We start from the raw sequence: 125,355 nt of genomic DNA on the forward strand, positions 1-125,355 counted from the left end.
ACCCCACCATGACTATCACTCCCCCATACCCCACCATGACTATTAAGTCCCGCATACCCCACCATGACTATTAAGTCCCCCATACCCCACCGTGACTATCATTCCCCCATACCCCACCGTGACTATCACTCCCCCACACCCCACCGTGACTATCATTCCTCCATACCCCACCGTGACTATCACTCCCCCACACCCCACCATGACTATCACTCCTCCATACCCCACCGTGACTATCACTCCCCCATACCTCACCATCACTATTAAGTTCCCCATACCCCACCGTGACTATCACTCCCCCATACCCCACCATGACTATCACTCCTCCATACCCCACCGTGACTATTACTCCCCCATACCCCACCATGACTATCACTCCCCCATACCCCACCATGACTATTAAGTTCCCCATACCCCACCGTGACTATCACTCCCCCATACCCCACCGTGACTATTACTCCCCCATACCCCACCATGACTATTACTCCCCCATACCCCACCATGACTATTACTCCCCCATACCCCACCATGACTATCACTCCCCCATACCCCACCGTGACTATCACTCCCCCATACCCCACCATGATTATCATGCCCCCATACCCCACCATGACTATCATGCCCCCATACTCCACCGTGACTATCACTCCCCCATACCCCACAGTGACTATCACTCCCCCATACCCCACAGTGACTATCACTCCCCCATACCCCACCATGACTATTACTCCCCCATACCCCCCATGACTATTACTCCCCCATACCCCCCCATGACTATTACTCCCCCATACCCCCCCATGACTATTACTCCCCCATACCTCACCATGACTATTAAGTTCCCCATACCCCACCATGACTATTACGCCCCCATACCCCACCATGACTATTACGCCCCCATACCTCACCATGACTATCAATTGCCCATACCCCACCATGACTATCACTCCCCCATACCCCACCATGACTATCACTCCCCCATACCCCACCATGACTATTAAGTTCCCCATACCCCACCATGACTATTACTCCCCCATACCCCACCATGACTATCACTCCCCCATACCTCACCATGACTATCAATTGCCCATACCCCACCATGACTATCACTCCCCCATACCCCACCATGACTATTAAGTCCCCCATACCCCACCATGACTATTAAGTCCCCCATACCCCACCGTGACTATCATTCCCCCATATCCCACCGTGACTATCACTCCCCCACACCCCACCATGACTATCATTCCTCCATACCCCACCGTGACTATCACTCCCCCACACCCCACCATGACTATCACTCCTCCATACCCCACCGTGACTATCACTCCCCCATACCTCACCATCACTATTAAGTTCTCCACACCCCACCGTGACTATCACTCCCCCATACCTCACCATGACTATCACTCCTCCATACCCCACCGTGACTATTACTCCCCCATACCCCACCGTGACTATCACTCCCCCATACCCCACCATGACTATCACTCCCCCATACCCCACCATGACTATCACTCCCCCATACCTCACCATCACTATTAAGTTCCCCATACCCCACCGTGACTATCACTCCCCCATACCCCACCGTGACTATTACTCCCCCATACCCCACCATGACTATTACTCCCCCATACCCCACCATGACTATCACTCCCCCATACCCCACCATGACTATCACTCCCCCATACCTCACCATGACTATCACTCTCCCATACCCCACCATGACTATCATGCCCCCATACCCCACCATGACTATCATGCCCCCATACCCCACCATGACTATCATGCCCCCATACCCCACCATGACTATCATGCCCCCATACCCCACCATGACTATCATGCCCCCATACCCCACCATGACTATCATGCCCCCATACCCCACCGTGACTATCACTCCCCCATACCCCACCATGACTATCATAACAGCCCACAGCTGTCATGAACATCCGTCCGTCTGACTACACCCAAACCCCATTTTGTGGCGACTATCATCCCCACCCACATTTCTCAAGGGAAAAAGGACTGGAACATGTCACCCACTCAGGTATGCACTCACCTTGCCCTTCACAGTGCACGGCATTCTGGGTATTAACTTTTCATCCAGTGTTGGTAAATATTAAATACAATATTTAATAAAACAAAACACGTATTGGACAAATATGAAATACATTTATTGGAGCAAACATTGTTTGTTGCATAAAGGTGTGAGGACTTAAATGTAAAACAATCACAGAATAATATTTATATTGCAAGAGAGAGTAATAAAGATCATCAATAGAATGAAATATTGGGAGCCAACAAATGATTGATAGTCACACATTTGAAAAGTCGATGTTTAAAACACAACTGCTCAAATGATGTATAAAGTAAATAATAATAATATGCTGTTTTGTACTTCTCTTTTCATTTATGTCATCAAAGTACATAACGTTACATAAATATAATTATAAATATAATTATAAAACAACTCATGATGTAATGTGTATAATCTATCAATGTTAAAGTGTAATAAGAAGATGCACAATGATGTCACACATGTTAAATGTCATGGAGTTAGAAAGTCAATATTCAGGTTTAATGTTTTCTTTTTTTTTTTTTACCAAATGTTGACTTTATCCAAAACCTTCACCACAGATTGAAAATGTGGTGTTTTATCTGCTGTGTATCCTCAAAACAGGTAAAGGGTTTTATCTGCTGTGTATCCTCAGAACAGGTAAAGGGTTTTATCTGCTGTGTACCCTCAAAACAGGTAAAGGGTTTTATCTGCTGTGTTTCCTCACGTGACCGTTCAAAGTGTTAGTTTGTGTAAAACCTTTTTTCAACAAATTGAACAAGACTAGGGTTTCTCTCAAGTGTGTATTCTGATGTGTTGTTTCAGTACTTTTTTGAGTCGAAAATCTCGACCGCATTCAGAGCAGGAAAAGGGTTTCTCTGCATTGTGCGTACTCATGTGGTCTTTGATGGAACTATTTCGGGAAAAACCTTTACCGCATTCAGGGCAGGAATAAGGTTTTTCTCCGGTGTGTGTTCTCATGTGCTCTTTCAATCTATTACTTTGAGTGAAGCCTTTGCCACATGCTAAGCAGGAAAAAGGTCTTTCTCCGGTGTGTATTCTCACGTGCTCTTTCAAACTATTACTCTGTGCAAAACCTTTGCCACATTGCGTGCAGGAAAAAGGTTTCTCTCCGGTGTGTGTTCTCTTGTGTGTTACAAGGTTGGATCGGTCATAAAAGCTTTTATCACAATTTGGACATGCAAAGGTTTTTTCACCTGTGTGCGTCCTGGTGTGTCTTTTTAAATGCAGACTTCGCACAAAACCTTTACCACAAACTGTACAGGTAAAAGGTTTCTCTCCGGTGTGTATGCGCATGTGTTGTTTCAGCATGTGTTTTAGTCTAAAGTCTCTGCCACACTCTGTGCAGGAAAAAGGTTTCTCTCCGGTGTGTATTCGCATGTGTTCTTTCAAACTATTACTTTGCGGGAAGCCTTTGCCGCACTCTGTGCAGGAAAAAGGTTTCTCTCCGGTGTGCGTCCTCATGTGTGCTTTGAGGTGACTTGGGTACTTAAAGGTTTTGTCGCAGTGCGAACACGTCAAGTGTGTGTTGTCAGTGTGACATGTTGCATCATCTTCTTCATCATCAGCAGAGTGAGACGTCGTCTCGTCCCCGTCTGAGATCCTGTCTGCTGGTGGTGCTCCACAGTGGTCTCTCTCACCTTTGACCTCCTCATCTTCACTCTTCACGATGACGAGGGTCACTGGGAACTCTTCACTGATGCTGTGTTCCTCCTCTTCCTCTTTAATGGGAGGGGCCTCCTCCTCTTCTGTGAATTGGGGGCTCTTGTCTTCCTCTTTAATGGGAGGGGCCTCCTCCTCCTCCTCTTCTGTGAATTGGGGGGTCTTGTCTTCCTCTTTAATGTGAGGGGCCTCCTCCTCTTCTGTGAATTGGGGGGTCAGTGGACTCTTGTCTTCCTCTTTAATGTGCAGGGTCCGGGGCGCCTCCTCTTCCTCTTTAAAGTGGGCGGTCAGTGGCTCCTCCTCCATCCTGAAGCTCCACCCCTTCTGGCCAGGGTTACAGATGTCCCTCCCAGATGTCTGCAGGACACAAGAAGACAAACACATGGTTGACAAACTCCAACCTTTACTGAGTCACACCAAGAATTTGTAAGATTTCCATGTCCTGGGGTTGTGCAGCATACCAGTATCACTATAGTACCATGATACTAATGAATCATTTTCAGTATTATACCACCTCTGAAAGTACCACTCCCCTTCCTTCTCTCCCTCTGGTTTACGGGCATGTTGGGCAGCGCACACACACAGAGTACTTCCAAGCAGACAGTGTGTTGACAGAAAGGTAAATAAAAGTGAGCAATAATCAGCTAAGAATGCAGCAAATGGACTCCTCACTAAGTCCTCCAAATAATAAACATCCTTTTTATTAACCCTTTGTGAGGATTTATTCTTCATCTAAACGGAAAGATATGAACACCTCATCATCCCCATGCGAGCAGACATTGTAAAGTAAGTGATAGTTTTATTATGTTTGTTCTCTCTCATGAAGTCTGCCATGAATGTAGTGTTGTTCAATTGGAAGAAAAGATGCATTATGAAATTAATATACTGTGTATGAGCAAAATGTGTATTTATTACATGTTATTATGAATGTTACTAGATACTACATATATACTTACATCATGTATATAGTACATGTTATTATGAATGTTACTAGATACTAGCTATATACTTACATCATGTATATATTACATGTTATTATAAATGTTACTAGATACTACATATATCCTTACATGATGTATATATTACATGTTATTATGAATGTTACTAGATACTACATATATACTTACATCATGTATATATTACATGTTATTATGAATGTTACTAGATACTACATTTATACTTACATCATGTATATATTACATGTTATTATGAATGTTAGTACATGACATACATACTTACCTCATGTATATATTACATGTTATTATGAATGTTACTAGATACTACATTTATACTTACATCATGTATATATTACATGTTATTATGAATGTTAGTACATGACATATATACTTACCTCATGTATATATTACATGTTATTATGAATGTTACTAGATACTACATTTATACTTACATCATGTACATATTACATGTTATTATGAATGTTACTACATGACATATACTTACATCATGTATATATTACATGTTATTATGAATGTTACTAGATACTACATATATATTTACATAATGTATATATTACATGTTATTATGAATGTTAGTACATGACATATATACTTACATCATGTATATATTACATGTTATTATGAATGTTACTAGATACTACATATATACTTACATCATGTATATATTACATGTTATGAATGTTACTAGATACTACATTTATACTTACATCATGTATATATTACATGTTATTATGAATGTTAGTACATGACATATATACTTACATCATGTATATATTACATGTTATTATGAATGTTACTAGATACTACATTTATACTTACATCATGTATATATAACATGTTATTATGAATGTTACTACATGACATATATACTTACATCATGTATATATTACATGTTATTATGAATGTTACTGGATACTACATATATACTTACATCATGTATATATTACATGTTATTATGAATGTTACTACATTACATATATACTTACATCATGTACATATTACATGTTATTATGAATGTTACTACATGACATATATACTTACATCATGTATATATTACATGTTATTATGAATGTTACTAGATACTACATATATATTTACATCATGTATATATTACATGTTATTATGAATGTTAGTACATGACATATATACTTACATCATGTATATATTACATGTTATTATGAATGTTACTAGATACTACATATATACTTACATCATGTATATATTACATGTTATTATGAATGTTACTAGATACTACATATATACTTACATCATGTATATATTACATGTAATGAATGTTGCTAGATACTACATATATACTTACATCATGTATATATTACATGTTATTATGAATATTACTACATGACATATATACTTACATCATGTACATATTACATGTCATTATGAATGTTACTAGATACTACATATATATTTACATCATGTATATATTACATATTATGAATGTTACTACATGACATATATACTTACATCATGTATATATTACATGTTTTTATGAATGTTACTAGATACTACATATATACTTACACCATGTATATATTACATGTTATTATGAATGTTACTAGATACTACATATATACTTACATCATGTATATATTACATGTTATTATAAATGTTACTAGATACTACATATATACTTATATCATGTATATATTACATGTTATTATGAATGTTACTACATGACATATATACTTATATGCTGGTTTGTGTTGTGCTTTGTGCAGCCCTTTGAGACAGTAGTGATTTAGGGCTATATTAGTAAACATTGATTGATTGATTGATTTATTATGAATGTTACTACATGACATATATACTTACATCATGTATATATTACATGTTATTATGAATGTTACTAGATACTACATATATATTTACATCATGTATATATTACATGTTATTATGAATGTTACTAGATACTACATATATACTTACATCATGTATGTATTAAATGTTATTATGAATGTTACTAGATACTACATTTATACTTACATCATGTATATACAACATGTTATTATGAATGTTACTACATGACATATATATTTACATCATGTATATATTACGTTATTATGAATGTTAGTACATGACATATATACTTACATCATGTATATATTACATGTTATTATGAATGTTACTAGATACTACATTCATACTTACATCATGTATATATTACATGTTATTATGAATGTTAGTACATGACATATATACTTACATCATGTATATATTACATGTTATTATGAATGTTACTAGATACTACATATATACTTACATCATGTATATATTAAATGTTATTATGAATGTTACTAGATACTACATTTATACTTACATCATGTATATATAACATGTTATTATGAATGTTACTACATGACATGTTTACATCATGTATATATTACGTTATTATGAATGTTAGTACATGACATATATACTTACATCATGTATATATTACATGTTATTATGAATGTTACTAGATACTACATTTATACTTACATCATGTATATATAACATGTTATTATGAATGTTACTACATGACATATATACTTACATCATGTATATATTACGTGTTATTATGAATGTTACTACATGACATATATACTTACATCATGTATATATTACATGTTATTATGAATGTTACTACATGACATATATACTTGCATCATGTATATATTACATGTTATTATGAATGTTACTGGATACTACATTTATACTTACATCATGTATATATTACATGTTATTATGAATGTTAGTACATGACATATATACTTACATCATGTATATATTACATGTTATTATGAATGTTACTACATGACATATATACTTGCATCATGTATATATTACATGTTATTATGAATGTTACTGGATACTACATTTATACTTACATCATGTATATATTACATGTTATTATGAATGTTAGTACATGACATATATACTTAAATCATGTATATATTACATGTTATTATGAATGTTACTAGATACTACATATATACTTACATCATGTATATATTAAATGTTATTATGAATGTTACTAGATACTACATTTATACTTACATCATGTATATATAACATGTTATTATGAATGTTACTACATGACATATATATTTACATCATGTATATATTACGTTATTATGAATGTTAGTACATGACATATATACTTACATCATGTATATATAACATGTTATTATGAATGTTACTACATGACATATATACTTACATCATGTATATATTACATGTTATTATGAATGTTACTAGATACTACATTTATACTTACATCATGTATATATTACATGTTATTATGAATGTTAGTACATTACATATATACTTACCTCATGTATATATTACATGTTATTATGAATGTTAGTACATGACATATATACTTACATCATGTATATATTACATGTTATTATGAATGTTACTAGATACTACATATATACTTACATCATGTATATATTAAATGTTATTATGAATGTTACTAGATACTACATTTATACTTACATCATGTATATATAACATGTTATTATGAATGTTACTACATGACATGTTTACATCATGTATATATTACGTTATTATGAATGTTAGTACATGACATATATACTTACATCATGTATATATTACATGTTATTATGAATGTTACTAGATACTACATTTATACTTACATCATGTATATATAACATGTTATTATGAATGTTACTACATGACATATATACTTACATCATGTATATATTACGTGTTATTATGAATGTTACTACATGACATATATACTTACATCATGTATATATTACATGTTATTATGAATGTTACTACATGACATATATACTTGCATCATGTATATATTACATGTTATTATGAATGTTACTGGATACTACATTTATACTTACATCATGTATATATTACATGTTATTATGAATGTTAGTACATGACATATATACTTACATCATGTATATATTACATGTTATTATGAATGTTACTACATGACATATATACTTGCATCATGTATATATTACATGTTATTATGAATGTTACTGGATACTACATTTATACTTACATCATGTATGTATTACATGTTATTATGAATGTTAGTACATGACATATATACTTAAATCATGTATATATTACATGTTATTATGAATGTTACTAGATACTACATATATACTTACATCATGTATATATTAAATGTTATTATGAATGTTACTAGATACTACATTTATACTTACATCATGTATATATAACATGTTATTATGAATGTTACTACATGACATATATATTTACATCATGTATATATTACGTTATTATGAATGTTAGTACATGACATATATACTTACATCATGTATATATAACATGTTATTATGAATGTTACTACATGACATATATACTTACATCATGTATATATTACATGTTATTATGAATGTTACTAGATACTACATTTATACTTACATCATGTATATATTACATGTTATTATGAATGTTAGTACATTACATATATACTTACCTCATGTATATATTACATGTTATTATGAATGTTACTAGATACTACATTTATACTTACATCATGTACATATTACATGTTATTATGAATGTTACTACATGACATATATACTTACATCATGTATACATTACATGTTATTATGAATGTTACTAGATACTACATATATATTTACATAATGTATATATTACATGTTATTATGAATGTTAGTACATGACATATATACTTACATCATGTATATATTACATGTTATTATGAATGTTACTAGATACTACATATATACTTACATCATGTATATATTACATGTTATGAATGTTACTAGATACTACATTTATACTTACATCATGTATATATTACATGTTATTATGAATGTTAGTACATGACATATATACTTACATCATGTATATATTACATGTTATTATGAATGTTACTAGATACTACATTTATACTTACATCATGTATATATTACATGTTATTATGAATGTTAGTACATGACATATATACTTACATCATGTATATATTACATGTTATTATGAATGTTACTACATGACATATATACTTACATCATGTATATATTACATGTTATTATGAATGTTACTAGATACTACATTTATACTTACATCATGTATATATAACATGTTATTATGAATGTTACTACATGACATATATACTTACATCATGTATATATTACATGTTATTATGAATGTTAATACATGACAAATATACTTACATAATGTATATATTACATGTTATTATGAATGTTACTACATGACATATATACTTACATCATGTATATATTACATGTTATTATGAATGTTACTAGATACTACATTTATATTTACATCATGTAAATATTACGTTATTATGAATGTGACTACATGACATATATACTTACATCATGTATATATTACATGTTATTATGAATGTTAATACCTGACAAATATACTTACATAATGTATATATTACATGTTATACACATGACATATATACTTACATCATGTGTATATTACATGTTATTATGAATGTTACTAGATATTACATTTATACTTACATCGTGTATATATAACATGTTATTATGAATGTTAGTACATGACATATATACTTACATCATGTATATATTACGTGTTATTATGAATGTTACTAGATACTACATTTATACTTACATCATGTACATACAACATGTTATTTTGAATGTTACTACATGACATATACACTTACATCATGTATATATTACATGTTATTATGAATGTTACTAGATACTACATATATACTTAGATCATGTATATATTACATGTTATTATGAATGTTACTACATGACATATATACTTACATCATGTATATATTACATGTTATTATGAATGTTAATAGATACTACATATATATTTACATCATGTATATATTACATGTTATTATGAATGTTACTACATGACATATATACTTACATCATGTATATATTACATGTTATTATGAATGTTACTAGATACTACATTCATACTTACATCATGTATATATTACATGTTATTATGAATGTTAGTACATGACATACTTACATCATGTATATATTACATGTTATTATGAATGTTACTAGATACTACATATATACTTACATCATGTATATATTACATGTTATTATGAATGTTACTAGATACTACATTTATACTCACATCATGTATATATAACATGTTATTATGAATGTTACTACATGACATATATACTTACATCATGTATATATTACATGTTATTATGAATGTTACTAGATACTACATTTATACTTACATCATGTATATATAACATGTTATTATGAATGTTAGTACATGACATATATACTTACATAATGTATATATTACATGTTATTATGAATGTTAGTACATGACATATATACTTACATCATGTATATATTACATGTTATTATGAATGTTACTAGATACTACATATATACTTACATCATTTATATATTACATGTTATTATGAATGTTACTAGATACTACATTTATACTTACATCATGTATATATAACATGTTATTATGAATGTTACTACATGACATATATACTTACATCATGTATATATTACATGTTATTATGAATGTTACTAGATACTACATTACATTTATACTTACATCATGTATATATTACATGTTATTATGAATGTTACTAGATACTACATATATACTTACATCATGTATATATTACATGTTATTATGAATGTTACTAGATACTACATATATACTTACATCATGTATATATTACATGTTATTATGAATGTTACATGACATATATTCACATGTATATATTACATGTTATTATGAATGTTACTAGATACTACATATATACTTACATCATGTATATATTACATGTTATTATGAATGTTACTACATGACATACATACTTACATCATGTATATATTACATGTTATTATGAATATTACTACATGACATATATACTTACATCATGTACATATTACATGTCATTATGAATGTTACTAGATACTACATATATATTTACATCATGTATATATTACATATTATGAATGTTACTACATGACATATATACTTACATCATGTATATATTACATGTTATTATGAATGTTACTAGATACTACATATATACTTACACCATGTATATATTACATGTTATTATGAATGTTACTAGATACTACATATATACTTACATCATGTATATATTACATGTTATTATAAATGTTACTAGATACTACATATATACTTACATCATGTATATATTACATGTTATTATGAATGTTACTACATGACATATATACTTATATGCTGGTTTGTGTTGTGCTTTGTGCAGCCCTTTGAGACAGTAGTGATTTAGGGCTATATTAGTAAACATTGATTGATTGATTGATTTATAATGAATGTTACTACATGACATATATACTTACATCATGTATATATTACATGTTATTATGAATGTTACTAGGTACTACATATATATTTACATCATGTATATATTACATGTTATTATGAATGTTACTAGATACTACATATATACTTACATCATGTATATATTAAATGTTATTATGAATGTTACTAGATACTACATTTATACTTACATCATGTATATATAACATGTTATTATGAATGTTACTACATGACATATATATTTACATCATGTATATATTACGTTATTATGAATGTTAGTACATGACATATATACTTACATCATGTATATATAACATGTTATTATGAATGTTACTACATGACATATATACTTACATCATGTATATATTACATGTTATTATGAATGTTATTACATGACATATATACTTGCATCATGTATATATTACATGTTATTATGAATGTTACTGGATACTACATTTATACTTACATCATGTATATATTACATGTTATTATGAATGTTAGTACATGACATATATACTTACATCATGTATATATTACATGTTATTATGAATGTTACTAGATACTACATATATACTTACATCATGTATATATTAAATGTTATTATGAATGTTACTAGATACTACATATATACTTACATCATGTATATATAACATGTTATTATGAATGTTACTACATGACATATATACTTACATCATGTATATATTACATGTTATTATGAATGTTACTAGATACTACATTTATACTTACATCATGTATATATTACATGTTATTATGAATGTTAGTACATTACATATATACTTACATAATGTATATATTACATGTTATTATGAATGTTACTACATGACATATATACTTACATCATGTATATATTACATGTTATTATGAATGTTACTAGATACTACATTTATACTTACATCATGTATATATTACATATTATGAATGTTAGTACATGACATATATACTTACATCATGTGTATATTACATGTTATTATGAATGTTACTAGATACTACATTTATACTTACATCATGTATATATTACATGTTATTATGAATGTTAGTACATGACATATATACTTACATCATGTATATATTACATGTTATTATGAATGTTACTAGATACTACATATATACTTACATCATGTATATATTACATGTTATTATGAATGTTACTAGATACTACATTTATACTTACATCATGTATATATTACATGTTATTATGAATGTTAGTACATGACATACTTACATCATGTATATATTACATGTTATTATGAATGTTACTAGATACTACATATATACTTACATCATGTATATATTACATGTTATTATGAATGTTACTAGATACTACATTTATACTCACATCATGTATATATAACATGTTATTATGAATGTTACTACATGACATATATACTTACATCATGTATATATTACGTTATTATGAATGTTACTACATGACATATATACTTACATCATGTATATATTACATGTTATTATGAATGTTACTAGATACTACATTTATACTTACATCATGTATATATAACATGTTATTATGAATGTTAGTACATGACATATATACTTACATAATGTATATATTACATGTTATTATGAATGTTAGTACATGACATATATACTTACGTCATGTATATATTACATGTTATTATGAATGTTACTAGATACTACATATATACTTACATCATTTATATATTACATGTTATTATGAATGTTACTAGATACTACATTTATACTTACATCATGTATATATAACATGTTATTATGAATGTTACTACATGACATATATACTTACATCATGTATATATTACATGTTATTATGAATGTTAGTACATGACATATATACTTACATCATGTATATATTACATGTTATTATGAATGTTACTACATGACATATATACTTACATCATGTATATATTACATGTTATTATGAATGTTACTAGATACTACATTTATACTTACATCATGTATATATAACATGTTATTATGAATGTTACTACATGACATATATACTTACATCATGTATATATTACATGTTATTATGAATGTTAATACATGACATATATACTTACATCATGTATATATTACATGTTATTATGAATGTTAATACCTGACAAATATACTTACATAATGTATATATTACATGTTATACACATGACATATATACTTACATCATGTGTATATTACATGTTATTATGAATGTTACTAGATATTACATTTATACTTACATCGTGTATATATAACATGTTATTATGAATGTTAGTACATGACATATATACTTACATCATGTATATATTACATGTTATTATGAATGTTACTAGATACTACATTTATACTTACATCATGTACATACATGTTATTTTGAATGTTAGTACATGACATATATACTTACATAATGTATATATAACATGTTATTATGAATGTTACTACATGACATATATACTTACATCATGTATATATTACATGTTATTATGAATGTTACTACATGACATATACACTTACATCATGTATATATTACATGTTATTATGAATGTTACTAGATACTACATATATACTTAGATCATGTATATATTACATGTTATTATGAATGTTACTACATGACATATATACTTACATCATGTATATATTACATATTAGTATGATTACTACATGACATATACTTACATCATGTATATATTACATGTTATTATGAATTTTAATAGATACTACATATATATTTACATCATGTATATATTACATGTTATTATGAATGTTAATACATGACATATATACTTACATCATGTATATATTACATGTTATTATGAATGTTAATAGATACTACATATATATTTACATCATGTATATATTACATGTTATTATGAATGTTACTACATGACATATATACTTACATCATGTATATATTACATGTTATTATGAATGTTACTAGATACTACATTCATACTTACATCATGTATATATTACATGTTATTATGAATGTTAGTACATGACATACTTACATCATGTATATATTACATGTTATTATGAATGTTACTAGATACTACATATATACTTACATCATGTATATATTACATGTTATTATGAATGTTACTAGATACTACATTTATACTCACATCATGTATATATAACATGTTATTATGAATGTTACTACATGACATATATACTTACATCATGTATATATTACGTTATTATGAATGTTACTACATGACATATATACTTACATCATGTATATATTACATGTTATTATGAATGTTACTAGATACTACATTTATACTTACATCATGTATATATAACATGTTATTATGAATGTTAGTACATGACATATATACTTACATAATGTATATATTACATGTTATTATGAATGTTAGTACATGACATATATACTTACATCATGTATATATTACATGTTATTATGAATGTTACTAGATACTACATATATACTTACATCATTTATATATTACATGTTATTATGAATGTTACTAGATACTACATTTATACTTACATCATGTATATATAACATGTTATTATGAATGTTACTACATGACATATATACTTACATCATGTATATATTACATGTTATTATGAATGTTACTAGATACTACATTACATTTATACTTACATCATGTATATATTACATGTTATTATGAATGTTACTAGATACTAAATTTATACTTACATCATGTATATATTACATGTTATTATGAATGTTAGTACATGACATATATACTTACATCATGTATATATTACATGTTATTATGAATGTTACTAGATACTACATATATACTTACATCATGTATATATTACATGTTATTATGAATGTTACTAGATACTACATTTATACTTACATCATGTATATATAACATGTTATTATGAATGTTACTACATGACATATATACTTACATCATGTATATATTACGTTATGAATGTTACTACATGACATATATACTTACATCATGTATATATTACATGTTATTATGAATTTTAATAGATAGTACATATATATTTACATCATGTATATATTACATGTTATTATGAATGTTAATACATGACATATATACTTACATCATGTATATATTACATGTTATTATGAATGTTACTAGATACTACATTTATACTTACATCATGTATATATAACATGTTATTATGAATGTTACTACATGACATATATACTTACATCATGTATATATTACGTTATTATGAATGTTACTAGATACTACATATATACTTACATCATGTATATATTACATGTTATTATGAATGTTACTAGATACTACATTTATACTTACATCATGTATATATTACATGTTATTATGAATGTTACTAGATACTACATTTATACTTACATCATGTGTATATTACATGTTATTATGAATGTTACTAGATATTACATTTATACTTACATCATGTATATATAACATGTTATTATGAATGTTAGTACATGACATATATACTTACATCATGTATATATTACATGTTATTATGAATGTTACTAGATACTACATTTATACTTACATCATGTACTTATAAAATGTTATTTTGAATGTTAGTACATGACATATATACTTACATAATGTATATATTACATGTTATTATGAATTTTACTACATGACATATATACTTACATCATGTATATATTACATGTTATTATGAATGTTACTACATGACATATATACTTACATCATGTACATATTACATGTTATTATGAATGTTAATAGATACTACATATATATTTACATCATGTATATATTACATGTTATTATGAATGTTACTACATGACTTATATACTTACATCATGTATATATTACATGTTATTATGAATGTTACTACATGACATATATACTTACATCATGTATATATTACATATTAGTATGATTACTACATGACATATACTTACATCATGTATATATTACATGTTATGAATTTTAATAGATAGTACATATATATTTACATCATGTATATATTACATATTATGAATGTTACTACATGACATATATACTTACATCATGTATATATTACATGTCATTATGAATGTTACTAGATATACATATATATTTATTTCATGGATATATTACATGTTATTATGAATGTTACTACATGACATATATACTTACATCATGTAAATATTACATGTTATTATGAATGTTAATAGATACTACATATATATTTACATCATGTATATATTACATGTTATTATGAATGTTACTACATGACATATATACTTACATCATGTATATATTACATGTTATTATGAATGTTACTACATGACATATACACTTACATCATGTATATATTACATGTTATTATGAATGTTACTAGATACTACATATATATTTACATCATGTATATATAACATGTTATTATGAATGTTACTACATGACATATATACTTACATCATGTATATATTACATGTTATTATGAATGTTACTACATGACATATACACTTACATCATGTATATATTACATGTTATTATGAATGTTACTAGATACTACATATATATTTACATCATGTATATATTACATGTTATTATGAATGTTACTACATGACATATATACTTACATCAAGTATATATTACATGTTATTATGAATGTTACTGGATACTACATATATACTTACATCATGTATATATTACATGTTATTATGAATGTTACTACATGACATATATACTTACATCATGTATATATTACATGTTATTATGAATGTTACATGACATATATACTTACATCATGTATATATTACATGTTATTATGAATTTTAATAGATAGTACATATATATTTACATCATGTATATATTACATGTTATTATGAATGTTAATACATGACATATATACTTACATCATGTATATATTACATGTTATTATGAATGTTAATAGATACTACATATATATTTACATCATGTATATATTACATGTTATTATGAATGTTACTACATGACATATATACTTACATCATGTATATATTACATATTAGTATGATTACTACATGACATATACTTACATCATGTACATATTACATGTCATTATGAATGTTACTAGATACTACATATATATTTACATCATGTATATATTACATGTTATTATGAATGTTACTACATGACATATATACTTACATCATGTATATATTACATGTCATTATGAATGTTACTAGATACTACATATATATTTATTTCATGGATATATTACATGTTATTATGAATGTTAGTACATGACATATATACTTACATCATGTACGTATTACATGTTATTATGAATGTTAATAGATACTACATATATATTTACATCATGTACATATTACATGTTATTATGAATGTTACTACATGACATATACACTTACATCATGTATATATTACATGTTATTATGAATGTTACTAGATACTACATATATACTTACATCATGTATATATTACATGTTATTATGAATGTTACTACATGACATATATACTTACATCATGTAAATATTACATGTTATTATGAATGTTAATAGATACTACATATATATTTACATCATGTATATATTACATGTTATTATGAATGTTACTACATGACATATATACTTACATCATGTATATATTACATGTTATTATGAATGTTACTACATGACATATACACTTACATCATGTATATATTACATGTTATTATGAATGTTACTAGATACTACATATATATTTACATCATGTATATATTACATGTTATTATGAATGTTACTACATGACATATACACTTACATCATGTATATATTACATGTTATTATGAATGTTACTAGATACTACATATATACTTACATCATGTATATATTACATGTTATTATGAATGTTACTACATGACATATATACTTACATCATGTATATATTACATGTCATTATGAATGTTACTAGATATACATATATATTTATTTCATGGATATATTACATGTTATTATGAATGTTACTACATGACATATATACTTACATCATGTATATATTACATGTTATTATGAATGTTACTACATGACATATACACTTACATCATGTATATATTACATGTTATTATGAATGTTACTAGATACTACATATATATTTACATCATGTATATATTACATGTTATTATGAATGTTACTACATGACATATACACTTACATCATGTATATATTACATGTTATTATGAATGTTACTAGATACTACATATATACTTACATCATGTATATATTACATGTTATTATGAATGTTACTACATGACATATATACTTACATCATGTATATATTACATGTCATTATGAATGTTACTAGATATACATATATATTTATTTCATGGATATATTACATGTTATTATGAATGTTACTACATGACATATATACTTACATCATGTATATATTACATGTTATTATGAATGTTACTACATGACATATATACTTACATCATGTAAATATTACATGTTATTATGAATGTTAATAGATACTACATATATATTTACATCATGTATATATTACATGTTATTATGAATGTTACTACATGACATATATACTTACATCATGTATATATTACATGTTATTATGAATGTTACTACATGACATATACACTTACATCATGTATATATTACATGTTATTATGAATGTTACTAGATACTACATATATATTTACATCATGTATATATTACATGTTATTATGAATGTTACTACATGACATATATACTTACATCAAGTATATATTACATGTTATTATGAATGTTACTGGATACTACATATATACTTACATCATGTATATATTACATGTTATTATGAATGTTACTACATGACATATATACTTACATCATGTATATATTACATGTTATTATGAATGTTACATGACATATATACTTACATCATGTATATATTACATGTTATTATGAATTTTAATAGATAGTACATATATATTTACATCATGTATATATTACATGTTATTATGAATGTTAATACATGACATATATACTTACATCATGTATATATTACATGTTATTATGAATGTTAATAGATACTACATATATATTTACATCATGTATATATTACATGTTATTATGAATGTTACTACATGACATATATACTTACATCATGTATATATTACATATTAGTATGATTACTACATGACATATACTTACATCATGTATATATTACATGTTATTATGAATTTTAATAGATAGTACATATATATTTACATCATGTATATATTACATGTTATTATGAATGTTAATACATGACATATATACTTACATCATGTATATATTACATGTTATTATGAATGTTAATAGATACTACATATATATTTACATCATGTATATATTACATGTTATTATGAATGTTACTACATGACATATATACTTACATCATGTACATATTACATGTCATTATGAATGTTACTAGATACTACATATATATTTACATCATGTATATATTACATGTTATTATGAATGTTACTACATGACATATATACTTACATCATGTATATATTACATGTCATTATGAATGTTACTAGATACTACATATATATTTATTTCATGGATATATTACATGTTATTATGAATGTTAGTACATGACATATATACTTACATCATGTACGTATTACATGTTATTATGAATGTTAATAGATACTACATATATATTTACATCATGTACATATTACATGTTATTATGAATGTTACTACATGACATATACACTTACATCATGTATATATTACATGTTATTATGAATGTTACTAGATACTACATATATACTTACATCATGTATATATTACATGTTATTATGAATGTTACTACATGACATATATACTTACATCATGTACATATTACATGTTATTATGAATGTTAATAGATACTACATATATATTTACATCATGTATATATTACATGTTATTATGAATGTTACTACATGACATATATACTTACATCATGTATATATTACATGTTATGAATGTTACTACATGACATATATACTTACATCATGTATATATTACATGTTATTATGAATGTTACTAGATACTACATTTATACTTACATCATGTATATATAACATGTTATTATGAATGTTACTACATGACATATATACTTACATCATGTATATATTACGTTATTATGAATGTTACTAGATACTACATATATACTTACATCATGTATATATTACATGTTATTATGAATGTTACTAGATACTACATTTATACTTACATCATGTATATATTACATGTTATTATGAATGTTACTAGATACTACATTTATACTTACATCATGTGTATATTACATGTTATTATGAATGTTACTAGATATTACATTTATACTTACATCATGTATATATAACATGTTATTATGAATGTTAGTACATGACATATATACTTACATCATGTATATATTACATGTTATTATGAATGTTACTAGATACTACATTTATACTTACATCATGTACTTATAAAATGTTATTTTGAATGTTAGTACATGACATATATACTTACATAATGTATATATAACATGTTATTATGAATTTTACTACATGACATATATACTTACATCATGTATATATTACATGTTATTATGAATGTTAATACCTGACAAATATACTTACATAATGTATATATTACATGTTATACACATGACATATATACTTACATCATGTGTATATTACATGTTATTATGAATGTTACTAGATATTACATTTATACTTACATCGTGTATATATAACATGTTATTATGAATGTTAGTACATGACATATATACTTACATCATGTATATATTACATGTTATTATGAATGTTACTACATGACATATATACTTACATCATGTACATATTACATGTTATTATGAATGTTAATAGATACTACATATATATTTACATCATGTATATATTACATGTTATTATGAATGTTACTACATGACTTATATACTTACATCATGTATATATTACATGTTATTATGAATGTTACTACATGACATATATACTTACATCATGTATATATTACATATTAGTATGATTACTACATGACATATACTTACATCATGTATATATTACATGTTATGAATTTTAATAGATAGTACATATATATTTACATCATGTATATATTACATATTATGAATGTTACTACATGACATATATACTTACATCATGTATATATTACATGTCATTATGAATGTTACTAGATACTACATATATATTTATTTCATGGATATATTACATGTTATTATGAATGTTACTACATGACATATATACTTACATCAAGTATATATTACATGTTATTATGAATGTTACTGGATACTACATATATACTTACATCATGTATATATTACATGTTATTATGAATGTTACTACATGACATATATACTTACATCATGTATATATTACATGTTATTATGAATGTTACATGACATATATACTTACATCATGTATATATTACATGTTATTATGAATATTACTACATGACATATATACTTACATCATGTACATATTACATGTCATTATGAATGTTACTAGATACTACATATATATTTACATCATGTATATATTACATGTTATTATGAATGTTACTACATGACATATATACTTACATCATGTATATATTACATGTCATTATGAATGTTACTAGATACTACATATATATTTATTTCATGGATATATTACATGTTATTATGAATGTTAGTACATGACATATATACTTACATCATGTACGTATTACATGTTATTATGAATGTTAATAGATACTACATATATATTTACATCATGTACATATTACATGTTATTATGAATGTTACTACATGACATATATACTTACATCATGTATATATTACATGTCATTATGAATGTTACTAGATACTACATATATATTTATTTCATGGATATATTACATGTTATTATGAATGTTACTACATGACATATATACTTACATCATGTACATATTACATGTTATTATGAATGTTAATAGATACTACATATATATTTACATCATGTATATATTACATGTTATTATGAATGTTACTACATGACATATATACTTACATCATGTATATATTACATGTTATGAATGTTACTACATGACATATATACTTACATCATGTTCGTATTACATGTTATTATGAATGTTACTAGATACTACATATATATTTACATCATGTATATATTACATGTTATTATGAATGTTACTACATGACATATATACTTACATCATGTATATATTACATGTTATTATGAATATTACTACATGACATATATACTTACATCATGTACATATTACATGTCATTATGAATGTTACTAGATACTAAATATATATTTACATCATGTATATATTACATGTTAGTATGATTACTACATGACATATACTTACATCATGTATATATTACATGTTATTATGAATTTTAATAGATAGTACATATATATTTACATCATGTATATATTACATGTTATTATGAATGTTAATACATGACATATATACTTACATCATGTATATATTACATGTTATTATGAATGTTAATAGATACTACATATATATTTACATCATGTATATATTACATGTTATTATGAATGTTACTACATGACATATATACTTACATCATGTACATATTACATGTCATTATGAATGTTACTAGATACTACATATATATTTACATCATGTATATATTACATGTTATTATGAATGTTACTACATGACATATATACTTACATCATGTATATATTACATGTCATTATGAATGTTACTAGATACTACATATATATTTATTTCATGGATATATTACATGTTATTATGAATGTTAGTACATGACATATATACTTACATCATGTACGTATTACATGTTATTATGAATGTTAATAGATACTACATATATATTTACATCATGTACATATTACATGTTATTATGAATGTTACTACATGACATATATACTTACATCATGTATATATTACATGTCATTATGAATGTTACTAGATACTACATATATATTTATTTCATGGATATATTACATGTTATTATGAATGTTACTACATGACATATATACTTACATCATGTACATATTACATGTTATTATGAATGTTAATAGATACTACATATATATTTACATCATGTATATATTACATGTTATTATGAATGTTACTACATGACATATATACTTACATCATGTATATATTACATGTTATGAATGTTACTACATGACATATATACTTACATCATGTTCGTATTACATGTTATTATGAATGTTACTAGATACTACATATATATTTACATCATGTATATATTACATGTTATTATGAATGTTACTACATGACATATATACTTACATCATGTATATATTACATGTTATTATGAATGTTACTGGATACTACATATATACTTACATCATGTATATATTACATGTTATTATGAATGTTACTACATGACATATATACTTACATCATGTATATATTACATGTTATTATGAATGTTACTACATGACATATACACTTACATCATGTATATATTACATGTTATTATGAATATTACTACATGACATATATACTTACATCATGTACATATTACATGTCATTATGAATGTTACTAGATACTACATATATATTTACATCAGGTATTTATTACATGTTATTATGAATGTTACTACATGACATATATACTTACATCATGTATATATTACATGTTATTATGAATGTTACTGGATACTACATATATACTTACATCATGTATATATTACATGTTATTATGAATGTTAGTACATGACAAATATACTTACATCATGTATATATTACATGTTATTATGAATGTTACTAGATACTACATATATACTTACATCATGTATATATTACATGTTATTATGAATGTTACTACATGACATATATACTTACATCATGTACATATTACATGTTATTATGAATATTACTACATGACATATATACTTACATCATGTACATATTACATGTCATTATGAATGTTACTAGATACTACATATATATTTACATCATGTATATATTACATGTTATTATGAATGTTACTACATGACATATACTTACATCATGTACATATTACATGTTATTATGAATGTTACTACATGACATATATACTTACATCATGTATATATTACATGTTATTATAAATGTTACTAGATACTACATATATATTTACATCATGTATATATTACATGTGATTATGAATGTTACTACATGACATATATACTAACATCATGCACATATTACATGTTATTATGAATGTTACTAGATACTACATATATATTTACATCATGTATATATTACATGTTATTATGAATGTTACTACATGACATATATTTACATCATGTATATATTACATGTTATTATGAATGTTACTACATGACATATATACTTACATCATGTACATAGTACATGTCATTATGAATGTTACTAGATACTACATATATATTTACATCATGTATATATTACATGTTATTATGAATGTTACTGGATACTACATATATACTTACATCATGTATATATTACATGTTATTATGAATGTTACTACATGACATATATACTTACATCATGTATATATTACGTTATTATGAATGTTACTACATGACATATATACTTACATCATGTATATATTACATGTTATTATGAATGTTAGTACATGACATATATACTTACATCATGTATATATTACATGTTATTATGAATGTTAGTACATGACATATACTTACATCATGTATATATTACATGTCATTATGAATGTTACTAGATACTACATATATATTTACATCATGTATATATTACATGTTATTATGAATGTTACTAGATACTACATATATATTTACATCATGTATATATTACATGTTATTATGAATGTTACTACATGACATATACTTACATCATGTACATATTACATGTTATTATGAATGTTACTACATGACATATATACTTACATCATGTATATATTACATGTTATTATAAATGTTACTAGATACTACATATATATTTACATCATGTATATATTACATGTGATTATGAATGTTACTACATGACATATATACTAACATCATGCACATATTACATGTTATTATGAATGTTACTAGATACTACATATATATTTACATCATGTATATATTACATGTTATTATGAATGTTACTACATGACATATATTTACATCATGTATATATTACATGTTATTATGAATGTTACTACATGACATATATACTTACATCATGTACATAGTACATGTCATTATGAATGTTACTAGATACTACATATATATTTACATCATGTATATATTACATGTTATTATGAATGTTACTGGATACTACATATATACTTACATCATGTATATATTACATGTTATTATGAATGTTACTACATGACATATATACTTACATCATGTATATATTACGTTATTATGAATGTTACTACATGACATATATATTTACATCATGTATATATTACGTTATTATGAATGTTAGTACATGACATATATACTTACATCATGTATATATTACATGTTATTATGAATGTTACTAGATACTACATTTATACTTACATCATGTATATATAACATGTTATAATGAATGTTACTACATGACATATATACTTACATCATGTATATATTACGTTATTATGAATGTTAGTACATGACATATATACTTACATCATGTATATATTACATGTTATTATGAATGTTACTAGATACTACATTTATACTTACATCATGTATATATTACATGTTATTATGAATGTTACTAGATACTAAATTTATACTTACATCATGTATATATTACATGTTATTATGAATGTTACTAGATACTACATTTATACTTACATCATGTATATATTACATGTTATTATGAATGTTACTAGATACTACATTTATACTTACATCATGTATATATTACATGTTATTATGAATGTTACTAGATACTACATTTATACTTACATCATGTATATATTACATGTTATTATGAATGTTACTAGATACTACATTTATACTTACATCATGTATATATTACATGTTATTATGAATGTTACTAGATACTAAATTTATACTTACATCATGTATATATTACATGTTATTATGAATGTTAGTACATGACATATATACTTACATCATGTATATATTACATGTTATTATGAATGTTACTAGATACTACATATATACTTACATCATGTATATATTACATGTTATTATGAATGTTACTAGATACTACATTTATACTTACATCATGTATATATAACATGTTATTATGAATGTTACTACATGACATATATACTTACATCATGTATATATTACGTTATGAATGTTACTACATGACATATATACTTACATCATGTATATATTACATGTTATTATGAATTTTAATAGATAGTACATATATATTTACATCATGTATATATTACATGTTATTATGAATGTTAATACATGACATATATACTTACATCATGTATATATTACATGTTATTATGAATGTTACTAGATACTACATTTATACTTACATCATGTATATATAACATGTTATTATGAATGTTACTACATGACATATATACTTACATCATGTATATATTACATGTTATTATGAATGTTAGTACATGACATATATACTTACATCATGTATATATTACATGTTATTATGAATGTTACTAGATACTACATTTATACTTACATCATGTATATATAACATGTTATTATGAATGTTACTACATGACATATATACTTACATCATGTATATATTACGTTATGAATGTTACTAGATACTACATATATACTTACATCATGTATATATTACATGTTATTATGAATGTTACTAGATACTACATTTATACTTACATCATGTATATATTACATGTTATTATGAATGTTACTAGATACTACATTTATACTTACATCATGTGTATATTACATGTTATTATGAATGTTACTAGATATTACATTTATACTTACATCATGTATATATAACATGTTATTATGAATGTTAGTACATGACATATATACTTACATCATGTATATATTACATGTTATTATGAATGTTACTAGATACTACATTTATACTTACATCATGTATATATAACATGTTATTATGAATGTTACTACATGACATATATACTTACATCATGTATATATTACGTTATGAATGTTACTAGATACTACATATATACTTACATCATGTATATATTACATGTTATTATGAATGTTACTAGATACTACATTTATACTTACATCATGTATATATTACATGTTATTATGAATGTTACTAGATACTACATTTATACTTACATCATGTGTATATTACATGTTATTATGAATGTTACTAGATATTACATTTATACTTACATCGTGTATATATAACATGTTATTATGAATGTTAGTACATGACATATATACTTACATCATGTATATATTACATGTTATTATGAATGTTACTAGATACTACATTTATACTTACATCATGTATATATTACATGTTATTATGAATGTTACTAGATACTACATTTATACTTACATCATGTGTATATTACATGTTATTATGAATGTTACTAGATATTACATTTATACTTACATCGTGTATATATAACATGTTATTATGAATGTTAGTACATGACATATATACTTACATCATGTATATATTACATGTTATTATGAATGTTACTAGATACTACATTTATACTTACATCATGTACTTATAAAATGTTATTTTGAATGTTAGTACATGACATATATACTTACATCATGTATATATAACATGTTATTATGAATTTTACTACATGACATATATACTTACATCATGTATATATTACATGTTATTATGAATGTTACTACATGACATATATACTTACATCATGTATATATTACATGTTATTATGAATGTTACTACATGACATATACACTTACATCATGTATATATTACATGTTATTATGAATGTTACTAGATACTACATATATACTTACATCATGTATATATTACATGTTATTATGAATGTTACTACATGACATATATACTTACATCATGTACATATTACATGTTATTATGAATGTTAATAGATACTACATATATAGTTACATCATGTATATATTACATGTTATTATGAATGTTACTACATGACTTATATACTTACATCATGTATATATTAAATGTTATTATGAATGTTACTACATGACATACTTACATCATGTATATATTACTTATTAGTATGATTACTACATGACATATACTTACATCATGTATATATTACATGTTATTATGAATTTTAATAGATAGTACATATATATTTACATCATGTATATATTACATGTTATTATGAATGTTATTACATGACATATATACTTACATCATGTATATATTACATATTATTATGAATGTTAATAGGTACTACATATATTTTTACATCATGTATATATTACATGTTATTATGAATGTTACTACATGACATATATACTTACATCATGTACGTATTACATGTTATTATGAATGTTAATAGATACTACATATATATTTACATCATGTACATATTACATGTTATTATGAATGTTACTACATGACATATATACTTACATCATGTATATATTACATGTCATTATGAATGTTACTAGATACTACATATATATTTATTTCATGGATATATTACATGTTATTATGAATGTTACTACATGACATATATACTTACATCATGTACATATTACATGTTATTATGAATGTTAATAGATACTACATATATATTTACATCATGTATATATTACATGTTATTATGAATGTTACTACATGACATATATACTTACATCATGTATATATTACATGTTATTATGAATGTTACTACATGACATATATACTTACATCATGTATATATTACATGTTATTATGAATGTTACTGGATACTACATATATACTTACATCATGTATATATTACATGTTATTATGAATGTTACTACATGACATATATACTTACATCATGTATATATTACATGTTATTATGAATGTTACTACATGACATATATACTTACATCGTGTATATATTACATGTTATTATGAATATTACTACATGACATATATACTTACATCATGTACATATTACATGTCATTATGAATGTTACTAGATACTACATATATATTTACATCATGTATATATTACATGTTATTATGAATGTTACTACATGACATATATACTTACATCATGTATATATTACATATTAGTATGATTACTACATGACATATACTTACATCATGTATATATTACATGTTATTATGAATTTTAATAGTACATATAAATTTACATCATGTATATATTACATATTATTATGAATGTTAATACATGACATATATACTTACATCATGTATATATTACATGTTATTATGAATGTTACTACATGACATATATACTTACATCATGTACATATTACATGTCATTATGAATGTTACTAGATACTACATGTATATTTACATTATGTATATATTACATGTTATTATGAATGTTACTACATGACATATATACTTACATCATGTACATATTACATGTCATTATGAATGTTACTAGATACTACATGTATATTTACATCATGTATATATTACATGTTATTATGAATGTTACTACATGACATATATACTTACATCATGTATATATTACATGTCATTATGAATGTTACTAGATACTACATATATATTTATTTCATGGATATATTACATGTTATTATGAATGTTACTACATGACATATATACTTACATCATGTACGTATTACATGTTATTATGAATGTTAATAGATACTACATATATATTTACATCATGTACATATTACATGTTATTATGAATGTTACTACATGACATATATACTTACATCATGTACGTATTACATGTTATTATGAATGTTAATAGATACTACATATATATTTACATCATGTATATATTACATGTTATTATGAATGTTACTACATGACATATATACTTACATCATGTATATATTACATGTTATTATGAATGTTACTACATGACATATACACTTACATCATGTATATATTACATGTTATTATGAATGTTACTAGATACTACATATATATTTACATCATGTATATATTACATGTTATTATGAATATTACTACATGACATATATACTTACATCATGTATATATTACATGTTATTATGAATGTTACTAGATACTACATATATATTTACATCTTGTATATATTACATGTTATTATGAATGTTACTACATGACATATATACTCACATCAAGTATATATAACATGTTATTATGAATGTTACTACATGACATATATACTTACATCATGTATATATTACATGTTATTATGAATTTTACTACATGACATATATACTTACATCATGTATATATTACATGTTATTATGAATATTACTACATGACATATATACTTACATCATGTATATATTACATGTTATTATGAATGTTAATAGATACTACATATATATTTACATCATGTATATATTACATGTTATTATGAATGTTACTACATGACATATATACTTACATCATGTATATATTACATGTTATTATGAATGTTACTACATGACATATATACTTACATCATGTATATATTACATGGTATTATGAATGTTACTACATGACATATATACTTACATCATGTATATATTACATATTAGTATGAATATTACTACATGACGTATACTTACATCATGTATATATTACATGTTATTATGAATGTTAATAGATACTACATATATATTTACATCATGTATATATTACATGTTATTATGAATGTTACTACATGACATATATACTTACATCATGTATATATTACATGTTATTATGAATGTTACTACATGACATATATACTTACATCATGTATATATTACATGTTATTATGAATGTTACTACATGACATATACTTACATCATGTATATATTACATATTAGTATGAATATTACTACATGACATATACTTACATCATGTATATATTACATGTTATTACGAATGTTAATAGATACTACATATATATTTACATCATGTATATATTACATGTTATGAATGTTACTACATGACATATATACTTACATCATGTACATATTACATGTTATTATGAATGTTACTAGATACTACATACTTACATCATGTATATATTACATGTTATTATGAATATTACTACATGACATATATACTTACATCATGTACATATTACATGTCATTATGAATGTTACTAGATACTACATATATATTTACATCATGTATATATTACATGTTATTATGAATGTTACTACATGACATATATACTTACATTATGTATATATTACATGTTATTATGAATGTTACTGGATACTACATATATACTTACATCATGTATATATTACATGTTATTATGAATGTTACTACATGACATATATACTTACATCATGTACATATTACATGTTATTATGAATATTACTACATGACATATATACTTACATCATGTACATATAACATGTCATTATGAATGTTACTAGATACTACATATATATTTACATCATGTATATATTACATGTTATGAATGTTACTACATGACATATACTTACATCATGTATATATTACATGTTATTATGAATGTTACTACATGACATATATACTAACATCATGTATATATTACATATTATGAATATTACTACATGACATATACACTTACATCATGTATATATTACATGTTATTATGAATGTTACTAAATGACATATATACTTAAATCATGTACATATTACATGTTATTATGAATGTTACTAGATACTACATATATATTTACATCATGTATATATTACATGTTATTATGAATGTTACTAAATGACATATACACTTACATCATGTATATATTACATGTGATTATGAATGTTACTACATGACATATATACTAACATCATGTACATATTACATGTTATTATGAATGTTACTAGATACTACATATATATTTACATCATGTATATATTACATGTGATTATGAATGTTACTACATGACATATATACTTACATCATGTATATATTACATGTTATTATGAATGTTACTAGATACTACATATATACTTACATCATGTATGTATTACATATTAGTATGAATGTTACTACATGACATATATTTACGTTCATATCAAATGATGATGGAGGTTTTAGGATGTTATTTAGAACAGTCTATAGGCGGAACAGAGTGACTACTAGGGGTGAGGGAAAAAATCGATTCAAAACGAATACGTTGTGCGTTCAGATTCGATTCTCATTTTTTTTAAACTATTTTTTTATATCAATCCAACAAATCACTACACTGCAATAAACAGAGCAATTGAGGAGACACAAACACCACACAGAACAAACCAAATGTAGTGAAACAAAAATGAATATTATCAACAACAGTATCAATATTAGTTATAATTTCAGCATAGCAGTGATTAAAAATATTATAAAAATAATAAAAAAGAACAATAGTGTCACAGTGGCTTACACTTGCATGGCATCTCATAAGCTGGACAACACACTGTGTCCAATGTTTTCACAAAGATAAAATAACTCATATTTTTGCTTCCTTTAATAGTTACATTATTGCAATCAGTTGATAAAACATTGTCCTTTACAATTATAAAAGCTTTTTTTTTTTTTTTTTTAAATCTACTATTCTGCTAGCATGTCAGCAGACTGGATGTCGGATCCTGCTGAAATCTATGTATTGAATGAATACACAATCCTTTTGAATCGGAAAAATATCATTTTTGAATCGAGAATCGAATCGAAAAAAATCGATATATTATCGAATCGTGACCCCAAGAATCGATATTGAATTGAATCGTGGGACACCCAAAGATTCACAGCCCTAGTGACTACCATTGACTCAACCGTTGGCTGACTTTTCTTAGTGCTTATTTACGATTTAGAATGCATGTCTTCTATAGGGACTGTGAATGATTAAAGAAGTGCAGTTCCCCTTTAAATGATAAAATAGAAGAAAAAGAGATCATGTAAGAAGAAGAGGATATATTGATAATAAATTGAGTGATTTGTACATCTTGATACTGTCCGTCCTCACTGAATATGTTCAGGCTTTCCCTTTTAAAGGGTCTTTGGTCCTAATGATTGTCTGGATAAAGTGAACTATCATTTCAGTGAAACCATTTATTTTTATAAATGGACTCAGATAAGTAACTCATTTTTACGGCTAGCTAAATTCGATAAAACGCCGCTTTCCCTGACTTCCTGCCAAAAAGTGATTTCCTGCACTGCTGGCTAAACCTGAATTGCTTGGCTTGGTGTGTCCACAGTGGATTACTAGATATATGACAAACCTTTTATCTTCCTGTTATTGTAACGCTACGTGTTTGACATTATTTAAGACTTTATCGTGTCCGCAAAATGACAGTTTGCCTTTTCTGTGGTATTAATGAGATTTAAAAGGAGTGTTGTTAGTCCCATGGTGATGTGATAAAACCTATTTTCTATTTGCAACATACATACTATTGTAACTGTCATTTTTCCCTGCACATAATGAATTTTTGGATGTATTTATTCATGTCAAATTGTCATTAAATGTCATATTGCCTGACAAAAAGTGATTAAACTAAATATTTTGATATTTACACATGTCATATTTGACTAGAATACCCCTTTGATCATCACATATGTAACATCAAGTACCTACTGTACTGTTTACTTGTTGAAATACCATTTTTACAGCAAATATCTGCCCAAAAGCCCTTGTTGCTGCTGCCAAAAATTAATTTCAAGTAATATTTTGATACTGACGCATCTCATCTCTGCATATTTGACTACAATACCTTTATGAGCCTCAAATATATCTACATCATGTACCTACTGTACCGTTTACTTGGTGAAATGTGGGTAGTTTTTAGCTCTAAAAGGGTATTTCAACAAGTAAACAGTACAGTAGGTAATTGATGTTGAATTAAGTGATGCTCATAAGAGTATTCTAGTCAAATATGCCACGTGTAAATATCAAAATATTACGCTGAATCCCTTTTTGTCAGGCAATATTACATTTAAAGGCCTACTGAAAGCCACTACTAGCAACCACACAGTCTGATAGTTTATATATCAATGATGAAATATTAACATTGCAACACATGCCGATACGGCCTTTTTAGTTTACTAAATTGCAATTTTAAATTTTGCGCGGAAGTATCTTGCTAAAACGTTGCGGTATGATGACACGTGCGCGTGACGTCACGCGTTGTAGAGGACATTTTGTTCCAGTGCCGTTCACAGCTATAAGTCGTCTGTTTTCATCGCATATATCCACAGTATTCTGGACATTTGTGTTGCTGAATCTTTTGCAATTTGTTCAATGAATGATGGAGACATCAAAGAAGAAAACCGTAGGTGGGAAGCGGCGTATTACGGCCGCCTTTACCAACACAAACACAGCCGGTGTTTCATTGTTTACATTCCCGAAAGATGACGGTGAAGCTTTACTATGGAACAGAGATGTCTAGCGAACACGGTTGGATTGGACCACACACACAAAGTACGGTGTATTATGCAGCGATCATTTCGAAAGATCGTTTTTCGAAGAGGGTCCCTTGCGAAGGGCAGAGATGGGCATCGCCACCACCCGTCAACTGGTGCTGAAGAAAGGTGCGGGGCCGACCTTCAGGTTGTACAGGTACGACCATATAATCTCACTAAAACACTAGTATCACAATAAGCAGATAAGGGATTTTCCAGACTTATTCAGTGCGTCTGCCTCACAATACGAAGTTCCTGCAGTCCTGGGTTCAAATCCAGGCTCGGGATCTTTCTGTGTGGAGTTTGCATGTTCTCCCCGTGAATGCGTGGGTTCCCTCCGGGTACTCCGGCTTCCTCCCACTTCCAAAGACATGCACCTGGGGATAGGTTGATTGGCAACACTAAATTGGCCCTAGTGCGTGAATGTGAGTGTGAATGTGGTCTGTCTATCTGTGTTGGCCCTGCGATGAGGTGGCGACTTGTCCAGGGTGTACCCCGCCTTCCGCCCGATTGTAGCTGAGATAGGCGCCAGCGCCCCCCGCGACCCCAAAAGGGAATAAGCGGTAGAAAATGGATGGATGGTGTCTAATAACATCTGAATCGCTCCCACTGCCCTCGTCTTTTTTTTTTCTCTAGTCCTTCACTCTCACTTTCCTCATCCACAATCTTTCATCCTCGTTCAAATTAACGGGGAAATCGTCGCTTTCTCGGTCCGAATCACTCTCGCTGCTGGTGGCCATGATTGTAAACAATATGCGGATGTGAGGAGCTCCACAACCTGTGACGTCACGCGCACATCGTCCGCTACTTCCGGTACAGGCAAGGCTTTTTTTTATCAGCGACCTAAAGTTGCAAACTTTATCGTGGATGTTCTCTACTAAATCCTTTCAGCAAAAATATGGCGAAATGATGAAGTATGACACATAGAATGGACCTGCTATCCCCGTATAAATGAGAACATCTCGTTTCAGTAGGCCTTTAAACTATGTCAAACACTTAGCGTTACAGTAACAAGCAGTGCAGGTGCGCGCTCCCGCCACAGGAACTCACTTTTTGGCAGGGAATCACATTTTGGCACAACCGCGGCAGCCACGTGGTTGCAAGAAGCAGACGTACGTGGGTCAACTTCTCAACAACACCCACATTCTTACATAGGACATATTTAAGAATGGCGGCAATACTTCAATCAAGTTGATGTTTGTAGCAAACAGCTTGTTTTTTTGACAACAGAAACATTTGTTCAAATATTTCTAACAACATAAATATGTGTTGGACGGCAGCAGTCAGGAAGACTGTGAGCATGTTTAATGTAGACAAATAACAAGAATGTACACTTACTTTGCATCCCTGCTTGGCTGCGTCCATCACTTCTTTCTCAGCTAACAAGCTAAGCTAACCAGGCTAGCAGGTCAAAATGCACTCAGACTAATGTGTCCAGATACAAATATTACCGATGTTTACTCTAGTAAAGGACACATACATATGTGTGTGCGTCTACGTTGTGACTAAGATCGATAAACTATAAGAAACAAAACAACGTCTTCTCCGTCGAACGCCATTGTGATGTTACGAGCTAAGGAATATAAGAACTACACTACCCAGCATGCAGCACGGTCATTGTGATGTTCCTTGCCGGGGAATGTGAGAACTACACTACCCAGCATGCAACACGACCAGCCATTGAAGAAAAAGTCACATTTCTGAGTTTCCGGTGTAACAATCGGAAGAAGATATTTGACTCCTCTCTTGTACGCGCGGCTAATAAGGTAATATACGTTATATATATTTCCATGATATTTATGTTATTTACCTGACATGTTGTTCGAAGCTAACGTAGATTTGTTTTATTTTATTTGTAAAAGCACTTTACATTGAGCAAACAACCTCAAAGTGCTGTAGTGCATTAAAACAAACAACAACGTTAGAACTACAAATAGCTGCCCACAACAAGTAAAATAAATAGTAAAAAAAAAAAAGATAAAATAAAAACTACAACAGCTTAATAGCTAGAACCATTTTTAAAAAGAAGAGTTTTTATGGGGGTTCTTCCGAGGATGTCGTAGTCGTAATGGTTTGTACAGTCCTTTGAGACATGTGTGATTTAGGGCTATATAAATAAACATTGATTGATTGAGTGTGTTTTTAAGCCTTTTTTAAAAGCATCCACAGCCTGTGGTGCCCTCAGGTGGTCAGGGAGAGTGTTTCACAGAAAAAAACACTCGCATATAGCAGGCCCATGCCAGCATTTTTTGAGGAGTGTATTTTATATATGAGAATTATTTTGCCTTATTTAATACTTTAACTGTTTTTGTTTTTTTGTTGCTGTATAGTATAGTCACGCGATTAGATGGTATTACGTGTGTGATCGCTAGGGGGCAGCACTGGTCCGTAGTCCACTTCCTGTGCCACATAAGAGCGGTATAGCTCGGTTGATAGAGTGGCCATGCCAGCAACTTGAGGGTTCCAGGTTCGATCCCGCTTCCACCATCTTAGTCCCTGTCGTTGTGCCCTTGGGCAAGACAGTTTTCCCACCTGCTCCCAGTGGCACCCACACTGTTTTAAATGGAACTTAGATATTGGCTTTCACTATGTAAGAGCGCTTTGAGTCACTAGAGAAAAGCGCACCAGTTCAAGAAGTCACATTAATGGTCAAAACATTTTTATTTATCATTGGTTAGCTTCAGAATAACAATGTTATTAAAAAGAATAGGAGATGCACGCATTGAGTTGTTGTAATCAGGGAAAGTGGAAATGAAAGAGAAGGCGTTGGATTGTCTTGTCAGAGGGTGTGACGACACTGTACAAGGGTACAGGTCCACGGGTTTCTCCTCATTGAGCTCAATTGAATCCTGTCTCTGTTAAATTCCTTGCTTCTTGTCTGTTTAATAGATGTCATCAGTGTTTGAAGCTGACAGTTGTATTGTAGGGCTTGTCCCTGAGAGTGTGGCCATCTTTAAGTGTTTCCTGTCAGCGCTCTTATTTTGTCTGTTTCCTGTCTTTCTCCCTGAGCGCTGTTTCCCCTCAGCTGGCCACACCTGGTGTCAATCAGCCCGCTCCTATTTTTACCTGATTTGTCTTCCAGTTAGTGCTGGATTATAGTCGCTCCTACCGGTTGTTTGTCACCACTACCTGTCAATGTCATTAATACTTTGTTGTAGCTGTGTCTACTTTTGTTCACTCTGCTCATGCCATAGTTCCTTCTTGTCACAGCAAGTGTTTTGTTCATAGCCTAGTTTGTTATCCGCCTCGTGCCCACCTTTTGTTAGTACCCTTTTGTTGGTTCTTGTTTTAGTATTTCAATTAAATCATGTTTTCTTGTTCAATGCCTGCCACCGTCTCTGCATCTTGGGGTTCGTCAACAAAATGTGACAGTATTTAGTGTTAAAAATATTATACGGCTCTCACGGAAATACATTTTAAAATATTTGGCTTTCATGGCTCTCTCAGCCATAAAGGTTCCCGACCCCTGCTCTAAAAGATAGATACTTTTGTATTTTATTGATTCCTTCAGGAGAGTTCCCTCAGGAAAATTAAAAAAATATATCATTATTATTATTAAAATATAAGTGATGTTCAAAGCTAGAAATAAAGAAGGACTTACAAAAGTGATTGGTGTTGAGGTCTGAAGATGAGAAGCACAGAAGTGTGGCTTTAAACATCCCAGCTTGAAAGAAATGTGCTGCTGTGAAAGCTTGGAATCCTCCAAGGAAAGAACTTCAAAAGCTGCAAGAATATAGTTTTGAATTTAAAAAAAGAGATGACTGCAATTATATCAAAGTGATTTTTGATTTTGATTGGATGTGCCGTTTGTGAAAATGCTTCAAGGAAAATGAAAAAGTATGTCAGAGTTGGTGGGGGGAACGGTGATGAATGACGTCATCTCAAATAATGTCTGTTCAATTTAAGAATATTATTCTTCCATCTGCTCCTTTCTGACCATGGACATGTATAAGAAACAAAAAAATAATGTAAGTGTGACATATATATATATATATATATATATATATATATATATATATATATATATATATATATATATATACCGTATTTCCTTGAATTAACTTAAAACCTCTTCTCACTCCTGCGTTTACCAAAGGCATGCGGTAAATTTAGGCCTGCGCTTATACATTTGAGTGTGATGTAATGATACATCATGAAAAGCAGATTTAATTAAAAAAAAAACGTTATTATAGTCTTACCTTTACTTATAAATGAAGTCCATGCGCAGCTCCTTCTGATCAAAAGCATCGATAACTTGTTTATAGAAGTCTTCCTTATCTTTCTTCAGTTTTAAAAGTCTCTCTGTCTCGATGGAGATCTTCCTTTATTACCTCCTGCTTCCATTGAAAGTCCAGTTTAGAAAAGTGTTTTATTTTAGATATGTAATCCTCCATGTTAAAAGTGCAAGCGAGAGGAAAAAATAAAGGATGGCTGCTCACTCTTGCTGCTTGTTGTTACTTCTTCTGCAGCCGAGTAGTCGCAAGAAGGATCACTAGCGCCCTCTACCACCAGGAGGCGGGAGTCATTTAATGACGCATATTTGACACACGCAGCTACGGTATATTAATAAAACATAGCTGCTTACTGTTCTTTTTAGCATATTCAATAGCTTGGACCTTAAATCCTACTGAATAGCTCTTAATCTTCTTCCCTTTATGAGATTTCAAATGATTGAAATCAGCCTCCTCCATTTTGAAAATAATGACAGGTGAAGTGTCACTCGTGACGTGACGAGTTTGACCCGGCGGAAATTCTAGGCATATGCTAATTATTTGGCGAAACAAGTTTGACCCGACGGAAATTCTAGACATGCGCTAATAAAAATAATATTTTGCGAAACGAGTTTGACCCGGCAGTAATTCTAGGCAGGCGCTTACTATATACCCGGGGGCTATTCAAGGAAATACGGTATGTATGTATGTATATATATATATATATGCATGTTATAAACTTGTTAATATGCACTCCTGTTTGTTTTATCTTGGCGTAAAAAGGTTACTTTTATACATGTTAACTGACTTAATGGAGTCATGAAGATATTAAAATACCAGCAGGAGGTTTTCTATAAGTAATGAAAACCTGTTACTTGTTTTTTTTTTTAACCAATAATTAATGCAAATGTAAAAAACAAGATCAATTAGAAGAGTGTGAACGCTCCAATGCTGAAGTTGAAGTGAAATGCTGACAGAATGTAGTATGAATGTAAGATAGTTTAAATGTTGTTAAAATTTCCAGGGCAACAGGAATTTGGAACTTGGGAAAGTGTAGCTGGAAATATGTGGGAATTGTGCAACTTGGAAACATGTCCCCATTCATTTCAAAGGCAACTTCCTGGAAATTTGGGAATTCTGGGTAAAGCGGGATTTTTTTTAGAAAATGATTAGGAGCTGAATTGGTTGGTGTTGGAACTGTTTAAATCGGGCAAGAAATGTTGACGTAGTAAATGCTATTAGGGGGAATTTGGGGAATTTTTTTGAACTTGGAAAAAGGGTAGTTTGAATTTCCAGAACGGTGGAATGTGTCGAAGCTGGAATGGGTTGAAGAATGTGGGAATTGTGGAAGTTTTGAAAAATGGCCACTTAATTTTGAATGGAGAAAATGCAAAAAAAGACAAAAGAAACTATGGGAAATTTGGGATTTTTTTTTTTTAGAATTATTGAAGTAGAGCACACGATTCCCAAACAGGCTGAATATTTTGTAGTTTGAACAGTTTGAATCAGATGAAAAATGTAAAAGGTGTGGAACTTTGAAGAATGTCAAAATACTACCACCACCATGTTTGACGGTAGCCATGGTGTTCCTGGGATTAAAGGCCTTACCTTCTCCTCCAAACATATTGCTGGGTATTGTGGTCAAACAGCTCCATTTTTGTTCCATTTGACCACAGAACTGTCCTCCAGAAGGTCTTATCTTTGTCCATGTGTCTTAGGCTCCCATCCATCCAGGACCAGTTCTCCTCCAGGACCTCTGGAGGCGTGTGGGTGGGATCACAGCTTAGTCTTCTCACCCTGGACACAAACTATTGTCACTTTTTCCCCTCAGGCAGGAGACTTGGGTCCCTCCAGACCCACACCGAAACAGTTTTTTCCCCTTGGCCATCAGACACATGAACAATAAGAAGATCTGATAGCTTAGTTACATGCATGCCCTTAAAATAGCCTTAAACTTTTTACAGATCATTTTTATTACCTGTCCTGTGTTATGTTGCCTTCATGTGGGATCTGTCGTTGTGGTTTGTGTAGGCCTTTGAAACACTCCTGATTTAGGACTATATAAATACACTTTGATTGATTGTACCAAGAAAACGTCCAAGATTGTGAAGTTGTTGTCATCAAAGTATTGTGATGCCGGCCTTTGGAACAGGAACAAAAACAAAACATGATGCAAATGACCTAAAACTTGCCATTCCTACAGGGACAAAGGACATTTATTACTTTAAATGTAGGAATCTACCCCTCAAAATAATGTTGAAGACAAGACTTGATGGCGACATAAAATCAACGCCTCATTTATTGGTCGACTGTAAGCACAGTAAAGCTGTGTGTGATGATGTACATTATTGGCTTCACCTAACATTCCAGACTTGCCCATGGTCTGAAGTGGATCATTTCTGGGATCCTAAGAAAGGAAAGAAACATGAAAATGTTTTAAACAATAATTGTCCTGGGTATTTTTTTGTTAATTCACAAACAAAACCATCATTCATCATTTTCCACTGCCATCTTCTCTCATCTACATACACCAGGGGTGTAACGGTACACAAAAAATTCAGTTCGGTACGTACCTCGGTTCTCAGATCACGGGTTGGTTCATTTTCGGTACAGTAAAAAACAACAAAATATAAATTTTCGGGTTATTTATTTGCAAAATCTTTCACGAAAACTATTTTTCTTAGTGAAATATTTGATGTGAAGTAATGGGAACCTTGGATAGGTCAATAATTCATAACAATATTGATTTTGATTCAATATTATGTTTTGAGCAATGACTGTTTGAAAGAAGAAAAAAAACAACTTTGTTTTACAAACCCCGTTTCCACATGAGTTGGGAAATGGTGTTAGATGTAAATATAAACAGAATACAATGATTTGCAAATCCTTTTCAAGCCATATTCAGTTGAATATGCTACAAAGACAACATATTTCATGTTCAAACTCATAAAGATCATTTTTTTTTGCAAATAATAATTAACTTAGAATTTCATGGCTGCAACACGTGCCAAAGTAGTTGGGAAAGGGCATGTTCACCACTGTGTTACATCACCTTTTCTTTTAACAACACTCAATAAACGTTTGGGAACTGAGAAAACAAAATGTTGAAGCTTTGAAAGTGGAATTCTTTCCCATTCTTGTTTTATGTAGAGCTTCAGTCCTTCAACAGTCCGGGGTCTCCGCTGTCCTATTTTACACTTCATAATGCGCCACACATTTTAAATGGGAGACAGGTCTGGACTGCAGGCGGGCCAGGAAAGTACCTGCACTCTTTTACTACGAAGCCACGCTGTTGTAACATGTGGCTTAGCATTTTTTTGCTGAAATAAGCAGGGGCGTCCATGATAACGTTGCTTGGATAACAACATATGTTGCTCCAAAACCTGTATGGACCATTCATCATTAATGGTACCTTCACAGATGTGTAAGTTACCCATGCCTTGTTCACTAATACACCCCCATACCATCACACATGTGTAAGTTACCCATGCCTTGTTCACTAATACACCCCCATACCATCACACATGCTGGATTTTACACTTTGCGTCGATAACAATCCGGATGGTTATTTTCCTCTTTGGTCCGGAGGACACCACGTCCACAGTTTCCAAATATCATTTGAAATGCGGACTCGTCAGACCACAGAACACTTTTCCACTTTGCATCAGTCCATCTTAGATGAGCTCGGGCCCAGCTATGCCAGCGACGTTCCTGGGTGTTGTTGATAAATGGCTTACGCTTTGCAGTGTAGAGTTTCAACTTGCATTTACAGATGTAGCGACCAACTGTAGTTACTGACAGTGGTTTTATAAAGTGTTCCTGAGCCCATGTGGTGATATCCTTTACACACTGATGTTGGTTTTTGATGCAGTACCGCCTGAGGGATCAAAAGTCCGTAATATCATCGCTTACGTGCAGTGATTTCACCAGATTCTCTGAACCTTCTGATGATTTTACGGACCGTAGATGGTAAAATCCCTAAATTCCTTGCAATAGCTCGTTGAAAAATGTTGTTCTAAAACTGTTCTAAAATTTGCTTGAAAATTGGCAACCGTCGCCACATCCTTGTTTGTGAATTACTTAGCATTTCATGGAAGCTGCTTTTTATAGCCAATCATGGCACCCACCTGTTCCCAATTAGCCTGCACACCTGTGGGATGTTCCAAATAAGTGTTTGACGAGCATTTCTCAACTTTATCAGTACTTATTGCCACCTTTCCCAACTTCTTTGTCACGTTTTGCTGGCATCAAACAAATTCTAAAGTTAATGATTAATTGGAAAAAAAAATGTTTATGAGTTTGAACATGAAATATGTTGTCTTTGTAGCATATTCAACTGAATATGGCTTGAAAAGGATTTGCAAATCATTGTATTCTGTTTATATTTACATCTAACACAATTTCCCAACTTATATGGAAACAGGGTTTGTATTAGTCAAGGTTGCAACTTTTTCTAAAAAAACATTTTGCCTTTAAGCTTTTTTATTTCACTTTTGTTCATGTTTTTGTTAATTTTAATAGTATTTATAGAACGTGCCATGGGTCTTTAAAACAGTGGTTCTCAAATGGGGTACTTGAAGGTATGCCAAGGGGTACGTGATATATTTTTTTAAATATTTTAAAAATAGCAACAATTCAGGAATCCTTTATATTAAATAAAACTTCAACAAAATATGAATTTAAATATATAAAGTGTGAAAAAAATGCAACAATGCAATATTCAGTGTTGAAAACTAGATTTTTTTGTGGACATGCTCCATAAATATTGATGTTAAAGATTTTTGCATGAAATATAGGTCTGAGTGAGACCTACATTGAGGTTTTTGTCTCATATGTCTCTGACATTCCTACTAGGAGTTAGAGGCAGTTTTGTCTGAGCAGGGTGCCGCCATCTTGAGACTCTAATGTATTGCGAATGGAGAGAAGCTTTTGTATTGAATGGTGAATGGCAAACTTCCTGTTGATTTTAGATGGGGGTTGTCAGTGTATGAAATATAGGTCTGAGTGAGACCTACATTGAGGTTGTTTTGTTTCATGTGTCTCTGACATTCCTACTGGGAGTTAGAGGCAGTTTTGTCTGAGCAGGGTGCCGCCATCTTGAGACGGCAGCAGAGCAGAAGTTCTTTGAGGGCTCATAAAATCCAAACCGGAGCAATAATTAAAACTCTTTCATCAACTTTTAATCAGAAGGGTTCAATCTTTCTCCTGTGCCTATTTGACGCCGACACGACAAACACGCTCAGAAGAGATCATGTGTGAAAAAAGGTGTCTTCAAAACTTTTGTTTTGAAGGGGCAATTGCAAACTTCCTGTTGATTTTAGCTGGGGGTTGTCAGTGTATGAAATATAGGTCTAAGTGAGACCTACATAGAAGTTTTTGTTTCATGTGTCTACGACATTCCTACTGGGAGTTAGAGGCAGGTTTGTCGGTTTTCTTCCTAGGGGGCGCTAGAGCGCAATTTTGAGTTTTGGTTTTTTGATTAGATCGCAATTTTTGCCAGTCCTGATGTGTGTTTGCAATTTGGTGAGTTTTGAAGCATGTTGAGGGGGTCAAATTACATCTCAAAGAGTGAAATTAGATTATCTCCCACGCCACACTAGTGGTTGAAAAACACTTCAGTATGATGCTAGAATAAAACACAGAGAACATAGCACTGCAGAGCAGCACTAGACAGCATATCTTACCTTTACTTGTAAATGAAGTCCATTCGTCTTGCCTTCTGGACGAAGATCTCTATGACTTGGTTGTAAAAGTCCTGCTTTTTCTCTTTTTCTTTGAGTTTTGAAAGTCTCTCTCCCTCAATGGAGATAATTGCCAGGGAAGAAAGCCGTCCTGGGTCAGTCCTATTCCGACTGTACGTATGGATCCTTTTCAAAGTAGAAAATGACCTTTCCGCGGACGCCGCCGTCACAGGTAAAGTCAGCGCCAGCCGGAGCAACTTGGTGGCTTCAGGGACAGTCCCGAACAGATCCTTCTGGACTAAAAAGTTGAGAAGCTGGCCTGGAGACTTGCACTCCCTCCTCACCTGCTGTGAACCATACAGTCCGACGAGGTCGGACTTCAGCCTGACAAGGTCAAAAAAGCAGCCGTACTTTGACGATAAGCTCTGTAGTTTGGCGTCGTCAAAGTGCCGTGACATTTCCTTGAATCTAGCACAATCCACCAATCCGAGGAAAGCCAGGTCCCCAAAGTGATCGAACCTGGCTTTCATTTGCTCGTGGACATTTTGGAGGATTTGGTCAAACGTCCGTTTCCTCTCATCTTTGACTGAAAGGCTGCTTTGGCTTCTCCCGTCATCGGTCAGAGCCAGGGCCTCGCATCTCTGCTCAAACTTATCATAGAAGGTGTGGAACTCCCGTCCCGAGCACTCAATAGCCGCCATGGTGTCACGTATCTGTGCGCGGCAAAGTCCCACGTCCATAGTCTGCCTCTGCAGCGTTCTAAAGAGGGTGTCGGTGTGACTGAAAATGTCCTGGTAAGTCATGATCAAAAAGCATGTTGACGTTTTGGACAACCACGCATCATATCCAGCGGCCATCATTAGGGTGTCGTTATCCCAGTTGTCAGGGTTTTCGCCGATGATGCGCAGTATCTGGCGCAGGTCACTCTGGTACACGCCGAGTGACTGCACCAGACGGGAATTTGCGCTCCATCCGGTGGGCAAACCCCGCTTTACGACTTCATCCGTTAAGAGTTTTGTCGGCTTGCGGAAAAACGACGCCATTCCCTCCACCGTTCTAAAAAAGACCCTACATTCCGGGATGCACTTTGCGGAATGCGAGAGCACCAGGTTCAAGTGGTGGGCGTGACAGTGGGTGAACATAGCCTCTGGGATCCGGTCTTTGATCCGATTCTGCACCTCGTCGAGCTCCGACGCCGTCACCGAGGCGCCGTCGTACGTCTGAGCCACCAGCTTGGCGACACAGTCGTACTTCTCCAAAACCCCCAAAACGCGCTGGGCTAGGGCAGCGGCACGTCCTTCACCGCCCACATGGTCAAATCCCAGAAAGGCCTCCTTCACGCCTCCCTCCGCGGTCACGTAACGTAAAACGAGAGATGTCTGGGCTTGGTTTGTGGCGTCCGTGGTCTGGTCCACCTCCACCGCCACAAACCTGGCTGCTTTGATCTCCCTTTTGATGTCATTTCTGATCACGTCGCCGACTGCTTCGACCAAATCGTCCTGTATCCCGTCGGACGTGCCGGTGAACACCGAGGACGTTTCTAGCTGCCTCGCTAAACGCTCATCTTTCTCCGCATACAAGTGCAACAGTTGCACGAAATTGCCACCATCGGAGGAGCTTGTTCCACCAAATGCGAGCTCCTGTTTCCCCAGGTAGCAAGTGGCGTTTATCAGGTCTTTCAGTATCTCCCGATTTTCCTTGACGTTGGCGTTGTGGATGCTGATATTCAGTCTCCGCTGCTCTTTCAGAGCCAGGTCGACGCGTGACATCCCACACGTCTTGAAAGAAATCTGGCCTTGAATGTGGGCCGACGAGCTTTCGTGCTTTTCCAGGCTTCGTGGCAGGTTTTTCAGGTCGGTGTATCCCTTGTGGGTCCAGACGCGGTCACCCCTTGAGAATAGAAGGCAGGGATAGCAATAGAGACGCTTTTTGGTGGGGCAGCCACAAAGCCAGTCCTTTCGAGTATACCAATCCTTTTGGAAGGAACGCGTTATTTTCTGCCCTCGGACCACGCACGTTTGGATCAGATCGGGCAGCTCTGGCGTCGGTCTCCCAGCATTTATCACGTCTTGCTTTGACTGACGGTCCAGTTTTGAAAAGTTCCTTATTTCAGAAATCAAATCAGATAGTGGCGCTAAGATCATGTCTGCAGGTGGTTCTCCACAGGGGTCTCCATCACCTTCTGTCGGAGGCTCTGCCTCTCTCAACTCCTCACTTTCAGCTTTGACCTCGCCGTCTTCACTCTTCACAACCACTGAGAACTCCTCCAACCATTCCAGATGCTCTCCCACCTGACTGATGCTGTGCTCCTCCTCTTCCTCTTTAAAGTGGGAGGTCTGTGGCTCCTCCTTCACCATCATGAAGCTCCCCTCCTGCTGCTCAGGGAGAAGATGTTCTTCACGGGGGAAAAAAAACAAGAGAAACATGTTTTAGCAGAATTGGCGCCAGGAATCTTCAAAAATCAAGTCATAATTAAAGCTGCAAGCAGCGATGGACGGGACAGCTTTGGCCCAAGTGGTAGAAGATGGATGGATGGATGATTACACAGAGAAGAAGTTGTAGACACATGTGTTATACATCAGTCTCATAGTAATAACAGTTGTAAAGTGGCTTGGGCATTTTATAAGGACGCCTTGGTGCCGCCATTTTGAGACTCTAATGCATTGTGAACGGAGAGGAGCTTTTGTATTGAAGGGGGAATAGCAAACTTCCTGTTGATTTTAGCTGGAGGTTGTCACTCTATGAAATGTAGGTCTCAGTGAGACCTACATTGAGGTTTTTGTTTCATGTGAGTATGACTTTTCTACAGTGAGTTAGGGGCAGTTTTGTCTGAGCAGGAAGCCGTCATCTTGTGACAACATTAGCGCAACTGCAACAGCGCACTGGTACTTTGCGGGCTCATAAAATCCAAACTGGGGTAGTAATTAAAACTCTTTCATCAACTTCTTATCAAAAGGGTTCAATCTCTCTTCTGTGTTTATTAGAATCGGAAACGACAAACGGCCTCAGAGGAAATGTTTAAAAAAAGCTAAATTTTTTTAGCCAACCTTTGTATTGGAGGGGAATTGCAATTTTCCTGTTGATTTCAGCTGGGAGGTATGAGTTTAGGAAATATAGGTCTAACTGAGACCTCCGTAGTGATTTTTGTTTCATGTTTCTACGACATTCCTACTGGAAGTTACAAACAGTTTTGTCTGTGTTTTCTTCCTAGGGGGCGCTAGAGCGCAATTTTGAGTTTTGGGGTTTGGTTTTTTTGATTAGATCACAATTTTTGCCAGTCCTGATGTGTGCGGCAAATTTGGTGAGTTTTAAGGCATGTTAACAAGGTCAAATTACAGCGCAAAGAGGCGGCGAATAATAATAAAGAATAATAATAATAATAAAACCTTAGAAATTCAGTAGGGTCCTCTGTCCCAAAGGGACATCGGTCCCTAATTAAAGCTGCAAGCAGTGATGGACGGGACCGCTTTGGCTGCTGCCCCCGCGACCCAAGCCTGAATAAGCAGATGGATGCATTATTACACAGGGAAAAAGTTGTATACACAAACTTCCTGTTGATTTTAGCCGGGGGGTGTCAGTGGAGGAAATATAGGTCTAACTGAGACCTACATAGTGGTTGTTTCATGTTTCTACGACATTCGTACTGGAAGTAAGAGACAGTTTTGTCTGTGTTTTCTTCCTAAGGGGCGCTAGAGCGCAATTTTGAGTTTTGGGGTTTGGTTTTTTGATTAGATCGCAATTTTGTGTGTGTCAAATTTGGTGAGTTTTGAAACATGTTAAAGAAGTCAAATTACAGCTCAAAGAGGGGGCGGTATAATAATAATAATAATAATAATAATGAATACTAATAATAATAAAACCTTAGATATTCAATAGGGTCCTCTGTCCCAAAGGGACATCGGTCCCTAAAAATGGAGTCCCACATTTTTGTAAGCGTTTTGAAAACAAATTATGCATTATCCTGTTACATCTCACATTCTATATTGTGTTCTGGAAAAAGGTTGTCATAAAGGTGAATAATTTAAACTCACTACACCGGTATGTTTTAGTGCTTTCATGGTGAGTTTACTGACAAATATAAGTAAGAACTTTACACTACTTTATATAAGAAATGGCACTAAAATATTTACTGCTTTAACATTTTGATGGATTTTTGAGCGTTGTGTGTAATGTTCTATATTTTCAATGGGACATCTAAAATGTTGGTGTTGTTTACTTGAGACTTATCTCTTATGTTTGACTGCCATCTACTGGTCACACTTATGATTACACCCTGTACCAAACAAAATAATGTAGCGTCCCGGAAGAGTTGGTACTGCAGGGAATTCTGGGTATTTTTTCTGTTGTGTTTGTGTTGTGTTGCGGTGCAAACATTCTCCCGAAATGTGTCATTGTTTAGTGCGGGTTCACTATATGGCATATGTTTATGACAGTGTTGTTTAGTGTGGTTTCACTATATGGCACATGTTTATGACAGTGTTGTTTAGTGTGGTTTCACTATATGGCACATGTTTATGACAGTGTTGTTTAGTGTGGTTTCACTATATGGCACATGTTTATGACAGTGTTGTTTAGTGTGGTTTCACTATATGGCACATGTTTATGACAGTGTTGTTTAGTGTGGTTTCACTATATGGCACATGTTTATGACAGTGTTGTTTAGTGCGGGTTCACTATATGGCACATGTTTATGACAGTGTTGTTTAGTGTGGTTTCACTATATGGCACATGTTTATGACAGTGTTGTTTAGTGTGGTTTCACTATATGGCACATGTTTATGACAGTGTTGTTTAGTGCGGGTTCACTATATGGCACATGTTTATGACAGTGTTGTTTAGTGTGGTTTCACTATATGGCACATGTTTATGACAGTGTTGTTTAGTGTGGTTTCACTATATGGCACATGTTTATGACAGTGTTGTTTAGTGTGGTTTCACTATATGGCACATGTTTATGACAGTGTTGTTTAGTGTGGTTTCACTATATGGCACATGTTTATGACAGTGTTGTTTAGTGTGGTTTCACTATATGGCACATGTTTATGACAGTGTTGTTTAGTGTGGTTTCACTATATGGCACATGTTTATGACAGTGTTGTTTAGTGTGGTTTCACTATATGGCACATGTTTATGACAGTGTTGTTTAGTGTGGTTTCACTATATGGCACATGTTTATGACAGTGTTGTTTAGTGCGGGTTCACTATATGGCACATGTTTATGACAGTGTTGTTTAGTGCGGTTTCACTATATGGCACATGTTTATGACAGTGTTGTTTAGTGTGGTTTCACTATATGGCACATGTTTATGACAGTGTTGTTTAGTGTGGTTTCACTATATGGCACATGTTTATGACAGTGTTGTTTAGTGTGGTTTCACTATATGGCACATGTTTATGACAGTGTTGTTTAGTGTGGTTTCACTATATGGCACATGTTTATGACAGTGTTGTTTAGTGTGGTTTCACTATATGGCACATGTTTATGACAGAGTTGTTTAGTGTGGTTTCACTATATGGCACATGTTTATGACAGTGTTGTTTAGTGCGGGTTCACTATATGGCACATGTTTATGACAGTGTTGTTTAGTGTGGTTTCACTATATGGCACATGTTTATGACAGTGTTGTTTAGTGTGGTTTCACTATATGGCACATGTTTATGACAGTGTTGTTTAGTGTGGTTTCACTATATGGCACATGTTTATGACAGTGTTGTTTAGTGTGGTTTCACTATATGGCACATGTTTATGACAGTGTTGTTTAGTGTGGTTTCACTATATGGCACATGTTTATGACAGTGTTGTTTAGTGTGGTCTCACTATATGGCACATGTTTATGACAGTGTTGTTTAGTGTGGTTTCACTATATGGCACATGTTTATGACCGTGTTTAGTGTGGTTTCACTATATGGCACATGTTTATGACAGTGTTGTTTAGTGTGGTTTCACTATATGGCACATGTTTATGACAGTGTTGTTTAGTGTGGTTTCACTATATGGCACATGTTTATGACAGTGTTGTTTAGTGTGGTCTCACTATATGGCACATGTTTATGACAGTGTTGTTTAGTGTGGTCTCACTATATGGCACATGTTTATGACAGTGTTGTTTAGTGTGGTTTCATTATATGGCACATGTTTATGACAGTGTTGTTTAGTGTGGTTTCACTATATGGCACATGTTTATGACAGTGTTGTTTAGTGTGGTCTCACTATATGGCACATGTTTATGACAGTGTTGTTTAGTGTGGTCTCACTATATGGCACATGTTTATGACAGTGTTGTTTAGTGTGGTCTCACTATATGGCACATGTTTATGACAGTGTTGTTTAGTGTGGTTTCACTATATGGCACATGTTTATGACAGTGTTGTTTAGTGTGGTTTCACTATATGGCACATGTTTATGACAGTGTTGTTTAGTGTGGTTTCACTATATGGCACATGTTTATGACAGTGTTGTTTAGTGTGGTTTCACTATATGGCACATGTTTATGACAGTGTTGTTTAGTGTGGTTTCACTATGTGGCACATGTTTATGACAGTGTTGTTTAGTGTGGTTTCACTATATGGCACATGTTTATGACAGTGTTGTTTAGTGTGGTTTCACTATATGGCACATGTTTATGACAGTGTTGTTTAGTGTGGTTTCACTATATGGCACATGTTTATGACAGTGTTGTTTAGTGTGGTTTCACTATATGGCACATGTTTATGACAGTGTTGTTTAGTGTGGTCTGACTATATGGCACATGTTTATGACAGTGTTGTTTAGTGTGGTTTCACTATATGGCACATGTTTATGACCGTGTTGTTTAGTGTGGTTTCACTATATGGCACATGTTTATGACAGTGTTGTTTAGTGTGGTCTCACTATATGGCACATGTTTATGACAGTGTTGTTTAGTGTGGTCTCACTATATGGCACATGTTTATGACAGTGTTGTTTAGTGTGGTTTCACTATATGGCACATGTTTATGACAGTGTTGTTTAGTGTGGTTTCACTATATGGCACATGTTTATGACAGTGTTGTTTAGTGTGGTTTCACTATATGGCACATGTTTATGACAGTGTTGTTTAGTGTGGTTTCACTATATGGCACATGTTTATGACAGTGTTGTTTAGTGTGGTTTCACTATATGGCACATGTTTATGACAGTGTTGTTTAGTGTGGTCTCACTATATGGCACATGTTTATGACAGTGTTGTTTAGTGTGGTTTCACTATATGGCACATGTTTATGACCGTGTTTAGTGTGGTTTCACTATATGGCACATGTTTATGACAGTGTTGTTTAGTGTGGTTTCACTATATGGCACATGTTTATGACAGTGTTGTTTAGTGTGGTTTCACTATATGGCACATGTTTATGACAGTGTTGTTTAGTGTGGTCTCACTATATGGCACATGTTTATGACAGTGTTGTTTAGTGTGGTCTCACTATATGTCACATGTTTATGACAGTGTTGTTTAGTGTGGTTTCATTATATGGCACATGTTTATGACAGTGTTGTTTAGTGTGGTTTCACTATATGGCACATGTTTATGACAGTGTTGTTTAGTGTGGTCTCACTATATGGCACATGTTTATGACAGTGTTGTTTAGTGTGGTCTCACTATATGGCACATGTTTATGACAGTGTTGTTTAGTGTGGTCTCACTATATGGCACATGTTTATGACAGTGTTGTTTAGTGTGGTTTCACTATATGGCACATGTTTATGACAGTGTTGTTTAGTGTGGTTTCACTATATGGCACATGTTTATGACAGTGTTGTTTAGTGTGGTTTCACTATATGGCACATGTTTATGACAGTGTTGTTTAGTGTGGTTTCACTATATGGCACATGTTTATGACAGTGTTGTTTAGTGTGGTTTCACTATATGGCACATGTTTATGACAGTGTTGTTTAGTGTGGTTTCACTATATGGCACATGTTTATGACAGTGTTGTTTAGTGTGGTTTCACTATGTGGCACATGTTTATGACAGTGTTGTTTAGTGTGGTTTCACTATATGGCACATGTTTATGACAGTGTTGTTTAGTGTGGTTTCACTATATGGCACATGTTTATGACAGTGTTGTTTAGTGTGGTTTCACTATATGGCACATGTTTATGACAGTGTTGTTTAGTGTGGTTTCACTATATGGCACATGTTTATGACAGTGTTGTTTAGTGTGGTCTGACTATATGGCACATGTTTATGACAGTGTTGTTTAGTGTGGTTTCACTATATGGCACATGTTTATGACCGTGTTGTTTAGTGTGGTTTCACTATATGGCACATGTTTATGACAGTGTTGTTTAGTGTGGTCTCACTATATGGCACATGTTTATGACAGTGTTGTTTAGTGTGGTCTCACTATATGGCACATGTTTATGACAGTGTTGTTTAGTGTGGTTTCACTATATGGCACATGTTTATGACAGTGTTGTTTAGTGTGGTTTCACTATATGGCACATGTTTATGACAGTGTTGTTTAGTGTGGTTTCACTATATGGCACATGTTTATGACAGTGTTGTTTAGTGTGGTTTCACTATATGGCACATGTTTATGACAGTGTTGTTTAGTGTGGTTTCACTATGTGGCACATGTTTATGACAGTGTTGTTTAGTGTGGTTTCACTATATGGCACATGTTTATGACAGTGTTGTTTAGTGTGGTTTCACTATATGGCACATGTTTATGACAGTGTTGTTTAGTGTGGTTTCACTATATGGCACATGTTTATGACAGTGTTGTTTAGTGTGGTTTCACTATATGGCACATGTTTATGACAGTGTTGTTTAGTGTGGTCTGACTATATGGCACATGTTTATGACAGTGTTGTTTAGTGTGGTTTCACTATATGGCACATGTTTATGACCGTGTTGTTTAGTGTGGTTTCACTATATGGCACATGTTTATGACAGTGTTGTTTAGTGTGGTCTCACTATATGGCACATGTTTATGACAGTGTTGTTTAGTGTGGTCTCACTATATGGCACATGTTTATGACAGTGTTGTTTAGTGTGGTTTCACTATATGGCACATGTTTATGACAGTGTTGTTTAGTTTAGATGAAGGTGTGACATGTGGATGTGGTTCTTACTTGGACTGTGATTTAGGTGTGAGGACTCGGGTGCTTTGTCTTCATGGTCTTCAGTCTTCACAGTCTGTGGAAGCTCGGGGAGATCAGGGTCCTCCTGAGAGATCCACACTTCCTCTTCTTCCTCTTTAAAGAGGTGGGGTTGCTGGACGTCTGTTTGGGTATAAATAAGTCAATAAAATCAATAGATGAGAAGAAGCAATTCCTGAAGGAGTTGCGTCTGAATGTTCCAATGTTGAAGTGGAAGTGAAATGCTGACAGGATGTAGCATGAATGGAAGAATAATTTGAATGTTGAAGAGTTTGAATCTCCAGGAAAACGGGAATTAGCTTAGGAACTTGGGGAAGTGTTAGTTTGAATGTGCAGGATGAGTGGAATGTGTTAAAGGTGGATTGGTTTGAACAAGTGGAAACATGTGGGAATTGTGCAACTTGGAAAAATGTCCCTTTTTGCAGGCGACTACTCCTTCCACAATTTTCAACACATTTCAAGCGTTCCACTGTCAAAACATACTTCTTAGTCAGGACAAAAATCAAAGTTGTTTTTAGAACTGGAAAAATTCCTGGTTTTACCGAAATTCCAGGAATTCCATAATACAATTTCTCAATTCAACATGTCACTACTTCAACATTTGACGGATTTGTAAAATCCCAACACCAACCATTACAACTCATTCAGAGCATTCACATTTTTTTAACCATTTTCAAAAAAAAAAAATACCACTTTACCTGAAATTTCTAGAAATTCCCATTGAAATGAATGAGACATTCTTCAAACTTTGAAAATTCCCACATTCTTCAACCCATTTAAACCATTCCACCTTCAACACATTCCAACAATCTGGAAATTCAAACTACTCTTTTTCCAAGTTCCAAAAAATTCCAGATTTTCCCAAATTTCACAAAAACCGTTTACTACGTCAACATTTCTTGCCCGGTTTAAATTATACCAACACCAACCAATTCAGGACATTCATCCTCCTAATCATTTTTTTTTTAAATCCCGCTTTTCCCCAAATTCCCAGGAAGTTTCCATTGAAATGAGAGGGGACATGTTTCCAAGTTGCACAATTCCCACATTTTTCAACCTATTCAAACCAGTCCCCCTTTAACACATTCAACTCATCCTGGAAATTCAAACAACCATTTTTCCACATTCAACAAATTTCCCAGAATTCCTGTTTTTTTTTTCTAACCTTATTTCCAACCTTTTTCAGCGCGATGACTCCTTTCACATTTTTCAACCCACTTTCAGTGTTACACCATCAAAACATTCCTCTCAGTCAGGACAAAAAAACAAGTTGGTTTAAATGTGAACATTATCACAATTTCAAAAGGGTTAAAAACAATAAAAATCAGTTCCCAGTGGCTTGTTGTATTTTTTGAAGTTTTTTTCAAAATTTTACCGGTCTCGGAATATCCCTAAATAAAACTTTAAAGTGCCTTATTTTCGTCTCTCTGCGAAGACACTGGCCATTTCCCTGTGACGTCACACAGTGCTGCCAATGTAAACAAACAATGGGAATACCACAGCAAGATATAGCGACATTAGCTCGGATTCAAACTCGGATTTCAGCCACTTAAGCGATTCAACAGATTACGCATGTATTGAAACGGATGGTTGGATTATGAAAGTATTGAAGAAGAAACTGAAGCTATTGACGCTATTCATAGCCATAGCATGGCCAAATAGCTGCGTTAGCATCGCCGGTAAAATGTGCGGACCAAACGATCAGGACTTTCGCATCATTTGACACTGGAGCAACTTAAATCCATCGATTGGTAAGTGTTTGTTTCGCATTAAATGTGGGTGGAAGGAAACGTAATATAGTTGCAAATGCATCTGCAGGTTATCCATTCATCTCTGTTCCATGTCTGCTTTAGCACCGCCGGTAAATAGCATGTTAGCATCGATTAGCGTAGCATGTTAGCATCGATTAGCTGGCAGTCAACATCAACAAAACTCACCTTTGTGATTTGGTTGACTTAATGGTTGCAAATGCATCTGCAGGTTATCCATACATCTCTGTGCCATGTATGCCTTAGCATCGCCGGTCAAATGTGGAGACACTTTGGTACATTCAATGGGGGTCTGGCAGCAGATTTCTTGCCAGTGGTGCAACTTGAATCCCTCCCTGTTAGTGTTGTTACACCCTCCGACAACACACCCACCAGGGATGATGTCTCCAAGGTTCCAAAAAATAGTCCAAAAAACGGAAAATAACAGAGCTGAGACCCGGTGTTTGTAATGTGTTGAAAATGAAAATGGCGGGTGTGTTACCTCGGCGACGTCACATTCTGACGTCATCGCCCCCAGCGCGATAAACAGAAAGGCGTTTAATTCGCCAAAATTCACCCATTTAGAGTTCGGAAATCGGTTAAAAAAATAATGGTCTTTTTTCTGCACCATCAAGGTATATATTGACGCTTACTTAGGTCTGCTGATAATGTTCCCCTTTAAGAACTTGAAAAATACCCAGTTTTCCCAAAATTCCATAATACCATTTTTCAATTAAAAAACTGCTACTACTTCAACATTTCTTGAGCGATTTAAACAATTCCAACACCAACCAATTCAACTCACTCAGGACATCCAGGCTATTAATATTTCCTCCCACATTTCCAGGAAATTCCAATTGAAATGAATGGGACAGTTTTCCAAGTTGTACAATTCCCACATTTTTCTAACTTTTCAAAGCATTCCAACAACACATTCCACTCATCCTGGACGTTCAAACTAACACTTCCCCAAGTTCCAAAACCAATTCCAGTTATTTCTGGGAATTCAAACTCTTCATCATTCAAACTATTCTCACATTCACACTACATCCAGTCAGCATTTCACTTCAACTTCAGCATTGGAGCATTCACACATCATCTAGTGAAACATGAAGTTAGTAAAGATGTGAGAGTAAGAAGTAAACAAAATATGAAGTTAGTAAAGATGTGAGAGTAAGAAGTAAACAAAGTATGAAGTTAGTAAAGATGTGAGAGTAAGAAGTAAACAAAATATGAAGTTAGTAAAGATGTGAGAGTAAGAAGTAAACAAAATATGAAGTTAGTAAAGATGTGAGAGTAAGAAGTAAACAAAGTATGAAGTTAGTAAAGATGTGAGAGTAAGAAGTAAACAAAATATGAAGTTAGTAAAGATGTGAGAGTAAGAAGTAAACAAAATATGAAGTTATTAAAGATGTGAGAGTAAGAAGTAAACAAAATATGAAGTTAGTAAAGATGTGAGAGTAAGAAGTAAACAAAATATTAAGTTAGTAAAGATGTGAGAGTAAGAAGTAAACAAAATATGAAGTTAGTAAAGATGTGAGAGTAAGAAGTAAACAAAATATGAAGTTAGTAAAGATGTGAGAGTAAGAAGTAAACAAAATATGAAGTTAGTAAAGATGTGAGAGTAAGAAGTAAACAAAATATGAAGTTAGTAAAGATGTGAGAGTAAGAAGTAAACAAAATATGAAGTTAGTAAAGATGTGAGAGTAAGAAGTAAACAAAATATTAAGTTAGTAAAGATGTGAGAGTAAGAAGTAAACAAAATATGAAGTTAGTAAAGATGTGAGAGTAAGAAGTAAACAAAATATGAAGTTAGTAAAGATGTGAGAGTAAGAAGTAAACAAAATATGAAGTTAGTAAAGATGTGAGCGTAAGAAGTAAACAAAATATGAAGTTAGTAAAGATGTGAGAGTAAGAAGTAAACAAAATATGAAGTTAGTAAAGATGTGAGTAAAAAGTAAACAAAATATGAAGTTAGTAAAGATGTGAGAGTAAGAAGTAAACAAAATATGAGGTTAGTAAAGATGTGAGAGTAAGAAGTAAACAAAATATGAAGTTAGTAAAGATGTGAGAGTAAGAAGTAAACAAAATATGAAGTTAGTAAAGATGTGGGAGTAAGAAGAAAACAAAATATGAAGTTAGTAAAGATGTGAGAGTAAGAAGTAAACAAAATATGAAGTTAGTAAAGATGTGAGAGTAAGAAGAAAACAAAATATGAAGTTAGTAAAGATGTAAGAGTAAGAAGTAAACAAAATATGAAGTTAGTAAAGATGTGAGAGTAAGAAGTAAACAAAATATGAAGTTAGTAAAGATGTGGGAGTAAGAAGTAAACAAAATATGAAGTTATTAAAGATGTGAGAGTAAGAAGTAAACAAAGTATGAAGTTAGTAAAGATGTGAGAGTAAGAAGTAAACAAAATATGAAGTTATTAAAGATGTGAGAGTAAGAAGTAAACAAAATATGAAGTTAGTAAAGATGTGAGAGTAAGAAGTAAACAAAATATGAAGTTAGTAAAGATGTGAGAGTAAGAAGTAAACAAAATATGAAGTTAGTAAAGATGTGAGAGTAAGAAGTAAACAAAATATGAAGTTAGTAAAGATGTAAGAGTAAGAAGTAAACAAAATATGAAGTTAGTAAAGATGTGGGAGTAAGAAGTAAACAAAATATGAAGTTAGTAAAGATGTGAGAGTAAGAAGTAAACAAAATATGAAGTTAGTAAAGATGTGAGAGTAAGAAGTAAACAAAATATGAAGTTAGTAAAGATGTGAGAGTAAGAAGTAAACAAAATATGAAGTTAGTAAAGATGTGAGAGTAAGAAGTAAACAAAATATGAAGTTAGTAAAGATGTGGGAGTAAGAAGTAAACAAAATATGAAGTTAGTAAAGATGTGAGAGTAAGAAGTAAACAAAATATGAAGTTAGTAAAGATGTGAGAGTAAGAAGTAAACAAAATATGAAGTTATTAAAGATGTGAGAGTAAGAAGTAAACAAAATATGAAGTTAGTAAAGATGAGAGTAAGAAGTAAACAAAACATGAAGTTAGTAAAGATGTGAGAGTAAGAAGTAAACAAAATATGAAGTTAGTAAAGATGTGAGAGTAAGAAGTAAACAAAATATGAAGTTAGTAAAGATGTGAGAGTAAGAAGTAAACAAAATATGAAGTTAGTAAAGATGTGAGAGTAAGAAGTAAACAAAATATGAAGTTATTAAAGATGTGAGAGTAAGAAGTAAACAAAATATGAAGTTAGTAAAGATGTGAGAGTAAGAAGTAAACAAAATATTAAGTTAGTAAAGATGTGAGAGTAAGAAGTAAACAAAATATGAAGTTAGTAAAGATGTGAGAGTAAGAAGTAAACAAAATATGAAGTTAGTAAAGATGTGAGAGTAAGAAGTAAACAAAATATGAAGTTAGTAAAGATGTGAGAGTAAGAAGTAAACAAAATATGAAGTTATTAAAGATGTGAGAGTAAGAAGTAAACAAAATATGAAGTTAGTAAAGATGTGAGAGTAAGAAGTAAACAAAATATTAAGTTAGTAAAGATGTGAGAGTAAGAAGTAAACAAAATATGAAGTTAGTAAAGATGTGAGAGTAAGAAGTAAACAAAATATGAAGTTAGTAAAGATGTGAGCGTAAGAAGTAAACAAAATATGAAGTTAGTAAAGATGTGAGAGTAAGAAGTAAACAAAATATGAAGTTAGTAAAGATGTGAGTAAAAAGTAAACAAAATATGAAGTTAGTAAAGATGTGAGAGTAAGAAGTAAACAAAATATGAGGTTAGTAAAGATGTGAGAGTAAGAAGAAAACAAAATATGAAGTTAGTAAAGATGTGAGAGTAAGAAGTAAACAAAATATGAAGTTAGTAAAGATGTGAGAGTAAGAAGTAAACAAAATATGAAGTTAGTAAAGATGTGGGAGTAAGAAGAAAACAAAATATGAAGTTAGTAAAGATGTGAGAGTAAGAAGTAAACAAAATATGAAGTTAGTAAAGATGTGAGAGTAAGAAGAAAACAAAATATGAAGTTAGTAAAGATGTAAGAGTAAGAAGTAAACAAAATATGAAGTTAGTAAAGATGTGAGAGTAAGAAGTAAACAAAATATGAAGTTAGTAAAGATGTGGGAGTAAGAAGTAAACAAAATATGAAGTTATTAAAGATGTGAGAGTAAGAAGTAAACAAAGTATGAAGTTAGTAAAGATGTGAGAGTAAGAAGTAAACAAAATATGAAGTTATTAAAGATGTGAGAGTAAGAAGTAAACAAAATATGAAGTTAGTAAAGATGTGAGAGTAAGAAGTAAACAAAATATGAAGTTAGTAAAGATGTGAGAGTAAGAAGTAAACAAAATATGAAGTTAGTAAAGATGTGAGAGTAAGAAGTAAACAAAATATGAAGTTAGTAAAGATGTGAGAGTAAGAAGTAAACAAAATATGAAGTTAGTAAAGATGTGAGAGTAAGAAGTAAACAAAATATGAAGTTAGTAAAGATGTGAGAGTAAGAAGTAAACAAAATATTAAGTTAGTAAAGATGTGAGAGTAAGAAGTAAACAAAATATGAAGTTAGTAAAGATGTGAGAGTAAGAAGTAAACAAAATATGAAGTTAGTAAAGATGTGAGAGTAAGAAGTAAACAAAATATGAAGTTAGTAAAGATGTGGGAGTAAGAAGTAAACAAAATATGAAGTTAGTAAAGATGTGAGAGTAAGAAGTAAACAAAATATGAAGTTAGTAAAGATGTGAGAGTAAGAAGTAAACAAAATATGAAGTTATTAAAGATGTGAGAGTAAGAAGTAAACAAAATATGAAGTTAGTAAAGATGAGAGTAAGAAGTAAACAAAATATGAAGTTAGTAAAGATGTGAGAGTAAGAAGTAAACAAAATATGAAGTTAGTAAAGATGTGAGAGTAAGAAGTAAACAAAATATGAAGTTAGTAAAGATGTGAGAGTAAGAAGTAAACAAAATATGAAGTTAGTAAAGATGTGAGAGTAAGAAGTAAACAAAATATGAAATTAGCAAAGATGTAAGAGTAAGAAGTAAACAAAATATGAAGTTAGCAAAGATGTGAGAGTAAGAAGTAAACAAAATATGAAATTAGCAAAGATGTAAGAGTAAGAAGTAAACAAAATATGAAGTTAGTAAAGATGTGAGAGTAAGAAGTAAACAAAATATGAAATTAGCAAAGATGTAAGAGTAAGAAGTAAACAAAATATGAAGTTAGTAAAGATGTGAGAGTAAGAAGTAAACAAAATATGAAGTTAGTAAAGATGTGAGAGTAAGAAGTAAACAAAATATGAAGTTAGTAAAGTAAGAAGTAAACAAACCTGTCCTGTGCAACACAACTTGAAGTGTGTCGCAAACAACGTCCAGTAGTTGACGTTGTCGCTCCTTCTCCTCTTTTGTTGGACAAAGTTCCTCTTTGTACTCTGCTATGGTTCTTTCGCACATGTTGACACAATCCCGACACTTTACTCTCACACTTTGATCTCTGCTTAGTCACGTCTTGATCACCACCGCTCGTCTGTTAGCAGCTAAGCTAACTAGCGTGCTAAGCTAACTAGCAGGAGAAAGTTCGACTGATGTATCCGGAGCCGAAGAAAGAAGAACAATGTTTAGTGTGTAAAACAAGGTAGAAGTCTACATGTAGGCAGCCATTAAGAAGACAGAAGTGTTACCGACACAATAAGGTCTTCTCCCGCCAAGCGCCATCTTGCCTTCTTCCCGTCCTCTTCACTTCCTGGCACATCCCGCGCAGTCTCGTCAGATCTCGCGAGAGAAACGGCAAAACTCCAGATATATATTTTTTCGTATTATTATTATTATTTTGCTGTTAAATGTACTTTTATTTACGAATCTTGGGAATGATCGTTCACCTCTTTATTATTTTAAATGTTTTTAATGAACAGCAAACATAGTGCAACGTCACGTCCCTATCTTCCCCGGAAGTCCCGCCCTCCATCGAAAGCCATTGGCTAACAGCCGCGACAGTACATTTTTAATTCAACCAACAGTCAAGGCACTTTCGACAAGAAGGAAAGAGAAAACAAAAACAAATACAGATAGAGCATTAAATATCAATCAATTATAATATAAAAATAAAAGACAAAAAGGGGTACCTAAATCACTTTAAATGTTTGGCAAGACTTAAGTCTGGGGAACATTTTGCCCATTAATTTGTTGCTTATCAACGTGCGAATTAGTAACATATTGGCTCTTAATTATTATTAATGCCTAATTCTGCATGGCCTGATGACACAAGCAGTTAGCCATTAACTAAGAGGCTTCTATTAATAACCTCAGAATTATTGCTTAGTAGTACGAAGTGAGGAAGTTGTATATAAAATACCACTTATTGAATATGGTCTGTTCTTACATTCTAACATAACAAAGCACACAACTACAAATCTTAATAGTGTCCAAATACATGCATGTAAATTAAGTCTTTGTTACTTAGAATATGTTCCCCTAGTGTCCAAATTACTCCAACTCAAGTCTTTGTAACTTAGAATATGTTCCCCAATTGTCCAAATAACTCTAAATTAAGTGTTTGTTACTTAAAATATGTTCCCCTAGTTTCCAAATAACTCTGAATTAAGTCTTTGTTAATTAGAATATGTTCCCCAAGTGTCCAAATAACTCTAAATTAAGTCTTTGTTGCTTATAATATGTTCCCCTAGTGTCCAAATAACTCTAAATTAAGTCTTGTAACTTAGAATATGTTCCCCTAGTGTCCAAATAACTCTAAATTAAGTCTTTGTAACTTATAATATGTTCCCCTAGTGTCCAAATAACTCCAAATTAAGTCTTTGTTGCTTATAATATGTTCCCCTAGTGTCCAAATAACTCTAAATTAAGTGTTTGTAACTTATATGTTCCCCTAGTGTCCAAATAACTCCAAATTAAGTCTTTGTTACTTTGAATATGTTCCCATAGTGTCCAAATAACTCCAAATTAAGTCTTTTTTACTTAAAATATGTTCCCCAAGTGTCCAAATAACTCTAAATTAAGTCTTTGTTGCTTATAATATGTTCCCCTAGTGTCCAAATAACTCTAAATTAAGTCTCTGTTACTTAAAATATGTTCCCCTAGTGTCCAAATAACTCTAAATTAAGTCTTTGTAACTTAAAATATGTTCCCCTAGTTTCCAAATAACTCTGAATTAAGTCTTTGTTAATTAGAATATGTTCCCCAAGTGTCCAAATAACACTAAATTAAGTCTTTGTAACTTAGAATATGTTCCCATAGTGTCCAAATAACTCTAAATTAAGTCTTTGTTGCTTATAATATGTTCCCCTACTGTCCAAATAACTCTAAATTATGTCTTTGTTGCTTATAATATGTTCCCCTAGTGTCCAAATAACTCTAAATTAAGTCTTTGTTACTTAGAATATGTTCCCCTAGTGTCCAAATAACTCTAAATTAAGTCTGTGTTACTTAAAATATGTTCCCCAATTGTCCAAATAACTGTAAATTAAGTCTTTGTTACTTAAAATATGTTCCCCTAGTGTTCAAATAACTCTAAATTAAGTCTTTGTTGCTTATAATATGTTCCCCTAGTGTCCAAATAACTGTTAATTAAGTCTTTGTTGCTTATAATATGTTCCCCAAGTGTCCAAATAACACTAAATTAAGTCTTTGTAACTTAGAATATGTTCCCATAGTGTCCAAATAACTCTAAATTAAGTCTTTGTTGCTTATAATATGTTCCCCTACTGTCCAAATAACTCTAAATTAAGTCTTTGTAACTTAAAATATGTTCCCATAGTGTCCAAATAACTCTAAATTAAGTGTTTGTTACTTAGAATATGTTCCCATAGTGTCCAAATAACTCCAAATTAAGTCTTTGTTATTAAAAAGATGTTCCCCAAGTGTCCAAATAACTCTAAATTAAGTCTTTGTTGCTTATAATATGTTCCCCTAGTGTCCAAATAACTCTAAATTAAGTCTTTGTTGCTTATAATATGTTCCCCTACTGTCCAAATAACTCTAAATTAAGTCTTTGTTGCTTATAATATATTCCCCTAGTGTCCAAATAACTCTAAATTAAGTTGTTGTTACTAATAATATGTTCCCCTAGTGTCCAAATAACTCTAAATTAAGTCTGTTACTTAAAATATGTTCCCCTAGTGTCCAAATAACTCTAAATTAAGTCTCTGTTACTTAAAATATGTTCCCCTAGTGTCCAAATAACTCTAAATTAAGTCTTTGTTACTTAGAATATGTTCCCATAGTGTCCAAATAACTCCAAATTAAGTCTTTGTAACTTAAAATATGTTCCCATAGTGTCCAAATAACTCTAAATTAAGTGTTTGTTACTTAGAATATGTTCCCATAGTGTCCAAATAACTCCAAATTAAGTCTTTGTTATTAAAAAGATGTTCCCCAAGTGTCCAAATAACTCTAAATTAAGTCTTTGTTGCTTATAATATGTTCCCCTAGTGTCCAAATAACTCTAAATTAAGTCTTTGTTGCTTATAATATGTTCCCCTACTGTCCAAATAACTCTAAATTAAGTCTTTGTTGCTTATAATATATTCCCCTAGTGTCCAAATAACTCTAAATTAAGTTGTTGTTACTAATAATATGTTCCCCTAGTGTCCAAATAACTCTAAATTAAGTCTGTTACTTAAAATATGTTCCCCTAGTGTCCAAATAACTCTAAATTAAGTCTCTGTTACTTAAAATATGTTCCCCTAGTGTCCAAATAACTCTAAATTAAGTCTTTGTTACTTAGAATATGTTCCCCTAGTGTCCAAATAACTCTAAATTAAGTCTTTGTTATTAAAAATATGTTCCCCAAGTGTCCAAATAACTCTAAATTAAGTCTTTGTTGCTTATAATATGTTCTCCTAGTGTCCAAATAACTCTAAATTAAGTCTCTGTTACTTAAAATATGTTCCCCTAGTGTCCAAATAACTCTAAATTAAGTCTTTGTTACTTAGAATATGTTCCCTTAGTGTCCAAATAACTCTAAATTAAGTATTTGTTACTTAAAATATGTTCCCCTAGTGTCCAAATAACTCTAAATTAAGTATTTGTTACTTAAAATATGTTCCCCTAGTGTCCAAATAACTCTAAATTAAGTCTTTGTTACTTAGAATATGTTCCCTTAGTGTCCAAATAACTCTAAATTAAGTATTTGTTACTTAAAATATGTTCCCTTAGTGTCCAAATAACTCTAAATTAAGTATTTGTTACTTAAAATATGTTCCCCTAGTGTCTGGCAATCTGATGGACCAGTCTGGCTTTGGAAGTTGCCAGGAGAACGCTACATTTCGGACTACATTGTGCCGAGTGTGAAATTTGTTGGGGGAGGAATTATGGTGTGGGGTGTTTTTTCAGGAGTTAGTTCCACTGAAAAAAAAAATGGGCCAATTCCAGGCTCCCAACCTTGTGGGAACAGTTTGAAACGGGCCCCTTCCTCTTCCAACATGACCGTGCACAAAGCAAGGTCCGTACAGACACGGATGACTGAGTCTGGTGCGGATGAACTTGACTGGCCTGCGCAGAGTCCTGGCACGAACCCCATAGAACACCTTTGGGATGAATTAGAACGGAGACTTCAACGCCAACATCAGCGTGTGACCTCACCAATGTGCTTTTGGTGATGGAAATATGCTATAAAGACACTCGGCAACCTTGTGGACAGCCTTCCCAGAAGAGCTGAAGCTGTAATAGCTGCAAAAAGTCCTATTGAGCCCTATGGGTTAGGAATGGGATGGCGCTTCAACTTCATGTGTGAGTCAAGGCAGGTTGTTTACAAGTTTATGTACACTTTTGACCACCACTGTATGTACAGTAAAGCTCTGTGGGATGATGTACTGTACAGCAGGGGTCACCAAGACCAGGTCGCCCGTAAGGACCAGATGAGTCGCCCGCTGGCCTGTTCTAAAAATAGCTCAAATAGCAGCACTTACCAGTGAGCTGCCTCGATTTTGTAAATGTTATTTATTTACTAGCAAGCTGGTCTCGCTTTGCTGGACATTTTTAATTCTAAGAGAGACAAAACTCAAATAGAATTTGAAAATCTAAGAAAATATTTGAAAGACTTGGTCTTCACTTGTTTAAATAAATTCATTCATTTTTTTACTTTGCTTCTTATAACTTTCAGAAAGACAATTTTAGAGAAAAAATAGAACCTTAAAAATGATTTTAGGATTTTTAAACACATATATCTTTTTACCTTTTAACTTCTTTCTTGACTATTTAAATCAATGTTCAAGTATTTTTTTTTTTTTTTGTAAAGAATAAAACATTTTAATTTAATTCCTAATTTTAGCTTCTGTTTTTTCGACAAAGAATATTTGTGAAATATTTCTTCAAACTTATAGGATTAAAATTCAAAAGAATTATTCTGGCAAATCTAGAAAATCTGTAAAATCAAATTCAAATCTTATTTCAAAGTCTTTTGAATTTCTTTTACAATTTTTGTTCTGGAAAATCGAGAAGAAATAATGATTTGTCTTTGTTAGAAATATAGCTTGGTCCAATTTGTTATATATTCTAACAAAGTGCAGATTGGGTTTTAACTTATTCAAAACATGTCATCAAAATTCTAAAATTAATCCTAATGAGGAAAAATGACTAATGATGTTCCATAAATTCTTTTTTCTTTAATTTTTTAAAAAAGGTTTGAATTAGCTAGTTTTTCTCTTCTTTTTTACCGGTAGAATTCAGAATTTTAAAGAGTTGAAATTGAAGAGAAACTGTTTCAAAATTTAATTTTCATTTTTTTCCTGATTTCTCCTCTTTAAAACCGTTCAATTAAGTGTTTTTTTCATCATTTATTCTCTACAAAAAACCTTCCGTAAAAGGAAAAAAATGTAGGCTGGAATGACTGACAGAAATACCCATTTTTTATATTTATAGATTCATTTATTAAAGGTAAATTGAGCAAATTGGCTATTTCTGGCAATTTATTGAAGTGTGTATCAAACTGGTAGCCCTTTGCATGAATCAGTAGCCAAGAAGTAGCTCTTGCTTTCAAAAAGGTTGCTGACCCCTGATGTTTATTATTGACTTGGCCTAAAATTCCAAACTTGCCCATGTTTTCTAAAATCTATATAATTGTTGGATTCTAAAAAAGGAAAGAAAAAATACATATTTTGAACACCATATTTGTCAAAGGTTCGTTTTTATTCACGAATGTAGATTCTTATACACAATGATATCCTTTACAACCTTCCACAAATAGTTCTGCCATCTTCCCTCATCTGTACATTGTTTTATAATGGGGACATACAGATAAAACAATCACAATATTCATATTACAAAAAGAGAGTCATAAAAGAATGGATTATTGGGAGGCAAGAAATGATTGATAAAGTCACACATTGGAAAAGTAAATGATCTTGTATAAAACACAACTGCTCAAGTGATGCATAAAGTAAATAGAAGCATATTATTATTTATCATAAAAGAATCATTTACAGTTAGAAATGAAACCATGCAGCACTTCTATATTTAAAAAATAATGATATAAAAGCACTAATATGAGTATATCAGTGAATTAAGAATATATACACAACAAACATATGTTTTCTACCTTTTATTCTCAGCATTTTTAGTCCAATTGTTCTCTTCATTTTGAAATGAAAGTACAGTTTTGTATATTAATTCCTGTACTTGACTGGGGGGAAAAAAAATCAATAATCTTATACATGAACAAGACTGTGTTCCACAACAATGTCATACATCTTAAACCCCATTGATCCACATCAAGGTTTTCATTAGATGGATGGATGGTATCGATTCCTTCAGGAGAGTTCCCTCAGGAAAATGTACATTCCAGCAGCAGTGTAAAAAATGGAGATCAAATTTGAAAAGTAAAAAGTATATAATGAGGGTTTAAATTGAAATATAATACAAAATATTACAATAAGAATAAATACCAAAAGCAACAATAACAATAAATGTATAATTAAAGCTGCAGGCAGCGATGGACGGGATCACTTGGGCTGCTGACCCCGCGGTGTTTCAATCTCTCTCCTGTGCTTATTTGAAGCTGACACCACAAACGGCCTCAGAGGAGATGTTTGAAAAGCCATCTTTTGTATTGAAGCAGGAATTGCAAACTTCCTGTTGATTTTAGCTGGGGGTTGTCAATATATGAAATATAGGTCTGAGTGAGACCTACATTGAGGTTTTTGTTCCTACTGGGAGTTAGAGGCAGTTTTGTCTGAGCGGGAAGCCGCCATCTTGAGACGGCAGCAACGGCGCAGCATTTCTTTGAGGGCTCATAAAATCACTGGCGCGTTTATGCCATTCATAAAATTACATACTGGGAGCGGTAGAAGAAAAAAAGGAAAAAAACGCCTAGCTCTCTGTGTGAGCGCACGGCGGCCATCTTAGAAATGTTTTTCAGCGCAGCGGTTCTTTGAAGGCTGATCAAATCAAAACTGTAGCAATAATTAAACTCTTTCATCAACTTTTAATCAGAAGGGTTCAATCTCTCTCAAAACCGGACCATTCATTGTCTTTACCGTAGCATAAAAAGTGCAGATGGCCTTAAAACGCCACAACAGTCAGGCACCGTATGGAAGTACCCAAAATAAAGACTCGACATACAAAGAAATTTAATTGGAGCAGAAACATAGGAGGAAACGGGATTAAAACCAGATGATAACCGCCCATTGAAAAGACATGGGTACGGCTAGTAGCTACTATTAGCAAACAGATAGACTTATAATATCTGAACATGGACACACTCTCTCGTCGCAACTCGACACTGATGGTCGGCACCTACAAGTTTATAATTAGTTGTAAAATGTTGGACGCTTGTTTTTACGATATACTTTAAATACACCGGCTTAGCTACGGCACCTGGCAGCCATCTTGGTATAGACGATCACAGCCCCTCCCTCATGAATGTTGGTGCGTGCGCACCAGCAGCAGACGGTACGGGAAAAAAACGGAAAAAAAACCCCGTCTCCCTCACTGTGTCTGCGCACGGCGGCCATCTTTGAGATGGTTTTCAGCGCAGCGGTTCTTTGAAGGCTGATCAAATCAAAACTGTAGCAATAATTAAACTCTTTCATCAACTTTTAATCAGAAGGGTTCAATCTCTCACCTGTGGTAGTTTGAAGCCGACACGACAAACGCGCTCAGAGGAGATAATGTTTGGAAGAATATGACCGTTTTTTTTTACAAAACTTTTGTTTTGAAGGGAAATTGCAAACTTCCTGTGGATTTTTGCTAGGGGTTGTCAATATATGAAATGTAGGTCTAAGTGAGACCTACATAGAGGTTTTTGTTTCATGTCTCTACGACATTCCTACTGGAAGTTGCAGGCAGTTGTCTGAGTTTTTTTCCTAGGGGGCGCTAGAGCGCAATTTTGAGTTTTGGAGTTAGTTTTTAATGATTAGATCGCAATTTTCGCCAGTCCTGATGTGTGTGTCCAGTTTGGTGAGTTTTGAAGCATGTTAAGGGGGTCAAATTACAGCTCACAGAGGCAAAAGTGAGTGTTTTTACAAAACTTTTGTTTTGAAGGGGGAATTGCAAACTTCCTGTTGATTTTTGCGGGAGGATGTCAGCGTATGAAATCTAGGTCTAAGTGAGATCTACATAGAGGGTTTTTGTTTCATGTCTCTACGACATTCCTCCTGGAAGTTACTGGCAGTTTTGTCTGTGTTTTCTTCCTAGGGGGCGCTAGAGCGCAATTTTTAGTTTTGAGGCTAGGTTTGTTTTTTGATTAAATCTCAATGTTTGCCAGTCCTGATGTGTGTGTCACATTTGGTGACTTTTGAAGCATGTTAAGGGGGTCAAATTACAGCTCAAAGCTGCGGAATAATAATAAAGAAATTGAATAGGGTCCTCGGTCCCGAAGAGACATTCGGTCCCTAATTGTCACAGCCAGGGTGCATTCCGATGCGTCCTCATCTGTGCCTCATGACGGGCGCACCGCAGGCCACGCCCACATGCGCTCTCTCAGCTGACAGCTCGCCCGCGCAGCTACAAGCCTGCAGACGATTGCTTTTCACACCTGGAATTGATGAGGGCGAGCTGCTTAAGGGACCAGTGGACCCAGGGAAACCTCGCCGGAACTTAGATCTCATTTGACGTACAGCAAGCGATCATCTCTGTCTTCTCAGTGTGTTTTCTTGTGTGGCCCCCGCAGTACCCTCCGTCGCCTGGAAAGAGAGCTGTGCGTCTCATCTCCCTCTGGACTCTGACTGCCTCCCTCAATCCTCGACCCCCACTTTAGACTCGGACCTCTTGACGCCCCTCTCAGCCACACGGACCCCCGCTTGTATCCCGGATCACCTGCCTGTCCCCTCTGGACGTTCCTTCGCTCTCGTCAACACTTTGGTAACACACACTTCGGTTCATCTACACACTTAGTCTTACACCATACACTCTTGAGTTTTTGTCACACTTCATTTCCTTGGTTTTAGTCGTTAGTATTTTTTAGTATTCTCATTATATATATATATTTACCATATATATAATAAATGTTTTATCATTATTGGCACCTTGTGTCCGTTTTCCGTCACTCCCCTTTAGTAAACATAACATTAATTAATAACAGTGAAAATTAAAGCTGCAAGCAGCGTTGGTCGGGTCCGCCGTTGGCCGCCGCCGCCGCCGTGTCCCGAGTCCCGAGTCCCGATCTTAGTCAGACCAACATAGAGGTCTTTGTTTCATGTCTCTACGACATTCCTAACAGAAGTTACAAGCAGTTTTGTCTGGAAAAAGGTGACGGCTTTTTACAAAACTTTTATTTTGAAGGGGCAATTTTTAACTTCCTGTTGATTTTTGCCAAACGATGTCAATTATCGAAATGTAGGTCTAAGTCAGACCTACCTAGAAGTTTTTGTTTCATGTCTTTCCGGCATTCCTACCGGAAGTTACAAGCAGTTTTGTCTGTGTTTTCCTCCTGGAAGCAGTTTTTTCTGTGTTTTATTGAAAAATTGCGCTAAAGCGCAATTTTGAGTTTTATTAATTTTTTTTTTCATTAGATTGCAATTTCTGCCAGTCCTGATGTGTCTGCCAAGTTTGGTGAGTTTTGAAACATTTTAAGGGGGTCAAATTGCAGCTCAAAGAGGCAAAAATTGAATTTTTCGCGAAAATTTTGCTTTGAATGGGTTTTTGCCAAATTTCTGTTGATTTTTGGAATAGAAAGTACAATTATGAAAACTAGGTCCAAGTCAGCCCTATATAGAGGTTTTTGTTTCATGTCTCTACGACATTGCTAACGGAAGTTACAAGCAGTCTGGTTTTCTTTTTTCGTAGGGGGCGCTAGAGCGCATTTTTGATTTTTAGGGTTTGGTTTTTTTATTAGATGGCAATTTTCGCCAGTTCTGATGAGTGCGTGAAGTTTGGTGAGTTTTGAAGCTTGTTCAGGGGGTCGAATAACAGTTCAAAGAGGCGGCGGAATAATAATAATAATAAAACGGACCAGATTCAATAGGGTCCTTGCCTATGGCAAAGGACTCCACAGGGCGGACCCTAATAATAAAACACAGCAGATTCAATAGGGTCCTTGCCATGGCAAAGGACATGGAGTCCTTTGCCATACAGGGCGGACCCTAAATAAGAATGTAACAAGAGAAACTAGGCAGTAGTGACCATGTTATGAAAATGTCATTAGTACAAATCACGACCGCAGGAAGCTGAGATTTTTAATCCAAATTAAAAAAAAAAAAGTAAAATAAAGGTAATCAACATTAGCAGTTTATGACTTTTCAAAGGAAGCAGTTTGTGTAGTTTGATATGCACAATAATGTGTATTGATGGATGTAGTGTACCGGACTGAAATGTAACTGTTCATCTAAAAGATGTCCGAAGCATATAAACGAGACTGTAACACAAGAATGATGTCACACACGTGCTGATGTCATTAGAAAGTTAAAGTTTGCTGCTGCTGTCCTCACCGGCACACGTGTGTTTCCTACTCTGGAACTCGGAAGAGAATCTCTCAGCGCATACACCGCAACTCAGCACGTTCTGTCCGGCGTGTCTTCTCATGTGTCTTTGCAAATAGGAGCCCAGACTAAAAACTTTACCGCAGACTAAACAGACAAAAGGTTTCTCACCACCGTGTATTTTGGCGTGCTTTATTAAATATGCCTTCTGGGGGAATGTTTTGCTGCAAATTGAGCAGGTGAATGGTTTTTCACCGGTGTGCGTTCTCATGTGTGCTCTCAACTCATTAACTCCTGTAAAAGCTTCACCACAGCTTGAACAGGAAATGTGTTCTTTTCCGGTGTGCATCATCATGTGTGCTCTTAAATGTTGCCTCCGGGTGTAATATTTACCACACGTTGAACATGAAAACGGTTTCTCTCCAGTGTGTATTCTCATGTGTACCCTCAAGACACAACGTTGTTTAAAGCCTGTACCACAGACTGAACAGATAAAAGGTTTCTCGCCGGTGTGTATTCTTGTGTGGTTTATCAATTGCGTCTTGCGGGTCAATCTTTCACCACAAATTGAGCACTTGAATGGTTTTTCTCCAGCGTGTTTTCTCCTGCCTGATTTTAAACATTGACTTGCGTCAAAAGTTGTACCTTCTGAGAAGGAAACGGGCTGTTCTGCAGCATGTATTCCCATGTGGGTTTTCAAATGGTTCCTTTGAGTAAAATCTTTGCCGCAGATTGAACATGAAAAGGGTGTTTCTCTTGCGTGTGTTCTCATGTGTCCTTTCTGGTCCCCCGAAGTCTTAAAGGTTTGGCCACAGATTGAGCAGGAAAAAGGGTTTTCTCCGGTGTGTTTTCTCAGATGTCTTTTCAGATTACTTGCGTATTTAAAGGTTCTGTCGCAGTGAGAACACGGCAAGCGTGTGATGTCAGTGTGACATGTTGCATCATCTTTAGAGCCTTCTTCGACAGTGTCAACAGAGTGTGATGTCTTCTCGTCACCGTCTGATGGTGGCGCTAAGATCTTGTCAGCTGGTGATCCTCCAGGGTGTGTTCCCATGTGTGACGTCAAGCCACTATTTTGTGTGAAACCTTTGCCGCAGACCGAGCAGGAAAAAGGTTTTTCTCCGGTGTGCGTCCGCATGTGTACCTTCAAATTGCCTTTAAGGGAGAATTCTTTACCGCATTTTGAGCAGGTGAAAGGTTTTTCCGCGGTGTGCGTTGCCATGTGTACCGTCAAATTGCCTTTTAGCGAAAAGCCTTTGCCACATTCTGAGCAGGTGTAGGGTTTTTCTCTGGTGTGCGCTCTTATGTGTATTTTCAGGTTGCACGGGTATTGGAAGGTTTTGTCACAGTGAGGACATGTCAAGTGTGTGTTGTCATCTTTCGAGTGTGACGTGGTGTCCTCACCGTGTGGTAGTGGAGCCAAGATCTTGTCTGCTGGTGGTCCTCCACAGGGGTCTCCACCACTTTCTCTGGGAGGCTCCGCCTCTCTCTTCTCCTCACTCTCAACTTTGACCTCCTCGTCTTCACTCTTCACAGTGACGAGGTGTCTCTCGTAGAGGGGAGAGAGTGGCGGCTTTTCGTCATCTTCAAAGTGGTGGGGCTGCGGCTCCTCCTCTTTCACGCTCTGCTTCACACCAGAGGACCCCGCCCGCTGCTCGGGTGGAAGATATTCTTCACAGGCGTCTGCAAGACGAAACACACGCCGGGATCGAAATATGATACAATTTTTTTTAACCAATTCAGGTTTCACGATTCAATTATCTGTCCATTCACTTTTGCTTTCTCGTCGGGTAAAAAGGAGAAGAAACAGGCGGACTAGCATCAACTGTGACTGGTTGAGAAGTAACATGAGCGTACAATGTTAGCGTTAAAGAAATATACAACACTGTCATCCAGTGTTGATGGTGGAAATATATGACTGGCAGCCATTTTAAGTCCTCAAAACATCCATTAAACAGTGCAGAAAAATAGTTTTTTCATAAACATCTTACAATCAAATTGAACCACTTGCCACCTTAATATTGAGTTATATAAACAAGTTAATATTAAGTTATATAAGGAAGTTAATATTAAGTTTTATAAGGAAGTTAATATTGAGTTATATAAAGAAGTTAATATTGAGTTATATAAACTGCGCTTACCAATGGCATGCAGTAAAACATCCGAGTGTGATAATAAAAATAAATAATAATCAAAAATGATTCTGCGTCCGCGGCCAGGTGGTTGGGGACCACTGCTCTACAGCATGTCATCAAGTCCACTTTTACACCAGGCTGTCTGCGTGCCGGCTGGACGCATGCATTTCGCTGCTTCTTATACGAGATTGCAATGCATTATTGGTCATTACCAGGGGCGTCGCCGGACAGATTTCACTGGGGCACGTGCCCCAGTGTTGATCTGCAGTGCCCCAGTAAAAATGTCACCAATAAAAAAAAAAACGCTTCAGAGTTTTAAGTCTACATAACATAGACAACAGCGCACATACTACTTAGTATTGCTACTGTATTCACTCCACGTAACAATGAGCACATGGCTAATTAATATGGTCATTTATTCACGTGTGGATCAAGACTTCAGTTTGAGAGAGAGAGGATGAGAATCACTGCGTGAGGTAGGTAACGTTAGCCAACAACAATTTGTTGATTACATTATTGATTGCATGTGTGAGTTGAGTGCTTCTCAAATGCTTTATCTTCAGAAAGAATTTTTTTTTTCCATATCATCAAGTCGTGAGCCAAATTTTTAAATCATTCAAGTTTATTTCACAGAAAAATAGCCCAGTAGACTTGTCTTGTTAATCGCTGTGACTTTGACTAAAATAATCTTGTTTTGTCAGCAGAAAAATGGCTACAGCTAAAGCATCTGCTTTTGTTTCCAGAAAAATAGTAACATTTCTGTATTTTTTTTCAGAAAGATGGCTGAAAATATCAGGTTTTGTTGCCCCATTTAGATTTTTGAAAAATATATTTCCATGTCTGTCCTGAGTCCTCCTCCAACTTGTTAGTCGCTTTGCCTTTTGCTAAAATACTCACTAATAGTCACTAGAAAAATGGCTAAAAATATCGGGTTTTGTTGCCACAATTTGATTTTTTTCTCCCTAAACTTTTTTTTTCCATGCACACATCTGACTGAAAATGACCCACAATCCACTTTTATGTCGCGACCCAGCAGTTGGGAACCACTGGTCAACTGTATAACAGTTACTGTAATATTTCCATGTCTGTCCAGAGTGATTGACCACTTTGCAAAAATGAACAGTTTACTTCTCAGAAAATGATTCCCTGAACACACAACAGTTGTTCATTTATTCTACTACTGTGGCTTTATTGTTTTGTGTAGATTTTACAGTTTTGTGTATCCGAAATAGGATTAGCCACATCGCCATAAATGGAAATTAAATAATATAAAAGAACCCAGAGATGTAGGGCTGCTTTATTTATTTGTTGTACTTTTGTAGATGTTAAATTTGCAGATGATTACTGCAATAAATATTTCAAAAAGATTCATTGCTCTTCCTTTTTGCTTTTACCAGTAGCAGTTTAGAAGTCTGGAGTAAAAAAGTCAAATGCATGAGTTCATTTGATATGATTTCATAGTTTAAAGCACTATTTATGTCTTTTTTATGATAAATAAGTGCTAAAAATGTTTTTGCTTGCGCGCTTTGCACGCTCACATGAATTATTTGTGCCCTAGGTGTGCCCCAGTAAAGTAATAAGTCTAGTGACGCCCCTGCCTTTTACACTGATGTTTGTGATATAAACAACTTTAAAACTCTTAATAATATGCGCCACACTCTGTGAACCCACACCGAGCACATTTCTGGAGAGCATTGGCTCTGTGGCACATTATAAACGCAGCATAGGGATTACCCATAATGCCGTGCATCCGTGACTCTTGGCTACCAGTATATTATACACGCGCCTCCAACCCCGCCCACCTCAACCAACGCACGGAAAGGGGTTGAGGGGAGGGGGGCGGGGTGTGGTGCCAGCGGGTGTCTGGTGTAGCCAGGAGTTGCGGATGCATTGCGTTTATAATGTGTTACAGAGCCAATGTTCTCCAGAAATGTGTTTGGTGTGGGTTCACAGAGTGTGGCGCATATTATTAAGAGTGTTAAAGTTGTTTTATATCACAACCATCAGTGTGATCTGTATGGCCGTGGAAGAAGACCCCTGGTTTACACATGGAAAAAGCCAAAAAAAACCTCCTCCGCCATTTTGCAAAAGACTGCAGGGAAAACGCCACTCGTGATGTCACTAACTTGACATGGCGGTAAAAGTAAGCATGTGATTATTCATCTGGGAAGCAAGTTTGTCCCGGCAGTAATTCAAGGCAGGCGCATATTACATGTCTGGCAAGGAAATACAGTATATATAAAGAAGTTAATATTGAGTTATATAAAGAAGTTAATATTGAGTTATATAATCAAGTTAACATAGAGTTATATAAAGAAGTTAATATAGAGTTATATAAAGAAGTTAACATAGAGTTATATAAAGAAGTTAACATAGAGTTATATAAAGAAGTTAACATAGAGTTATATAAAGAAGTTAATATAGAGTTATATAAAGAAGTAAACATAGAGTTATATAAAGAAGTAAACATAGAGTTATATAAAGAAGTAAATATAGAGTTATATAAAGAAGTAAATATAGAGTTATATAAAGAAGTAAACATAGAGTTATATAAAGAAGTAAACATAGAGTTATATAAAGAAGTAAACATAGAGTTATATAAAGAAGTTAGACAGTTGACTTGCTGACTTATCTTTTCCAATGCTTGAAAGAAAACTGACTTCCTGAAATGTGGACCTAGAAGCACCTAAAGCAGGCGTCTCAAACTCAATATACCTGGGGGGCCACTGGATGCAGATGTTTGTTGTGTCTATTTCATATCATGTTTGTTGTGTCTATTTCATATCATGTTTGTTTATTGTGTGTATTTCATATCATGTTTGTTGTGTGTTTGTCATATCATGTTTGTTGTGTCTATTTCATATCATGTTTGTTGTGTGTTTGTCATATCATGTTTGTTGTGTCTATTTCATATCATGTTTGTTGTGTCTATTTCATATCATGTTTGTTTATTGTGTGTATTTCATATCATGTTTGTTGTGTGTTTGTCATATCATGTTTGTTGTGTCTATTTCATATCATGTTTGTTGTGTCTATTTCATATCATGTTTGTTGTGTCTATTTCATATCATGTTTGTTGTGTGTTTGTCATATCATGTTTGTTGTGTCTATTTCATATCATGTTTGTTGTGTCTATTTCATATCATGTTTGTTGTGTCTATTTCATATCATGTTTGTTGTGTCTATTTCATATCATGTTTGTTGTGTCTATTTCATATCATGTTTGTTGTGTCTATTTCATATCATGTTTGTTGTGTGTTTGTCATATAATAATGTTTATTGTGTGTGTCCTATAATGTTTATTGTGTGTATTTCATATCATGTTTGTTGTGTGTATGTCCTATAATAATGTTTAGTGTGTATGTCCTATAATATTGTTTATTATGTGTGTCCTATAATACTTTTTATTGTGTGTATGTCCTATAATAATGTTTGGTATGTGTATGTCCGATAAAAATGTTTATTGTGTGTATGTCCTATAATAATGTTTATTGTGTGTATGTCCTATAATAATGTTTATTGTGTGTTTGTCATATAATAATGTTTATTGTGTGTATGTCCTATAATAATGTTTAGTGTGTATGTCCTATAATATTGTTTATTGTGTGTAAGTCCTATAATGTTTATTGTGTGTACGTCCTATAATATTGTTTATTGTGTGTATGTCCTATAATAATGTTTATTGTGTGTATGTCCTATAATAATGTTTATTGTGTGTACGTTCTATAATATTGTTTATTGTGTGTATGTCCTATAATAATGTTTATTGTGTGTATGGCCTATAATAATGTTTATTGTATGTCCTAATATAATAATGTTTAGTGTGTGTATGTCCTATAATAATGTTTATTGTGTGTATGTCCTATAATATTGTTTATTGTGTGTATGTCCTATAATATTGTTTATTGTGTGTATGTCCTAATATAATAATGTTTAGTGTGTGTATGTCCTATAATAATGTTTAGTGTGTGTATGTCCTATAATAATGTTTAGTGTGTGTATGTCCTATAATAATGTTTAGTGTGTGTATGTCCTATAATAATGTTTAGTGTGTGTATGTCCTATAATAATGTTTAGTGTGGTACACACTGTGACCAGCAGAGGGCGCTGGACAATGATGTAGGGAACAAGACGCAAGCGCCGTTTCGACCCTTTGCGCATCTCCTCGGCGCAGACGTGACCCCGTGTGCAAAGTATCGCGACATGCTAATGTAGCCGCTATCAAAACAAGTAGCCCGCCATTGCTGATCTCATTTCTACAATTCAAAATACGACCTTCATAGTAACTAAACCCACGTTTCCACTGCTGGAGGATGTGTTCAAACGTGTCGACGATGTTTTAACGTTCAGCGGACGTGCTGTAATGAAATAAATCTAATGTACTACTCCTATAGACATGTTGGTAGAGGAGGCAGCATAGAGCGCTACTGCTTACGGGCGCTGACGAGACGCGGGGCCGCCATCTTGGAGTGGTGATCCACTCCACTCAATGCAATTGTCTGTCAGCGCATTTCATTCATTTTACCTCACTAAATATCACTCATTTTCACGCCGATATCAATTAAACGTCCCAGATGAAAACTGGGAATATAATCCCAGAGAAGGGTCAGCTATTTTGAAGTTGAAGAAACAATATGAAGAGGTTATATATACATGCTACATAAACAAAGTATGATTATATTAGACATGTATATATATATATATATATATATATATATCTTATAGACTGTATCTCCGTTGCTGCAGCAGCAGAGAGTTTATTCTGTCTTGACACTTTGTATTAATATTTTTTATGACATTCTTCCCTTAAATACGGGCTGTCCAAAGTGCAGCCCGCGGGTAATTTTTTAACAGCCCTAAGCACATTCCAAAAACGCGATTAAAAAAAATAAGAAACAGAAAAAGTGGTATAAAAGAGAAAACAAGTGAAATGTGACAAGAACATGTTGCAATGTTTACTCTAATAACAAAAAGCTGCCCTGCAGGCTGTTATTTTCCTTAAAAAAAAAAAAAAAAAATTCATCAAAATCAATGTCACATTAAATATTCCACTTTGAGATATTTTGGGGGAAAATGTTGCACATTTTGTGTTTGCCATATAAAAAAAAAAGTTGTTTTTCTAAAGAAGGGCCTAAAAAAAACACACAAAAAACATCAACAATAAAGAAGTTGATCTCAACACAATTGTGTTTAAAGTAAACAGTAAAAAAAAAAAAAAAGGTTTTTATTTTAATGAGTAGGACCCTTTTAGATCCCCAATAATTTTAGTGCGATTTTTTTTATGTGTGTGTCATTGCTAAAAAAAATAACACATTTGAAATCAATGGTGTTGTTTGTTGACATTTTTAAGGCTCCAATTATTCTATAATCTCAAATATTCCACTTTGAAATTCTATTGGGGGAAACTATTGCATATTTTGTGGGTTTTTTTCCATACAAAAACAGGGTTTTCTTTGACAAAAAGGGCATGCAACTTAACTCTTTATAAATGTTATATTGACAGATAGACCTAATGTTGATCTACAGATTTGAACCTTTTAATAACAATAATACAAAATAATGACATTTTGAATATTTTTTTGACCAAAATCCTTTGGGGTCCCTGGGATCAAGCCTGAGTGGAGGCCTAAATGTATATTTCTACACATATATTGTATTGTGTTTTTAAATAAAAACATATCAAAATGGCCCCTGCTTGCTTTGAGTTTTCAGTGTGTGGCCCCCAGTGGAAAAAGTTTGGACACCCCTGCCTTAAATGATCATGTTTATGTTGATTATCTTACATGTATTTTTGATGTATGTCGCTTTGTTTAAAGCCTCCGCCAAATACTTCAACATAAATAAATAAATGATAAATGGGTTGTACTTGTATAGCGCTTTTCTACCTTCAAGGTACTCAAAGCGCTTTGACACTACTTCCACATTTACCCATTCACACACACATTCACACACTGATGGAGGGAGCTGCCATGCAAGGCGCCAACCAGCACCCATCAGGAGCAAGGGTGAAGTGTCTTGCTCAGGACACAACGGACGTGATGAGGTTGGTACTAGGTGGGATTTGAACCAGGGACCCTCGGGTTGCGCACGGCCACTCTCCCACTGCGCCACGCCGTCCCCATAAACATAAACAAATATAAACACCTGAAAGTCTTTATCAGCTAAAACCACCAATCTGTTTCATTGGAATCAGAATAAAAGCAAATATTGTCTTACCCAACAATGTTAGTATTTGAATATTGTTACGTGAAGACTTATTCCTGCTTACAATTATAAATATTGTCTTATACGTTGCCTAAAGTGAGATTGCATCATAATCAGGGGCGGCTGGTGGATTTTGTTTTAGGTGGGGCTGAAAGTGTGTAAAGCAACCCCTGTAGGGGGTCATCCTCCCCCAGAAGATTTATTTGTGATTTTTCACATACAAATGAAGCATTCTGACAAAATAATGAAGACTTTATTATTATTACTGAAGGCTTGATGCCATCATATGTTTGCAAGCAATAGTACGTTAATGTTCAATCTTACTTGTGAACAGAAGACTACGTCACTTCCTGTACTTGCAAGTTTTTTCCTTACACCGGTGCTTTTGAAACGTCACATTCTGTGCTATTTCAATATTTTATTATTGTTTTTGTATTAAAAAAAAAACTAGCTCACCTTGGAGTAAAAGGGGACAAGAATATAAACACGAACGCGTTATGGCATTTATTTTTTAAATGTTGTTTTGTTTTTTTGTATACAAGCCACTTACTTATTTTCAAATGCTCCGTATGTAATCTTTTATATGAGATTGTTATTCAAATAAAGATTAGAAAAAGGAAAACCATGGTGGTGACAACCTGACGAACACAACTGACGTAAAAAAAGAGTCGACAGGAAGTGACGTTGTTTTTGCGCATGTGTGGATTGATGAAGTCTTCCTGAACCGATGGTGCAGGGATTCTAAAATGTTGGTATGTGTACACCAAGTATTGTTTCCTTAAATACAGTGTTTTATACAGTGTTACTGTTCAAACTGCATGTAATGTTACAGCAGCTAAAAATGGTAAATATACTGGGAGGACTTTGAATATGACCAATGTATGATCCTGTAACTACTTGGTATCGGATCCATACCTAAATGTGTGGTATCATCCAAAACTAATGTCAAGTATCAATGAAGATTAGAATACATGGTTATTACACGTGAACAGAAGTGTAGATAGAACATGTTAAAACAGAAAACAGGGCGACACCTACCCTTTACATCAGTATTTTTTAACCATATTATTATTGCTTTATTAGGTATTATATTTTATTGTATGATTCTGTAACTACTTAGTATCGGATCCATACCTAAATGTATGGTATCATCTAAAACTAATGTCAAGTATCAAAGAAGAGAAGAATAAGTGATTATTACCCCGAAAGGGAATAAGCGGTAGAAAATGGATGGATGGATGGATACATTTGAACAGAAGTGTAGATAAAAGTTGTTAAAAGATAAAACAGGGCGACAGCTACCCTTTACATCAGTATTTCTTAACCATATTATTATTGCTTTATTAGGTATTATACTTTATTGTATGATCCTGTAACTACTTAGTATCGGATTCACACCTAAATGTGTGGTATCATCCAAAACTAATGTCAAGTATCAGAGAAGAGAAGAATAGGTGATTATTACATTTGAACAGAAGTGTAGATAAAATATGTTAAAAGATAAAACAGGGTGACAGCTACCCTTTACATCAGTATTTCTTAACCCTATTATTATTGCTTTATTAGGTATTAGATTTTATTTATTGTATGATCCTGTAACTACTTAGTATCGGATCCATACCTAAATGTGTGGTATCATCCAAAACTAATGTCAAGTATCAAAGAAGAGAAGAATAAGTGATTATTACATTTTAACAGAAGTGTAGATAGAACATGTTAAAAGATAAACAGGGCGACACCTACCCTTTACATCAGTATTTCTTAACCATATTATTATTGCTTTATTAGGTATTATATTTTATTGTATGATCCTGTAACTACTTAGTATCGGACCCATACCTAAATGTGTGGAATCATCCAAAACTAATGTCAAGTATCAAAGAAGAGAAGAATAAGTGATTATTACATTTTAACAGAAGTGTAGATAAAAGTTGTTAAAATAGATAATAAGCAGATATTAACAGTAAATGAGCAAGTAGATTAGTAATCATTTCATACAGTTTGTCCCTCATAATGTGCAGAAAATAATAGGTGTATAAATGACACAATATGTTACTGCAGACTAATTAGGATTCTGTTTGTTTACTTACTCCTAAAAGACAAGTTGTCTAGTATGTTCAACATTTAAGGCACAAATTACAATAATAAACATATGATTCATGTACCCTAACATTTTTTTTGTTAAAATAAAGTCAATAATGACATTTTTGGGGTCCCCTTTATTTAGAAAAGTCCCGAAATACTTTTGGTACCGGTACCAGTACCAATAATATTGTTATGGGGACCACACTAATGTGGAAATGTAGATATTATAAAGGTAGTAAACTATGCTGAAATATGAAGTTGGTAAAGACGTGAGAGTAAGAAGTAAACAAACCTGTCCTGTGTCGCACAACTTGATGTTTGTCGCAAACAACGTCCAGTAGTTGACTTAGTCTCTCGTTCTCCTCTTTTGTTGGACAAAGTTCCTCTTTGTACTCTGCTATGGTTCTTTCGCACATGTTGACACAATCCCGACACTTTACTCTCACACTTGGATCTCTGCTTAGTCACGTGTTGATCACTACCGCTTGTCTGTTAGCAGCTAAGCTAACTAGCGTGCTAAGCTACCTAGCGCGCTAAGCTAACTAGTGCGCTAAAATAACCAATCCTCAAAGCTGACTGAGACGAGTCGCGTTCCTGGCGACACGGAGGTCTAATAAAGAGTAGTTAGTAGCGATGTGAGGAGACGGAAAAGGAGTCAAGCAGTCAAGGAGGCGACTTTGCCGCAAAAAAGCAGATCCTCCGAGCTTGCGTCATTTAGGGGCGGGGCTAATGAGTCACCGTGATGGGCAAGTCATGAACGAGTCGTTCATAATGTATAGTTTTCATGGTGTCTGCACAAAAACACAGCAACAAATGATCTTTCAAGTATGTAGACTTAGACTTGGACTTGAACTTCCTTTTATTGTCATTCAAAGATGATCCTGGACCGTCTGCGGACTATAGAGTGTCTTCTATTGGGGCTCCAGTACTCTGCAATGCCCTCCCGGTAACAGTTAGACATGCTAGCTCAGTAGAAGCATTTAAGTCTCATCTTAAAACTCATTTGTATACTCTAGCCTTTTAAATAGACTCCCTTTTTAGACCAGTTGATCTGCCGTTTCTTTTCTGCTCTGCTCCCGTCTCAGACTTGGTGACCACAGATGACGCGCTAGCTGTCCAAAGTCGGGACCCAGGGAGGACCACTCATCTGTGGATCAGTTGAGGACGTCCCTGCGCTGCTGACTTGTCTCAAGATGATCTCCTGCTGGCCCAAATATGGACTGGACTCTCACACTATTATGTTAGATCCACTATGGACTGGACTCTCACTATTATATTGGATCCACTATGGACTGGACTCTCACTATTATGTTAGATCCACTATGGACTGGACTCTCACTATTATGTTAGATCCACTATGGACTGGACTCTCACACTATTATGTTAGATCCACTATGGACTGGACTCTCACTATTATGTTAGATCCACTATGGACTGGACTCTCACTATTATGTTAGATCCACTATGGACTGGACTCTCACTATTATGTTAGATCCACTATGGATTGGACTCTCGCACTATTATGTTAGGTCCACTATGGACTGGACTCTCACACTATTATGTTAGATCCACTATGGACTGGACTCTCACTATTATGTTAGATCCACTATGGACTGGACTCTCACTATTATGTTAGATCCACTATGGACTGGACTCTCACTATTATGTTAGATCCACTATGGACTGGACTCTCACTATTATGTTAGATCCACTATGGACTGGACTCTCACACTATTATGTTAGATCCACTATGGACTGGACTCTCACTATTATGTTAGATCCACTATGGACTGGACTCTCACTATTATGTTAGATCCACTATGGACTGGACTTTCACTATTATGCTGGATCCACAATGGACTGGACTCACACTATTATGTCAGATCCACTATGGACTGGACTCTCACACTATTATGTTAGATCCACTAAGGACTGGACTCACACTATTATGTTAGATCCACTATGGACTGGACTCTCATTATTATGTTAGATCCACTATGGACTGGACTCTCACACTATTATGTTAGATCCACTATGGACTGGACTCTCACACTATTATGTTAGATCCACTATGGACTGGACTCTCACTATTATGTTAGATCCACTATGGACTGGACTCTCACTATTATATTAGATCCACTATGGACTGGACTCTCACTATTATGTTAGATCCACTATGGACTGGACTTTCACTATTATGCTGGATCCACAATGGACTGGACTCACACTATTATGTCAGATCCACTAAGGACTGGACTCACACTATTATGTTAGAGCCACTATGGACTGGACTCTCACACTATTATGTTAGATCCACTAAGGACTGGACTCTCACACTATTATGTTAGATCCACTAAGGACTGGACTCTCACTATTATGTTAGATCCACTATGGACTGGACTCTCACACTATTATGTTAGATCCACTATGGACTGGACTCACACTATTATGTTAGATCCACTAAGGACTGGACTCACACTATTATGTTAGAGCCACTATGGACTGGACTCTCACACTATTATGTTAGATCCACTATGGACTGGACTCTCACTATTATGTTAGATCCACTATGGACTGGACTCTCACTATTATGTTAGATCCACTATGGACTGGACTCTCACTATTATGTTAGATCCACTATGGACTGGACTCTCACACTATTATGTTAGATCCACTATGGACTGGACTCTCACTATTATATTAGATCCACTATGTACTGGACTCTCACTATTATGTTAGATCCACTATGGACTGGACTCTCACACTATTATGTTAGATCCACTATGGACTGGACTCTCACTATTATATTAGATCCACTATGGACTGGACTCTCACTATTATATTAGATCCACTATGGACTGGACTCTCACTATTATGTTAGATCCACTATGGACTGGACTTTCACTATTATGCTGGATCCACAATGGACTGGACTCACACTATTATGTTAGAGCCACTATGGACTAGACTCTCACTATTATGTTAGATCCACTATGGACTGGACTCTCACTATTATGTTAGATCCACTATGGACTGGACTCTCACTATTATGTTAGATCCACTATGGACTGGACTCTCTCACTATTATGTTAGATCCACTATGGACTGGACTTTCACACTATTATGTTAGATCCACTATGGACTGGACTCTCACACTATTATGTTAGATCCACTATGGACTGGACTCTCACACTATTATGTTAGATCCACTATGGACTGGACTCTCACTATTATGTTAGATCCACTATGGACTGGACTCTCACTATTATGTTAGATCCACTATGGACTGGACTCTCACACTATTATGTTAGATCCACTATGGACTGGACTCTCACTATTATGTTGGATCCACTATGGACTGGACTCTCACTATTATGTTGGATCCACTACGGACTGGACTCTCACTATTATGTTAGGTCCACTATGGACTGGACTCTCACACTATTATGTTAGATCCACTATGGACTGGACTCTCACACTATTATGTTAGATCCACTATGGACTGGACTCTCACACTATTATGTTAGATCCACTATGGACTGGACTCTCACTATTATGTTGGATCCACTATGGACTGGACTCTCACTATTATGTTAAGTCCACTATGGACTGGACTCTCACTATTATGTTAGATCCACTATGGACTGGACTCTCACTATTATGTTAGATCCACTATGGACTGGACTCTCACTATTATGTAAAGTGTAGGGTGTTACCCCCGACAGTACATCTCCCCCCGCGCTCCTCGACCACGGTCTGGGAGCCGACAAACAGGAAAGGTGTAACATTCCACACTGGAGAGAACACAACCATGCGTCCCAAATGCTTTTGTTCCCCGGTGTATTTATTGGAGGCCTCCAAAGACAAAAGTGGTGTGTTTACAGGTGAGTGTCAGTGAGACACTCACCTTTTATCTGAGCTCAGGAATGCACGGGGGGGAGGTTGTGAGACGAGCGGGAGACTCTTAGTTAGGAAAGGTAAACACACAATCCTCAGTAAGCCAACCTTTTGCCCAGGAACCACAGGACATAGACTCACCAGGCGGACAAGATAAGACCTTCTGGAGGAAAGTTCTGTGGTCAGATGAAAGAAAAATGGAGCTGTTTGGCCACAACAGGAGAAAAGGTGAGGCCCAGGAACACCATGCCTACTGTCAAGCATGGTGGTGGTAGTATTATGCTTTGGGCCTGTGTTACTGCCAATGGAACTGCTGCTCTAAATGGGACAATGAAAAAGGAGGATTAGCTCCAAATTGTTCAGGACATGTTAAAATCATCATGGGGGAGTTTGGGTCTTGGGCACAGTTGGGTGTTCCTTAGTTCTGTATATTATGTACTACATGTATGATGTTCCTTCATTCTGTATATTATGTACTACATGTATGATGTTCCTTCATTCTGTATATTATGTACTACATGTATGATGTTCCTTCATTCTGTATATTATGTACTACATGTATGATGTTCCTTCATTCTGTATATTATGTACTGCATGTATGATGTTCCTTCATTCTGTATATTATGTACTACATGTATGATGTTCCTTCATTCTGTATATTATGTACTACATGTATGATGTTCCTTCATTCTGTATATTATGTACTACATGTATGATGTTCCTTCATTCTGTATATTATGTATTACATGTATGATGTTCCTTCATTCTGTATATTATGTACTGCATGTATGATGTTCCTTCATTCTGTATATTATGTACTACATGTATGATGTTCCTTCATTCTGTATATTATGTACTACATGTATGATGTTCCTTCATTCTGTATATTATGTACTACATGTATGATGTTCCTTCATTCTGTATATTATGTACTACATGTATGATGTTCCTTCATTCTGTATATTATGTACTACATGTATGATGTTCCTTCATTCTGTATATTATGTACTGCATGTATGATGTTCCTTCATTCTGTATATTATGTACTGCATGTATGATGTTCCTTCGTTCTGTATATTATGTACTACATGTATGATGTTCCTTCATTCTGTATATTATGTACTGCATGTATGATGTTCCTTCATTCTGTATATTATGTACTGCATGTATGATGTTCCTTCATTCTGTATATTATGTACTACATGTATGATGTTCCTTCATTCTGTATATTATGTACTGCATGTATGATGTTCCTTCATTCTGTATATTATGTACTACATGTATGATGTTCCTTCATTCTGTATATTATGTACTACATGTATGATGTTCCTTCATTCTGTATATTATGTACTACATGTATGATGTGGCGCTGACTATGACTTACTCCATAAAATTCTGTTGCAAATGCCTTCTTGTCCTGAGCAGTGCACTTCCTACACCAGACTGGACTGAGCTGCTAAGGACACTGAACTGTGCTTCGATAAGATCAAACATTACAGGGAGACAGAACAGGATCAGACAGAACAGGGAGACAGAACAGGATCAGACATTACAGGGAGACGGAACAGGATCAGACATTACAGGGAGACAGAATAGGATCAAACATTACAGGGAGACAGAACAGGATCAAACATTACAGGGAGACAGAACAGGATCAAACATTACAGGGAGACAGAACAGGATCAAACATTACAGGGAGACAGAACAGGATCAAACGTTACAGGGAGACAGAACAGGATCAGACATTACAGGGAGACAGAACAGGATCAGACATTATAGGGAGACAGAACAGGATCAAACGTTACAGGGAGACAGAACAGGATCAGACATTACAGGGAGACAGAACAGGATCAAACGTTACAGGGAGACAGAACAGGATCAGACATTACAGGGAGACAGAACAGGATCAGACATTACAGGGAGACAGAACAGGATCAGACATTACATGGAGACAGAACAGGATCAGACATTACAGGGAGACAGAACAGGATCAGACAGAACAGGGAGACAGAACAGGATCAGACATTACAGGGAGACAGAACAGGATCGCTGACGGCTCTGCCAACTTCCGATGCCTCTTACAAAAAAGGTGATTTGATTTGATTTGTATTAAGGAACCCCATTAGCTGGTTGCCATAGCAACCCACCAGTCTTCCTGGGTCCACAAAGTCAGTATAATTCCAAGTAACAGCATATAATTATAACTACACAATGCAAAAACAAATAAAAACATTAATAAGAAAACAATTAACAGTCACAGAATAATAATTACCACAACACTACACATTAGAAAACCAAACAAAAACCATCAACAAGCAAACTAATTTACGGACTCAGATAAAAGATTAGTTTCCTTTTAGAAACTTGTTTACTTTCAATGCTGGTGAGAATTTGAGGCAGGCTATTCCAGAGCGATACAGATCTATAAATTAAAGCTGCAAGCAGCGATGGACGGGATCGACTTTTGCTGGTGTTTCCTGCCTTTACCCATTCAACATATCTTTACCTGCACATTACCTACCTTCCCTACGTCCTGGGGTCACATGGTAACTCTTTCTTTCACCCATACATGCTGGTGCTTCCTGCCATCACCCAGACAACATATCTTTACCTGCACATTACCTACCTTCTCTGTATCCTGGAGTCAAACTGGTGCCTCCTTCTTTCATCCAGTCAACATATCTTTACCTGCACATTACCTACCTTCTCTGTATCCTGGAGTCAAACTGGTGCCTCCTTCTTTCACCCAGTCAACATATCTTTACCTGCACATTACCTACCTTCTCTGTATCCTGGAGTCAAACTGGTGCCTCCTTCTTTCATCCAGTCAACATATCTTTACCTCCACATTACCTACCTTCTCTGTATCCTGGAGTCAAACTGGTGCCTCCTTCTTTCACCCAGTCAACATATCTTTACCTGCACATTACCTACCTTCTCTGTATCCTGTTGTCAAACTGGTGCCTCCTTCTTTCACCCAGTCAACATATCTTTACCTGCACTTTACCTACCTTCTCTGCATTGTGTGGTCACGCTGGTGCCTCCTTCTTTCACCCAGTCAACATATCTTTACCTGCACATTACCTACCTTCTCTGTATCCTGGAGTCAAACTGGTGCCTCCTTCTTTCACCCAGTCAACATATCTTTACCTGCACATTACCTACCTTCTCTGTATCCTGGAGTCAAACTGGTGCCTCCTTCTTTCACCCAGTCAACATATCTTTACCTGCACATTACCTACCTTCTCTGTATCCTAGAGTCAAACTGGTGCCTCCTTCTTTCACCCAGACAACATATCTTTACCCGCACATTACCTACCTTCTCTGCATTGTGTGGTCACGCAGGTGCTTCCTGCTTTTAAGCGGCCATCTTGACACGGCAGCAGCGCAGAAGTTCTTTAAAGGCTCGTAAATTCAAAACCAGAGCAGTTAGAAAAACTCTTTCATCAACTTTTAATCAGAAGGGTTCAATCTCTCTCATGTGCGAGTTTGAAGCCGACACAACAAACGTGCTCAGAGGAGATAATGTTTGAAAAAAGGTGACGGGTTTTTACAAAACTTTTGTTTTGAAGGGGTAATTACCAACTTCCTGTTGATTTTTGCTGAAGGATGTCAATGAATGAAATATAGGTCTAAGTGAGACCTACATAGAGGTTTTTGTTCCATGTCTCTACGACATTCCTACCGGAAGTTACAAGCAGTTCTGTCTGTGTTTTCTTCCTGGGAGCAGTTTTGTCTGTTTTATTCCTAGGTGGCGCTACAGCGCAATTTTGAGTTTTAGGGTTTGGTTTTTTGATTAGAATTCAATTTTCACCAGTCCTGATGTGTGTGTCCAGTTTGGCGAGTTTTGATGCATTTTAAAGGTGTCAAATTACAGCTTGGAGAGGCAAAAATTACATTTTTTAGAAACTTGTTTTGAAAGGGTTTTTGCCAACTTCCTGTTGATTTTTGCTGAAGGATGTTAATGTATGAAATCTAGGTCTAAGTCAGACCTACATAGAGGTTTTTGTTTTATGTCTTTACGCCATTCCTAACGGAAGTTACAAGCAGTTCTGTCTGTGTTTTTTCCTAGGGGGCGCTAGAGCGCAGTTTGGGGTTTTGGTTTTTTGATTAGATTGCAATTTTCACCAGTCCTGATGTGTGTGTTAAATTTGGTGAGTTTTGAAGCATGTTAAGGGGGTCAAATTACAGCTCAAAGAGGTGGCGGTATAATAATAATAAAAGCTTAGAAATACAATAGGGTCCTCTATCCAAAATGGACATTCGGTCCCTAATAATACATACTCACAACTCTTCACTACATTTATTGTACCCAACTTTAGTTGAAGCATACATTGTTTATAACATAAAGGTGTGGGGACATCCATATAAAACAATCACAAAACAATATTCATATTACCAGAGAGAGTAATAAAGATCATTAATAGAATAGATTGCGACCCAACAAATGATTGATAAAGTCACACATTTGAAAAGTAAATGATCTTGTATAAAACACAATTGTATCAAGTAAATAATAATATACTTCCAGAAGATGTTTCACAAGTGAGCCAGTAAATATCAACTAAGAGGGTTTAATGTGTGGTCAAAAGCAAAGTTAGTGCTGCAAGGGGTTCTGCGTATTTGTTCTGTTGTGTTTATGTTGTCTTACGGTGCGGATGTTCTCCCGAAATGTGTTTGTCATTCTTGTTTGGTGTGGGTTCACAGTGTGGTGTAACAGTGTTAAAGTTGTTTATACGGCCACCCTCAGTGTGACCTGTATGGCTGTTGACCAAGTATGCCTTGCATTCACTTGTGTGTGTGTAGAAGCTGCATATATGACGTGACTGGGCCGGCACGCTGTTTTTATGGAGGAAAAGCGGACGTGACGACAGGTTGTAGAGGATGTTAAAAGCAGTACCTTTAAGGCACGACCCCAATATTGTTGTCCGGGTGGAAAGTCGGGAGAATGGTTGCCCCAGGAGATTTTCGGGGGAGGCACTGAGATTCGGGATTCTCCTGGAAAAATCGGGAGGGTTGGCAAGTATGAGAATTAGCGTTGAATGCGGTGTTATACAGCGCCACCGCCACTGTATAGTACCGGCGGGCCAGCTCTAATGTTCATTTATTATTGCCTCAAGGGTCAAATGAAATCACACGGCGGGCCGGATTTGGCCCGCAGGCCAGAGTTTGACACCCATGATATAAAGGAATCATTTACAGTTAGAAATGAAAATATGTAACATTTAAAAAATAAAAAAAACTTTATGAAACCACTATTATGAAGTATACAATTGAAGTATGACTACCACTACACTGTATTGTAGGTCAAGTATACAAGACCACATACAAACCCCGTTTCCATATGAGTTGGGAAATGGTGTTAGATGTAAATATAAACAGAATACAATGATTTGCAAATCCTTTTCAAGCCATATTCAGTTGAATATGCTACAAAGACAACATATTTCATGTTCAAACTCATAAACTTTATTTTCTTTTTTTGCAAATAATAATTAGCTTAGAATTTCATGGCTGTAACACGTGCCAAAGTAGTTGGGAAAGGGCATGTTCACCACTGTGTTACATCACCTTTTCTTTCAACAACACTCAATAAACGTTTGGGAACTGAGGAAACTGATTGTTGAAGCTTTGAAAGTGGAATTTTTTCCCATTCTGGTTTTATGCAGAGCAGGAGTGTCAAACTCAAACACAGAGTGGCCCAAAATGTTAAACGGAACAAAGCCGGGGTCCAAAGTTGAACAAATGAACCTTTTAATAGGGACCCAAACAAGGTTTGCATTAAATATTGGACAAGCAAGGCTTTTATAACTTTAGTGACATGTAAAATTCAGTTTTAAATAATAATTAAAAAAATATCAATGGCATATCAAAAAATAATTTAAATAAAAATGTTATGCCTTTTTTTTCTATTTGCAATCTTCTGAGGTAAATATCTTTTTTTTTCCACAGGCTAATAATAATTTTGAATATAAAATAACAATATTGAATGAATCAAACATTCAAGAGAAAATGCATGAATAAAACGTTAATTATTGGTCAGTTTGCTGGAAGTTTCCCGGAAGAGTTAGTGCTGCAAGGGGTTCTGAGTATTTGTTCTAATGTGTTACGGTGCGGATGTTCACCCGAAATGTGTTTGTCATTCTTGTTTGGTGTGGGTTCACAGTGTGGCGCATATTTGTAACAGTGCAAAAGTTGTTTATACGGCCACCCTCAGTGTGACCTGTATGGCTGTTGACCAAGTATGCCTTGCATTCACTTGTGTGTGTGTGTGTGTGTAAAAGCCACAAATATCAAGTTGATTTACGTGGAGTGTGCATCGATTAGCACGGCATGCTATTCAAGGCTAAAATGCTATTCAGGCTAGCTGTATGTACATTTGTAGCTATATTTGCATCCAGCTTTTCCCTCCACCCACATTTAATGCCAAACAAACACTTACCAATCGACAGATTTAAGTCGCTCCATTGTCAAAAGATCCGAAAGTCCCTCGTCTGCACATTTTACCAGCGATGCTACGACAGACATGGCACAGAGATGTGTGGAAATCCTGCGACAATCAAAGCAGATGCATTTCCAACGATAAAGTCAACAAAATCACAAAGGTGACTTTTGTTGATGTTATTGACTTATGTGCCAATCGGACATAGTTGGTCGCGGCATGACTGCCAGCTAATCGATGCTAACATGCTATTTAGGCTAGCTGTATGTACATTCGTAGCTATATTTGCATCCAGCCTTTTCCTCCACCCACATTTAATGCCAAACAAACACTTACCAATCGACGGATTTAAGTCGCTCTATTGTCAAAAGATCCGAAAGTCCCTCGTCTGCACATTTTACCGGCGATGCTACGACAGACATGGCACAGAGATGTGTGGATATCCTGCGACACTCAAAGCAGATGCATTTCCAACGATAAAGTCAACAAAATCACAAAGGTGACTTTTGTTGATGTTATTGACTTATGTGCTAATCAGACATATTTGGTCGCGGCATTGACTGCCAGCTAATCGACGCTAACATGCTATTTAGGCTAGCTGTATGTACATTTCTAGCTATATTTGCATCCAGCCTTTCCCTCCACCCACATTTAATGCCAAACAAACACTTACCAATCGACGGATTTAAGTCGCTCCATTGTCAAAAGATCCGAAAGTCCCTCGTCTGCACATTTTACCGGCGATGCTACGACAGACATGGCACAGAGATGTGTGGATATCCTGCGACACTCAAAGCAGATGCATTTCCAACGATAAAGTCAACAAAATCACAAAGGTGAGTTTTGTTGATGTTATTGACTTATGTGCCAATCAGACATAGTTGGTCGCGGCATGACTGCCAGCTAATCGATGCTAACATGCTATTTAGACTAGCTGTATGTACATTTGTAGCTATATTTGCATCCAGCCTTTCACTCCACCCACATCTAATGCCAAACAAACACTTACCAATCGACGGATTTAAGTCGCTCCATTGTCAAAAGATCCGAAAGTCCCTCGTCTGCACATTTTACCGGCGATGCTACGACATACATGGCACAGAGATGTGTGGATAGCCTGCGACACTCAAAGCAGATGCATTTCCAACGATAAAGTCAACAAAATCACAAAGGTGAGTTTTGTTGATGTTATTGACTTATGTGCTAATCAGACATATTTGGTCGCGGCATGACTGCCAGCTAATCGATGCTAACATGCTATTTAGGCTAGCTGTATGTACATGTGTAGCTATATTTGCATCCAGCCTTTCCCTCCACCCACATTTAATGCCAAACAAACACTTACCAATCGACTGACTTAAGTCGCTCCAGTGTCAAAAGATCCGAAAGTCCCTCGTCTGCACATTTTACCGGCGATGCTACGACAGACATGGCACAGAGATGTGTGGCCACCCTATCTTCAATAGGTATTCGCTCAATAGCTTCAGTTTCTTCTTCAATTTCATTTTCGCTATCTGCCTCCATACTCCGACCATCCGTTCCAATACATGCGTAATCTGTTGAATCGCTTTAGCCGCTGAAATCCGAGTCTGAATCCGAGCTAATGTCGCTATATCTTGCTGTGCTATCCGCCATGTTGGCGTCACTAAATGACGTCACAGGAAAATGGAGGATGGATTTAAAGAGAGCGAAAATCAGGCACTTTAAAGCCTTTTTTTCGGGATATTCCATGATGGGTAAAATTTTGAAACTTCGAAAAATAAAATAAGCCACTGGGAACTGATTGTTATTGTTTTTAACCCTTCTGAAATTGTGATAATGTTCCCCTTTAATGGTGCCTTCACAGGAAAGTACCCGCACTCTTTAACTACGAACCCACGCTGTTGTAACATGTGGCTTGGGATTGTCTTGCTGAAATAAGCAGGGGCGTCCATGATAACATTGCTTGGACGACAACATATGTTGATCCAAAACCTGTATGTACCTTTCAGCATTAATGGTGCCTTCACAGATGTGTAAGTTACCCATGCCTTGTTCACTAATACACCCCCATACCATCACACATGTGTAAGTTACCCATGCCTTGGGCACTAATGCACCCCCATACCATCACACATGCTGGCTTTTACACTTTGCGCCTATAACAGTCTGGATGGTTCGCTTCCCTTTTGGTGCGGATGACACTGTGTCAAATATTTCCAAAAACAATTTGAAATGCGGACTCGTCAGACCACAGAACACTTTTACACCCCATCTTAGATGATTTCGGGCCCAGAGAAGCCGGCGGCGTTTCTGGATGTTGTTGATAAATGGCTTTCGCTTTGCATAGTAGAGCTTTAACTTGCACTTACAGATGTAGCGACCAACTGTATTTAGTGAGAGTGGTTTTCTGAAGTGTTCCTGAGCCTATGTGGTGATATCCTTTAGAGATTGATGTCGGTCTGAGGGATCGAAGGTCACGGTCATTCAATGTTGGTTTCCGGCCATGCTGCTTACGTGGAGTGATTTCTCCAGATTCTCTGAACCTTTTGATGATATTATGGAGCGTAGATGTTGAAATCCCTACATTTCTTGCAATGTCACTTTGAGAAAGGTTGTTCTTAAACTGTTTGACTATTTGCTCACACAGTTGTGGACAAAGGGGTGTACCTCGCCCCATCCTTTCTTGTGAAAGACTGGGAAGCTGCTTTTATAGCCAATCATGGCACCCACCTGTTCCCAATTAGCCTGCACACCTGTGGGATGTTGCAAATAAGTGTTTGATGAGCAGTCCTCAACTTTATCAGTATTTATTGCCACCTTTCCCAACTTCTTTGTCACGTGTTGCTGGCATCAAATTCTAAAGTTAATGATTATTTGAAAAAAAATAATAATAATAAATGTATGAGTTTGAAGATGAAATATGTAATATAGTTTCTTTCTTCACGTGTTGTCGTCAGCAGCACACTTGTGTTTCTTCCACTGGGACTTGGAGGAGAACTTTCCAGCGCACACACCACAACTCAACACTTTCTCCCCCGTGTGTGTCCTCAGGTGTGCTGTCAAATGGTGACGACGTGCAAAGGCTTTCCCACAGACTGAACAGACGTGAGGTTTTTCCCCGGTGTGCGTCCTCTGGTGTTCTTTCACGTGCTGTCTTTGCGTGAAACCTTTCCAGCAGACTGAGCAGGAAAAGGGTTTTTCTCCGGTGTGTGTTCTCATGTGAGCCTTCATGAACTGACTGGTCCCGAAACTTTTGCCGCATATCGAGCAGGGGAAAGGTTTTTCTCCGGTGTGCGTCCTGGTGTGTTTTTTTAAATAGTCGCCATGCGAGAAGACTTTACCGCAGACTGAACAGGGGAAGGTTTCTTCCACGGCGGGGTGAGACTCCATGTGGTGCTTTAACACGTACTTCCGTGCAAATCCTTTATCGCAGACCGGACATGGGAAAGGTTTCACTCCGGTGTGAGTTTGCATGTGGGCTTTCAAGTCGTTTTTTTGTGCGCATCCTTTGCCACAAACCGAGCAGGAAAAGGGTTTTTCTCCGGTGTGCGTTCTCATGTGACTTATCAGTTTACTCGGGTATTTGAAGGTTTTGTCACAGTGAGAACATGTCAAGGGTGTGTTGGCATCCTTACAGTCTTCATCGTCATCAGAGTCAGGAGAGTGAGACGTCATCTCGGCACTATCTGATAGTGGAGCTAAGCTCATGTCTGCCGGTGGTCCTCCACAGTGGTCTCTCTCACCTTTGACCTCATCACCTTCACTCTTCACAACCCTTTGGAGATGCTCTCCCACCTGACTGATGCTGTGCTCCTCCTCTTCCTCTTTAAAGTGGGAGGTCTGTGGCTCCTCCTTTACCATGCTGAAGCTCCACCCCTGCTGCTCGGGGAGAAGATGTTCCTCACGGACGTCTGCAGGACAGAGGAAGACAAACCCGTTAATCAGAAGGGTTCAATCTCTCTCCTGTGCGAGTTTGAAGCCGACACAACAAACGCGCTCAGTGGAGATAATGTTTAAAAATAGGTGACAGGTTTCTACAAAACTTTTGTTTTGAAGGGGTAATTGCCAACTTCCTGTTGATTTTTGCTGAAGGATGTTAAAGAATGAAATGTAGGTCTAAGTGAGACCTACATAGCTGTTTTTGTTTCATGTCTCTACGACATTCCTAACGGAAGTTACAAGCAGTTTTGTCTGTTTTCTTCCTGTGAGCAGTTTTGTCTGTGTTTTATTCCTAGGTGGCGCTACAGCGCAATTTTGAGTTTTGGGGTTTGGTTTTTTGATTAAAATTCAATTTTTGCCAGTCCTGATGTGTGTTCAGTTTGGTGAGTTTTGAAGAATTTTAAGGGTGTCAAATTACAGCTTAAAGAGGCAAATATGACATTTTTTAGAAACGTTTGTTTCGAAAGGGTTTTTGCCAACTTCCTGTTGATTTTTGCTGAAGGATGTCAAAGAATGAAATGTAGGTCTAAGTCAGACCTACATAGAGGTGTTTGTTCCATGTCTCTACGACATTCCTACCGGAAGTTACAAGCAGTTGTGTCTGTGTTTTCTTCCTAGGAGCAGTTTTGTCTGTGTTTTATTCCTAGGTGGAGCTAGAGCGCAATTTTAAGTTTTGGGGTTTGGTTTTTTTGATTAGATCAAAATTGTTGCCAGTCCTGATGTGTGTTAAGTTTGGTGAGTTTCGAAGCATTTTAAGGGTGTCAAATTACAGCTTAAAGGGGCAAAAATTACATTTTTTAGAAACGTGTGTTTCGAAAGGGTTTTTGCCAACTTCATGTTGATTTTTGCTGAAGGATGTCAATGAATGAAATGTAGGTCTAAGTGAGACCTACATAGAAGTTTTCGTTCCATGTCTCTACGACATTCCTAACGGAAGTTACAAGCAGTTTTGTCTGTGCTTTTTCCTAGGGGGCGCTAGAGCGCAATTTTGACTTTTGGGTTTGGTTTTTTGATTGGATCGCTATTTTCGCCAGTCCTGATGTGTGTGTCAAATTTGGTGAGTTTTGAAGCATGTTAAGGGGGTCAAATTACAGCTCAAAATGGCGGCGGAATCATAAAAAAAGAATAATAATAATAAAACGCTAGAAATTCAATAGTGTCCTCTGTCCCAAAGGGACATCGCTCCCTAATTACTCACAGAAGGACTTTTTACACGGGGTCGGCATTATACCATTTCATTTAGGATTGATAATGGAACCATTTTAAAACGGGTTAAATATGCACTAACATACACTATATTGCCAAAAGTGGGGTCCAGGTCAGGACTCTGTGCAGGCCAGTCAAGTTCATCCACACCAGACTCTGTCATCCATGTTTTTATGGACCATGCTTTGTGCACAGTCATGTTGGAAGAGGAAGAGGTGTTCGTTCCAGGAGTTGAGCTTGGCCCCTTAGTTCCAGTGAAAGGAACTTTGAATGCTCCAGGATACCAAAACATTTTGGACAAGTCCATGCTCCCAACCTTTTGGGATCAGCTTGGAGCGGGCCCCTTCCTCTTCCAACATGACCGTGCACCAGTGCACAAACCAAGGTCGATAGCATTAAACATGCTAGTGTCACGTACCAAGTTACATGACTCTGAGGTAAACGGTTGCAAAACTAGCATGTTAATGTTAGCATGCCAGCCTGCTAAAGTAAACATGCATACATTTAGCTTGTTTAAATTACCAAGTTACATCACTCTAAGGTGTATGGCTGCAGAATTAAACAAAAAAAAGTGTGTTATTGGCTGGAAACGTAGCCATACCAATTTTAGCATACTAGCCCGCTAACGCTAAGAAGCTAGCACATGACCGGGTAAGAACAAATACCAAAATGCAGTATTTTGTTGGCGTAGACATAGAAATGAGCAAACAGGCTAGCATATGTTTGCATGCTAACAGTTTACAACTGTTATTTACTAAGTCGCATGACTCTGGGGTAAACAAAAATTTAGCACGCTAGCATGCTATCAGTTAGCGTGGGTCGCATACCAATTTTTTCGACTGTAAGGTGCATGGCGCTCTAATTAGAGAAAAAAAGCGTAGAATTACTAGGCTAGCATGCTAACATTAGCATGCTAGCACGCTAACGTTAAGAAGCTAGCACATGACTAAGTAAGAACCAATACCAGAATGCAGTATTTGTTGGTGTAGACACAGAAAGTAGCAAAAAGGCTCGCATTAGCGCTTTAACGTTAGCACGCTTACATTTGCATGCTAGCTGTTTACAAGTGTCACCTGCTACGTTGCATGACTCTGGGGTAGACGGTTGCAAAACTAGCGCAAAAAAATTTAGCACGCTAGCAAGCTAGCATGCTATCAGTTAGCGTGTGTCGCATACCAAGTTATTCGACTGTAAGGTGCATGGCGCTCTAATTAGAGAAAAAAAGCTTAGAATTACTAGGCTAGCATGCTAGCACGCTAACGTTAAGAAGCTAGCACATGTCTAAGTAAGAACCAATACTAGAATGCAGTATTTGTTGATGTAGACACAGAAAGTAGAAAAAAGGCTCGCATTAGCGCTTTAACGTTAGCACGCTTAGCATGCTAACTGTTTACAAGTGTCACCTGCTAAGTTGCATGACTCTGGGTTTGACGGTTGCAAAACTAGCGGCAAAAATTAGCACGCTACCAAGCTAACGTTAACATGCTATCAGTTAGCGTGTGTCACATACCAAAGTTATATGACTGTAAGGTGCAAGGTGGTCTAGAAAAACGTAGAATTAGCTAAGAAGGTAGCATGTTCATATTAGCATGCTAACAGTTAACAAGTGTCACATACAAAGTTGTATGTCAGGAGTTGTAATAAGAAGTTGTTGGTGTGTTTAGTTGTAGAAAATGTTTAGCATACATGCTAGCATATACGTCACAAACCAGGACTGGGGACCCGGACCCTGTTGTAGTTGACGTTGTCGCTCCTTCTTCTCTTTTGGTGGACAAACTTCCTCCTCGTGCTCTGATATCGGCTTGTTTTGTGTGTGACGTCATAAATATTTGTTGGACGGCAGCAGTTAAGAAGACAAATGTAGACAAAGAACAAGACTTTCCACTTACTTTGCATCTTCAAACTCCGCTAATAAGCTGAGCTAACCAGGCTAGCGCGTCCAAGTGCACTCAGACTAATGTGTCCGGATACAAACAAGTATTTACGATGTTTACTCTATTAAACGACATATGTGTTGTGACTAAGATCGATAAACTATAAGAACCAAAACAGCGTCTTCTCCGTCGAACACCATTGTGATGTTATGAGCTGGGGGAACGTAAGAACTACACTACCCAGCATGCACCACGGCCATTGTGATGTTATGAGCTGGGGGAACGTAAGAACTACACTACCCAGCATGCACCACGGCCATTGTGATGTTAGGAGCTAGGAGGAAATAGGAACTACACTACCCAGCATGCACCACGGCCATTGTAATGTTATGAGCTAGGCCCGCAGGGGTGACCAACGCGACGCCCGAAGGACCAGATGAGTCGCCCGCGTGCCTGTTCTAAAAATAGCTCAAATAGCAGCACTTACCAGTGAGCTGCCTCTATTTTTTAAATGTTATTTATTTACTAGCAAGCTGGTCTCGCTTTGCTCGACATTTTTAATTCTTATAGAGACAAAACTCAAATAGAATTGGAAAATCCAAGAAAATATTTGAAAGACTTGGTCTTCACTTGTTTAAATAAATTCCTTTTTTTTTTTTACTTTGCTTCTTATAACTTTCAGAAAGACAATTTTTGAGAAAAAATACAACCTTAAAAATGATTTTAGGATTTTTAAACACATATACATTTTTACCTTTTAAATTCCGTCCTCTTCTTTCCTGACAATTTAAATCAATGTTCAAGTATTTTTTTTTATTGTAAAGAATAATAAATACATTTTAATTTAATTCTTCATTTTAGCTTATGTTTTTTTGACGAAGAATATTTGTGAAATATTTCTCCAAACTTAGTATGATTAAAATTAAAAAAAAAAATTCTGGCAAATCTAGAAAATCTTTAGAATCAAATTTAAAAGTTATTTTAAAATTTTTTGAATTTCTTTTACAATTTTTGTTCTGGAACATCTCGAAGAAATAATGATTTATCTTTGTTAGAAATATAGCTTGGTCCAATTTGTTATATATTCTAACAAAGTGCAGATTGGATTTTAACCTATTTAAAACATGTCATCAAAATTCTAAAATTAATATTAATCAGAAAAAAATTACTAATGATGTTCCATAAATTATTTTTTTTAAATTTTTCAAAAAGATTGGAATTAGCTAGTTTTTCCTCTTCTTTTTTTCGGTAGAATTTAGAATTTTAAAGAGTCGAAATTGAAGATAAACTATGTTTCAAAATTAAATTTTCTTTTTTTTCTGGTTTTCTCCTCTTTTAAACCCTTCAATTAAGTGTTTTTTTCATCATTTATTCTCTACAAAAAAAAACCTTCCTTAAAAGGAAAAAAAATGTACGACGGAATGACAGACAGAAATACCCATTTTTTTAATATATATATAGATTTATTTATTAAAGGTAAATTGAGCAAATTTGCCATTTATTTAAGTGTGTATCAAACTGGTAGCCCTTTGCATTAATCAGTACCCAAGAAGTAGCTCTTGCTTTCAAAAAGGTTGCTGACCCCCGGGCTAGGGAATTCACAAACTACAATACCCGGCATGCAACACGGCCATTGTGGTGTTATATGAGTTGGGGAAAATGTAACACTACACTACCCAGCATGCAACGTAGCCATCTTGTTTTTTTCTTCGCCCAGCGACAGAAGAAAAGTCCCATTTCTGAGTTCCCGGTGTAACAATCGGAAGAATATATTTGACTCAACTCTTGTACGTGCGGCTAATAAGGTAATATACCTTATATATAGTTTGATGATATTTATGGTATTTACCTGAGATTTTGATCGAAGCTAACGTGCTAGCCTTAGCCTGCTAGCAGGCCTATGCGAGGCACGTATTTTATATATGAGAATTATTTAGACTTTTGTTTTTGTTTTTTGCTGTATAGTACAGTCACGCTTAACATCATTAAACATTTGTTGCTAGAAAAGAACGAACGTCTCGTAGTGTAAGTCTGGAATAAGTCACAATGTATTATATATATAGTGGTGGTCATAAGTGTACATCCACTTGTAAATAACATGACGTCATGGCTGTCTTGACTTTCCAATCATTTCTACAACTCTTGTTTTTTCCGTGATGTAGTGATTGGAGCACATACTTGTTGCTTATAAAGAACATTCATGAAGTTTGCTTCTTTTATGAATTTATTATGGCTCTACTGAAAATGTGATCATTACCTACCTTTCCTGCATCCTGGGGTCACACTGGTGCTTCTTTCTTTCACCCGTACATGCTGGTGCTTCCTGCCATCACCCAGACAACATATCTTTACCTGCACTTTACCTACCTTCTCTGTATCCTGGAGTCAAACTGGTGCTTCCTGCCATCACCCAGACAACATATCTTTACCTGCACTTTACCTACCTTCTCTGTATCCTGGAGTCAAACTGGTGCCTCCTTCTTTCACCCAGTCAACATATCTTTACCTGCACAGTACCTACCTTCTCTGCATCCTGTTGTCAAACTGGTGCCTCCTTTCACCCATTCAACATATCTTTACCTGCACATTACCTACCTTCCCTGCATCCTGGGGTTACACTGGTGCTTCTTTCTTTCACACATACATGCTGGTGCTTCCTGCCATCACCCAGACAACATATCTTTACCTGCACTTTACCTACCTTCTCTGTATCCTGGAGTCAAACTGGTGCCTCCTTCTTTCACCCAGTCAACATATCTTTACCCGCACATTACCTACCTTCTCTGCATTGTGTGGTCACGCTGGTGCTTCCTGCTTTTAAGCGGCCATCTTGAGACGGCAGGAGCGCAGCAGTTCTTTGAAGGCTCGTAAAATCAAAACCGGAGCAGTTAGAAAAACTCTTTCATCAACTTCTAATCAGAAGGGTTCAATCTCTTTCCTGTGCGAGTTTGAAGCCGACACAACAAACGCACTCAGAGGAGATAATGTTTGAAAGAAGGTGACAGGTTTTTACCAAACTTTTGTTTTGAAGGGGTAATTGCCAACTTCCTGTTGATTTTTGCTGAAGGATGTCAATTAATGAGATGTAGGTCTAAGTGAGACCTACATAGATGTTTTTGTTTAATGTCTCTACGACATTCCTACCAGAAGTTACAAGCAGTTTTGTCTGTGTTTTCTTACCAAGTGCAGTTTTGTCTGTGTTTTATTCCTAGGGGCCGCGAGAGTGCAATTTTGACTTTTGGGGTTTTTTTTTTTTTTTTTATTAGATGGCAATTTTCGCCAGTCCTGATGTGTGTGTCAAGTTTGGTGAGTTATGAAGCATTTTAAAGGGGGTCAAATTACAGCTCAAAGAGGCAAAAAGGACATTTTTTAAGGAAACTTTTGTTTTGAAAGTTTTTTGCCAACTTCCTGTTGATTTTTGCTGAGGGCTGTAAGTGTATGAAATGTAGGTCTAAGTCAGACCTACATAGAGGTTCTTGGTTCATGTCTCTACAACATTCCTACAGGAAGTTACAAGCAGTTTTGTCTGTTTTTTCCTAGGAGGCGCTACTGCGCTATTTTTAGTTTTGGGTTTTGGATTGTTGATTAGATGGCAATTTTCGCCAGTCCTGATGTGTGTGTCAAATTTGGTGAGTTTTGAAGCATGTTAAGGGGGTCAAATTACAGCTCAAAGAGACGGCGGTATAATAATAATAAAAGCTTACAAATACAATAGGGTCCTCTGTCCCAAAGGAACATTTGGTCCCTAATTACACAATTCATGATAATCAATAAATGATGCTTATTCCATGCATGGAAGAACATCACCACGACTTCTGTATTTTATGGACTAAAAATGATTTGAGTCATCCAAGCTGAGGTCTGTTTGTGTTTTCTTGCAGACGTCCAACAGATGAACGCTCGCCAAGTAGAAGGTCCCCCTCAGCAGCGGGAGGATCCACTGCCCCCCCGCATTAAAGAGGAAGATGAGGAAGTGTGCATCACTCAGGAGGAGGCTCATCTCCCCGAGCTTCCACTGACTGTGAAGACTGAAGACAAACCACCCGAGTCCTCACACCTTCACAACAGTCCAAGTAAGACCCACATCCACATGTTACACCTTCATCACAGTCCAAGTAAGAACCACATCCACATGTTACACCTTCATCACAGTCCAAGTAAGAACCACATCCACATGTCACACCTTCATCACAGTCCAAGTAAGAACCACATCCACATGTTACACCTTCATCACAGTCCAAGTAAGAACCACATCCACATGTTACACCTTCATCACAGTCCAAGTAAGAACCACATCCACATGTCACACCTTCATCACAGTCCAATTAAGAACCACATCCACATGTCACACCTTCATCACAGTCCAAGTAAGAACCACATCCACATGTCACACCTTCATCACAGTCCAAGTAAGAACCACATCCACATGTCACACCTTCATCACAGTCCAAGAAAGAACCTCATCCTTATGTCACACCTTCATCACAGTCCAAGAAAGAACCTCATCCACATGTCACACCTTCATCACAGTCCAAGTAAGAACCACATCCACATGTTACACCTTCATCACAGTCCAAGTAAGAACCACATCCACATGTCACACCTTCATCACAGTCCAAGTAAGAACCACATCCACATGTCACACCTTCATCACAGTCCAAGTAAGAACCACATCCACATGTTACACCTTCATCACAGTCCAAGTAAGAACCACATCAACATGTCACACCTTCATCACAGTCCAAGTAAGAACCACATCCTTATGTTACACCTTCATCACAGTCCAAGTAAGAACCACATCCACATGTCACACCTTCATCACAGTCCAAGTAAGAACCACATCCTTATGTTACACCTTCATCACAGTCCAAGTAAGAACCACATCCTTATGTTACACCTTCATCACAGTCCAAGTAAGAACCACATCCACATGTTACACCTTCATAACAGTCCAAGTAAGAACCACATCCACATGTTACACCTTCATCACAGTCCAAGTAAGAACCACATCCACATGTCACACCTTCATCACAGTCCAAGTAAGAACCACATCCACATGTTACACCTTCATCACAGTCCAAGTAAGAACCACATCCACATGTTACACCTTCATCACAGTCCAAGTAAGAACCACATCCACATGTCACACCTTCATCACAGTCCAAGTAAGAACCACATCCACATGTCACACCTTCATCACAGTCCAAGTAAGAACCACATCCTTATGTTACACCTTCATCACAGTCCAAGTAAGAACCACATCCTTATGTTACACCTTCATCACAGTCCAAGTAAGAACCACATCCACATGTTACACCTTCATAACAGTCCAAGTAAGAACCACATCCACATGTTACACCTTCATCACAGTCCAAGTAAGAACCACATCCACATGTCACACCTTCATCACAGTCCAAGTAAGAACCACATCCACATGTTACACCTTCATCACAGTCCAAGTAAGAACCACATCCACATGTTACACCTTCATCACAGTCCAAGTAAGAACCACATCCACATGTCACACCTTCATCACAGTCCAAGTAAGAACCACATCCACATGTTACACCAAATACACCCCCATACCATCACACATGCTGACTACAACACTTTCACCCTACAACAATCACTAATACACCCCCATACCATCACACATGCTGACTACAACACTTTCACCCTACAACAATCACTAATACACCCCCATACCATCACACATGCTGACTACCACACTTTCACCCTACAACAACCACTAATACACCCCCATACCATCACACATGCTGACTACAACACTTTCACCCTACAACAATCACTAATACACCCCCATACCATCACACATGCTGACTACAACACTTTCACCCTACAACAATCACTAATACACCCCCATACCATCACACATGCTGACTACAACACTTTCACCCTACAACAATCACTAATACACCCCCATACCATCACACATGCTGACTACAACACTTTCACCCTACAACAATCACTAATACACCCCCATACCATCACACATGCTGACTACCACACTTTCACCCTACAACAACCACTAATACACCCCCATACCATCACACATGCTGACTACAACACTTTCACCCTACAACAATCACTAATACACCCCCATACCATCACACATGCTGACTACAACACTTTCACCCTACAACAATCACTAATACACCCCCATACCATCACACATGCTGACTACAACACTTTCACCCTACAACAATCACTAATACACCCCCATACCATCACACATGCTGACTAGAACACTTTCACCCTACAACAATCACTAATACACCCCCATACCATCACACATGCTGACTACAACACTTTCACCCTACAACAATCACTAATACACCCCCATACCATCACACATGCTGACTACAACACTTTCACCCTACAACAATCACTAATACACCCCCATACCATCACACATGCTGACTACAACACTTTCACCCTACAACAATCACTAATACACCCCCATACCATCACACATGCTGACTACAACACTTTCACCCTACAACAATCACTAATACACCCCCATACCATCACACATGCTGACTACAACACTTTCACCCTACAACAATCACTAATACACCCCCATACCATCACACATGCTGACTACCACACTTTCACCCTACAACAATCACTAATACACCCCCATACCATCACACATGCTGACTACAACACTTTCACCCTACAACAATCACTAATACACCCCCATACCATCACACATGCTGACTACAACACTTTCACCCTACAACAATCACTAATACACCCCCATACCATCACACATGCTGACTACAACACTTTCACCCTACAACAATCACTAATACACCCCCATACCATCACACATGCTGACTACCACACTTTCACCCTACAACAATCACTAATACACCCCCATACCATCACACATGCTGACTACCACACTTTCACCCTACAACAATCACTAATACACCCCCATACCATCACACATGCTGACTACAACACTTTCACCCTACAACAATCACTAATACACCCCCATACCATCACACATGCTGACTACAACACTTTCACCCTACAACAATCACTAATACACCCCCATACCATCACACATGCTGCCTAGAACACTTTCACCCTACAACAATCACTAATACACCCCCATACCATCACACATGCTGACTACAACACTTTCACCCTACAACAATCACTAATACACCCCCATACCATCACACATGCTGACTACAACACTTTCACCCTACAACAATCACTAATACACCCCCATACCATCACACATGCTGACTACAACACTTTCACCCTACAACAATCACTAATACACCCCCATACTATCACACATGCTGCCTAGAACACTTTCACCCTACAACAATCACTAATACACCCCCATACCATCACACATGCTGACTACAACACTTTCACCCTACAACAATCACTAATACACCCCCATACCATCACACATGCTGACTACCACACTTTCACCCTACAACAATCACTAATACACCCCCATACCATCACACATGCTGACTACAACACTTTCACCCTACAACAATCACTAATACACCCCCATACCATCACACATGCTGACTACAACACTTTCACCCTACAACAATCACTAATACACCCCCATACCATCACACATGCTGCCTAGAACACTTTCACCCTACAACAATCACTAATACACCCCCATACCATCACACATGCTGACTACAACACTTTCACCCTACAACAATCACTAATACACCCCCATACCATCACACATGCTGACTACAACACTTTCACCCTACAACAATCACTAATACACCCCCATACTATCACACATGCTGCCTAGAACACTTTCACCCTACAACAATCACTAATACACCCCCATACCATCACACATGCTGACTACCACACTTTCACCCTACAACAATCACTAATACACCCCCATACCATCACACATGCTGACTACAACACTTTCACCCTACAACAATCACTAATACACCCCCATACCATCACACATGCTGACTACAACACTTTCACCCTACAACAATCACTAATACACCCCCATACCATCACACATGCTGACTACAACACATTCACCCTACAACAATCACTAATACACCCCCATACCATCACACATGCTGACTACAACACTTTCACCCTACAACAATCACTAATACACCCCCATACCATCACACATGCTGCCTAGAACACTTTCACCCTACAACAATCACTAATACACCCCCATACCATCACACATGCTGACTACAACACTTTCACCCTACAACAATCACTAATACACCCCCATACCATCACACATGCTGACTACAACACTTTCACCCTACAACAATCACTAATACACCCCCATACCATCACACATGCTGACTACAACACTTTCACCCTACAACAATCACTAATACACCCCCATACCATCACACATGCTGACTACAACACTTTCACCCTACAACAATCACTAATACACCCCCATACCATCACACATGCTGACTACAACACTTTCACCCTACAACAATCACTAATACACCCCCATACCATCACACATGCTGACTACCACACTTTCACCCTACAACAATCACTAATACACCCCCATACCATCACACATGCTGACTACAACACTTTCACCCTACAACAATCACTAATACACCCCCATACCATCACACATGCTGACTACCACACTTTCACCCTACAACAATCACTAATACACCCCCATACCATCACACATGCTGACTACCACACTTTCACCCTACAACAATCACTAATACACCCCCATACCATCACACATGCTGACTACAACACTTTCACCCTACAACAATCACTAATACACCCCCATACCATCACACATGCTGACTACCACACTTTCACCCTACAACAATCACTAATACACCCCCATACCATCACACATGCTGACTACAACACTTTCACCCTACAACAATCACTAATACACCCCCATACCATCACACATGCTGACTACAACACTTTCACCCTACAACAATCACTAATACACCCCCATACCATCACACATGCTGACTACAACACTTTCACCCTACAACAATCACTAATACACCCCCATACCATCACACATGCTGACTACAACACTTTCACCCTACAACAATCACTAATACACCCCCATACCATCACACATGCTGACTACAACACTTTCACCCTACAACAATCACTAATACACCCCCATACCATCACACATGCTGACTACAACACTTTCACCCTACAACAATCACTAATACACCCCCATACCATCACACATGCTGACTACCACACTTTCACCCTACAACAACCACTAATACACCCCCATACCATCACACATGCTGACTACAACACTTTCACCCTACAACAATCACTAATACACCCCCATACCATCACACATGCTGACTACAACACTTTCACCCTACAACAATCACTAATACACCCCCATACCATCACACATGCTGACTACCACACTTTCACCCTACAACAATCACTAATACACCCCCATACCATCACACATGCTGACTACAACACTTTCACCCTACAACAATCACTAATACACCCCCATACCATCACACATGCTGACTACAACACTTTCACCCTACAACAATCACTAATACACCCCCATACCATCACACATGCTGACTACAACACTTTCACCCTACAACAATCACTAATACACCCCCATACCATCACACATGCTGACTACAACACTTTCACCCTACAACAATCACTAATACACCCCCATACCATCACACATGCTGACTACAACACTTTCACCCTACAACAATCACTAATACACCCCCATACCATCACACATGCTGACTACCACACTTTCACCCTACAACAATCACTAATACACCCCCATACCATCACACATGCTGACTACCACACTTTCACCCTACAACAATCACTAATACACCCCCATACCATCACACATGCTGACTACCACACTTTCACCCTACAACAATCACTAATACACCCCCATACCATCACACATGCTGACTACCACACTTTCACCCTACAACAATCACTAATACACCCCCATACCATCACACATGCTGACTACCACACTTTCACCCTACAACAATCACTAATACACCCCCATACCATCACACATGCTGACTACCACACTTTCACCCTACAACAATCACTAATACACCCCCATACCATCACACATGCTGACTACCACACTTTCACCCTACAACAATCACTAATACACCCCCATACCATCACACATGCTGACTACAACACTTTCACCCTACAACAACCACTAATACACCCCCATACCATCACACATGCTGACTACAACACTTTCACCCTACAACAACCACTAATACACCCCCATACCATCACACATGCTGACTACAACACTTTCACCCTACAACAATCACTAATACACCCCCATACCATCACACATGCTGACTACAACACTTTCACCCTACAACAATCACTAATACACCCCCATACCATCACACATGCTGACTACAACACTTTCACCCTACAACAATCACTAATACACCCCCATACCATCACACATGCTGACTACAACACTTTCACCCTACAACAATCACTAATACACCCCCATACCATCACACATGCTGACTACAACACTTTCACCCTACAACAACCACTAATACACCCCCATACCATCACACATGCTGACTACAACACTTTCACCCTACAACAATCACTAATACACCCCCATACCATCACACATGCTGACTACAACACTTTCACCCTACAACAACCACTAATACACCCCCATACCATCACACATGCTGACTACAACACTTTCACCCTACAACAATCACTAATACACCCCCATACCATCACACATGCTGACTACAACACTTTCACCCTACAACAGTCCCCATGGTTCTTGTCCTCTTTGGTCCACAGTTTCCAAAAACAATTTGCAATGTGGACTCGTCAGACCACAGAACACTTTTCCACTTTGCATCGGTCCATCGTAGATGAGCTCGGGCCCTGGGTGTTGTTGATAAATGGCTGTGGCTTTGCATAGTAGAGCTTGAACTTGCACTTACAGATGTAGCGAGCAACTGTCGTTACTGACAGTGGTTCTTCTGAAGTGCTCCTGAGCCAATGTGGTGATATCCTTTGCATACGGATGGAAGGTGCGTAATATCATGGCTTACGTGCAGTGATTTGTCCACATTCTCTCAACCTTTTGATGATATTACGGAGTGTAGATGGTGAAATCCCTAAATTCCTTGCAAAATGTTGTTCTTAAACAATATGCTCAAGCGTTCGTCGTCCAAGTGGTGACCCTCGCCCCGTCCTTGTTTGTGAATGAGTGAGAATTTCATGGGAGCTGCTTTTATAGCCAATCATGGCACCCACCTGTTCCCAATTAGCCCGCGTTCACCTGTGGCATGTTCCAAATAAGTCTTTGTGACAGTCTCTTGCTGTCGTGCGGGTTCTCAGGACCACCAAGGAAGGACATTGTGGCGCAGGTTAGACTTTCTTTTATTTTTCAATAACAAAAGTCTCTACGGGTTGCTTTTTTCAGCGTTGCCGTGTCCCGCTTCCTCTGCTGCTCCACTGTGGCTCTCTCTCTCGCTCTCGTTCAGCATCCGTTTCCTTCTGGCTCCTTCTCTCTCCGTCTCGCGTTTACGGCCGCTGCCCTTTCATACAGTGCGAGTGGAGATTTAAATTGTGCCCAGCTGGGCGACCCACGCACCTGATAATATTTGCGGGGTGAGACCCCGCCTCGCTGCTTGCTCGCAGTCCACACCTCCTCGCCGCCATCTCGCTGTCGGACTACCGGCCACGCCTCCTCACCACCATCTTAAAAGTTAAAGTAGCAATGATTGTCACACACACACACTAGATGTGGTGAAATCATTCTCTGCATTTGACCCATCACCCTTGATCACCCCCTGGGAGGTGAGGGGAGCAGTGAGCAGCAGCCTAGGCCACGCCCAGGAGTCATTTTTGGGGATTCAACCCCCAATTCCAAGCCTTGATGCTGAGTGCCAAGCAGGGAGGTAATGGCTCCCATTTTTGTAGTCTTTGTTATGACTCGGCCGGGGTTTGAACTCACAACCTACCCATCTCAGGGCGGACACTCCAACCTTGCTGTCGGACTGCCGGCTCCGCCTCTCCACAGTCTTTGATGAGCACTCCTCAACTTTCTAGCTCTTTTTTGCCACTTGTGCCAGCTTTTTTTTTAAACATGTCACAGGCGTCAGATTCCAAATGAGCTAATATTTGCAAAAAAAATACCAAAGTTTGTCAGTGTGAAGATGAAATATCTTGTCTTTGCGGTCTATTCAATTGAATATAAGTTGAAAATGATTAGTTTTTATTGACTATTTACACAACCTGACAACTTTTGGACACGGATGGCCTTTTGTGAGCGAGCAAAGCTGGATGTTTCTAAAACGTGTGTGTCTTCGTGTTTCCTGCAGACGTCCGCGAGGAACATCTTCTCCCCGAGCAGCGGGGGTGGAGCTTCAGCGTGGTGAAGGAGGAGCCACAGACCTCCAACTTTAAAGAGGAAGAGGAGGAGCACAGCATCAGTCAGGTGGGAGAGCATCTCCAAAGGGTTGTGAAGAGTGAAGGGGATGAGGTCAAAGGTGAGAGAGACCACTGTGGAGGACCACCAGCGGACATGAGCTTAGCTCCACTATCCGATAGTGACGAGACCACGTCTCACTCTTCTGACACTGATGATGATGACGATGACGACAGCGATGAAGACTGTAAAGATGCCAACACACCCTTGACATGTTCTCACTGTGACAAAACCTTTAAATACCCGAGTAAACTGATAAGAGACATGAGAACGTACACCGGAGAAAAACCCTTTTCCTGCTCAGCCTATGGCGACTATGTCACTCAAAGGCAACACTCGAGAGCGGACGCCGGCGGGAAACCATACTCCTGCTCCATCTGCCACAAGAGCTGCGCCGACCAATCGTCGCTGGGCGTGCACATGAGGACGCACACCGGGGAGAAACCCTTTTTATGCACCGTCTGCGGTAAAGGTTTCGCGCAGAGCGGCAATTTGAAAAACCACGTGAGAATACACGCCGGAGAGAAGCCCTTCTCGTGTTTGGTCTGCGGCAAAGGTTTTGCCCAGAGCGGGAACTTGCAAAGTCACATGAGAACGCACACCGGCCAGAAGCCCTTCTCCTGTCCCCGCTGCGACAAAAGGGTCCGCGACCGCTCGTCGCTCGCCAAACACATGAGGACGCACACCGGGGAAAGACCCTTTTTCTGTTCCTTCTGCGACAAGAGTTTCACGCAGAGTCACCATTTGAAGAAACACCTGAAAACACACACAGGTGAGAAAGTGTAGTGTGTGTGTGTGTGTGTGTGTGTGTGTGTGTGTGTGTGTGTGTGTGTGTGTCAGGGGTCACCAACCTTTTTGAAAGCAAGAGCTACTTCTTGGGTACTGATTGATGCGAAGGGCCACCAGTTTGATACACAATTAAATAAATTGCCAGAAATAGCCAATTTGCTCAATTTACCTTTAACTTTATGTTATTTTTGTGAAGTGAATTATATTTATATAGCGCTTTTCTCTAGTGACTCAAAGCGCTTTACATAGTGAAAGCCAATATCTCATTTTTACATTTAAAGCAGTGTGGGTGGCACTGGGAGCAGGTGGGTAAAGTGCCTTGCCCAAGGACACAACGGCAGTGACGAGGATGGCAGAAGCGGGAATCGAACCTGCAACCCTGAAGTTGCTGGCACGGCCACTCTACCAACCGAGCTATGCCGCCCATATTAATAATTTATGATATTTAACACTGATTATCTTAATGATTTCTCATAATAAATATATATAGAAACAGATAAATATCAAAATGCAACACTTTATGTTTATATTTTCTCTAAGTGCACATTTTTCAAATTGAACATTCTCAAACGATGACTTCTAAGACAGTCTTATGAAATCACAATATCCCATTTTAACTAGCTAGCCACTAACATTTTTTTTTTAAACAAATCATGAATTACTTTGCACCATGTTTGTACAAATAATAACTCATGTAAAAAACAAAAGTCAACTCTCAAATTTTTTAATAAATCATGTGATTCAAACAAGAATAGCTAAATACATAAATCTATATACATATTAAAAAAAATGTGTATTTCTGTCATTCCGTCGTACATTTTTTTTTTCCTTTTACGGAAGGTTTTTTGTCGAGAATAAATGATAAAAAAAAAGCACCTAATTGAAGGGTTTAAAAGAGGAGAAAACAGGAAAAAAAGGAAATTTTAATTTTGAAACATAGTTTATCTTCAATTTCGACTCTTTAAAAGTCAAAATTCAACTGAAAAAAAGAAGAGGAAAAACTAGCTAATTCGAATCTTTTTGAAAAACTTTAAAAAATAATTTATGGAACATCATTAGTCATTTTTACTGATTAAGATTAATTTTATATTTTTGATGACATGTTTTAAATAGGTTAAAATCCAATCTGCACTTTGTTAGAATATATAACAAATTGGACCAAGCTAGATTTCTAACAAAGACAAATCATTATTTCTTCGAGATTTTCCAGAACAAAAATTGTGCAAGAAATTCAAAAGACTTTGAAATAAGATTTAAATTTGATTCTACAGATTTTTTAGATTTGCCAGAATATTTTTTGGGAAATTTTAATCATAATAAGTTTGAAGAAATATTTCACAAATATTGTTTGTCGAAAAACCAGAAGCAAAAATAAAGAATTAAATAAAATGTACGTATTATTCTTTACAATAAAAAAAATACGTGAACATTGATTTAAATTGTCAGGAAAGAAGAGGAAGGAATTTAAAAGGTAAAAAGGTATATGTGTTTAAAAATCCTCAAATCATTTTTAAGGTTGTATTTTTTCTCTAAAATTGTCTTTCTGAAAGTTATAAGAATTAAAATAAAAAAAATAAATGAATTTATTTAAACAAGTGAAGACCGAGTCTTTCAAATATTTTCTTGGCTTTTCAAATTCTATTTGAGTTTTGTCTCTCTTAAGCGAGACCAGCTTGCTAGTAAATAAATAACATTTAAAAAATCGAGGCAGCTCACTGGTAAGTGCTGCTATTTGAGCTATTTTTAGAACGGGCCAGCGGGCGACTCATCTGGTCCTTACGGGCGACCTGGTGTTGGTGACCCCTGCTGTGTGGTGAGAGATTTGCAGTTTATTTATTTGCAGCAGCAAATAAACTGTCAGGACTTGAACCTCCTAACAATATCAGCAAACACACATGATATTGTCAAAAGGATTTGACTCACACATGAAGATGAAGTGCCATCCCATTCCTAACCTGTAGGGCTCAGTACGACCATTACAGCTTCAACTCTTCTGGGAAGGCTGTCCACAAGGTCGCCGAGTGTCTTTATGGCATATTTCCCACCACCAAAAGCGCATTGGTAAAGTCACACGCTGATGTTGGCGGAGAAATCTCCGTTTCTTATTCATCCCAAAGGTGTTCATGTCAGGACTCTGTGCAGGCCAGTCAAGTTCATCCATGTCTTTGTGGACCTTGCTTTGTGCACAGTCATGTCGGAAGAGGAAGGGGCACGCCAAAAAACTGTTCCCACAAGGTTGGGAGCATGGAGTTGTCCAAACTGTTGTGGTATTCTGGGGCATTCAAAGTTCATTTCACTGGAACTAACTCCTGAAAAACAACCCCACAACCATAATTCCTCTACTGACCCCTCTCTGTCAGTTTTAATCGGCCTACCGCTTGGTGGCTGAGTTGCTGTTGTTCCCAAACTCTTCACTTTTTCTATAATAAAGTTTCGGAGCGAGGAAATTTCACCACTGGATTTGATTCATCTTGAGCTGGAAATCACTGAAAGTGGACCATTTTTACAAATGTTGGTAGTAACAGTGTCCATGTGCTGGATTTGATACACCTGACTCTCATCATTTGGATGGCTGGACACCATACTTGTGTGTGTGTGTGTGTGTGTGTGTGTAACACTATCTTCTTAATAATAAGCTTGTAACATTTATAGATGGGATACTTTTAAATCAGTCAAGTACACACATTTATGTACAAGAATATGTACATTTGTTTTGAAAAGTATCTTCTGTGATTGGAAGTAAGTACACTCATTATTTTGACCACCACCATGTTGACCTTTAAAGGTGTTTTAAAAACATGTATTTTAGCATAGTAGTTTTTTAAACAAAGTCTTTCGTGTTTTTATTTCTAAATGTAAATGATTCATTTATATCAGGCGTGTCCAAAGTGCGGCCCGAGGGCCATTTGTGGCCCCCAGCTAGTTTGTTAATGGCCCCCGGCCCATTCTAAAAAAAATACTTTAATAAAAATTAGGGGTGGGCAAATTAATGCGTTCATTACGAGTTAACTCATCAATCTATCAACGCCGACAATTATTTTATCGCACATTTGCGTATGTTGTTTACATGCTTTTATTTTGTTAACGCCTTTTCTTAACAAGATGGCGTGGAGGGGCTCTTGGTAAAGATGGAACATTTGGCAAAAATACCGGACAATTCTGCAAATGTCACTCCGGGATCACTTACGACCGCCAGACAATTCTGGATGTGGATAGATCGGGCCGTTTTGGACTGAATGAGGCGTGCTAGCTAGCATGGGAATACTTTGCCGGCTACATGTGAAGCAGCGGAGTATATGTGTTGTCTGTCTATTTATGAATAATGCAGACCAGGAGTGTTGGCTGAGTTCTTAACGTTTGCTTTCAGAGCGTGCATATCACAACATACAAGATGCCGTCATGGCGACACAACCTATACATGCTCCTCACTCCTGTTGCATGCTGGGTAGGGTAGTTCTTTTTTTCCCTGGCTCATAACATCACAATATAGTACCATGTATATGATGCCTTCAGTTTATCAAAGCACCAAGCAAACAATCGGAAAATTCCCATCATATCAATTCCTAGATATGGTCATAATTATTTTAAGTGCACTACGCAGAATAAACACAACATTATTAATATTGCTACTACGGATAATTGGATCCAAAATTCCCTAAAACAGCCCACTACCTATAATATAGGTTTTTTAAACATAATTAAAAAAATGTTTCTGCTGTTACCTGAGAAATTGCCTGTTCAGATGTTATGATTGTGGCTCAGAGATTTGTATGTAGATTATATTTATTTTCCATAACAAACAGGATAACTTAAATACCCTGGCAGTGGCAATAAGCTTAAATGTTTGTATTTACATTTTTGGAGTTGATTTTCATCAAATATGCTATCTAACTGCTACTGTTTAACAAGGACTGATTTAAATTGTGTTTGCACAACAAATGTTTTGGCGCTTTTGTTCATGTGGGAGAATATTCCAATAAAGGTGCACTACACACTACTTTGGAAGTCATTATTGGGCTTTGTGTATACAATGCAGTTAATCGCCATTAATCGCAGAAATAGTGCGATTAACTTCGATTAAAATTGTTAATCGTTGCCCAGCCCTAATAAAAATATAACAAATAAAAGAGTAAAGAGGGACATGTGAGAAGTAAAAGTTGCAATGCTGACAGTAATAACACAAAGCTGCCATGTGGTAGGTAGGCAGGTAGGTAGGTAGGCAGGTAGGTAGGTAGGCAGGTAGGTAGGCAGGTAGGTAGGTAGGCAGGTAGGTAGGCAGGTAGGTAGGCAGGTAGGTAGGTAGGTAGGTAGGTAGGTAGGTAGGTAGGTAGGTAGGCAGGTAGGTAGGTAGGTAGGCAGGTAGGTAGGTAGGCAGGTAGGAAGGTAGGTAGGCAGGTAGGCAGGTAGGTAGGCAGGTAGGTAGGTAGGCAGGTAGGTAGGCAGGTAGGTAGGTAGGCAGGTAGGTAGGCAGGTAGGTAGGCAGGTAGGTAGGTAGGTAGGTAGGTAGGTAGGTAGGCAGGTAGGTAGGTAGGTAGGCAGGTAGGTAGGTAGGCAGGTAGGAAGGTAGGTAGGCAGGTAGGCAGGTAGGTAGGTAGGCAGGTAGGCAGGTAGGCAGGTAGGTAGGTAGGCAGGTAGGCAGGCAGGTAGGTAGGTAGGCAGGTAGGTAGGCAGGTAGGTAGGTAGGCAGGTAGGTAGGCAGGTAGGTAGGTAGGTAGGTAGGTAGGTAGGCAGGTAGGTAGGTCTTTATTGTCATTAGCAACAAGTACAACAAAACTTTGTTTTCAGCACAAACCTGTTGAAGATGAGACAAAGAAACAGTGTCCAGGGTTACAGAACAAGAACGCTGATGGGTCGCCATAAAAGATGGGAAAAAGGTAAACACTGGGGAAGGATGAGTAAAAAAAATACAATCCAAACTGGGCTCCTAAGGGGGTCCAGTTTGGAGTGAGAAAAAAGCTCCATAGCAAAGCACATAAACATATTACAACATACATCTGGAGATGTCTAGCAACAGAGGGAAGGGAGTGCGGGGTCATGGTGGTCGGTCGCAGCTCTCAGGCGCTGACCATCCATTCATCACCCCTACGGGATTGCATCGAGGGCGTTGGATTAGGGGACAGGAGGGTGTATGTGTGGCAAATATTTATGTGTATGTGTGTATAAGCCTGTAGGTCAGGGGTGCCCATTACGTCGATCGCGAGCTACCAGTCGACCGCGGGGGGTGTGTCAGTCCATCTCCAGCCAGGCTTTTTAAAAAAAAATAGACCTAAACATGAGTGATCATCAATCTTCACCAAGACGTCACTTAAATGACATTCACAGTACCGGAGGGTCTTGTGAGATGACGCTGGCTGCTGCAAGATCATTATTATGAAAATATGACCGAGAGGAAGGCCAGAAACACTTTTTATTTCAACAGACTCTCGCGCCGTACCTTCCGTCAAAACTCTAAAGGCCGACTGCACATTTCCTATCTTCACAATAAAAGCCCTGCTTCATGCTGCCTGCGCTAACTAAATACAGAGTCTCGGAAAACCGGCGTGCACAAGCGATCCCTCAGAAAGCTGGCGTGCACAAGTCCGAGACTCTTATTTTGTTAGCGCAGGCAGCATGAAGCAGGGCTTTTATTGTGAAGATAGGAAATGTGCAGTCGGCCTTTAGAGTTTTGACGGAAGTCTGTTGAAATAAAAAGTGTTTCTCGCCTTCCTCTCTGTCATTTTTTCATAATAATGAACTGGCAGCAGCCAGCGTCATCTCACAAGACCCTCGGGTGCCGTGAATGTCAATCAAGCAAGCTACGGAATGTGCCGCCAATGTTTTTCTTGTAAAGTGTATGGAAGCTGGATGAATTAGATGCCAAAAACCAACCACTTTCATGTGGTATTGTACAGAAAGGACAACTTTTTTTCTCCTCCATTTGAAAATGTGGGCGTTATCATCATTACTGTCTGATTCCAATCAATGCAAGTCATCAGAATCAGGTAATACACCAACTTATATTCTTGTCTTTGTGAAAGAAAGACATCTATATGTGTTACACATGCTTGTATTATCATTAAACACATTTAACTTGTTGACAAAAATGCCTCTTTCATAAATAAATAAATATAAATGATATATATAAATGAGGTAGATCCCCTCCAGTTGGTCAATTGAAAAGTAGCCCGCCTGCAGAAAAAGTGTGGGCTCCCCTGCTGTAGTGTGTCTCTGTTCCGCGGCCTCGATGTATTGTGCCGTCGCGAGTCCAAAGTCCACAACAACAGTTGTGTGTCCATGAGAGACAAAAAAGGGACTTTGTTGTGTCTTCCTGCAGAGATCTTCAAGCCAGGGAAACAATCCAAGTTAGAATGATTTGTATGCGAGTGAAAATAAAATTTGCTTTTCACTCTAAAATTGTCTATGAGCGGTCCTCAAAAACTGCGGGGCAGACAGTCCGATGTGATCCGCAGTTCTTCCCGCATCCTCCAATCATTCGTGGCAGCTTCGGTCTACTTTGAAGACTGCCAGCAACGTCCAATTTGTGGACAAACCAGAGCAACGTTTACTCCAATCAGCAGATGTCCTGTTGGCATCATTCCAAATATGTAGACATCTTCACATCCTGGACAGAAAAGGCTCGGCAATCCTTCTTCTCCCAAGAGTCCGTGGTGTGTCCAGCAACACCCGCTTGGTCACATCAGGTTCACCCAAACCCAAGATCTTGTCAATTTTGTTGAGGCCAGTTAAATAGTTCCAATGTTTAGATTTGGAGAGCAGCTGAAGACTCCAAATACTTCACTGGAACTATTTCACTTTCAAGTATTTTGGTCCGCATATTTTGTGCAAAAACAACATTTTCTTTTACAAAAACGGCATCAAACAAACAAATCAATCAATCAACCAATGTTTATTTATATAGCCCCAAATCACAAATGTCTCAAAGGACTGCACAAATCATTACGACTACAACATCCTGGGAAGAACCCACAAAAGGGCAAGGAAAACTCACACCCAGTGGGCAGGGAGAATTCACATCCAGTGGGACGCCAGTGACAATGCTGACTATGAGAAACCTTGGAGAGGACCTCAGATGTGGGCAACCCCCCCCCCCTCTAGGGGACCGAAAGCAATGGATGTCGAGCGGGTCTAACATGATACTGTGAAAGTTCAATCCATAGTGGCTCCAAGACAGCAGCGAGAGTCCCGTCCACAGGAAACCATCTCAAGCGGATCAGCAGCGTAGAGATGTCCCCAACCGATACAGGCGAGCGGTCCATCCTGGGTCTCGACTCTGGACAGTCAGTACTTCATCCATGGTCATCGGACCGGACCCCCTCCACAAGGGAGGGGGGGGACATAGGAGAAAGAAAAGAAGCGGCAGATCAACTGGTCTAAAAAGGAGGTCTATTTAAAGGCTAGAGTATACAGATGAGTTTTAAGGTGAGACTTAAATACTTCTACTGAGGTAGCATCTCGAACTGTTACCGGGAGGGCATTCCAGAGTACTGGAGCCCGAACAGAAAACGCTCTATGGAAAAAGTATGAAAAAAAAATTATAAAATCTTATAATCAAGATACCTAAGCGTTAAAGGGGAACATTATCAGCAGACCTAAGTAAGCGTCAATATATACCTTGATGGTGCAGAAAAAAGACCATCTATTTTTTTAACCGATTTCCGAACTCTAAATGGGTGAATTTTGGCGAATTAAACCCCTTTCCGTTTATCCCGCTGGAGGCGATGACGTCAGAACACAGCCGCCATTTTCACATTACAAACACCGGGTCTCAGCTCTGTTATTTTCTGTTTTTCCGACTATTTTTCGGAACCTTGGAGACATCATGCCTGGTGGGTGTGTTGTCGGAGGGTGTAACAACACTAACAGGGAGGGATTCAAGTTGCACCACTGGCAAGAAATCTGCCGCCAGACCCCCATTGAATGTACCAAAGTGTCTCCACATTTGACCGGCGATGCTAAGACAGACATGGCACAGAGTAGTATGGATAACCTGCAGATGCATTTGCAACCATTAAGTCAACCAAATCACAAAGGTGAGTTTTGTGGATGTTGTTGACTTACGTGCTAATCAGACATATTTGGTCGCGGCGTGACTGCCAGCTAATCGATACTAACATGCTATTTACGCTAGCTGTATGTACATTTGAAACTAGATACCCACATTTAATGCGAAACAAACGCTTACCAATCGACGGATTTGAGTTGCTCCAGTGTCACGAGATGCGAAAGTCCTGATCGTTCTGTCCGCACATTTTACCGGCGATGCTAATAAGGCAGCCATGCTATGGGCCACTTCATTAGGTACACCCACGCTATGGCTACGAATAGCATCAATAGCTATTCGCTCAATAGCTTCAGTTTCTTCTTCAATATTTTCATACTCCAACCATCTGTTTCAATACATGCGTAATCTGTTGAATCGCTTAAGTCGCTGAAATCCGAGTCTGAATCCGAGCTAATATCTTGCTGTGCTATTCGCCATTGTTTGTTTACTGCATGACGTCACAGGGAAATGGAAAGTCCGCATCGCAAATAGCGAAAATCAAGCACTTTAAAGCTTTTTTTAGGGATTTTCCGGGAGATGTAAAATTTTGAAAAAAACTTCGAAAAATAAAACAAGCCACTGGATTTTTATTGTTTTTAACCCTTTTGAAATTGTGATAATGTTCCCCTTTTAAAAGTAAAAATAATATAAATATACATTTGGCTTACTTTCAACACTTATTATTTTTTTATTGTTATGATTTATTGACCTATTTACTGAAGTGAAGTGAATTATATTTATATAGCGCCTTTTCTCTAGTGACTCAAAGCGCTTTACATGGTGACACCCAATATCTAAGTTACATTTAAAGCAGTGTGGGTGGCACTGGGGGCAGGTGGGTAAAGTGTCTTGCCCAAGGACACAACGACAGTAACTAGGATGGCACAAGCGGGAATCGAACCTGCAACCCTCAAGTTGCGGGCACGGCCACTCTACCAACCGAGCTATGTCGCCTTTAGGGTTCCAATGACTTCATGTCAAATATTCCACTTTGAAATGTTTGGGGGGAAAATGTTGCATAGTTTGTGTGTTTTGACATAAAGGCCATGAACATAAAAAACAAACTTTAACAAAATGATATAACAACAGAAAGACCTGAAGTTGATCTCGAGATTCAAGCGTTAAATGAAAAAAATAATGACTTATTTGTAACATTTTTATGACTGACACTTGATGAAAAACAATAAAGGTAAAAAAACAACTATTGTATTGCTCTTAAAAAGGAAAACTATCACAATGGTCCCCGAGTGCTTGGATTGTTCAATCTGCGGCCCTCAGTGGAAAAAGTTTGGACACCCCTGATTTATATGATGTACATCTTTGTTTAGCATGTGTTCATACTTCTGGAAGCATATTATTATTATTTACTTTAAACATCATTTGAACACTTGTCTTTTTTACATTTACTTTTCAAATGTGTGACTTTATCAATCATTTGTTGACTCCCAATAATCCATTCTATTAATAGTCTTTATTACTCTCTGTTGTGATATGAATATTGTTTTGTGATTGTTTTACATGTAAGTCCCCACACCTTTTAAGCAATAAATGTAGGTCATATTTGTTAAATTTTTCATTTCTTCTATTTAGTATTGTAGTCATGTTTGATATTTAACTTATATTCCGTGTCATTCTTAGTTTATGTTCTATAGTCCAGGTGTCAAAGTCAAGGCCCAGAGAGCCAAATCTGGCCCACCACATAATTTAATGTGGCCTGCGAAAGCCTGGAAATTAAAAGCTTAATATTCCCTCACTAAATATATAGATTTCCCTTTTTGACTTGCAAAATCCTGTACTGCATGCATTTGTATATCTTTTCAAATTCTCATGTATTCCAAATAGATTTTTTGTTAAAATAAAGATAAATACTGTACTTTAAATATCTGCTTGATGTATGATTTCCAAACAAATTATCAATCAAATTGTAGACTGCAAAATTGACAATTGATTTTATGGTTAAACTCTGCAATTTTTACCGTAAAATCTACTTTTTTTTCCATATACAGTAAGACATCAAAACATTAAAAAACATACAAGATTTTTTGGGTAAAAAACAAACAAACTAGCAGCTCTGTGGCTTGAATTTTACAGTTAAAAACAGTGGTGTGGTTTCTCCATTCCATGCCATTTATTACATTTTTTTATATGCTGTAAAAAAAAAAAAAGATTTCACTTTAAAGGTTCTGGTGACTGAGCTGCCAGTTTTTAAAGTCCAATTTAAATGTATTATTTTTGCAGCTCGTATCCACACAAATATATTATTAATGTATTATATATGGTCAATGTTTGTTAAATCTGACTCCAGAAAGTCTTATTTTTGTCCATGTGGTGTCAGATGAAACAAATGGAACCTTTTTTCCACAATACCCAGCAATATGTTTTTGAGAACTTTAATCCCAGGAACACCACACCTACCGTCAAGCATGGTGGTGGTAGTATCTGTTTTGCTGCCAATGGAACTGTTGCTTTAAATGGGACAATGAAAAAGGAGGACTACCTCCAAATTGTTCAGGACAAGCCAAAATCCTCAGCCCGGAGGTTGGGTCTTGGGTGCAGGTGGGTGTTCCAACAAGACAATGACCCCAAACACACCTCAAAAGTGGTAAAGGAATGGCTTAATCAGGCTAGAATGAAGTTGTTTTTTTTAGAATATTCTGACTTAAAGGTGTGGACAATGCTGAAGAAACAAGTCAATGTCATAAAAGCAACACATTTAGCTGAAGTGCAGCAATTTTGTGGTGAAAAATGTAAGCAGAAGCTTGTGGATGGCGACCAAAAGCACCTTATTGCAGGTAAACTTGCCAAGGTCACATGTAAGCAAATATGAACATTGCTGTATGTATACTTTTTTATGTAAACAACTACACAATGTGACAATACAATATAACTAAACAAACACAATGTGACAATACAATATAACTAAACCAACACAATGTGACAATACAATATAACTAAACAAAGACACAATGTGACAATACAATATAACTAAACAAAGACACAATGTGACAATACAATATAACTAAACAAACACAATGTGACAATACAATATAACTAAACAAAGACACAATGTGACAATACAATATAACTAAACAAAGACACAATGTGACAATACAATATAACTAAACAAACACAATGTGACAATACAATATAACTAAACAAAGACACAATGTGACAATACAATATAACTAAACAAAGACACAATGTGACAATACAATATAACTAAACAAACACAATGTGACAATACAATATAACTAAACAAAGACACAATGTGACAATACAATATAACTAAACAAAGACACAATGTGACAATACAATATAACTAAACAAAGACACAATGTGACAATACAATATAACTAAACAAAGACACAATGTGACAATACAATATAACTAAACAAAGACACAATATGACAATACAATATAACTAAACAAAGACACAATGTGACAATACAATATAACTAAACAAACACAATATGACAATACAATACTTTAATGTTAGCATGCTTACGTTTGCATGCTAACAGTTTACAAAGTGTCACGTACCAAGTTGTACGACTCTGGGGGTCAACGGATGCAAAACCAGCTCAAAAAGTTAGCGTGCTAATTTTAGCACGTTAGCATGCTATCAGTTAGCATGTGTCACATGGCAAGTTATATGACAGTAAGGCGTGTGGCTGTCGAAGTAGGGGAAGAAACGTAAAGGTAGCTAAAAAGGCAGCATGTTAACATTAGCATGCTAACAAGTGTCACATATGAAGTTATATGACTCGAGGGGAAACGGTTGCAAAATAAGCTCAAAAAGGTAGCACTTTGATGTTAGCATGCTAACATAAACATGCATACAGTTAGCATGTTTCAAATACCAAGTTGTATGTATGAGTGTAAGACTGAGGAATTACACAAAAACATTCTAAAATTTGCTATTAAAAAAACAAAAAAGGTTAGCACTTTGATGTTAGCGTACTAGCATGCTATTCTATGCTACAGTCATTTTTAATAATATTAGCAAACATTTCTATGTTACAATCCTTTATAATAATATTAACAAACATTTCTATGTTACAATACTTTATAATAATATTAACAAACATTTCTATTTTACAATACTTTATAATAATATTAACAAACATTTCTATGTTACAATACTTTATAATAATATTAACAAACATTTCT

The 125,355-nt window shown here is 35.3% G+C and overlaps 5 protein-coding genes and 1 long non-coding RNA gene across 9 annotated transcripts; 2 read left to right on the forward strand and 4 right to left on the reverse strand.

Moving 5' to 3' along the window:
- The first annotated feature begins 1,867 nt into the window (after window positions 1-1,867).
- Window positions 1,868-3,157, forward strand: LOC133542385 (uncharacterized). The gene is made up of 2 exons (XR_009804146.1): window positions 1,868-2,674; window positions 2,747-3,157. It is a non-coding gene; the product is annotated as an uncharacterized LOC133542385 (long non-coding RNA).
- LOC133542384 (zinc finger protein 501-like) lies at window positions 2,147-37,070 on the reverse strand. 3 transcript variants are annotated; one of them, XR_009804145.1, is made up of 3 exons: window positions 36,799-37,070; window positions 2,747-4,090; window positions 2,147-2,674 (listed from the first exon to the last, which is right to left on the reverse strand). XR_009804145.1 is itself a non-coding variant. In XM_061886441.1 (2 exons), exons 1-2 carry the CDS (start codon window positions 36,823-36,825, stop codon window positions 2,846-2,848), a joined length of 1,272 nt encoding a protein of 423 aa, XP_061742425.1. In that variant the 5' UTR covers window positions 36,826-37,070; the 3' UTR covers window positions 2,147-2,845. The 3 variants fall into 3 exon arrangements, 1 of the variants encoding a protein (XP_061742425.1); XR_009804144.1 differs by having other exon boundaries at window positions 2,147-2,710; XM_061886441.1 differs by having other exon boundaries at window positions 2,147-4,090.
- Window positions 37,071-41,940: 4,870 nt separating this feature from the next.
- On the reverse strand, window positions 41,941-61,962 carry LOC133542382 (uncharacterized). Its single transcript, XM_061886439.1, has 4 exons — window positions 61,536-61,962; window positions 54,447-54,596; window positions 45,356-47,747; window positions 41,941-42,078 (listed from the first exon to the last, which is right to left on the reverse strand). The coding sequence occupies exons 1-3, from the start codon at window positions 61,657-61,659 to the stop codon at window positions 45,358-45,360; spliced, it is 2,664 nt and encodes an 887-aa protein (XP_061742423.1). The 5' UTR covers window positions 61,660-61,962; the 3' UTR covers window positions 41,941-42,078; window positions 45,356-45,357.
- Window positions 61,963-67,328: 5,366 nt separating this feature from the next.
- LOC133542383 (gastrula zinc finger protein XlCGF57.1-like) lies at window positions 67,329-83,215 on the reverse strand. Its single transcript, XM_061886440.1, has 2 exons — window positions 82,791-83,215; window positions 67,329-73,757 (listed from the first exon to the last, which is right to left on the reverse strand). The coding sequence occupies exons 1-2, from the start codon at window positions 82,912-82,914 to the stop codon at window positions 72,058-72,060; spliced, it is 1,824 nt and encodes a 607-aa protein (XP_061742424.1). The 5' UTR covers window positions 82,915-83,215; the 3' UTR covers window positions 67,329-72,057.
- An 11,392-nt stretch (window positions 83,216-94,607) lies between these two features.
- Window positions 94,608-100,055, reverse strand: LOC133542061 (gastrula zinc finger protein XlCGF62.1-like). Of its 2 annotated transcripts, none has more exons than XM_061885881.1 (2): window positions 99,854-100,055; window positions 94,608-96,730 (listed from the first exon to the last, which is right to left on the reverse strand). In XM_061885881.1, exons 1-2 carry the CDS (start codon window positions 99,858-99,860, stop codon window positions 95,760-95,762), a joined length of 978 nt encoding a protein of 325 aa, XP_061741865.1. In that variant the 5' UTR covers window positions 99,861-100,055; the 3' UTR covers window positions 94,608-95,759. The 2 variants fall into 2 exon arrangements, with proteins under 2 accessions (XP_061741865.1, XP_061741864.1); XM_061885880.1 differs by lacking the exon at window positions 99,854-100,055 and adding an exon at window positions 99,651-99,839.
- Window positions 100,056-101,507: 1,452 nt separating this feature from the next.
- LOC133542333 (gastrula zinc finger protein XlCGF8.2DB-like) lies at window positions 101,508-115,596 on the forward strand. The gene is made up of 3 exons (XM_061886363.1): window positions 101,508-101,643; window positions 103,720-103,911; window positions 112,249-115,596. Exons 2-3 carry the CDS (start codon window positions 103,731-103,733, stop codon window positions 113,139-113,141), a joined length of 1,074 nt encoding a protein of 357 aa, XP_061742347.1. The 5' UTR covers window positions 101,508-101,643; window positions 103,720-103,730; the 3' UTR covers window positions 113,142-115,596.
- The last annotated feature ends 9,759 nt before the right edge of the window (window positions 115,597-125,355 follow it).

Source organism: Nerophis ophidion, linkage group LG24 (assembly GCF_033978795.1).
Source record: "Nerophis ophidion isolate RoL-2023_Sa linkage group LG24, RoL_Noph_v1.0, whole genome shotgun sequence".
NCBI lineage: Eukaryota > Metazoa > Chordata > Actinopteri > Syngnathiformes > Syngnathidae > Nerophis > Nerophis ophidion.

Bases quoted from the DNA above. Each gene is read 5' to 3' on its own strand.
- LOC133542383 (XM_061886440.1), bottom strand. From the start codon at position 82,914: ATGTGCGAAAGAACCATAGCAGAGTACAAAGAGGAACTTTGTCCAACA. The intron at 73,758-82,790 runs GTTTGTTTACTT...TTCGTCTTGCAG, and splicing joins AGTTGTGCGACACAGGACAG to ACGCCTGTGAAGAATATCTT.
- LOC133542333 (XM_061886363.1), top strand. From the start codon at position 103,731: ATGAACGCTCGCCAAGTAGAAGGTCCCCCTCAGCAGCGGGAGGATCCA. The intron at 103,912-112,248 runs GTAAGACCCACA...TGTTTCCTGCAG, and splicing joins ACACCTTCACAACAGTCCAA to ACGTCCGCGAGGAACATCTT.
- LOC133542384 (XM_061886441.1), bottom strand. From the start codon at position 36,825: ATGGACGCAGCCAAGCAGGGATGCAAA. The intron at 4,091-36,798 runs GTAAGTGTACAT...TGTGTCCTGCAG, and splicing joins CAGCCAAGCAGGGATGCAAA to ACATCTGGGAGGGACATCTG.
- LOC133542382 (XM_061886439.1), bottom strand. From the start codon at position 61,659: ATGTGCGAAAGAACCATAGCAGAGTACAAAGAGGAACTTTGTCCAACA. The intron at 54,597-61,535 runs GTTTGTTTACTT...ATACCCAAACAG, and splicing joins AGTTGTGTTGCACAGGACAG to ACGTCCAGCAACCCCACCTC. The intron at 47,748-54,446 runs GTAAGAACCACA...TCCCCCGTGAAG, and splicing joins ACACCTAAATCACAGTCCAA to AACATCTTCTCCCTGAGCAG.